The 112,243-nt window shown below is 40.2% G+C and overlaps 4 protein-coding genes across 15 annotated transcripts; 2 read left to right on the forward strand and 2 right to left on the reverse strand.

Moving 5' to 3' along the window:
• The first annotated feature begins 15,717 nt into the window (after positions 1–15,717).
• Positions 15,718–34,385, forward strand: PHYHD1 (phytanoyl-CoA dioxygenase domain containing 1). 2 transcript variants are annotated; one of them, XM_003757330.4, is made up of 11 exons: positions 15,719–16,059; positions 19,144–19,302; positions 30,633–30,708; positions 30,870–30,917; positions 31,481–31,536; positions 32,012–32,074; positions 32,614–32,635; positions 32,943–33,071; positions 33,186–33,302; positions 33,631–33,757; positions 33,917–34,385. In XM_003757330.4, exons 1-11 carry the CDS (start codon positions 16,027–16,029, stop codon positions 33,960–33,962), a joined length of 876 nt encoding a protein of 291 aa, XP_003757378.1. In that variant the 5' UTR covers positions 15,719–16,026; the 3' UTR covers positions 33,963–34,385. The 2 variants fall into 2 exon arrangements, with proteins under 2 accessions (XP_023350056.1, XP_003757378.1); XM_023494288.2 differs by lacking the exon at positions 19,144–19,302 and having other exon boundaries at positions 15,718–16,059.
• A 430-nt stretch (positions 34,386–34,815) lies between these two features.
• DOLK (dolichol kinase) lies at positions 34,816–38,388 on the reverse strand. The gene has a single exon (XM_003757389.4). The coding sequence runs from the start codon at positions 37,934–37,936 to the stop codon at positions 36,350–36,352; it is 1,587 nt and encodes a 528-aa protein (XP_003757437.2). The 5' UTR covers positions 37,937–38,388; the 3' UTR covers positions 34,816–36,349.
• Positions 38,389–38,470: 82 nt separating this feature from the next.
• Positions 38,471–81,322, forward strand: NUP188 (nucleoporin 188). Of its 2 annotated transcripts, none has more exons than XM_031954768.1 (44): positions 38,471–38,551; positions 44,457–44,511; positions 45,516–45,589; positions 47,689–47,773; positions 49,258–49,338; positions 49,889–49,933; positions 50,975–51,067; positions 51,207–51,326; positions 51,970–52,181; positions 56,282–56,396; positions 57,186–57,386; positions 58,383–58,472; positions 58,936–59,001; positions 60,002–60,121; positions 64,602–64,728; positions 65,342–65,494; positions 65,662–65,788; positions 66,120–66,207; positions 66,295–66,371; positions 67,117–67,231; positions 67,707–67,827; positions 68,029–68,095; positions 68,542–68,670; positions 69,530–69,669; positions 70,299–70,405; positions 70,695–70,901; positions 71,024–71,193; positions 72,003–72,072; positions 72,366–72,433; positions 72,866–73,061; positions 73,740–73,817; positions 74,151–74,236; positions 74,796–74,941; positions 75,365–75,546; positions 75,629–75,832; positions 76,167–76,259; positions 77,272–77,430; positions 77,846–77,983; positions 79,371–79,445; positions 79,575–79,790; positions 79,900–80,031; positions 80,125–80,198; positions 80,361–80,490; positions 80,667–81,322. In XM_031954768.1, exons 1-44 carry the CDS (start codon positions 38,520–38,522, stop codon positions 80,841–80,843), a joined length of 5,241 nt encoding a protein of 1,746 aa, XP_031810628.1. In that variant the 5' UTR covers positions 38,471–38,519; the 3' UTR covers positions 80,844–81,322. The 2 variants fall into 2 exon arrangements, with proteins under 2 accessions (XP_031810628.1, XP_023350005.2); XM_023494237.2 differs by having other exon boundaries at positions 75,632–75,832.
• An 810-nt stretch (positions 81,323–82,132) lies between these two features.
• SH3GLB2 (SH3 domain containing GRB2 like, endophilin B2) lies at positions 82,133–107,848 on the reverse strand. Of its 10 annotated transcripts, XM_031954769.1 has the most exons (13): positions 107,538–107,847; positions 94,721–94,862; positions 93,454–93,582; positions 92,383–92,516; positions 91,589–91,681; positions 89,650–89,661; positions 88,503–88,565; positions 86,793–86,816; positions 85,940–86,029; positions 85,115–85,215; positions 84,719–84,733; positions 83,560–83,800; positions 82,133–83,289 (listed from the first exon to the last, which is right to left on the reverse strand). In XM_031954769.1, exons 1-13 carry the CDS (start codon positions 107,598–107,600, stop codon positions 83,182–83,184), a joined length of 1,215 nt encoding a protein of 404 aa, XP_031810629.1. In that variant the 5' UTR covers positions 107,601–107,847; the 3' UTR covers positions 82,133–83,181. The 10 variants fall into 10 exon arrangements, with proteins under 10 accessions (XP_031810629.1, XP_031810637.1, XP_031810634.1 ...); XM_031954777.1 differs by lacking the exon at positions 85,940–86,029 and having other exon boundaries at positions 107,538–107,848; XM_031954774.1 differs by lacking the exon at positions 88,503–88,565.
• Positions 107,849–112,243: the final 4,395 nt, after the last annotated feature.

The raw sequence follows: 112,243 nt of genomic DNA on the forward strand, positions 1-112,243 counted from the left end.
AAAGAAAAACAAAACTGACAGAAATATTTTTTTTATCATGCATATCCTACAGTTTTTTTCAGCCATTCATTAGTCAATGAACAAGCACCCACTTTGTCTTTAACTTTGTAACCAAAAAGAGTGCTACTAAATATTTTATTTTACAGTATGTGAAACTTTTATTTGCTACCAATGTATTTTTTCCTTTATTGTATAATAGCTTATTTTCAAAATACATGCAAAGATAGTTTTCATCATTCACCTTTGCAAAACCTTGTGCTCCAAATTTTTCTCTTTTCCCTTCCCTTTCCCTTTCCCTCCTCCCCTAGACAGCAAGTAATCCAAAAATAGGTTAAACATATGAAGTTCTTCTAAACATATTTTCACATTTATCATGCTACATAAGAAAAATCAGATCAAAAAAGAAAAAAAGTGAGAAAGAAAAAAACAACAAAAAAAGGTGAAAATACTATGTTGTGATCCACATTCAGTCACTACTGTTCCTTCTCTGGATGCAGATGGCTCTCTCCATTTCAAGTCTTTTGGAATTGGGCTGAATCACCTTATTGTTGAAAAAAGCCATGGGCATCACAGTTGATCATCACATAGTGTTATTGCTGTATACAACGTTCTCTTGATTTCTAGTCACTTAGCATCAGTTCATATAAGTCTCTCCAGGTCTCTCTGAAATCATCCTGCTGGTCGTTTCTTATAGAACAATAATATTCCATAACATTCATATACCATAACTTGTTCAGCCAATCTACAACTGATAAGTATCCACTCGGTTTCCAGTTTCTTGCCACTACAAAAAGGGCTGCCACAAACATTTTTGCACATGTGTGTCCCTTTCCCTTTTTTATGATCAATCATTGCTTTTAAATGGAAAGATACTATCCTCTCCACAACTCCCATATACCTTCATTATCAACTTATTATTGTATACTATTGACTTCCTTGGGGTTATGTTCCCTGTCGTGGGATCTCTAGTTCCAATGATATGAATAATATATTGCTTTGGTGGATATTATCTTCTAGAAGAAGTGAATCAATTCATGCCTCCATAAACAGTTTTCCACACCTATTTTTTCTGCCTTTTGTCATTTTTGTCAGTTTGATAGATGTGAGCTGAAACCTCAAAGTTGTTCTAATTTCTATTTCTCTTAAGAGTGATTTCAAGGGTGGTGATCATAAAATCAGACAAAGCAAAAGCATAAATAGACCTATTAAAAGAGATAATCATGGAAATTCTATTTTGCTAAAAGTTACTATAAACAGTAAAGCAATATCAAAAAAATTTTAAAGTGATTTAGAGCATTTTTAATATGGTTATGAATAACTTTCTATTTTTGAAAACTGTTTATATCTTTTAATACCTAATGAGGAATGGCATTTGGTCTTATAAATCTGGGCCAATTCACTACATATTTCGGGTCTCAGACTTTTATAAAAGATATTTGACACCAAATTTAAAAAAAAAAAACAATTTGACAATTACTTTTCTTATCCTAATTACATTGATTTCTTTTTTCATGCAAAAACTTTTATTTTTTTTTATTTATTTTTTTTTAATTTAATAGCCTTTTATTTACAGGATATATACATGGGTAACTTTACAGCATTAACAATTGCCAAACCTCTTGTTCCAATTTTTCACCTCTTACCCCCCCCACCCCCTCCCCCAGATGGATGACCAGATGTTAAATATATTAAAATATAAATTAGATACACAATAAGTATACCTGACCAAAACGTTATTTTGCTGTAGAAAAAGAATCAGACTCTGAAATATTGTACAATTAGCTTGTGAAGGAAATCAAAAATGCAGGTGTGCATAAATATAGGGATTGGGAATTCAATGTAATGGTTTTTAATCATCTCCCAGAGTTCTTTTTCTGGGCATAGCTAGTTCAGTTCATTTACTGCTCCATTAGAAATGATTTGGTTGATCTCGTTGCTGAGGATGGCCTGATCCATCAGAACTGGTCATCATCTAGTATTGTTGTTGAAGTATATAATGATCTCCTGGTCCTGCTCATTTCACTCAGCATCAGTTCGTGTAAGTCTCTCCAGGCCTTTCTGAAATCATCCTGTTGGTCATTTCTTACAGAACAGTAATATTCCATAATTTTCATATACCACAATTTATTCAGCCATTCTCCAACTGATGGACATCCATTCAGTTTCCAGTTTCTAGCCACTACAAAAAGGGCTGCCACAAACATTCGTGCACATACAGGTCCCTTTCCCTTCTTTATAATCTCTTTGGGATATAATCCCAGTAGTAACACTGCTGGATCAAAGGGTATGCACAGTTTGATAACTTTTTGAGCATAGTTCCAAACTACTCTCCAAAATGGTTGGATTCGTTCACAACTCCACCAACAATGCATCAATGTCCCAGTTTTCCCGCATCCCCTCCAACAATCATCATTATTTTTTCCTGTCATCTTAGCCAATCTGACAGGTGTGTAGTGGTATCTTAGAGTTGTCTTAATTTGCATTTCTTTGATTAATAATGACTTGGAGCATCTTTTCATATGACTAGAAATAGTTTCAATTTCTTCATCTGAGAATTGTCTGTTCATATCCTTTGACCATTTTTCAATTGGAGAATGGCTTGAATTTTTATAAATTAGAGTTAATTCTCTATATATTTTGGAAATGAGGCCTTTATCAGAACCTTTGACTGTAAAAATATTTTCCCAGTTTATCATGCAAAAACTTTTAAATTTTATATATCTTTATGGTCTCTTCTATCCCATGCTTGGCAAAGAATTGGCAAAAGTATTGCCATCCATTTGTCTGTGATAGTAATATTTTTATATTGATATATATCATATATAAATATTTTATATATTAGATTAGATATATTCTAGATAGGGATATTATATTAGATTAAATATTCCATATGTAATAAATATGTGTGTATAAATTTTATATTCATATCATGAATCTATTTGAAAGTCATTGTAAGATATGCTATGAGGCCTGCTTAAATTTAATTTCAGCCAAAAGTTTCATCCAGTTTTTCCAGCAGTTCTTGTTGAGTAAAGAAGTTCTTTTCCCTCAGTCACTGGTATTCCTGATATTCTCAAATACCAGGCTCCTTTGTCCAGTTGCATCTGGGTCTTATCTTTTCCAGAGATTTCATTTTCTGTTTGTTTATTTAGCTGATCAATTAATTGTTAAGTGCCTAGTATATGCTAGGCATTTTTCTAGGTACTGGAAGCATACAGACAAAAAAAAATTAAAGTCTCTGCCTTCAAGGAGCTTATTTAGATCTTAAGGGGGAGGAAAACATACAAATACAAACAAGATAATTTTTGGGATGGAAAGGCACATTGTTTAAGGGATTAAGAAAGCTTTTTATATAAGAGGTGATGTTTGAGCTGGTTTTTGAAGGAAATTAAGGATCCTAAGGAAACTAGGGAACAATACATTCTAGGCAAGGGGGCAGCCTGTCCAAAGGCAAGGAGGTCTGCTTTTTTTATCTAATGTTACAGGTGAAGAACAGCCAATCTAGCTGAACTGGAGATTCAGGTAAAGGATTGTTAATGATAATCCTAGAAAGGAGATTAGACGTGAGTTATGAAGGATTTTAGCAAGGATTTGCTATTAGTTATATTTAAATCTCAGAACTAAAAGGAAACCATTGGGACAATTCAAATTAGGGAGTGACATGGTTAGTTGCGTGCTTTAGGAGTACAATGTGGTAGTTGGTTTGGAGAAATTGAAGAGATGAGGCAGGAAGACCAAACAGAAGGCTACTGCACTGATCCTTGCAAAAGATCTTTTATGAAGCTCCAAACTTCAGTAATAGCCATGAGAGAGAAGAGAAAAGGCATGGATGCAAAAAAGTTGAATCAACAAGATTTGATGATTGATTAGATATGTAGCGTAAGAAAGCATGAGAAATCTAAAAGACACTGACACTGAGGCCCTTTGAGAGCTTATCTTAGTTGCATTGATTTTTTTGTTCATGAAAAAGCTTTTTAATTTTACGTCATACTAAACTGTTTAAGCAGAAGTATAATGGCAAACTCAATGGAAATAAAGAAATTAGGAAAGAATTTTGGGTCTGGGGGGGAGAAAGATGAGTTTTGTTTTGGATATGTTGATCTTGAGATTCCCACTAGATACTGCCGAGATAGCTTTTCAGTGTTAAGGATAGAATACTGGTCCTGGAATGAGGAAGATCCAGTTTTATTACAGCCTCAGGCATTTGCTGTATGACTCAGGGCAAGACACTTAACCCTATCTACTCCATTTCTTCATTTGCAAAATGGGAGTCAGAATAGCACCTACCTTACAGGCTTATGATGAGATAATATTTGATATATTGAAAGAGATAATATTTGTTTTTTATAAAGCTTGTTATTTTCAAAAACATGCATAGATACTTTTCAACATTCATCCTTGCAAAATCTTGTGTTCCAAAATTTTCTCCCCACCCTTTCCCCTAGTGAGCAAGTAATCCAATATATGTTAAACATGTGCAATAGAAATAATATTTGTAAAGTGCTTAGTCCACTGTCTGGCATAATTCACTATATAAATTCTTATTCCATTTCCCTTCTCCCCGCCCATTCGGCTAGAAATTTCTCCCAGGCAAAATTGGTGATATGAGATTGGCACTCAGGAGAGTGACTGGACAGCTGGAGATTAAATAGATAGATGGACCGATAGCTAGATACAAGTGATCTGAGTAAGTGTAATCATCGAACCCTACCTGTCATCTAGAGGAGGGGATGAGGGAAGGAGGGGAAAATTTGGAATGTAAGATTTTGCAAGGGTCAATGCTGGAAAATTACCCATGCATATGTTTTGTAAATAAAAAAGTTATAATTTAAAAAAGGACTTATGTGGGAGAATCAAATCCATCAACAAGCAATTGTTAAAGAGCTTGCTGTGTGCTAGTTATTGCATTGATTTAGGGAATACAAAGACAATAAATACATATAACATAAAGGGCACCAGCAGAGGGATGTGAGCTAGGTTTTGAAGGAAGTCAAGGAAGCTAGAAGGCAAGGATGAGGAAAGAAAACATTTCAGGCAGGAGGAAGTCAGTGGAAAGGAAGCAGGAGGTGGGTGTGTTATGGGTAGAGTGGTCAGAAGGCCAGTGTAAGTGTCTCATACATTATGGAAGGGAATGAAGATTGGAATGGTAGAATGGGATCAGTTTGTGAAGGGTTTTAAAGATCAAACAAGGGGGTAACTAGGTGGTGCAGGGGATGGAGCACCAGCCTAAAGTCAGTAGGACCTGAGTTCAAATCTGGCCTTAAACACTTAACACTTTCTAGCCATGTGACCCTGGGCAAGTCACTTAATCCCCCCCCCCCAAAAAAAAAAAAAAAAAGAAAGGTTGAACAAGATTTTATGTTGATTCTGGAGATAATGGGGAGCCATTGGAGTTTGTTGAGTAAGAGAGTAGCAAGATCAAAGTTGCACTTTAGGAAGATCCCTTTGAAGTTACTCAAGTATAGAGTGATGGAAGAGGGAGAGTTCTCAAGTATGGAGACCAATTAGAAAACTCTTGTTAATAGACATCTTCATGAATTAAAATTTGAATTCAGACTAGGGTTGTGAACCTGAGCAAGTTACTTAACTCTGCCTCAGTTTCCCCATCTGTAAAATGAGCGTGGAAGAAAATGACAAACCATTCTAATATCTTTGCTAAGAAAACCCCAAATGGGGTCATGAAGAATTGGACATGACTGAACAACAAACAAGACAGCAATAGTCCAGGCAAGAGGTGATGAGAATCTGTTTAGGATAGTGACTATGTTCGTGAAAAGAAGGGAACACATAATGAGAGAGAGGTTATGGAGGTAAAAATGATAGTATTAAATGAATTGAGGGTTCAAAGATAACATCAAGATTACAAGCCTGTGTGATTGGAAGAATGATGGTGCCTTCAATTGGAAAGGGGAAATTTGGAAAAGAGAAGTGTTTTAGGGGAAAGATACTGAGTTATGTTTTGGACATGTTGAATTTGAGATGTCTCAAAGATAATTGATGTTGCAAATATGGATCTTAAGGGAGAGACTAGAATTATATAAAAGAATATGGGAATTATCTGGAGTAAGGTAATTAATGTAAAGGATAAGAGGACCCAGTTATATAATGTTGGCATATATTCCCAATTGGGAGGCAATATAGAGAGGATCATCCAGCAAAAGAACCCACAGGTCAATCAGGCTGCTTATAGACAGAGTACTAAGAGAGAAAAATAGCCTGAGAATTGAGAGAGGGTGATCAACAGTGTCCAGCATTGAAGAGAGATCCAAAAAGATTCAACAACTGAGAGATTATTTTTAATTTTGGAGATGACACCAGAGTGATAAAGTTAGAAGCCAGATTACAAGAAGCCTCCATCCTTTATGAAAAGAGAAAAAGAGACAATGGATAGTTTCTGGAATTTTTGGCTTTGAAAAGGAGGTATAAAACAGCAAAATCAAGTGAGTTTTTCAAAGATGGGGAGACTTGGTCTTATCTCTAGGCAGTAAGGAATAAGTCAGTATAGACAGGCTGAAGATTCATTTTATTATTATTATTTTTTAGCAAAGGTTTGCTTTGCAAACTTTTTTTTAGCTTCCTTTAAAATTTTTTTTTTAAATTTCAAAACACATGCAGATAGTTCAACATTCACTCTTGCAAAACCTTGTGTTCCAAAATTTTCTTCCTCCTTTCTTCTGACTCCCTTCTCCTAGACAGCAAGTAATCCAATATAGGTTAAATATGTGCCACTTTTCTGAACATATTTCCACAATTATCATGCTGCACAAGAAAAAGTGAGATCAAAAAGGAAAGAAAAAAGAGAAAGAAAAAAATCAAACAACAAAAGTGAAAATACTATGTTGTGATTCACATTCAATCCCCATACTCCTTTCAGGATGTGGATGACTCCATCCCAAGTCTATTGGAATTGGCCTGAATCACCTCATTGTTGAAAAGAGCCAAGTCTATCACAATTGATCATCATGTAGTCTTATTGTTGTATACATTGTTCTCTTGGTTCTACTCATGAAGATTCATTTTAATGATTAATGTTTCATAATATGATTAGGGCAAAGGATAAAAAACTTTCTTAGTGGGATTGAGAGTTGGGATGATCTACAATGCTGGAAGCTTTCTCTGATTCCAATTTATGAGGAAATCTTATCCTGAAACCTTTAAGTCAGAGTCACAACTCAGAAACCATGGGCTCAAAACCTTCTCTCCCATTTTACAGATGAGGAAACCAAGGCTCAGGAAAGTGAAAAAGCTTAGCCAATAAGGGTTTTGAATCCATTATTGTTGACTCCAAAGAGAATGCTTTTCCCAATTTTGGAGACATAGATGTAATCGAGGCTAGTCTCTGGAGTTCATTATACACTAAATGCACCCAATGGCCTTCGTAGTGGCTCTGGGACACTGATGAGATAAGGGTTGGTTTATCTTCCTCCTAGCTAAGATCTGTCATCAGTGTTTACTCTGCAAGAAAAATAGTGTGGGGTTATCATCCTGACTCCATCATTTTCTGTGTCACCTGAGCAAGTAAGTCCCTTATCCTGTCTGGACTATAGTTTCTTGTTCTATAAAACTAAATTGAACTAGGTGTCCCTGAAGGTCCCACTCAGCTCTAACATTCTGATTCTTTGAGTCCCCGGTAGAGCATATATGATGGCCTATTTGGAGGAGCCTTGAAGAAAAGGATGCTTGCTTAGATCAACAGGAAATAGTGGTCTTGAACTGAGTGTTTGTTCTGCCTGAGATCCCAGACTAAGGAAGAGGGGAGGGAGCTCTTTGGATACCTTCTATAGGACAGACTGGAAACTTCTGTTGTTGTTTCCTGCCCCTAAGCTGTGATACTCTGACCCCAGAGAAACTGTTTTCACTTACTCTTTGGGGATGACTAAGCTATCAGAAACCTCCCTTCCCCCTCCTCTCTGATTCTGCTTACTGCTAAGTGGGAGAGTATGCAGTTGACTTCCAGCTATTCTTGGTTTGATGCATTTGGGCAGATCTCAAAGTTCATAGTCCTGCTAAAATCCTGCTGATTGAAATAGCACGCTTCCTCATTTCTACCCCAAACCCTCTTCAGTGAACGGAAGACTCCCATAGACTGTAATGGCTCCCTGGCATTTGGAGCTCCCTCTTACTTCTGCTGACCTGGTCTTTTGTGTTGAAATCAGGACTGAGCTTGGCCTTGTTTGGTTTTTGGAAGCAAAAACAAAATGGAAATGATACACGCCTCTTTCAGTTGCCTGGGAGCTGAATGAGCAATGAGATGAGGGATAAGTGGGAGTCTTTTCAGTGGTCTGTGCAACCTCTTTGCTATGAGGAGCTAAGGCTGTAAGTAGACACTTTTTTCCAATTTAATTTTCTTTTTCAATTAACAAGCATTTATTTCTCTCCTTCTCATTTCCACACGCATAGTCAAGCAAATTTCCTCTTTGACCATATCTAAAAACATCCTGCATCTTTTAAGCCCATCTCTGCGGATTCACTTCTCACCCAAGACCTGTTGTAAAAAAAAAAACACACACACACACACACACACACACACACACACACACACACACACTTTGTAACCATTAAGATGCAGCTTGGTCTAATGGAAAGAGCATGACTGAAATAAGAGGTCCTGAGTCCATATTTCTGACTGCTAGTTATTGGCTATGTATGTCTGTGAAGTCACTTCTAGCTCTTAAACTGTGTCTTCCCAATAGAGGAGAGTTAGATGACCTTGACTTGGACCTAGTGGAGTAGCTTTGCCACTGTATGATCCTAAACAAATCCCTTCACCTCTCTTTCTTTCTTTTTATTTACTTATTTGTGTGTGTGTGAGGCATTGGGGGTTAAGTGACTTGCCTAGGCTCATACAGCTATTATTAAGGGTCTTGATAAAGCTAGATTTGAACTCCAGTTGTCCTGACTTCAGAGCCAGTGCCCCATCTATTGCGCCATCTAGCTGCCTCCCCCCAAAATATCTTTACACGTCTACTTCCCCAACTATAAAATGGAGGAATCAGATTAAACTATCCATACTCAAGGTCTCTTCCACCTCTAGATCTATGATTCTTTATTTTATTTTATTTTTTTAACAATCGAGAAACATTTGTTAAATGCCCATTATTGATCTGGTATGCCCTAGGTTTACAGAAAAAATTAATTAGTTCTTGCCCTGGAGAAACATATTCTAAAAGGGGAAAATAAACATATCAATAGAGACAAAAGAGACATGCAAAGTAAACACAAGATTTTTGGTCTTGATCAGAGATGATGTTGGTACCAATTCCTGAGAAATTGGAAAGGCTTTATTTGGGAAGAGGTACCTGAACTGAGTTTTGCAGGAGACCAGGAATTCTAAAAGGGACATCATTTCTAGGCATGGGGAACAGCAGCCTGTGCAAAGATGAAGAACTAGGAAGTAGAATTTTTAAAATAATATTTCATGGATAGATTTACAATTTAAATCATATGAAGTACTTTCCTCAGATTATCTGATTTGATTGCACACGATAATTCTGTGAAACAGGAGCCATGAGTATCATTATTCTTATTTTATTGATCTGGAAACAAGCTACCAAGATTATGGAATGGTCATGATCCTATAGAAGGGAAGTGCCATAGGAAAGATTCAATCCAGTCCTTTCCCAAGTGCAAGTACAGTGTTCTTCCTACTAGACCACATTGCCTCTCTGAATATTAATCTGGTCAATTAGAGAGCAAAAAAAAAAAAAAAAAAAAAAAAAAAAAAGAAGAACTAAACTTAGTGATATTGATCTTATAATAACTAGCATTTTATAGTGTTTTAAGCTTTGCAAAGCACTTAACAAATATTATTTCTTTTGATTACCCCCACAGCCCTGTAACATAGGGGCTATATTATCATTCCTGTTTTATATATGAGGAAACTGAGGCAGACAGAGGTTGTCTTGCCTACAGTCAGACAGTTGCTAAGTATCTGAGGCAGCAATTGAACATAGGTCTAACTGATATTCCGGTCCAATATCTTATCCATTGCCCCACCTGGCTATCCCACATATGTATATACACATTTATGCTATAAAGGTGTTCCAAAAATCTTAGTGCCACCTATCGGTTGTGAATATTCTGATTTTCAGAGTTATGATTGCTCACAATTTTTTCAGAGTCCATGTAAGTTTGGTTTGTATTATTGTGTGTGTGTGTGTGTGTGTGTGTGTGTGTGTGTGTGTTAACAATTATTCCAGTTATTTTGTAAATATATTACCTTCTATTTTCTAATCTTTAATGTACTGTGATTCTGGGGTCTAAGACCAGGATTTTTCTTAGGGTGAGAAAAGTTCTGAGTTCCTTTCACTACATCTTCTTTAGATGTAGTTCTTAAGCTTGTTCTTAAGATCCAGCCTCAGATGCAAGGGTGTTTACGTCCCCCATTCCCTTCTCCTAGAAACCTCCTTGGACCATAGCAGCAGCCTCAGAGGGCAAGACTTGACTGCTGGCCAGCAATCTCAAGAGTCAGATCTCATCTTAATTCTCACAGCCTGAGACACTTTGTCCTTTCAAGCTTTAGCAAGAACAAAGCTGTCATTTCAGGGAAGGGTTCTGTAGTGCGTTTTAATAAGTTTCAGCTGATTTATTGGCTCTGGCTAGCAGTTGGGAAGCTGTGTCATTAATATGCAAACCAGCCAGTCAAGGATAGGAAACAGCTGGGAACTACTCTAATCTCCATACAAGGTTTTACAAGGCTGTAGTGATAACAAAACTTTACTACTAGGCCTTTGACTGGCTTGAGTTTGGTTTCCTAGAGACTATTCAGGGTGGAAGGGCAGAAACTTCCTAAAATACAGAGATGTTATTTGTCATGGGCCTGGGAAAGGAACAACCAGAAACTGCTGAGGGTATAAGAATTCAATTCAACAACCACTGATTATGTATCCACTACATGCAAGGACTGGGAGGTACAAAGGAAGAGCCTTGACAACTGTTAACCTCAAGAAGCTCACTATCTGTCAGAAGAGATATCAAGAATGGTACCATTTCATTTGGTATATGTTTTAATGATTTCTTCCTTTAGAGTCTGTGTTTTTAAAGCCTTTGAAAGGGGGGAGGAAAGAATAGGACAGAACTCATGTTTGTAAACAACATGCTCCATTCTCCTTCTGTAACTTGCATCCTTTCAGGATAGCAGTCCCTAAGGTGCCCCATTTTGAAAAAGCCTCCCTAACACAAAGAAGGATGAAGAATTCAGCTGTTCTGATACTTAAATTTCCTTTATCTAATTCAATAAAGATTTTCATATAATCTAATAATAAAGAAAAAGATTATGTAACATTGTATATTTATGTAATATAATATGTAAAGTATATTATATATTTATATAATACAATATATCATTTATTACGTATATAATATGATACAATATAATATTTAGTATATCGTATATTTATATAACACAATGTACAGTACATTGCGTATTTATATTATATAATTCAATCTATAATATGACAAGTATTATAGATATGTCATATCTGTTAGAATGTAAGTTTCTTCATGTGATGGAGAGAACCATCTGCATTCAGAAAGAGATTGTGAGGACTGAATGTTGATCACCACATAGTATTTTCACCTTTTTTGTTATTGTTTCCTTGCCCTTTTTTTCCTTTCTCATTTCTTTCCTTTCTCATTTCTTTCCTTTTTTGATCTGATTTTTCTTGTGCAGCATAATAAATGTGGAAATATATTTAGAAGAACTGTACATGTTTAACCCATGTTGAATTATTTGCTTTCTAGGGGAGGGGAGTGGGGAGAAGGGAGGGAGAAAAATGTGAAACGTAAGGTTTTGCAAGGGTGAATGTTGAAAACTATCTTTGCATGTATTTTGAAAATAAAAAGCTATTACTTAAAAAAAATAAAAGAATGTAAGTTCTTTGCACTAGGGATTTTTTCATTCTTTGTACTGTATGCCAATGCCACCTAGTTAGCTGGTGGCCTAGGATAGAGCACTGGGCTTGGAGTCAGGAGGTTATTTATTGTTTGGTTGTTTTCAAATCTTTGTGACCCCATTTGGAGTTTTTTTTAGTAAAGATACTGGAATGGTTTGACATTTCCTTTTCCAGCTCATTTTAAAGATGAGGAAAATGAAGCAAACAAGATTAAGTGACTTGCCCAGGGTCACACAGCTAGCACATATCTGAGGACTAGGCCAGGCAGTGGATTCCAGTGACTGGACTCAAGAAGATCTGAGTTCAAATGTGATCTCAGATCCTTGCTAGCTGTGCCATTTAACCTGTTTGCCTCAGCTTTCTCAAATATAAAATGGGATTAATAATAATACTTTACAGGGTTGTCATGAAGATCAAATAAGAAGTGCTTATAAGTAGGTGCTTTGTAAAAATAAGTAGGTGCTTTGTAAAAACAAAACTAATGCAGACAAAATTAGAATAGAAACAATAAACTGGGAAAACATTTTTATAGTCAAAGGTTCTGATAAAGGCCTCATTTTCAAAATATATAGAGAATTGACTCTAATTTATAAGAAATCAAGCCATTCTCCAATTGATAAATGGTCAAAGGATATGAACCGACAATTCTCAGATGAAGAAACTGAAACTATTTCTAGCTATATGAAAATATGCTCCAAGTCATTATTAATCAGAGAAATGCAAATTAAGACAACTCTGAGATACCACTCCACACCTGCCAGATTGGTCAGAATGACAGGGAAAGATAATGCAGAATGTTGGAGGGGATGTGGGAAAACAGGGACACCGACACATTATTGGTGGAATTGTGAATACATCCAGCCATTCTGGAGAGCAATTTGGAACTATGCTCAAAAAGTTATCAAACTGTGCATACTCTTTGATCCAGCAGTTTTTCTACTGGGCTTATATTCCAAAGAGATACTAAAGAAGGGAAAGGGATCTGTATGTACCAAAATGTTTGTGTCCAGAAACTGGAAACTGAGTGGATGCCCATCAATTGGAGAATGGTTGAGTAAACTGTGGTATATGAAGGTTATGGAATATTAGTGTTTTGTAAGAAATGATGAATACAGAGAGGATTGGCGAGACTTACATGAATTGATGCTAAGTGAAATGAGCAGAACCAGGAGATCATTATATACCTCAACAACGATACTGTATGAGGATGTGTTCTGATGGAAGTGGATTTCTTTGACAAAGAGATCTAACTCAGTTTCAATTGATTAAGGATGGATAGAAGCAGCTACACCCAAAGAAAGAACACTGGGAAATAAATGTAAACTGCTTGCATTTTTGTTTTTCTTCCCAGGTTATTTTTACCTTCTGAATCCAATTCTCCCTGTGCAACAAAAGAACTGTTCGGTTCTGCACACATATATTGTATCTAGGATACACTGTGACATATTTAACTTGTATAGGACTGCTTGCCATCTGGGGGAGGGGGTGAAGGGAGGTAGGGGAAAAGTCCGAACAGAAGTGAGTTCAAGGGATAATGTAAAAAAAAAAATTACCCAGGCATGGGTTCTGTCAATAAAAAGTTATAATAAAAAATAAATTTAAAAAAAAGAATAGTAGGTGCTATATGAATACTTATTCCTTCCCTTCACCCTCAGGACTAGAACATAATAAATGCTTGTTGGTTTATTTTTAAATATCATCTTTGAGGCCTGGAGAGACTTACACGAACTGATGCTGAATGAAACGAGCAGGACCAGGAGATCATTATAAACTTCAACAACAATACTATATGATGACCAGTTCTGATGGATCAGGCCATCCTCAGCAACGAGATCAACCAAATCATTTCTAATGGAGCAGTAATGAACTGAACTAGCTATGCCCAGAAAAATAACTCTGGGAGATGACTAAAAACCATTACATTGAATTCCCAATCCCTATATTTATGCCCACCTGCATTTTTGATTTCCTTCACAAGCTAATTGTACAATAATTCAGAGCCTGATTCTTTTTGTACAGCAAAATAATGTTTTGGTCATGTACTTATTGTGTATCTAAGTTATATTTTAATATATTTAACATCTACTGGTCATCCTGCCATCTGGGGGAGGGGTGGGGGGTAAGAGGTGAAAAATTGGAACAAGAGGTTTGGCAATTGTTAATGCTGTAAAGTTGGAGAGACTTACACGAACTGATGCTGAATGAAACGAGCAGGACCAGGAGATCATTATAAACTTCAACAACAATACTATATGATGACCAGTTCTGATGGACCTGGCCATCCTCAGCAACGAGATCAACCAAATCATTTCTAATGGAGCAGTAATGAACTGAACTAGCTATGCCCAGAAAAATAACTCTGGGAGATGACTAAAAACCATTACATTGAATTCCCAATCCCTATATTTATGCCCACCTGCATTTTTGATTTCCTTCACAAGCTAATTGTACAATAATTCAGAGCCTGATTCTTTTTGTACAGCAAAATAATGTTTTGGTCATGTATACTTATTGTGTATCTAAGTTATATTTTAATATATTTAACATCTACTGGTCATCCTGCCATCTAGGGGAGGGGTGGGGGGGTAAGAGGTGAAAAATTGGAACAAGAGGTTTGGCAATTGTTAATGCTGTAAAGTTACTCATGTATATATCCTGTAAATAAAAGGCTATTAAATAAAAAATAAAAAAAAATGCTGTAAAGTTACCCATACATATAACCTGTAAATAAAAGGCTATTAAATAAAATAAATAAATAAATAAATATCATCTTTGAAAGAATTCAAAGACTTCACCAGACTACCAAAGGTGACCAGACTGTCTATATAATAGTGTGTAAGTTACCTAATGTTTAACCACTAGCTCTCTTAGGGGGAAATGTAGACAAAATACACTTTTAAAGTTTAACCTGCACTGTTCACATTTTTTCCATCACTTTTTTAGGTCTACACAATCAATAAAGCAATAAATCAAACCCTGACTTGTAGTATTTAACAGCACTCAGACTGAAAATTTAACAGTTGTTTCTACTGACCTGATAAGAACTGGTTGCAGCTCAGCCCTGGATCCATGACCTAAAAAAAGATTAAGAAGTTCTTGTATATTCAATCATTTTTAAGAGATAGAACACTAACAATTGGGAGCAGGAGAAAGGATCAAGAAAGGCTTTCCCATGACTTAAGCTCCAGATAGATGACCTCATCTTTAGATAGGGGAAGACAAAGACAGAGGACCTTCTAGTCAAGGAAGACAGCCTGTTTAGAGGAAGAGTCCAGAAATCTAATGCAGAGTTGGGGAAATGCAAATAGGCCCATTTATTAGGGACATAAAAGGCTCGATGGGGAGCCATGTGAAATAGTCCTGGAAAGGTACATTGTACCCTGATTGTGAAAGAATTGACTTGTCAAGTTCAAGAGGTTACATTTGATCTTAGAGAGGCTCTTGAGCAGGAGAGTAACATGATCAGATTCCTGCTTTACAAGTTAAGAACTTCAACCCAAAGCCCCCTTCTTCCTCTCACTTGCTTCCCAGTAGAGTTACATTTTCCGAGATCTGGGACCTGATTTTTATACAGCCTTATCTTGTGCCTCCAGGTTCGCTGTATCTTGGGTGCCTAGTTTGGAGTTAGCTCAAAGCAAGACCTTAGTAAATGTTTTATTTGGACAAATGCGTGAGTACATAGAGCCTTGAGTAGTTTAAAGGGCTGCAGCTAATTCTAGAGCTTTCCCAGGGCCATTCGAATTAGCTGTGTGGGCAAGGACTCTGATTGGTTGACCAGGGGCCACTCCTCTTCTCTCCTCTCCTGAACGCTGCAGATTGAAGTCAGTTTGGGGACAGTGGGGTGGGGTGGGGTGAACCCAAGGGGGAGTCCGGAGTTAAATAGTACAAAAGCCTGAAGCTCCGACAGCTCAGGACAGGACCAGGAGGACTGACTGGCAGGAGAGGTAAAGTAAACCGCTGTCCTGCCCACCTTCTCATCGCCGCTCCTGCTCCATCCCCAACCCCGTCTGGAAGCTACGGCCCAGGAGCCAGGACTCAGCTGCCAGTTCTGTTCCCAGAAAAAATAACGAACAACAACAACAAAAAAAAACAAGGGCAAAAGAAGTCCCACCAGCCAGTCCCTTTGGATCCCATGGCGGGGCTGAGTCCAACGCAGCTACGGAAGGTGGGGGCAACAGTGATCGCTCGATTAAAGGGAGAGGGGGGTAAGAGGAAGTGGTACCCTTGTTTAGCGTAAATTTCCCTAGGGACTTCAGCCTTAGTCCCTAACGTTTTCCTTCCCCACCCTCCCACCGCCAGCGGAACTCGGTTTGCGCCCTAAAATCGCCGCCCCCTATACCTCTCAGAGTTTGGCAGGGACCTTGGACAGGGTTTCCCGAAGATTGGGATAGAGGATGGGGTGCCGAAGAGGGAGAAGACGGGACTGTCGCCCCAGATTCTCCTGTGCTTTGATAGGAAGGGTCAAGAGGGAAAGGGGAAAAAAAAAAGGAAGAAAACAAAACTTGACTTGTGGGGAGCATAAAGTTGTTGCCACCCGGATGTAAGTGGACTTGGAATTCAGGGTCTTAGTATAAGAAGCATTAGTGGAGATGGGGAGAAAGGAAAGAGCCAGGGATGGGACCAGCTGTACCTCGAAGGGGTCCTCTTGTCACAGAATAGGGGGGCAGGACTTTTAAGCTCATATAGACTCTTATTTTTCAGATAATATTATTCAGATAACTTTGAATTTAGTTCCCTTTATTCCAAATTCAGCGTCTTTCCTACATATTAGGATTCTATCCCATTCTCTAGGGGACAGAGTGCAGTGCCTTGAGTCAGAAAGACTCATTTTCCTGACTTCAAATCTGGGTTCCACTCCTTACTAGCTGTGTGACCCTGAGCAAGTCCCTTTAAAAATCCTGTTTGCTTCAGTTCCCTGAAACGAGTACAGAAGGAAATGACCAATCACCTTCACCAACAGGACAAGACAGAATAACGACTCAAAATAGCACCGTGTTCAATAAACATTCATTAAGCAGCCATTATGGAGGCAGAATGGTAGAATATGAAGTCCTGAATTCACATGTTGCTTGAGTTTGTGAGTTGTGTGACCAAAGACAAACTATTTACAACATTTGTCTGTTTCTTCATCTGTAAGTTATAGCCAATAATACTTATTTTACTTCCCTCACAGATCCTCACTTTGAGGATCAGATTAGAGGTTTAGATTTGGGGTACCCAAATGAAATTAGGGTTTCTGGTGGTCAGGGAGTTAAATGAAGTCTAGTGGCAGGTTCAGGGTTCAGGAAGTCAAATGGAGCTCCCCTGCAACCCTTCAGAATTCGGCACAAGGGTAGGGAACTTTGGGGAACTCCTTTTTGGCAGCGCAAGAATCCCCTGTTAAGGAATTTACAGACCTGAAAACCTAGTTTGAGAAAAGAGGTTTATTGTGAGGATTGGAAGTAAGGTTAAAGTCTAGTTAAGGAAATAGATGAGAGTAAAGAGAAGATGGCACTGGAAACAGTATTTCAGTGGGCAGAGACCCTTGGCATGCCAAGCGGAGGGCTGGCATGTTTAGAACCTTTGCAAAGAGAGGATTTTAGTTTGGCTCTTTTTATAATGAGAGATTTAGCTAAAGGAGATCCTGTGGGTGGAGTCCCAAGTTGGTTCAGATCTGGTGGGGACTGAGACAAGCCTGGATCTCCTATTGGAATTCAAAGGGATGCTTTTGATCAGGATTTGTGAATTAAAGGTCCTGGTTTCCTGAATTAATAATGCATCAGCTAGGAGGGGTTGGGAATCAGAAAGGAAACTACAAATGTAGTTTTTTAAAGGGACCACAACTTGCTTCACTTGCATCTTAAAATGCTGTTCCTATGTCTTTTCCAGGGTGCTAGGAATACAAAAATGAAAAATATTAAAAAATATATTTTTTTTTCCCTTAAGGACTCTAAGTCCAGTTAGGGAAGGAGACAAGTGTTCATTAAACACCTACTATATGCCAGATACAGTGCTAAGCACTTTACAAATTTGATCTCATTTGATCTTCACAACTCTGTGAGGTAGGTGCTGTTATTATCTTTTTACAGGTGAGATGTAAGGCAGATAGTGTTTAAATGATTTGCCCAAGGCCACACAACTATTAAAGGTCTTGAGGTCAAATTTGAACTCATCTTCCTGACTCCAGGAGCAGTGCCCCATTCACAGTGCCTCGATATACCAATAGTATATACCATGTAGCACAGGGGAAAGAACACTTGGCACTTGAGCTTAGAGTCAGAAGACTTGAGATCAGCATGTTGGACAATTGGTCATTTACCTCTATGTGCCTCAGTTTCCTTACCAATAAAAGGAGATGAGAATGCTCATAGCTCATAGCTCATTTTTCCACAGAGTTGTCATGAAGAAAGCTGATTTTGTAAATCTTATTGTGATAGAAATGTTAGTTATTGGGCCATTTAATATTATATACATAAATAATATGAATGTAATGAAATTTGATAAATATAAATACAATAATGTAATGAATCTCAGATAGTTTGTCCTAAATACTGAGGCAAAAGACAGACCACTGATGGTTGGGTTGGTGAAGTAAAGCTATTTGAAGGAGGTCAGTTAGAAGGTGAACTGAGATTTGAAGGATAGAAAGGACTTAACTAAAGTAGAGAAAAGAAACAAGAGCATTTCAGCTGCTGGGATTGTGGGGAGAGAAAGGAAAGCATAAATCAAATTAAGGAGAACTGTAAAGAGAGCCATAGAAGAGGGGCTGGGACTGGGACAGAACTAAGACCTATGTTCAAATTCTGTATCTACCACTTATTACCTTTTGATTTTAAGCAAAACACTCTTTAGATGTGTTTCCTCATTTGCAAAATGAAAGAAGGTGACCTCTAAAGTCTTAGATGAAAATTTCTGATTCTATGGATTATATGAGCCTGGGAAGATCAGTTGGGACTACAACATGGAGGAATTTAAAAGCTAGGCTAAGGAATTTGAATTTGTTCTTAAGACAATGGAAATCCATAATCCTTTATTTTATCCCTTCAGGCCAAATTGTCAAACTAATCTAATTAAATTATAACTAATTTAATAAAAATCTAATAAAAATGTTTATGTGAGGAGGGAAGAGGACTGGAGGGCCACGTGCAGAAACATTCTCAGACATTACTTCAGAGGCCTCCCTCTTCTAAACCTTGTTCTTCAAATGTAAGATTTGGGTGAAGGGAGAGATAAAAGCCTTGCTCTGAAAGAGACTCCACTTCTTTCATAGTTTCAGGAGGATGGATTTCTGGTCCTGGAAGGAGTATTTTCCCCAAAAGAGTGTGATATCATGAGGGAGCAAATCCAGAAGATCATAGCAAAAATGGAAGTCCCATCTCACTGTCGCACTGAATTCTCTACTCAAGAAGAGGAACAGCTACGAGTCCAGGTAGTATCCTGGCTTCCTGGCTCTCACCACTATACCACACTGCCCTCTTCTGGTATTAAATATACACAGATCTCAGCTTCTCCCATAGTCAAATGAGAGTTTTTTTTTTTTTTTACCATTAAATTTTTAGATATAGTCATTTAGTTATAGTCTAATATAGTCAATCACTTGGCCTTGGAGCCTCTGACAAATATGTACAGGTATCTTGAGCAAGTGACTTATTAATCTATCTGTACACCTAGCAAGTTCTAAACCTGGAAGTGGCTGAGCAGGAATTGTTCTTCAATAGTGAAGGGAGTTGCCTCACTGAGGACTTCCCTGCAAGAATGAAATCATAGGTCCTGTCCAAAAAAAAATTATCTGTTTGTTTGTGTGTGTGTGTGTGTGTGTAGATTGCCTAAATCCTATCTTATACTTTTCTACAACAGCACTTATCCCACTCAATCAAAAAGCATTTATTAAGTACCTGCTATGTATCAGGCAGTATACTAAGTAAAAATACGAATAAATAGACTGATCTAATCTCTCAAGGATTAATCTCAAGTATAATCACTTAGTCTAATAGGATATACAATATACAACTAACAACTAACAAAGAAGACATATAAACTGTATTAGAAATAACCAATAGAGAAAAGACATTAGCATTAAGGGGGATTTCCTTCAGAAGGTGGAATTTTTTGCTGGCAAAATGGTATAAAGGTAGAGATTGAAGAGAGCCCAGTACAAAGCCTCGAAGGGCACCCATTGTTTAGTGGCCGTGACCTGATTAAGATCCAACAAAGAAAAGTAAGAGGAATTACTCATATAGGTAGGAGGAGAACCAAAAGAGAACTGGGTCATAGAAACCAGGAGAGAAGCCTATTAAGGAGAAAAAAAGTGATTAGCAGGAGACAGGTAAGGGGCGCAGTCCCTTATAGATTAGATAGATAGATCACCAGCCCTGAAATCAGGAGGACCTGAGTTTTAATCTGACCTCAGATACTTAACACTTCCTGGCTGTGTGACCCTGGGCAAGTCACTTAACCCCAATGGCCCCAGCCTCCCCCCCAAAAAAAAAAAATTGGTGATATTGAATGTTAAGGAGAGCTGATAGGGCAGTGATGGTAAACCTCACCAAACATCAATGCACTTTTCTTTTATCTTTTATATTGTGATACGCTTGTATATGTCATATCCTGGACTTTTAGAGGAATGGAAATAATGATTAGGAAAGAACATGGATTATGTTGTGTTTTCTTTCTTCTGTTCCTCCTCTTCCTCCTCCTTCTCCTCCTCCTCCTCCTTTTCCTGAGATAGTTTTGGCTTGGGAAGATGTGATATCATGAAGAGATTGGGAAGATAGGAAGAAAAAAAACATGTTTAGAGAAGATGATAATGATGAATTAATTTCAGCACATATTAAGTTTAAAATGGGCAGGACATATAAATGGAGGTGTTGAGTAACAGTTGGAAATTCCTATCTCCTCTTCCCTCTAATCCCTGAAGTTCAGAGCCCCTCACTTCTATGTTGTTCTGCTCTGGCCTCCCTTTTCACTGTATCCCTTGACAGCCCCTGCTGTTTCCTTCATCTTAGATCACTTCCTATTTTTCCATCTTTTTATACTCAAATAAACCTCCAGAAGACATACTATCCTTAGTGACTGTCTCTAATAGTTTACCTTCTGCTCTGCTTTGCTGTATAAACTAGACCTGAAAGAGGACAAAGTCTGTTCTTCACTCCCTTTGGAAGGAGAAAGAGATGTTGATGATTCAACATTTTCTTTTCTTTTGGCCTTCACTTCATATCACTCTATCCAGATTCTTAGGACAGTCTCTCAACATCCCTCTCATTCACTCTGTATTCTAAAGGAGTTCTGGATCTAGCTCATAGGTTTCTCTTGTCATTTGGAATGAACCAAACTCTAACCTTTGAATAGCTAGAATTGAACAGAGCAGTCAGGATTCAGGACAGTGGGAGTCAAACAGTAATTTCAAAGTGAGGGGAACAGCTTGTGAGTGAGAACTCCCTCCTAAAAAGGCAGAAGTAGGGTTTTTAAGCATGAAAATTACAAATGCCTAGATTCCAACACCAGTATTCTTGAGTCTTCATTAAACAGTCTCCAAGCTGTTAAGGTCATTGAGCTTTGTGGTTGTTCAATGTAGCACAGAACCAAGTTTAAGATGGACAGGGCACCATTTGGTCATTTAGGATTATAATCGTTGTTATTTGGTTCAAGGCAGTTTGTTGGAGCCAGGATCTGGAAAAAGGGGTTGACATTTCCCCCTTTTGGACAAATGGAGGGGGCATAAAAGAATACTTATTCTTCTTGCCAATAAAATAGAGGCAGATATCAGCCAAGATGCCATGTGAAGCCAGTTGGGCTAAGATAAGATGTTAAATTGTATAGGTCTTATCTAGCCATTATTTCCACAACAAAAAAGAATAGAGGGGAAAAGTAAACAATTTTAAAGCATGGTCTTTTTTCATGTATTTGTACAAAAAAAATTTAAAAATTTAATAGCTTTTATTTACAGGTTATAGGATGGGTAATTTACAGCATTAAAATTGCCAAAACCTTTGTTCCAATTTTTTCCTCTTACCCCCCACCTCCCCCAGATGAAGGATGACCAGTGATGTTAAACACATTAAAAATAGAACGAACTGATGTGAGGAAAGGAAGAATCTTAAATTTTTCACAATATAGATGATGACGTTCTGATGGATCAGGCCATCCTCTAAAAGATAACCAAATTATTTTAATGGAGAGAAGAACTGAACTAGCTATAAAGAAAAAAACTCTGAGATGATAAAACCAACATTAATTCTAATCCTATATTTAAACTGATTTTTTGATTTTTCAAAGCTAATTGTTTAAAATAATAGAGTTGATTTTTTACAAAATAATTTTTGGTCATGTATACTTATTGTGTATCTAATTATATTTAATATATTTTTAACATCTACTGGTCATCCTGACATTTAGGGAGGGGGTGGGGGGAAGAGGGAAAATTAACAAGAGGTTTGGCAATTGTTAATGCTGTAAAGTTACCCATGTATATATCCCAAATAAAATAAATAAAAAAAAAACATTAAAATATAAATTAGATACACAAAAGTATAATGACAAAGTTATTTTGTACAAAAAGAATTGACTTGAAAATTGTAAATTAGCTTGTGAAGGAAATCAAAATGGGTAAAAATATGGGATTGGAAATTAATGTTGGTTTTTAAATTCCGTTCTTTTCAGGCAGTGGTCGTTCATTACGCCCATTGGAAATGATTTTTGTTCATTGTTGGGATGGCCAGGTCCATGAACTGGTCATCATATAGATTGTTGTTGAAGTTATAATGATTCCTGGTCCTGCTCATTTACCCAGCATGTTCTGTGGCCCTCCAGGCCTTTCTGAAATCATCCTGTTGGTCATTTCTTTCTTTCTTTTTTTTTTTTTTTTTAATTTAATACCTTTTTTTTTAAAGGATATAGCTAACTTTACAGTTAAAATTCCAAACCTCTTGTTCCAATTTTTACCCTCTTACCCCCAACCCTCCCCAGATGAAGGATACCAGTAGATGTTAAATACATTAAAAAAAATTGAAACAATAAGTATAATGACAAAACGTTATTTTGTGTACAAAAAGAATCAGACTTGAAATATTGACAATTAGCTTGTGAAGGAAATCAAAATGCAGGGGCTAAAAATATGGGGATTGGAAATTAATGTAATGGTTTTTAATCATCTCCCAGAGTTCTTTTCTAGGCGATTTCAGTTCTTATGCCCATTGGAAATGATTTGGTTGATTTCTTGTTGAGGATGCCGGTCCACGAACGGTCATCATATAGTATTGTTGTTGAAGTATAAATGATCTCCTGGTCCTGCTTACACTCAGCATCAGTTCATGCCTCCAGGCCTTTTGAAATCATCCTGTTTCATTTCAAGAACAAAATATTCCATAATATTCATATACCACAATTTATTTAGCCATTCTCCAACTGATGGGCATCCACTCAGTTTCCAGTTTCTAGCCACTACAAAGAGGGTAAAGCATGGTCTTGATGGTTGAGCATATAACAAAGGAGAAGAAAGGAAGAAAACAAAACAAAACAAAACAAAACTAGGACAGTATACTCAGTCCTCATCCAGAATCTTGAAACAGCTAGCTCATCTGGATGTCAATTGCTTCTGGGTCTATACTTAGATGGCTTTGAGGTTTCTGCCATCCCTAAAGAGTTCTGCCATCTACTCAGGGACAGGGGCTTTCTCCAGATGATTCGGGAGTACACACCCACAAGTTTGGCAGCTGTGGTAGTATTCAGAATGGCTTGCTAGGATCCCTTAGAGAAGACTCATTGCATCAATATTTGGATATGAGTTTCTGCTCAGCATAACATAGATCTTTAGTTAAAGGTCTCTAAACAGCACAAAGAGATGGTCCAGTTTTCCAGTTACACAGAGCTGGGTTTAAACAATGCAATAAAGTTTTTCAAAAATTCATAATCATAATTTCAATTAAGTCAGGTTATATTAGTGTAAAGGTCCAGATCAAACTACTTAAAGGGGTCACAATGTACTAGTTTTGAGAAGGGGGATTTACATGTCACAAAGTAACAAAAAAATTAAATATAAACATCTTGAAACAAAAGACCAAAACAATACAATAGTTAAAACTAATATTAACTAGCAGCAAGTCTCCTTGTATCCTAGTAATGTCTTCTCAGTGTCCATTTCACCAGCACATTTTGAATGAATGAATGTTCAGAAGTTTCATGTAGTTATATCTGGTTGTTGGATATCTTTTCTTGGACAATATTCTCAGGACCATTACAAAAAGGGTTCTATTTCTCTGGTTCCAAATCTGGAAATTCCTAGATAATTCTGACTTAATATAATTTAGTATGTCTTAAATTTAATTCTTCAATCTTTTTTAAGGGGAAGGGGTGGTGAGGTAATTGGGATTAAGTGACTTGCCCAAGATCACTCAGCTAGGAAATGTTAAGTGTCTGAGGCTGAACTTGAACTCAGATCCTCCTGACTCCAAGGCCCGTGCTCTATCCACTGTGCCATCTAATTGCCTTCTGGTTTTCCATTCTTGAAACTTCAGAGAATTTCAGTTTATGTACCATTCTAAATCCTGCACCGGAAATAAGAGTCTTTAAAAAAATTTTGAGGGTCCAACTATAAAATCAACTCTTCTGTCCTTTAAAATTATCAGATACTTTAAAAATGGAAATTTATGCATAAAATTCTTAATCCAATTTTGAGAACTTATTACTAATACATACTCAAAGCCTTTATTTCCATGATAGGTAAATGTGGAATCCAATCATGTACATGGATATATAATTCTTTGAGAAAACAGCCTAATCCTGTCACTTCTAAAAATTTGCTATTCCATTTATTTAGAAAACTTTTTATATTACATCTTTTTTTGTCTAATAATTTCTTTTACTAATTTTTTGTCTAATAATTTCCTTCTTAGAAGGATATCATTCCTCTATTGTAATTTGAAAATACAATTTAAAATTGGAAGATGGTCATACTTATAGCCTATTATAGTAACTCAGAGATGTATTAGTATTAATCATTATTAAACAGATTTAGTATTGTACTCATAAAATTTCTGGTTATAGATATTTGTTGTACAAAGAAAAAGAGGGACATGGCCCATATAAGAGGGGAGAAAACTTCCTTACCTCTGTTTGATTCCAGGCATGAATCATATATGACAGGCTACAGTCACAAGGTATCGAAAGCAAGACTCAGGATTAAAGAGGGGAAATTTTCTTTTCAGCAAGGAAATTGAACAATGGGGAAATAGAATCATGAGAATACTACCTTAGGCCATACCAAAGATATCTCCCAAACTAGTCATAGACATCCATTTTTGCCAGTTCCCAGACTGCAAGACATGCCATTTTCTACTGTTGGCTTCATGACAATTCAGACAATTGTCTCTGTAATCAAAATTCAAAACAAAAGTAGTAAATCACAGTTCCAGGAATTTTTACCTTAAAAAGCAAAATTTCACTAACCACAGCTTAGGACTTGAATATCTTTCCTGATGTTTCCCTAACAGTTTACATTTCACTTATCCTTTATTTATAAATTCAAACTACTCATATTCTGGGACTTCAGATATACAGTAAATACCTAGTATTTACTTTAATTAATATGTTGGAACTACATCTTTTAGCCACTCTATATACTTTCATTATAACTAAGAATTTTCAAGTGAAAATTCACTATTATAGGCAATTATAAACATTACTATTATCCAACATTATCTATTATCTGCTTTATAACAAAATATACTTCATTAAATATTTAACAGTTTTCAAATATCTATTTTTATCACATCCTTTTTTTATTTTTTTATTTTTATTTAATAGCCTTTTATTTACAGGATATATGCATGGGTAACTTTACAGCATTAACAATTGCCAAACCTCTTGTTCCAATTTTTCACCTTTTACCCCCCCACCCCTCCCCTAGATGGCAGGATGACCAGTAGATGTTAAATACATTAAAATATAAATTAGATACACAATAAGTATACATGACCAAAACGTTATTTTGCTGTACAAAAAGAATCAGACTCTGAAATATTGTACAATTAGCTTGTGAAGGAAATCAAAAATGCATGTATCACATCCTTTTAAAAGCCTATTTCAGGCATAACGGCATCCAGATTAAAAAAGTTGTTTTGTCTAACAGCATTTCTGTCTCTAAAATTTCACGATATAAGAGAATTTAGAAATACAATGATAACATGAACAATATCGTATATTTTTTTAAAAAAATCTGAAACAAAACCTCAATTTCGTTTCCAAATTATCACATAAAAATAATTGATCTTATTACCTTTGGAATATTAAAACCAGGTTTTCAGGTTATCAGGTATAGAACAATTACATTCAATTAAAGAAATAATAAAAACATAGTGCTTAGCATGTTAGTCACTGTGTTAAACACTTTACAATAATGATATTATTTTGCTCTCACAATAACCTTGGGAAGTGGGTACCATTATTATTTTTTCTTTACAGATCAGAAAACTCGGGCAAACAGAGACAGTATAACTTACTCAAGATTACACAGCTAATAAATTTCTGCAACTGGAACATAATTCGAGTTTCCTTGTATTTTTCCAGTATTTTTTCCCAACACCTTTATTTGGGAATCTAATCTGAGATTAGAGGAGTTTATGGAATAAGAGGGAGAGGTTCTTTGACCTGGGGGTCACAAGCATGCTCAAGGAAAGGTTAACAAGAAGTTGCTATAAAGTGTAAACTGTTTACCTTTTTTTTTCTTTCTTTCTTCATTCTGGTTGTTCAGTAGGGCACAGAACCAGGTTAACATGGCCATAAGCAGCAGCAGAGCACCTGATTTGATTTATTGAGCAATTACAAGTGTGGGAAATTGTTATGTATCTCCTAATACTATTTTGACATTTTCTGAACCCAAACTATCCTCTCAAACACAAAGACTTTAATTTGCATACTGATGTATGTAACTGGTTTCCCAGTTCATCAACTTTCCAAACTCTCATGACACACCTTCACTCACTTCATGCACACAAAAGAATGGCCATATTCTTGATTACTCATTACTCTTTCATCTCTAAGAACTACAAACTATCTCCTCATTCTCCCATCTGGCATATTGTGTTGGTTTAGTTTCCCTGATCAAACTCTCTCTTCTCTAATTCATCTTCTACACAGAGGACAAATTATGTTCCTAAAACATGGGTTTGATCATGTTTGTCTTCTGCTCAGAAATCTTTAGTGTTTTCCTACTGCTCCTAGGATAAAATACAAATTTATTTGTTTGGCATGGAAAGTTAAGGCTTTCATGATCTGGCTCTGGCCTCCCTTTTTAGATTTGTTTTATATCATTCCCTGCCATGCATTCTATATTCCAAACTGGCCTAATTGCAGTTTCCCATACATATCTTATCTCCCACCTCCATGGCTTTACACAAGCTGTACTTCTCATGTAATAACCTTCTTTCCACATCTTCCTCTTGCAATCTCTGACCCTTCAACAAACAACTCTTGTGCAGTCTCCTGCACAAGACCTTTCCTAATTCTCTTTTTTTTTAAATTTTTTATTTTTAATAGCTTTTTATTTACAAATTATATGCATGGGTAATTTTACAGCATTGACAATTGTTAAATATATTAAAGTATAAACTAAATACAAAATAAGTATACATGACCAAACCGTTATTTTGCTGTACAAAAAGAATCAGACTCTGAAATATTGTACAATTAGCCTGTGAAAGAAATAAAAAATGCAGGTGGGCAAAAATATAGGGATTGGGAATTCAATGCAATGGTTCTTAGTCATTTCCCAGAGTTCTTTCGCTGGGTGTAGCTGGTTCAGTTCATTACTGCTCCATTGGAACTGATTTGGTTCATCTCATTGCTGAGGATGGCCACGTCCATCAGAATTGATCATCATATAGTATTGTTATTGAAGTATATAATGATCTCCTGGCCCTGCTCATTTCACTCAGCCCTAATTCTCTTAATTGTTCACAACCCTTTTTATTCCCACTATGGTGATATGAATATTCTGTCTATAATCATTTGTATGCCATTAGGAGAATGTTGTCTCTGTGGCTGCAGAAACTTTCACTTGATTTTCTGTCATATCACAACCTCTTACTTTTTCAAATTTATCTCTGCTTCATGCTTCCTAAACCTATTTTTTATACTCAGGAGGACCTCTATTCCCCCAATCCTTTTGCACTTTCTTTGTACATTTTGCTTTGATCTCACTTTCTTCCCTTCATTACCAGGCTCCTTTAGAGACAGCTAAATGGCAGAATGGATAGAGGGTTGTTGTTTCATCTTTTCAGTTATGTCTAATTTGTCATGATCTTATTTGAGGTTTTCTTCATAAAGATATTGGTGTGATTTGCCATTTCCTTCTTTAGCTCATTTTATAGAGGAGAAAACTGAAGTAAATAGGGTTAAGTGACTTGTCTCAGTCATAAGCTAGTAAGTGTAAGCAGACAGATTTGAACTGAAGTATTTTTGATTTCAGGCTTACTGCTCTTTCTACTATACCACCTGGCTGCCCCTAGGAGTAAGGAAGACCTGAGTTCAAATGCAGCTTTAGACTCTTGTTAGTTTTGTGACTCTGAGCAAGTCACTAACTTTTTTATATCTTAATTCTTTCAGCTATAAAATAGGAGTAAAATTAGTACCTACCCCACAGGATTGTTGTGAAGATTAAAAGAGATAATATATATGAAGTACTTAGTACAGTTCCAGGTACATAATAAGTTAATAAATGTTTGTTCCTTTTCCTTCCTTCCTTTATTTAATCAGTTCAACTGCCTTCCGCTCCAGAACACCTTGCCCTCTGATGCTGTTGCTAGTCATGCCTTGCCATGATAACTGCCTTACTATCTGATTTTTACATTCATTCTAATGTTGTTTATTGCTGGTGGGCCGCATTGACTGGTTTTACCTCAGATTTAATCTTAGCTCCTATCTCCCATACTTGTATTCCAGGGATGGCTCAGATGCTACTTCCTCCATGAAAGCTGTTTTCATCTTTCCAGTTTTAGTGTTCTATCTATCCTCAAATTATATTTGTTACTGAATAATTTATAACTATTTATCATATATATATGTATATATGTATGTATACTTTTAAGGACAGGGACTGTCTTGTTTGTTTTTTGGTCCTATCCCTACTGTCTCACAGAAAATAGGAGTTTAATAAATAATACAAGAACAAACACATAGCTATTTTTTCTATTGAAGTATCTAAGGTTAGCAAAACACTTAAAAATATTATCATATTTGATCTTCATAACAACTCTGGGAGACAGATAATCTCTTACATAGAGATGAGGAAATCTGGACAAAGCTTAATTGACTTGCCCAAAATAGAGAGTATGTGGCAGGGAGGAATAGGAGGAAGGGGAAGGAAAGGACATCACCACCTCCTTAAGTGTCTGAAGCAGGATTTGAACTGACATTTTCCCAACTTTACATCCAATATGCTAGACACTCAGCCACTTATTAGCCTTCTATTTAATTAGGTTGAATGAGAGAGGCAACATTTTGTAGGGAGGAAAGCACAATACCTAGAATTAGTATAGGATCACTAGACTTTAAATTTTGGCTCGCGGTGCAGTGGTTAGAGCACTAGCCCTGAAGTCAGGAGAACCTGAGTTCAAATCTGATCTCAGACACTTAACATTACCTAGCTGTGTGACCCTAGGCAAGTCACTTAACCCCAATTGCCTCAGGGGGGAAAATTCTGGCTCAGTTATTCACTATTTGGATGACCCTAAGCAAGTCTCTTCACTTCTCTGTGTGTAGTATGTAAAAGATAGAGAGGTTCTAGATTAGGATTCTAGAAATTCTAGATTCTTCTTTGTGTCCTGGATCCCATCAGCAATTGGGTGAAACCTATGACCCCCCCCCCTTTCCCAGAATAATCATAAAATAAAATGCATTAGAATTGCAGAGGAAACCAATAATATTGAAATAAAGTTGTAATTTTTTCTCATTCAAATCCACAGATTTCCAGGTTTAAAATGCCTAATCTAGGAGATTAATGATTATACCTTTGACCTTTAAACCCTCTGATAACTGATAATAAATAAATGCTGGTCTAGGAGATACAGATAACAGAATTTTAGTCATGAGCTTGTGAGCATTTTGTGGGCTTAGTTCTTACCCTCATTCCTTCTCTTTCCCTTTCCTGGATGGAGACCAATTAAATTCCTTTTCCCTGGGACAAAGATGATTGAAAATACTTCCAGTTTTAGGGATTAAAAAAATCTTCAAACACTGTTAGAAGATCCTAGTCCCAGAGCTACTCTCTTTCACCCCTCCCAATGCTTTAGCCTGAAGTCACGCAGGGTCTGTTCCTGTTTATTTATTAGAAAGAATAGCAGAAGCTCTCTCTTACTGTCCCTTCTCAAGATTCTGGTTCTCAGAATTCCTGTAAGCTTTGAGTCCTCACTTGGAATCATGATACCTGAGTTTAATCTAATAGTGGAGAAGATACCATATTGAGCCCCTTCCTACTTATAATATAGCCCAGGGAAGCAGTGACTAAAATATATTACCATCTTCTTGAAGAAGCTAGGATAAGGATCTAAACTAGGGCTCAACTGATGCCCTTAGCTAAGTAAGTGTCTCACTCCACGGTATCTGCTTGGAATGAAGGATCAAAGAAGTATCACTGACTTTGGGGCACCTGACTTTTAGCCTTCACAAGTCCTGACCCCACCAGTAGAACTCAAGAACAATCTTGGCTCTGCCAATAATTTGATGTATGTCTGAATAATTTTCCTCACTTCCCCATACCTCTCACAGGGCAATACGGACTATTTTTTGACCAGTGGAGACAAGATTAGGTTCTTCTTTGAAAAAGGAGTGTTTGACAAGGAAGGTAAGAAGTGGACAGGGACAGGGACTGGGTTATGTAAATATTAACTAAGCTTGACAGGCTGAGGGAGTAAGACAATTGAATTTTTTTTTAATCTTTTCTAGCTACAGTAAAATGGACTTCCAATTTTTCCTCTAGTTCTCATCATCTCTTTTATTTCATAGGCAATTTTCTAGTCCCACCAGAGAACTCTATCAATAAGATTGGTCATGGTAAGGATGGTTTTAGATAATCATAGGGGAGGGCAGAATGCCCTGATGGGTCTGTACGTCCTTGTACACATTGTTCTTCCCTGGCCCTTATCATCCCCTTTACACCACGGGAGCGTGGTCTTTCCTGAGAGGTGGGGGGAGGTAAGGGGTGTTCATTTCTCTGCTTCCTCCTTTTAATAGTTTTCTAGTTATTTTTTGAATAGTAGGTATACATAGTAACCGGTGTTCATTTTCATCTACTCCTGTGACAATTCCAACAATGAAGAAACTGCGGCCCTCTCCCCATAGTGCTGGGAGCAAGTGTATTTTGTGGGTTGGGGAAGGCTGGCTGTAGGTTCCTGCTTTCCTTCTTCCATCACAACCCTCTGGGCAGTGAAGGTTTTGTCCTCCCCATCCTATACCTCTGGGACACTGTGGTATTGGCTTCTATACTTTGGCTTGGCTATTTGACTTGGCTGCCTCTAGCTTTCTTTCCTTGGTGGGGAGGGTTAGGCAGCAGTGGATTAGGAGAGCAGCTCAGATTCCATCCAAATGAGTCAGTCTCCCATCTCCTGCTCCTACAGCTCTGCATGCTCATGATCCTGTTTTCAAGAGTGTTACCCACTCACTTCAGGTGCAGGTGAGTGAGAAAAAGTTCTTTTAGAATTCTCCACTGTCTTAGAGCCCTTCCCCAGAAGTCTGACAAAAACCTGGGCTTCAGTTTGTCTTCATGGCCTCTTCACCCCCAACCCAAAGTCAGGTAGCCTGGGGCATATATAGTTGGAACCCTTAACACTACCCCACTCCTTTCACCTCCTAAACCAAAGCTAGCAGAAGAATGGAAAGGATTCCCCATGTCCCAGCATCTTTGTACTTTAAATGGTATTCTGTTATTTCCATGCTAATAAGAAAATAGATGCTCCTCTTCATCTTCCTACTCTTCCCTTTTTTCTCTGCCAAAGGGAGAAGGAGCAGTTTTAAACCCAGGCTAGGAGAGTGGCTAAGCAATGAGGCAGGGATAGGGATAACTCTGAAAATCTCCCATATATGGGATTAGTGATATTTTGTAATAATGGACTCTTGAATCTGAATCAGTGGATTATACTGTTTCTTAGGAGTTGGTCAAGAGTCTGGGGCTTGAAATACCCGTGGTAGTTCAAAGCATGTACATCTTTAAGGTAAGCTTTCTACTTGAGCACAATTCACTTAGGGGCTTTGGGGAAATCTTTCTGGGATCCATTTTGCCCAAGTGAAAATGCAAAAGGTTGTGAAGAACAAAATATAACAGATATTGAAAACTTTTTTTCATAAGGGATTGTAAACAATACCACCACTTGGTCCAATTTAAGAAGATTTTAAAAGGAGGATGGTATTCCCAACTAGTGGGAGAAATTTTCTTCCCTAAGATTTTAAACTGAGAAAATTCTACCAAGAATGAGATGGGGCAGTGAGATGAATGGCATAGTGGATAAAGCACCATCCCTGAAGTCTGAAGGACCTGAGTTCAGATCTAGCCTCAGATATTTAATACTATGTGATTAATAGCTGTGTGATCCTGGGCAAGTCATTTAACTCCAACTGCCTTAGCAAAAAAATAAAATAAACAAGAATGAGATGATCTTGGAAAATTCAAAATTTCCTTATATCTCAATCTCTCTCCCAACTCCACCCTACCCCCTTCGATCTTCTATTTCATCAGTTCTCTTTTCTCTTTCAGCAACCACACTTTGGCGGGGAAGGTGAGCCGTGCATAGATTCCTGTGTTACTTATCATGATGTATACAGTGCATAAATCACATAAACAGTGATAGCATTCTTAGGGATTGGGAAATTAGCTCCCTGGCTCTTTGTGGGTAGGGGGGTATGGAACTAGTTTTGAACCAGTCATAACCATGGAATGAGGAGAAGCTTTAGCCTGGTAAAGAAAAGGGGGAAGGAAATGGATATTAGCTAAATGGAAAGGGAGAATTCAGCTTTGGGATCAAAACTGGGTGAAGGAGGGGGCCAGGGTATAGGTTGCCAAACTATAGGTTGGTGGGCTTATAGTTACCCCGCACCAGGATGCCACCTTTCTCCACACTAAGCCACTGGGCCGAGTGCTGGGTGTTTGGATTGCCCTGGAGGATGCCACCCTGGAGAATGGCTGCCTCTGGTTCATCCCTGGCTCCCACACAGGTAAGCAAAGCGTCTCTGAAACATCTTCCTTCCTCCCTTCTGGGTCTGCCCAGAGGGAAATCCATTTAGAGGCATCTGAGGTTCTTCATCTGGCTGTTCTTGTGAACAATGCAGGTGGCATTTTCCGAAGGATGGTACGGGTGCAGACAGACTCTGTGGGTAGCACCAACTTCATAGGCTCTGAACCAAATTACAAGGATAGCCGTTTCATCCCTACTCCCATTCGGAAAGGTAAAGGGTCTAAAGGTATCACATGCTAGGAAGGAAGTTGGATTTTAGGTGATTATGTTAAGCAATTGGGTCCAACAGCTCCAAGGTTGTATCTTTGGGGTAATTTTGGGGAGACCATGGTTATCTTCTTTGAGAGCAACATTGGCTTTTCCTGCTTAATGGGTATAGTTGCCAGAACAGTCGAGACTTAAGCTGTGCCTGTCATTTGTTATTGCTTTGGGGAGATGCTCAGGTGATAGACTAGGGGTACATCCAGATAGGGAGACGCAAGCACTAGAATGGGACACTATCAGATAAAGAAATATGACCCTTTTATCCCTTCTGCCAGGGGGTCTTATCTTGATACATGGAGAAGTCGTTCATAAGAGTGAGCTGAACCTCTCCACCCATTCTCGCCATGCATACACCTTCCACATCATGGAATCCAAGGATACTCACTGGAGCCAGGATAATTGGTAAGCTGAGGTGCCCCTGGAATGTCAGGCAGCCTGGCTCTTTTCCCAAGAACTATCTACATGCATCTTTTCCTTCTTGTTTTCCCCAAATGTTTCAGAGATCCTTAAAGCTATAAAAAAGCTGAAGATTTTAGCACTTCTCTCTTCCCTTCTATTCAGGCTTCAACCAACACCAGAGCTGCCCTTCCCACTACTGTACACTTAATGCCAATCAGCAAGATGGATTTCCCTCTCCTTCCAGGTGAAGACTTGGGCCTAATGTATGGATACATCAAATCACTCCCTGTTACCCTAGAGGTAGGAGTGAACTGTGTTACACCATCACTTGGATTTTATAACCTAGGCCTGATGCTCCCTCTGCCCACTGGGAAACATGGCCCTTATTTTTGTCCTGGACAACTGAATACCTACCACCTCTGGTTCTCTTCTTGGGATCAACCCCTGAATTACCCTCAGACTCCCCTGGTAAAGAAGAAAATAACCTGGTGTGTGGAGTTGGGGGGGAAACTATAGGGAAGGGGGGAAGGAGCATAGAGGGAAGAGGACATGAATGAAGGTCATCTAAAGTGACAGTCATTGAATAAAAAACTACCAAATGCATAAGATATTTTCTGGTGTACTTTTACCAAATACACAAAACAATTTTGTGTAAAAGAGAGCAAAAATCTATCATACCAGTCCTACCTAGCTTGTGCTAGTGAGTGATTTAAGGGAATTATATCATTAAGAGAACACTAGATTGAGTCCTGTTCAGCCACTAATTCATTGTGCAATGTCAGGAAACCTATCACCCCTTTTCTCTGAGCTTCAATTTTTCCAGATATAAAATTACAAGGGAATATCCACATTTATGATTAGAAATTTATGACTTGGTGTTGAGAAGTTAGATGATTTCTGGTCACATATGGTAAGCTCCTAATCAAAATGACAGTATAGAATTCAACAAGCATTAAGAATTGGATCCTTAGCTCAGCTTAGCTTCCTGGCTACATGTATTTGAAGATCTCTTTCTATCTGATCTAATAGCTACTCCCTTTAGACCAAGCAAAATACAGCCATTTTTCTGACCAGCTGGCAGGAAAAAATCTTTATTCAGACCAAGACTTACAACATAGTCACAATAGAAGATAGATTTCAAGGGCAGGAAAAGATAAGACTTTGAAGTAACAATTCTTAGAGAGTGGGGGTAGGGTGGGGAGAACTTCCAACTATCCCATAATTATTGTCCTAAAAAACTTGGTTCCTACTGTGGTAGTAGGACTCTTCCTATTGTCAAGAATAGGAAGCTGCTTGAGTTAAGATAAAGGCAAAGATGCTGTATCCTGCTGGAGGAAAGCTGGAGGCTTCAAAGTTACCTACTCATATATATGCTCTATTCCCTCCTACTGGTTTCCCTGGTAGTCAGCTATGAAGGGGAGAAGACCTACAAGGGGTAGACAGGTGGTAAGTGAAGAGTAAAAGTCACTTAGGATCCTATATTTAAACAGTATTTATTAACTAATGATTTGTGGCAAATTTTTGGGGTCTGCAAAATGTTCACTATTAAAAGACTTTTTCTTCAATTCTATAATCTTGAAAAAGCTCTCTCTATCTTTTGAGTTGCTAAGAGGTTATAGTGGATTCTGGAGAGATCTTATTTTATTGGTTCACAATTCCCATTTAAGTCAGGATGATGATGCTTACAGGACAGTGGTGTCATGCCCAAACAGTAAGAGACCACTACTGTACACATGGGTTGCATCTTGACTTTAACATCATTTATATAACATTTTATATTTACTTTGTTAAATAGTTTCAAATTACATTTTAATTTGGTTCAGGCTGTCCTTATGAGAACTGTGAGTTGCACACGGCCCTGTGATTAGAAACTCTGCTCTAAAGTATTCCTGAGTTTCTCACATTTTTTAAAAATGACTTTCAATATCTATTCTAGTATCTTCTCCTAGTTCCTCTGCTACCTACTTCCACCCAAGGAGGTGTTCCTACTTTCCAAGTAACCAGCTATGCCAATTCAGTTCTGCACACTATGGCCCAGTTAGGAAAAATAAATGGCATTAACTCAAGTATTTCTTCATTCATTCTTTTGCACTTCTCTGCCCTTTTACCCAGTTAAAATAGTTTCATAAAGGTTATGGAAATCTTCTCCCTCCACTTTTTTCTCCCACAAAAATCAAGTCCAGTAAACAAAATTCAGTTTTTACAATTCCTTCTAAACTATTAGGCATAAATTAAGATGAGAAGCTATTTTTCAAAGATGGAGTTTTGATTTTTTACAAAAATATCATTGTGAAGAATGTGCTTCCATGTAATTGAGAAAAAAATAAAATAAAAATTAAATGTTAAAAATTTTTTTAAAAAGAATGCACTTCCACTGGGAAACTTTATTAATAAGTCCTTCTAATTCCTTCATCTGAAATGTTACTTTATTTTGAAATCAATAGCTAAAATGCAAGAGCAGCTTTGGTTTTAAATCTCAATTCACTGCAAAAGTGAATCAGCTTTTTGCCACCTGATCCATCATACCCAAGTAGCTAATTGCTGACAATGTTTACTTTGAACTCACTTCCTCCCATCATGATCTCGGCATGAAGGCTAAGCCATCAGCAGAATCTGGAGGTAGAGGGGTAAAAGAAGATTATCTATTTGGGTAGTGTAGGCTTCCAGGAGGGAGACTATGCTGATAGACCCCAAAATCCAAGCATAGCTGGCATTCAGGTCCACCCTAGTGTCAAAGATTAAGATTAAAGCCACAGAAATGATTTGAGCAAATATGGAAGTCATTGTCCCCTCAAAAGTCTTTACAGTTCCAGGCCAATGGATCTCTCCCACAGTACTGCCAAAAATGGCAGCAATAGTGTCCCCTACTCCCACAGCCAACACTCCTGCATAAGGGACCAGAGCCCCAACCCCTCCCAGGCTAGCCTTTGAGGCACAAGGTCTTGGGAATAGCCAGACAGGGAGAGACATGCCCAGCAGCAAGTAAATGTGAGTCAGGATGAGAGGGCCACTGTCCCTTTCATCAAGAAAAAGGGAGAGCAAATTCCTCAGGGTTTGGCCCAGTGGCTTAATTCGAAAGAAGCGAATATACTCCAGGAAGATAAAGACAGCCAAGCAGATCACAGCTGCGATATATAATAAGAGTCGGTCAAATATGAGTCCTGGTATATAAGTAGCCACTATGATGAAGTGGAAATACTTTCGGGTAATTGTGGAGGCCTGATGTTTCTTTGACTCAGAAGACAATCTCTTAGCATTTTGGTACATCACAACTAGGCATGCTGAAGCAGCTAGCAGGGACCAGTAGATCAGGAGGTAGATACGAGTTTCTGACTGGAATAGGAATTGGAAAAGCCAGAACAAAGGGTTCTCCCGGATTAGGTGGTACAACCAGGGCATGATGACACCAAGGCCCAATACACCTGTCATTAAATGGAAGAAAAGAGAAGATGTCCAGGTTCCGGAGTCCATGAAGACAAAGAACGTGCTGAAAAAGATACCTATGATAACCATCCCTACTACCACTACCAGGAGAAAGAAGTCTACTGGGTCTCCCCGACCCTGGATAACATTTAAGGATCGCTTTATGAGTTGGTTGAGGACAAAGCTGATGCCCCCTAGGATGAGCAATGCTTCTCCTGGGGTGAAGCACCTGGGTAGCAGGTACAGGAGGATCATGTTGAGGTAGACAAAGATCAGCAGGACCTCCAGCACCTCAATCACCTCTGCCACACTCAATGAATGCTTCATGATGTAGATGATGATACTTCCAGCCAGGCCGGAGATAACACAGGTGTTGGTGGGCACTGGCCTGGTGATGCCCAGTGCCAATACAGATAGGAACAGCGCCAGCGCCATGCCCGTGGCTGCCACCACCACGCCAAACCGCTCAAAGTAGACATTTCCTGCCCCCTCACATCTTGTCTTCATCACCACCCCCAATAGAGGGATGACCATGGAGGCAGGCAGGAGGCCGCTGTTAGCTGTGGTCCTGAACTGGAAGACTGCAGCCCCTTGCTGGAGCAACCTATCCCACTTGTACTGGACATAGAAGGCCTGAACAGCCAGGGCTACGGCGCACCAGGAATAGCGGTCCCATACTGAGCCGTGGATGCTCAGCACCACGATAAACACGATGGCGGCTTCCCCCAGCGTGGCTCTGCTCGTCATGGCTGCAGCCATTCAACTGTCCTCACGTCGGGGCAGCGCTGCTATGTCTCCTTTCCGAAGGGTTAGGGATTTGGATCATGGATGAAAAGGAGAGGGCAGTCCTTTCTCTCCAAACGTGAGGGGGGGGAGGGGGGGAGTTTAGCAAAAGAAAAAAAAAGGCAGCGGGTCGGCAGCTGCTTGCGGAGTACCCGTTGCGTCAAAGGGCCCGGGGACACCGTTAGCCCCGGAACAAGAGACAGGGGTCAGTGATCCCAAAGCCCCGAATGGGCTTGAGTCCACTATCCCCTAACGCTCAGAATGCGGGAAGGGGGTGAGAGAGCCGACACACCTCCCGCTTTCCCACCTCCTTTTCAGCGACCTGGGTCCAGCACTGCCTGTCCCTCAGCCATTTGGTTTTCCGGTCCTCAAACGCAGGTTTGCACTTTTCAGGAAGCCGCCATCTTGGTCCTGGGAGGTCACGTGACACAGCGCGCTAGATGAGGGACAGTGGCAGCAGGTAGTTTATCCGACTCTTTGGTCACGCCCCTACGTTGTCACGTGAGGCGGGTGGCCCAGCGCGCGGGCTGCCGCGCGGTCACGTGGGAGGGACGCGAAGATGGCGGCTGCCGCCGGCGGGCTCTGTGTGAGGTACGGGCCGGGAATTCTTGTTGCTTCCTAGAGGGAGTGGGGAGAAGGAACAGTGGTAAATGAAGGGCAGGAGACGGAGAGAGGCCGAGATACAGAGGGAGTGGAGGGACGGCGCTCGGGGCGGCGGCGGTATGGGGGTGTCGGCGACGAGACGGTTACTTTCAAACCGGCCTCCGTCCCGGGCACGAGGCCCCCGGCGCGCGGCGGGGAATTGGCGGAGCGGAGGATGGAGGAGGCCTAGACGTGAGCGGTCCCTCCTCCCTCTCGTGCGTGACCGCGCTCGCCCGATCCCTCCTTTCTTTCCTTCCCCCCTCCCCAACGCTGGCGCTGCAGTCCCTGAACTCCCGCAGACTGGGGGCTGCCCCTCCCGTCAGGGGGCGTGTACCTCCCCGGGAACCGCCCCCGCCTGCAGCCTCCCACTGCTGGCCGGGCTGGGGCGGGTCTACCACCCGTGAAGGTGCCTGCCGCCTTTTCTGGGTGCTGAGCTCGGGCATCCGGCCATGACGACTTCATTCATTAGTTCAGCAAACTTTTATCAAACGCTTTTTCTGTGCAAGGCGGCGTTGTGTGCAGTGAAAAAGAACAGTAGGTGTTAAGTGCAGAAAGATTTAAACCATCATTTATTATGTTCAGGGTTCCTTGAAAACAGGTGTGTGATAAGTGCAGGCCACTGTTCCAAGCACTAAGGAAGATTTTTTTTTTAAGTTAATTGGAAAAAAAGACATTTATTCAGGTAGTTTGATTAACCTTTGACTTTAGTGTGTAATGCAGAAGACAGCCTTTCCACTGCTCCTCATCCTTAAGTCTGTGCAAGGTACTGGAATGTTTCCTTTTTTTTCTTAAACCTGTAGAATTGAAAGAAGCCATCAAACTGGAAAGGATGTATGTTTTCCTGGCATTGTACAAAGAGCCTCATCTCTGGAATCAGAGGACTCGGGTTCGAGTCTCATAGTGGATACTTACTGTGTAACCTTAAGTCATTTATCTGTCCCGAGATTCAGTTCCCTCCTCTGTAAAATGAGGGGATTTGATTTGATTGTACTTCTGAGATACATTTTAGGGAACTATAACTATAGACTGTGTTAGACAATGACTATGATAAGACTTATCAGGATACCAACTTTGCTAAATATAGAAAGTTTTGGCGACCAGGAAATGAATTTTTTTTGGCTATTATTGAAAAAACCATTATGTCGTGCTGGAAAGAGAGGAGGGGTTTAAGATCATAGCATTGTAGACTTAGATCTTGAAGGTATCTTAGAGCCTATCTAAAGTCCAGTCCTGTCATTTTACAGATTAGGAATCTGAGGCAGAAAGCTGAAATGATCTGCCTGAAATCATACAGCTAGTAAGACTAAGGGAGTTGTGAACTGATCTAACCATGGTAGGGAGCAGTTTGGAACTATGCCTAAAGGGCTATCAAACTGTGCATACCCTTTGATCCAGCAATGTTTCTACTGGGATTATATGCCAAAGAGATCATAAAAGAGGGAAAGGGACCCATATATGTAAAAATGTTGGCAGCCCTTTTTGTAGTAGCTAGAAACTGGAAACTGAATGAATGCCCATCAATTGGAGAAGGGCTGAATAAATTGTGATATATGAATGCTGTGGAATATTATTGTTGTATAAGAAATGATCAGCAGGCTTATTCCAGAAAGGCCTGGAGAAACTTACATGAACTGATGCGAAACAGAAACAGAAGAAAATTGTACACAGCAACAAGAAGATTACACAATGAGCAATTCTGATGGATGTGGCTCTTTTCAACAGTGAGGTGATTCAGGACAATTCCAATGGACTTATGATGGAGAGAGTCATCTGCATATAGAAAGAGGACTATGGGATCTGAATGTGGATCACACATTTTTGTTGTTTGCTTTTTTTTTCCTTTTTGAACTACTTTTTCTTGTGCAGCATGATAAATGTGGAAATAGATGTAGAAGAATTGCACATGTTTAACATAAATTGGATTACTTTCAGTCTAGGGGAGAGAGTAGAAGGAGGGGAGGAAGAAAAATTTGTAACACAAAGTTTTGCAAGGGTGAATGTTGAAAACTATCATTGCATGTATTTTGAAAATAAAAAACTTATTTTTTTTAAAAGAGTCTTAAGGGATTTGAACTCAGGAATTCTTGAATACAGCACCCTACCTAGAGATCTTTGTTGAAGATGGAAATTCTGATGAGATCATGGATCTTTTGGCTATTTCAATGGCATACATGACCTGATTGATATAGCTTTTCCTATATATGACTCTTGATCATGTCCTCTTGTGAGATTCAGTATTTCCTGTGTTCAGAGTGCTGTGCCAGGCTTTAGGATAAAAAAGATGAAAGGCATAGTTCCTGTCTCTAAAAATTTAGTTTAATAGCAGATAATCTGTAGTATATAAACAGTACAAAGCGAAAATTCATATTGAATTCTATGAGAAATCTGAGAGAGGTAAAAAGGGAAGCTTACTTATACTCAGATAACTAACACAAATCAGAATGTGATACGTGCATAATGGAGGTTTAGCTATGAAGCCTTCTCTTGCAGGTTTTCGCAACCTTCTGTGCCAGAATCTGTATCAGAGATTTTGTAGCAATTGTCTTACTCACTAGTTTTTTGGGTGATGCTATAGAAGCCAAGATCAAGACAAATAGAATAAGAGACATGCCTGTCCAGGGTCACACAGCTAGTAAGTATTTGAAGCTGGACTCAGCTCTTCCTGACTTCTGGTCCAGAGCTCTATCTACTATGCCACCTAAGTTGTTCATTGAGCTACCTATCAAATTCATATCAGACCCTAGAAGTGGTATCTCTAACTCAGTATAATATATTTCTAGTCATAGAGTAGTTCATGGTCTGTGTTAGAGTCAGCTGTCCAGTCTTCCCAAGAGAAGCTGCTTTTCAAAAAAAAGACTCAAACTTCTTTTTAAAATGTCTAGGCTCTTTGGTCAAAAGTTAAAAACCTAGTTTTTGACTCATTGACTACTTGGATAAATTATTCTACTGTACTTAGCTTAAACTTTCTCCCAAATATAATAAAAAAGGCAAATAATTCATTATTATACTATGGTATAATAAGGTCTTAGAAGCTAAAAAGAGTTAATGTTAGAATTACTTTGAGTTCCTTGAAAGATGTGTGTATATAAATCAAAGAGATAATTGTTCTTATAAAGTAAGGGAATTGGACCAGATGACCTCTGAGTCCCTTCCTGCTACAAATCTACTGTCCTGTTTAGAAATTTTCTCTTGAAAAAGCAACCCAGAGATTGATTAGAAATCAGGGAAGTGTTAGTGTTTTTCTTATATCCCTTTTGTTTTTCAGCTAATGTATTTCTAGAATACTGTGTGTGTGTGCATGTTAAAAACAAAGCTAAAACTGCTTTTTAAAAGAATTTTGTTGTGAAACTTAAAGAGTTGCCATACTTCCCTCTGTGGACTCATAAGAATCAGTAGGCATCTTTTATTTATTGGCTCTGTGGAATATCTGCTTAATATTTGTCTGTTAAAAAATAAAAAAAATCATATCATCGAAGTTCTATGGCTCTATCCAAGTTTTGAATCTTAGTCTGTAGGACTGAAGAAAACTAGTTTTCAAACAGATTACCCAAAGTATTCAGCCAGATGAATATATCTAGGGAAGATAGCTTTTGTATCCTTTTCCCTCAATTAATCATTACAATACTTAATGTAGCAGGGTATCAGGGAGGCAGTGTGATAGAATGGAAAGAGCAGTAACTTTAGCATCCAAAGCCCTAGGTTTAAATGACTATTTGTAGCTTAAGCAAGTCACTTAATCTTCTTGTCAAATGAGGATATGGACTAGATGGCCTGTTCAGTATATTCCAATTTTGAGTTTGTGCTTTTATGTGTGATAGACCAAATGGAGGGTTGTGTTTTGAGTTTAGAAACCAGAAGATTTGGGGTTTCTTTTGTAAAATACTTATATAAGGTACACTTTTATTTTAATAAAATCCTTATTTATTTATTTTGCTGTGGCAATTGGGGTTAAGTGACCAAGCCAGGGCCACACAGCTAGGAAGTGTTGAGTTTCTAAGGCAGATTTGAACTCAGGTCCTTCCAACTTCAGGGCTGGTACTCTATCACTGCACCAATTAGCTGCCCCCACCTTTATTTTTAATATGATAAATAGTGTGGAGTAGTGGAAAAGATGCTGGACTTGGGGTCAAAAAGACATTGGATTGAATCCTGACTCTGATACTTAATAGTTGTGTGACCATGGATTAAATCATTTGGTCTCTCTAAGCCATAGTTTCTTCATCTCTAAAATGGAGAATAATAATACCCATGATACCTGCTTTACAGAATTCTAAGGTACAAATAATTTAATGTATGTAAAGCATTAAGCATTTTGCAAACCTTAAAGCACTGAATAGATATCATCTATTATTATTCTAATTATCTTTGAGCAATGAATTTGGGGGTCCTTCTAATAATAGGTATGGAATGCTCAATGAGGGGAATTGTTAGTTGTAGCTGATCCTTTTCCCTTCCAAGCAGCAGAACTTAGCAATCAAATACAGACTTTTAAGATATGTTTCACAAGAGGTTTGGCAATTGTTAATGCTGTAAAGTTACCCATGCATATATCCTGTAAATAAAAGGCTATTAAATAAAAAAAAAATAAGATATGTTTCAGATCTCCTTAATTTGAAGATTCTGAAAAGTACCTTTCAAACTAGAAAAATAAATTTCTATTCCTTATATTCTTTTCTTTTTTTTTTTTTAATTTTCTTTTTTTTTTTTTTTTTTTTTAATTGTCTTTTTTTTTTAGGTTTTTTACTTTGGTAATTTTTCAGCATTTACAATTGCCAAACCTCTTGTTCCAATTTTTCGCCTCTTCCCCCCCCCTCCCCCCACCCCCTCCCCTAGATGGCCTTATATTCTTTTTTAGTGACCCATATGGGAACTTCCTTTACCACTATAAATCACAAGCCCTCCACACTTTAGTAGAATTTTTTGAGTTGCTCTTGTCAAAAACTTCATCATTTTGATGATTAGCCACCTGGTGATGATCCTCTTTAAAATTTAGCTAGGATGGTCTTTAGACGACAGCAAGACATATCATCCAACCCATACATACCGTTTGGAAGTTTCTTATAATAGTGAAATCACAGGGTCCAGTCCTTGTCTGTAATTCCAGGGTGTTTCTAAAAAAAAATCATGTTTCCGAAATGACCAAAGGATATAATATTTCAAAGAACTATAGAACCATTAACAGGCAGCATGAAATGTGGATAGAAACCTGATATTAGAATAAGGAACACCTAAGTTCTATAGTTTTTTTTGGCCATATATTCATATATTAATGTGTTAATATGTATTAAGTTCTCAATTGCTAACTTGTCAATTATAAGTTACACACAAGATGCTGAGTTATTTTGGTATAATTTTCTACATCTACAGAATTGAAATCATAGATTCGAAGCAAAAAAAGATAGAACCAACATGATTTCTGTTTTATAATTGGCTCTGAAGTTAAAATGTTTTTAAAAAATTTTTATAATGGGTTTTATAATTTGATTAATATAGCTTTCCAGAAGTGAATGGGACCCTGAACATAACATTGTTTCCTTTTCCAGTCTTATTTTTCATTGATTGTTGAATGTTACCGGAAGGATGCAGATAGAGGTATAAACTGATGAAGCAACTTTCATCAATCTCAATCTGAACAAAAAAGGCATCCATAAAATTAATCTTATTCATTTCATTTTTAGCAAGAGCTGAGTATTTCTCAGAATATCAAAATTTCTATTTTGTTTTATTTGTGCACTGAATATCACAATTAAAAGCTGATTCCAGTACATTTTCAACATTGTGTTCAACTGACCAGCTTTGCCTTCTGTAGTTGAAAATATCGAAAATTACCTATTGATTTTCTCTCTTTATCCAGGAGCAGTAGAGAACTGTGGACCATTCTGCTTGGAAGATCAGCTCTTAGAGAGCTAGTAAGTCATGGTTTTATTAAAGCAGTTTCATTGGCTTCTCCAGGCAACTTGTCATATAAAAGTCTATCTTTGTTATGTAGTAGAAAGATAAGAGTTACTTTCTCTTATGCCTCCTGTTTGTTAATGTATTCACCATAGTCACTCATTCTCTATTTCCTTCTTTCCTATACCCATTAACATTTTGGCTTTTACACTTTGTTAGTTCAAATGATTCTCTTTAGAAGAGGTAAAAGTAGTCTTGAATAAGATATAGAATATGATGAGCTCAGATGAGGTTAAAGCTATGCTTAAGGATAGTTGGAGAATAATAAGTGTGGTTAGGTAGATTTTTTTCGTGTCAAGGGTTCATGGGGCTAGATGGTTTTGGCTAGCAATGATTATTAGTGGAAGAAGTCAGCATGATAGAATTAGTAATGAACCTGATAGAGTCTAGAGACTCCTTTCAAGGACTGGGGTTTACAGGGCAAAGTTGGGGAGTTTGCTTTCTCTATATCCTAAGAAATATCCTTAGGGGAAATCAAATCTTTTTTTTTCTTTTTGCTTTTCTTTTTTCTTTGTACTCCCTACACTCTAGCTCACTGAGTAGCTTCTTTAAATCATAATGGCTGTGGTCTATAAGAAATATCCTTACCCATTGTCAGTTAAAAAGTATTTTCTTCTGATTCTTTGGTGATAGGTGATACGTTAAAAATAAATATTTTGCTGATAGCTCTTCAACATTGTGGTTGCGTTATTATTATTATTATTATTGAATGCAGGAAAGATTTATTTTATTTTCTTGCAAGAATGGATACCTATATTGATAGACACATTTTTGGAACCACAAAGGCGTTTTATTTGATATCCTGAAGAGCAAGTCCTTTCCCCTCTCCCCTCTTTCTTCATTATTTGGGTGTTATGGAAACTACAGAATGTAAATCCTTACCTCTCATTCTGTAGCCAGTTCTTCCCCACAAGGAACTTAATTTTTTTTGTGGTTGCTTTATTGCTTTGCTCTTTTTCAGAATCAGATCGAGTCAGAGTTGAATAAACACTGGCAGCGGCTGCTAGAGGGACTTTCATACTACAAACCTCCCAGGTGTGGTATAGTCTTAAAGCATCTTAATTACAATAATATTTTATGACAGGCAGACAGTCAGCAAACATTCATTCAGTGCTTCCTTTGTGCCCAGCATTGTGCTAAAGTAGTTTAGAATGGTGATGGAGAGTGTCTTTGATATTAGGAATTTGTGATAAATTTGTGATCCTGACATTAGGAAGACCTAGATTCAAACTCTAAATTTGTGATCCTGTTTTTGATACATCCTAGCTTTGTAATTCTTTGTAAATCACTTTACCTCTCAGGCAACTCTTTCATTTGTCTAAGACTTAAGTTGTAAAAATGGTACCCGCCTTCTAGGAGTTCCCTACACCAGTGAAATCATAAGTTCAATTCCTGTGTCAAGACAAAGTATTTCACAATTTCCATGGAGTTTCATATATATTATTTTAAATTTATACCAGTTTTCTGAGGGAACCTGGGATTTTTATTTCCATTTTACAAATGAAGAAACAAGCTCAGAGTAAATAAAAATTATAAATATATTGTAGCAGAACAAGGAGAGCATTGTATACAATAACAACAAGATTGTGTGATGATAACTATGATAGACTTAGCTCTTAGTAATACGATGATTCAAGAATTCCAGTAGACTTGGGATAAAAAATGTCATCCACATCCTGAGAGAGAACTATGGAGACTGAATAAAAATTGGAGCATACTTTTTTCACCTTTTTATGATTTACTTTTTCTTTCTTGTGATTTTTCCCTTTTGTTTTGATTCATTCATATTATGATAAATAGGGAAATATGTGGAAAATGATTGTATGTGTGTAATCTTTATCAGATTGCTTGCTATTTGGGGAAAGGGAGAGGAAAGGAAAAAAACTTAACAAAAATGAATGTTGAAAACTATCTTTACATGTAACTGGAAAAAATAAAATTCTATTACAAGAAAAAACAACCATATTCTAGATATTTTCTCATTTGAGCTTCATATTAGCCCAATAATGCAAATATTATCTCCATTTTGCATATGAGGAAATTGAGGTTCAGAGAGGTTGAGACCCATCATGAGCACTTGACAGAAAGAGCTAGTGGAGTGAAAGAACCTTGGATTTGGATCTGAGTTTGAATCTTGGACTTGGATCTGAGTTTGAATCTTGGATGAGTCATTTAGTTTCTTTGAACTTTATTTTCTTTATATTTCTCTTAAGTTCTATTTCAATGTTCTTGCTAATGTACAATGCTTCTACTTTAATTCAGAAGTTCTTAACTTGGGATCTGTGAACTTCATTTTAATATTTTGGTAACTGTCAATATAATAGATTTCCTTTGTAATTTTACCAATTTTGTTTATATATTTAAAAACATTCTGGGGAGTCCATATCATGAGATTGTCAAAGTGATGCATGATTGGAAAAAGGTTCACACTCCTGTTCTAATTTGACTTTACCAGTGGCTAACTTATTTCATATTTTTCTGGGATTTTCAGGATGCAATGGCTAATTGGCTCACAATTTTTCTTAGCGAATGAGAGGTCTTTTTTAGAAATGACATCATTGTAGAAATCCATTATCACACTGATGTCAAGAGACAGTAATTAGATCAGCATTTCAAACTTTCCATATTGAGAACTTTTTTGTGAAGAGGAGACCATAAACCTTTTTCATCTTATTAGCAGCTTCCATATATGTTGGCTGCCCTCATTAGAATGTCAGTTCCTTGAGAACAGGATTGTCTGTTACTGTTCTGTTTGTAAACCTAACACTTTGCACATAGGAAGCACTTAATATTTTATTCATTTGATAAACAGGATAACTGATTTGGTGATTTTTAAAAATTAAATAGTTTTTCCTTAAAGAAAAATTTAATTATATGAATGAGTTTTGATTTCTCTCAGGTTAGAAAGAAGCACCAGCATTATTTCTGTGGTAGGTATTATGTAGATTGAGTGTGTTTTTGTTTTAGTAGTTTTTCTAGTGTGCTTTTATCTATATATGAGAGATGATGCTAATATAAATATTTATTTCTGTCAATGATAAGTTATGTTTTATATCCAAACAGGTGTTTTTAAAAAATTTTTTTGCCATTCACAGTGATAGAAAATGAGTTACATGTTTTTGTTTTTTTCTTAGTGCAAGTTCAGCAGAAAAAGTGAAAGCTAATAAAGATGTGGCTCCACCACTGAAGGAGCTGGGGTTGAGGATCAGCAAATTTTTGGTGAGAAAAGTTCAACCTTAGCTTCAAATTATTCTTGTAGATTTTATATGAACATCTGTATATTGTGTCTGAAAACAGTCATGTTTCAAGCTTTTAAGCTTAAACTCCCAATTCCAAACTACTACTGTTTATAGTGTTTCAAAAACATTGCCTGAACATATATATAAATCATATGGTCTTTATATTTATGAGCTTATCAAATTAGCATCAATTTTATTTCAATTTCAGAAACTAAGAAAATAATATCTTTTAATGATTGTGACTCTTACTGACTTGCTTGTTACAATTTAAACTTTCTGGGTAGAGGAACAAAATTGTTTCTGACATTTCATATAATGCTACAAAGGGAATATTTTGTTTAAGTTAAGAAGACAAAAAAACAGTGGAACCAATAAAATAGTGGGACCTTGTCTCCTTAAATTGTTGGAAGAAGATAGTATCTGTGTCCCATAACCTTGAGTTGTTAAAAAAAAAAAAAAGTGTCATGAAAGTTTGCTCATTGGCTATTAATAGCTTTTATTCATTCCAAAGAACAAACTGTTGAGATATTTTGTATTCTTTTTGGGAGAAGGTTGGAAGAAAGAAGATTGGGTTTCTCTATCATTCCCATCCTGGAAATACAGTGGCCATTCACAGACCCAATTCCATTATTAATTGGCTTGGAAGCTGGGACCTGTTTCTAAGTTGGGTCCATTTATACCTCTGTAGGCAAACTGGTACCTAGGCCAGTTTGTTCCCAGAAGGGATTTACCATATGAGTCCAGACTTCATGTGGATGTTTTATTGACTTTAACCTACTGCAGTTGAGAAACTCAGAACACAAGTGCTTTATCTGCTTTGGCTTCTTCAGTAGCAGGGATCGTAGGCATGTGCCACTATACCTGGCTTTGCTAGGTAGCATTATGTATACAAGCATTGGATTTGGAATCAGGAAGATCTGAGTTCAAAACCAGTAAAAAACATTTACTAGTTGTGTGACCTTAGAAAGGCACTTACTCTCCATTTATTTCAGTATCCTCATCTATAAAATGAGGATAACAAAAGTACCTGACTCCCAGGGTTACTGTGAAGATAATAACAATAGCTAACATTTATGTAACTCTTACTATGTGTCAGGTACTGTGCTAAGTCCTTTACAATTATTATCTCTTTTGACCCTCATAGCAACTGGGAGGTAGATAACTACTGCTATTTCCATTTTACAGGTGAGGGTCACAGAACTAGAAAATGTATGAGACAGGAATTGAATTCAAATCTTTCTGACTCCAGGTCTAGTATTCTTGCCCATTGTGCTATCCAGCTGCCTGAATTAAATAGATAATAACTGTATATTGTAAAATAATTGTAATAAATTGTAAAAATAATTGTAAAATACCTGGCATAGTAAGTGTGCTATTTAAAGGTTATTGTTGTTATTTTCTTTTGTGGCTTGTTTGGTGAAATAGCTCTTCTCAATATATTGTTATATATTTTCTTTGTTTCAGGGCCTTGATGAAGAGCAGAGTGTGCAGTTACTTCAGTGTTACCTTCAAGAGGACTATAGAGGGACCAGGGACTCACTAAAGGTTTGTAGTTGTGTCCATTTTACCCTTTGATTATCTCTCATTTCTGAAATTCAGTAAACTCACTAAATGAGATTCATTCAGTCTTCATTAAAGTTCTCTAATGTCTTGTCATGGGTAATTAGACTGCATTAGTGGAATATAAGTTGTGACAGGTCCTGCAAAGCTTTTATAGCCCAATGATGGATTCTGTTGTTTAAAGATTAACCTAGCTAAATTCAGAGAGGTTTGTTGCCAGGTTGCCTACAAAGTGATGAATTTTTAGCTGTAGCAATCCTTGAAAACTATCTACTCAGTTATAGAAATATTGCAGTCTACAATCAGGTGTAGTATCCACAACAATGATAGTGGTAACCATAACTACAGGTTTTGGATTTTGATGAGATAAATGAAGTATACCCTTAGATACTTGAGGATAAAAAGATGTTCCCTAGTGCTACTAAGATAATGAGTACAAAAGTTACTTTAAAGAAATAAATTAATTATCCTCAATGTCTGACATTGCTTTTAGTACTATGTGATGGCATTTATTTTATGTTCATTTCTCTTATAGACAGTACTGCAAGATGAGAGACAGAGCCAGGCTCTAATACTAAAGGTCAGTAGTAGCAACTATTTTCATTCTTTTGAATAAAATTGGCTATCAGAGCCTTTAGCTTGATTGCCCTCAACATTTTGGATTCCTGCTATTTGCTGGACCCTAGTTTACCATTAGTGAAGGGATGAGCTCTTTGTGAAGGAGTCTGCTAACACATCTGTGAAATAAGAGAACTTTTAAAAGAGAGTTTTTGGAAGAGGAGTCTTTTCAGTGGAGGTAAGAGCATGCTCATGGATCTGAGGGAGTTGGATTAATTGATCTCTAAAGCCTCTTTCAACCCTAAATTTGTAATCCCTAGTGTTTTTGTTTTTCTCTCTCCAATCCTAAATCCATCAGACTAATTTTTCATTTCTTTATTTTCTCCTTCTCTCTCCCCTTCCTACTTTTCACCCAGCCTTTCAGCAATATCTTTCTCTCAAAAAAAACTTTCTCTTTAAATTTAGAATCTAAACTTGACTATATAGGCTTTGAAGCAGTTTCCTAATAATGAAGTTTATGAGAAAGTTACTAGTTGGATAAGCTATAACTCCATGTTATTCTTGTAATGGCCATCATGGGCTGTGTGGATTTTTTCTTTCTGGTTTGCTTAAATTTGCTGTATTTGAGAGCTGATGCCAAAGAATTTGTTTGGAAACATATTATTAATACATTATTATTAATAATTTTCTCATCTATTGACTCATGAAGGTTTTCTTTTGGATTCAAAACTTTTTTCCCCCATTGGTTCTTGGGTTTCTATACCCTCTTTTGCATAATTACAGTAATTTCTAACTTTGCAACCACAACTGTAATCAGCAATAAACATTTAAAAATATTTTTGAGTTTTGGTTTTATATTTTTTATACTTTAAAGAATATTTCTACTTTCCTCCCTCTCCTATCTCTTATACCATTAAAGAAGGAGAAAGAAAAGAGCAATAACTAACTCACACACTGAAAAAAATCTGACATTGTATGCAGTGAACAACAAATAAGTATTGAGTGCTTACTAAGTTTAGGGCATTATGCTAGATGTTGATATAGATGTTTTTGGTCTTTCCAGATTGCAGATTATTACTATGAAGAGAGGACCTGTATTCTACGTTGCGTTTTACATTTACTCACTTATTTCCAGGATGAGAGGCATCCCTACAGGGTAATTATTTCCTGGTTTCACAATTCTCTATGACATTGTTCAAATTGTTGTCGCTAATGTACTATACATGACCTATGGTCATATACATTTGAATATTTCTTAACAGTAACTACAAGTAGTTGTATTGTAATTTTTTTAGGTTGAGTACTCCGAATGTGTTGATAAATTGGAGAAGGAGCTAGTCACTAAGTACCGGCAACAGTTTGAGGAGCTCTACAAAACAGAAGCGCCAACATGGGAAACACATGGAAATCTCATGGTATGGGTAGTATTATGTCTTTTCTAGTTCTTAATAATTGTGTACTTTTTTGTGTGGGTGTTCCAAATTATTTGTTTAGAAACGTATGTAGCTTCTCTTCTCTAAAAAATTATTGGTGTTAAACAGTTCAAAGGAGACATGAGACATGTTGCTGTCATTAACAAGGAAATGCTTAATTCTGTAAAATAGCCCTTTTACCTAATAATATTCACTGTGATAATTTATTTTCCTTGCCTCCTGAAAAGTGACTAGTGGAAGTGTTCAATTTCTTCATTGTCCTGATTGATGATCTCATTTCTCTGTAAAGTATTTCTTTTCTTACTGCAAGGAGTTTTCAAGAATACATAATATAAAAGAAGTTGTAGCAATGGATTGTAAATATCTTTAAGACAATAACTTGGGTAGTTGCAGTCCTGCAATATAGACTTTAGTTTACAGTTGAATTTATTTACTTGTTTAAATATTGTATCCCCTTAAAAGCAAGCTTCTTAAGAGCAGGCCCCATTTTATTTTTTATTTTATATCCTCAGTGTCTGACACAGAGTATGGAGTTAGTAAATGTTTGAGTTGAATTGAAATTCTGTTTTTTCTCTATTTTCTAAATCTCTCTTTTTGATCTTCCCTTTTTCACTTGGTGATATAGACTGAGCGTCAAGTGTCCCGATGGTTTGTTCAGTGCCTGCGGGAGCAGTCAATGCTGCTGGAAATAATTTTCCTTTATTATGCCTACTTTGAAATGGTTCCTGGTGACCTGCTGCTATTAACTAAGATGTTCAAAGCACAAGGGTTTGGATGTAGGCAGACCAATAGACATTTGGTAGATGAAAGCATGGATCCTTTTGTGGATCGGATTGGGTAAGTGTCTGAATTAGAATGTCATTTATTATTTCAACATATAAGATATTGATTCTTTGTCTACAAATTTAGTGTATTTAACAGACACATTTTATTTACTCTTGTTTCCCTGGGAGAAAATGGACGTACTCCTCATTTGGTTGTTAGGGTAATAGATAAATGAATTCACATATAAGATGATGTAATAAATTGAGAGTGGAATTAGATGTGTGGTCTGCAACTTTGAATAACAATAATAATGTACCATCCTTCATATGAAAAATGGAATTACTCCTTTATTTTACAGGGCATGTATTTTAAGTTTTTAGGAGTAAGGATTGATTTTTTTTTTCTTCCTCTTTCTGTTCTTCCCTTCTTCATCTTACACGTGAGAAAGATGGCAGATTTGGATTAAAGATGCAATTTGGATTTTAGGCATGCTTATGGGTCATTCAGAACTTGAACCTCATGATCAATCTAATGCTCATAGGTTCCACAGGAAATCCATTTCACTGCAGCCCTGTTGCTCAAATGGTGATGCACTCTAGTCACCAGATCTATAGTGTTAAATCTATATTTGATCCTCCCAATAATCCTGGTAGGTAGGTGTTATTATTATTATTCCTACTTTACAGATGAGGAAACTGAGGCTTAGAGAATTTAAATGACCTTTTCAGACTCACAGTTGCTAGTAAGTATCAGAGGCTGTATGTGAATTTAAATATTCCTGACTTCCAGCACTTTATCAGCTATGTCTGGTGATAAGAAGTCTCATCTGGCTTTGTTATTTATGAAATCTCAGGACAGTCAGGACTCGGAGAACTTTTTTAGGATTGTGGTTGTAGAGCTGCAAGGGAATTTATAAGCGGCTATCTAACCATCCTAATTTTGCCTATGAGAAACTAAAGGCAAGAGAGGTTAAATTTATTACTCAAAGTCACACAATAAGTAGTAAAAATGGGATTTAAACCCAGGTCCTTTGACTTGAATCCAATATACTTTTTACTGTATCTTGTTAAACTGATGTCTACTGTATGTAAGAACTTAGAGGTGTTTTTTTTTGGTTTTTTTTGGTTTTTACTTGGACTTCATAAATGCAATATGATGTGATAAGATTGCTGCATGTTCAATAATATTTGAAAGATGGTGGGATAAGAAAGATACAGCAAGTTTAGAGAAGGATAAAGTCCAAGTTTTCAAAGAAGGAAAGAGGATAGAACCAGCAAATTATAGATCAGTGATAATGACTTACATTCCTCAGAAAATTCTGGAAGTCTCATTGAAGAGAATTGAATGGCTTCATCAAGAGTGAATCATGTCAGACTAATTTAGCATTTCCTGTTTTACTAGTTAATGAATTTCCATTCATTATGTATTGATGTATCTATACATAAATGTATAGATAAAGGTTACCACTTTAGAAAGGATTTTGATGGATTAAGTAGCTCATATTCTTCCTATAGAGATAAAGTGAAAGGCCTAGATAATGATAAAATTAGTTGAATCTACAACTGGATGAATAATCTCTTTAGAGATTATTCCTCAGTGGTTCTGTGTCAGGGTGGCAGGTAATCTCCAGACTCTCTTCTTAGTCTTATATTAATTAACAATTTTAACATTATATTGGTTATACTAATTAACAATAGTTAACAAAACAGCAGTTTTGATTCAGAAAAAGTCATAGATTGCATATGAACTCATAAATTAGCAGGTGACATTTAACTGCAAAGAATAATTAACACATTAGATTGATGAATCAAAATCCAAGAAGATTTTTACCAAACTAGCCATTGAACTGAATCTTACATGAAATCCAGTAGGATAATATTTGGGTTTAAAAAAAAAATCAGCTGCATGAGATGGGTGATAATGGTAAGGGATTGCCATTTTTATGTTGTTGTTTTTTTTAATTGTTTCAAGTTTATTCTGTATATCAGTTGAGACAAATGTGGGGTGAGGGACAGGGGTTTACTTTTCTCCAAGAATGTTTTAAAACATTTGTCAGATTTTACCTTGTTTAGTAAAGTAAAAAGAAAAAAGTTTAGTGAACTTCAGGCTCTTTTCTTTCCCCACCTCCCCATTTTGCCTATTTAAGTTGTTGAATATTGCTTATTCCTTATTCTACCAAGCCCATGAACCATTGTCAAAGAAAATGAGTCACTAAGATGATGTGGTAACCAAGAAAGCCAATGTAGTCTTGGATTATATTAACATTGTAATTTTCAGAAATGAGCTGAAAGTTCCTTTATGTTCTCCCCTGGTTAGAATGTATTTGGAGTTCTCTATTCATTTTTGTGCTTCACAGTTTAAGAAAGACATGAGTGGCAAAGGAAGACAACCTTTTTGACATATAAGAGTTGGTGAAAGGCCTTAAATCCATGCCTTAAGATTATTGCCTTATGAAAAAAAACTAGGGATTTTTAGCCTAGAGTAGAAAAGACTTGGAAAAATCTGTTCAAATGGAAGAAAGGCAGGCTAAGAAAAGATTAGGAAGAAGGAGGAAAATTTAGACTTGTTCTCTTTGACTTTAGAAAGCAAGTTGATGAATACAGTCTAGAAGGAATCTAGACTTCCCAGCACTTTCAGTTGTTTGGAGTGCACTAGGTTTCCTCTCTTGGATCTGCTACCTGAGGCTTAATGCCCACATTTTCAATCTGTGCTCCCTTTTGGATGCAACTTAGACTCTATGGCCAGTGAAATTGTTTTCAATTTTCAGGAATTCTGTGCTTCTGGGACCTGGTGGGGATGATTCTTGTCAGGTTGGCAGAGTCTTAGCACAAGTAGCCTTGTGGCAAAGGGTGAATTCTCTAAAGTACCCAAATGCCTTTTTTGGGTGGAAAAGGAGGGAAGCAAGGCAACTGGGGTTAAGCGACATACCCAGAGTCACACAGCTAAGTATTAAGTGTCTGAGGTAAAAGTGAACTCAGGTCCTTCTCATTCCAGGATCAGTGTTTTATATCCACTGTGCCCCCTCCAAATATACATTTAATATATATCTTTAGCTTCTTTTCAAAAAAGTTTTACTGTTACTCCTTATTGTCCACCACCTTATCTTTCCCACCAATTTTGCTTTGTAAAATATTGTTGCTGTTTTTGTAAATAAATAAATAAATAAAAGATTAAAAAATTTTAAAACAATTTTGCTTTATAAAAATAATAGTAATAGCATTTATCTAGAGCTTTGAGATTTATTTTTGATCCTAACAATAATCCTGGTAAGTAGGTGTTATTGTTATTTCTACTTTACAGATGAGGAAACTGAGGGTTAGAGAAATTGACTGACCTTCTCAGGCTCACAGCTGCTAGTAAATATCTGAGGCTGTATATAAATTTAAATATTCCTGACTTCCAGCACTTTATCAGCTAGCTGTTCCACCTCCCTGCCTAGCTAGCTGAATTTTAACACTCAAGTATATCAAAGTTTTAGCTGTTTTTGAAAATTTATGCTTCATTTCATAATTCTAGTTCACCATATCTCTCTTAAGGAGGAAGAAATATGTTTTATTCTTGGTGTTCTTTTAGAACAGCTGTATTCCTCTTAGCTTTGTATTATCCAGAAGATCTTTTCTTTTCTTTTTTTTTTTTTCTTTTTTTAAATTTTATTTAATAGCCTTTTATTTACAGGATATATACATGGGTAACTTTACAGCATTAACAATTGCCAAATCTCTTGTTCCAATTTTTCACCTCTTACTCCCCCCACCCCCTCCCCTAGATGGCAGGATGACCAGTAGATGTTAAATATATTAAAATATAACTTAGATACACAATAAGTATACATGACCAAAACGTTATTTTGCTGTACAAAAAGAATCAGACTCTGAAATATTGTACAATTAGCTTGTGAAGGAAATCAAAAATGCAGGTGTGCATAAATATAGGGATTGGGAATTCAATGTAATGGTTTTTAGTCATCTCCCAGAGTTCTTTTTCTGGGCATAGCTAGTTCAGTTCATTACTGCTCCATTAGAAATGATTTGGTTGAAGATCTTTTATTTTCTTATGCTTTATTTCAACTTTCTTTATGTGAAAATGATAAAATGTTGTGATGTTAATTGCATCCTCTTTTATTCTCTAATCTAAAATCTCACATATGATCCCTTGATATTCTTTCTTTCTAGCTATTTCAGTGCCCTTATCCTGGTGGAGGGAATGGATATTGACTCATTACATAAATGTGCTTTGGATGATAGGACAGAGCTCCATCAGTTTGCCCAGGATGGGCTTGTATGTCAGGTAAACTTGGAAGTTGTATATGAGTGTATTGTTAACACTCTGAATATGACCCTCTTTGACAGGTTAGTTAGTTGATTAAATTAATTCCACTGAATGTGTGCACATTATCATATAGATTAAACAAAACATAATTTATTTCCCAATTTAGGATTTATCCTCAGGATTTCCTACCAATGTAGATCAGCAACTGTTCTGCACCTTGTAGTCTTAGAAAACTGCCTGGGGCACTGAGAAGTTAAATGACTTGCCCAAGGTCATACAACCAATATGTATCAGAAGCTGGACTTGAACCCAGGTATACCTGACTCCAAGACTGGCTCTTTATGTACTATACCACATTACCTCTTTGATCATTCAGTTTCCAAGAAGGATTGATTTTCTTTACCTTTCTTTTCCATCCATATTTTCTCATACAAAGATTGCAAGTTGCAAAATGAAGGTAATCCATATTTTGAAGGATAATTGATCAAATTTTAAGTGCTTTGTTTGTGATCCTTCTTGAAAATGAAAAAAATCTACTGGTGAGGGTAGGATGCCTTTATCTCTTTCCATCTTAATTCTTTTATTAGCACAATTTATGATCTAAATGATCCTCACTAGAACAGTGATGATTACTAAGATACTTTTGTGATGGTAGGAAGCAATATTTAATGGAAATCAACAAATTTCCTTCTTGCCCTGCATTAGGATTCCACTGCTATTTCAAAGCTGTGATTGGTATCAGCAATTACTAAAGTCTTCATCATTACTATTTTGTATGTACTAGCTATTTTTCTTTTCATTTAACAGAATATGGATCACCTGATGTTGACCTTAGGGGACATCCCTCATCATGCCCCTGTGCTTTTGGCTTGGGCTTTACTCCGCCACACCTTAAACCCAGAAGAAACAAGTAGTGTCATCAGGAGGATGGGCAGCACAGCCATCCAGCTCAATGTATTCCAGTACCTGACACGACTGCTTCGATCACTAGCCAGTGGAGGAAATAATGTGAGTCTTTGCTGGCAGAGAACAGAACACTTCCTTAAAGATTAACATGTTCTTTAGTCCTGGTCAGAATAATAGTGAAATATTTTCTACTTGGATTCAATTTCAGATATAATAAGGCTCCATAGAAAGTTTCTTGAAACTTAGTCTGAGATTTGATGTGAATGGCATCATTTATCTATGACCTAGTAAGATAGAAATTTAGTTAAATGTTACATCATGGTGACACCAGTAGTATTAAGTTAATTTCTTGGAAACACTAATAGTTTTTTCCCAAGAATATGTAAGTGAGGCCTAGCTATGCTTTCTGTCAATGAGGTAGTATGGTATGGTAGAAAGAACACTTGACTTGACTGTGCTACAATGGACACATAACTAAACTATCTGAATCTCAAGCAACTCTCTAAGACTTACCTACTAAAAATATCCATAGAATAGAGATCTATAAAAGTCATTGGAGTCCCCACACAAAGACTTGGGACTCAATTGCCAACATTGACTAATTCAATGAAAATAAACAAGTCATTTTATCTTTGTGAAATTCAGTTTTCTTCTCTTAAACATAAGTTTAAGCATTCTATGGCTGTGTGGTAATATGTTTTGCATTTCTTATATGTATAATAGATATCATATTTACTGTTTTCCGGGGGTAGGGGGATCATGGAACAAGGAAGAGAATATGATATTGAAAACAAAAATTAAAAAGAAAAAGACCTGTATTATTTGAGAAAGCAAAATATATGTAGTATGCTTGTAAACATTTTTTAAACATAAGCAACCATTAGCAGCAGTAGTAGTAGCATGTTTTCTTCCTTTTAAGTTTTATTATTTCCCTTGATCTTTCTGATCCTTTTTGTCTTTAGTTAGGGGAGTTAATCAGACCTCAAATTCTTTTCTCCATTAAGTCCCTAAATAAATTGAAGTAAGGTTGTCCTGGATTTGAGAGTGGGGCTGGGTAAGGGCTGGTCTTGTTCCTCATTGATTGCTTTGGTTTTACAGTGTACAACCAGTACTGCTTGCATGTGCGTCTATGGACTGCTTTCTTTTGTTCTCACCTCACTGGAGTTACACACTTTAGGCAATCAGCAAGTAAGTGTTGGGATTTCTTGTATCTTTTGAATGAAAGCTGCTAAAGCTACTTACCAATGAAATAGCCTTTCAAGAATAGTAGTTTGTCTATTTGATATTGGTTCCTCTTAGTATTCTGCTATTTTGGAAGTTACATTTTTTGTCAACCCAGTTTGGAATTCATAAGCCATGAAACCTAGAGTTTTGGTTAGTTGCTTGTATCTTCATGACCTTGTAAAGGGTAGGTATCTGATTTTGAACAAAGTAAAGCATGAACATGAAACAAATGAAAAGCTCTTGAGTTTCCAAAAAAACCCGAGGGAACAGAAATATTTTTGTCTTGCTCGAGATCATAAAGATCATACATAAGATATTCACATGTTTAAATGATAGAAGGTTTGATGTTTCTGGTTCATGAATCAATAAGAAAAGACAGACTGAAACTACCAAGCCAAGTCAGTGTGTTTTTTCTTTTCCTTTAAAGGATGTCATTGATACAGCATGTGAAGTTCTAGCAGACCCTTCTCTTCCAGAACTCTTTTGGGGAACGGTGAGTCTCAGGGTCTCAGGTGATCTTTTCATTTCTGTTACAGAATTCTTTACATGAAAAGGAATTTCTTATATTGAGTCACTAATTCCTTTCCCTATTGTTAGCTTCTCTTGATACAGGCTTTCCTGTATGCCTTTTTTTGAGCCCTAGTGATGGGGTTCAAGAAGACTTCTAATAGTAGTGCATCTGAATTCTTATGAAAGTATTATAGTGTTTGAGGTGTATATTTGACTTCTTAGACAATGGTTACCTAACAATGCTATTCTCAGTATTAATAGAAGCATCTAATCCCAAAGCTATACCTAATGCTAATATACTTTCTTATGTAATATGGTGTAGTTGATCTGCTAAATTTCACTGAGTTCTACATATTTTAGGTTTCCTCTACCACTGGACTGTGCTTTTGCACATAATCAAAATATTTTAGGCAAAACTTGTATTAAGTGATATAATATTTAGGTTGAAACTCTCTGCCTGGTGGAGATTTGCAATTTATTTTTGGTAGATAAGATATAAATATTTTTAATTCATATTTGATAGACAAGGTGTAAATATCAGTGTTTTTATTTTTTAAAAGATTTATGTGTCAAGGATGGTTATTACATCTTGTAATATAATATGATATATATAATATAATATTATGTAATATTACTATATAGAAGGCAGTTATTACCCCTTACATTGTAAATTTATTATGTAATATTACATATAGAAAGCAGTTAAGGGGTAACCCTTACATTATAAATTTAGTCATGTAGTAACTCCTCTTGTGATAATATTTTTCTGTAGTCATTTCAGAAGCTATGTTGTTAGGGAGAAAAAAATGTTTTTCTACTGGGAAAGATTTTATGTCTTGGATGCTGGAGAATCTAGAGAAAATATGTTGTTGCTATAATAACAGTAATTACCTACCCTAATATGTATGTGGGGGGGGGGGGCAGGTTATACTTTTATTTGTTGAGAATGAGAAATTAATTATTTGATTTTCTTCCTCTGTTAGGAACCAACTTCTGGACTAGGGATCATCCTGGACAGTGTGTGTGGAATGTTCCCCCATCTCCTGTCTCCTCTTTTGCAATTGCTCAGAGCTCTTGTGTCAGGGAAATCTACAGCCAAAAAGGTATGTAGTGTAGTCAGGTGCTTATGAAAACTAAGAGTAATTCTTAAGTATTATCTTTCCATTATCCCATTGGGAAAATTAGAGAGGTGATCTTAAGAATTTGTACACCTTTGTTATCTGTCCATTTCAGCAAACATTTGTTGAGTGCTTTCCCAATAGAAAGCATTATGCTAGATGTTGGACATTTAAAAAAAAAATAAGAATAGAACCATCTATTTCCTTAAACCTATTTGGGTTTGAGGATTAGGAGATAGTGTAACATGTGCATAGGTTAATAACAAATTAGGGAATGATGTGTTTGGGGAATTGGTATAATGGAAGATAAGGATTAATGAGAGTAAAGGAGAGAATCAGATAAAGTGCTTTAGAAAAACTTGAGGAGAGAGAAGATGTTTTCATATTCAGCTAGGGGTAGGGATCAGGGAAGCCTGCATGGGGAATGTGGCATCTGAGCTAAATTTTGAAAAAAGGGAAAACTTCTGAAACATGTCAATAAAAATGATGTACTTTTCTGGAATGTGGGACAATCTGTGCCCAGTGCATAGAAATGAGATAGCTTATTATGTTCAAGGAACAGGTAGTAATCCAATTTGGTTGAAACAGAATACAGAAAGGGAATAATCTGGAATAAAGCTGAAAAAAGAGGTTCAAACAGCATGGCAGCATAGAGAGATTTTTTTATCTGAAAGAGAATAGGAAATATGAAGATTTTTTTGAGCAAGAGTAAAATTATTTGCCAGCTTGTATTATGGATATATGGAGGAGGGTAAAGACTAAAGACAAGGAAATAAATTGAAAAGCACTCTGGAGGGAATGATAGCCTGTACATGAATAGTGACAGTATGAATGAATAAAAGGAAATAGATGCAAAAGGTAGGAGACTTGACATGATTTGGCAATTCCTTGAATATGAGGATGTCAGTTAATAACATTTTTTTATCCTTTTAATTTCAGTTATTTATTTGTTTACATGTCTTTATTTTATAAAATTTTGAGTTCCAGTTTCTCTCTCTTTCTTCCATCCCTCACATAGAACACATAGACCCATAGGCAAGCAAGTGATGTGGTATCAGTTATACATGTGAAATCATGCAAAACCTATTTTCCTATTAATCGTTCAACAAACATTTAAGAGCTTGTTGTATTCCAAACAGTAAATGTTAGGGATACAAAAAAAGGCAAAATTCTGGTCCCTTTTTTCGAGGTGTTCATATTTTAATGGGGGAATCAAAATTCAAATAACTATATACATAGATGATAAACATGTCCATAGTAGGGAATCTTAGAGGGAAGCAACTAGGAGCAGAAGGCAGAGTGAGGAAAATTTTCTGTGGGAGAAGGAATTTGACCTGGATCTTGAAGAAAGACGGGAGTAGGTGAGGAGGAAAAGCATTCCAAATGTAGGAAACAATCAGAATAAATGCATGGAGTCAGCTGGTTGGAGTCAAGGATGTAGAGCAGTAAGGCATTGGGTATAGCTGCAGCTTGATGTATATGAGGGGAGGAAAGTTTAAAAACACTGAAAAGGGATGAATGGGACAGGTTGTGACATAGTGAAATGCCACACAGGATTTTAGAGTGTGGGGTTTGTGAATGTGAATGAAGACAAAGACAGATTGGGGGTTTAGGAAGGTCATTTGTCAACTAAGTGTATGAAGGATTAGAATGAGGACAAACATGAAACATGGAGACTACATAGAAGGCCTTTTCAGTAGTCCAGGGTAAAGATGATTGATTTTCTAGTGTCTGTTCTAGGGTGATAGCTGTGTGATTAGAGAAAAAGAGATGTTTACAAGACATGTGAAGGTAAAAATGGCAAGATTTGACAACAGATTATATATGAATGAGAGCTAGTGAGGAATCAAGGTTATAAGATTATGAGTCTAGGTGATTAAGAAAATGATGGTACTCTTAAAAGTAATATGAAAATAAGAAGAGAGGATCTTGAGGGAAAGATCTATTTTGGATATATGGAGTTTGAGATAGCTACAGGACATCCAGTTTAATGTGTACAGAAAGTAGTTGTGCAGATTTGTAACTCAGATTTACTGTATAGATCCTGAAATGATCTGAATAGTGGTGACTGTTGAACCCATAAGAAACTGATGAAATCAAGTGAAATGGCATAGAGAAAAAAGAGAAAAGGGCCAAGTTCAGATCTTTGAGAGATGTTTAAGCTTAGTGAGCACAATGTGGGTAAAGATGTAACAAAGGAGAATATGGAGTAGTCAGATAGGTAGAAGGAGAACTGTGAAAGAGGATTGTCACAAAAATCCAGAGAGAGGAGAATATCCAGGTGAAGAGGGTGATTGTAAGAGTCACAGAGTATAAAAAGGTCAAGAAAGATGAAGAATTGCGATTTAAGAAGGTTTGGGAGAGAGCAGTTTAAGTTGAGTGATGAAGTCAGAAGTCAAATTGCATAGTTTAAATATAATTGATAGAGTAGAAAGTGGAGACTCCTGGTATATCTGACTTAACAATTTTAGTTGAGAAGAAGAGGGATATAGAACAATAGTAGTGGGGATTGTAGGATCAAGTGAGGATTTTTTTAAAGGATGAGGGTCTAATCCTTATGTTCTAATGGGGAAGTAAGTGGAGGAGTCTAATAAATATTTGTTGAATTATAGGAAAATGTTTTACATGACGTCATATGTTTAATTGATATCATACTGCTTGCTTTCTCAATATGTGGGAGAGGGACAAAAGAGGAAGAGAAATTAGAACTGAAAGGTTTGGTTTTTTAAATTTTTTTTTTTTTTTTGATTGTGCATGTATTCTAATTTTTAAAATACGTACATATATATATTTTGCTAAGGCAATTGGGTTTTAAGTGATTTGCCTAGAGTCACACAGCTAGGAAGTGTTACGTGTCTGAAATCAGATTTAACTCAAATCCTTCTGACTTCAGGGCTGGTGCTGTATCCACTGCACCACCTAGCTGCCACTTAAATATGTATTTCTTTATGAATCATGTTGGGAGGGAAAAATCAGAACAAAAGGGGAAAACTGCAAGAGGAAAAGAAGAAAAAGAAAAAAAAATGAACATAGCATGTGTTAAATTTACATTCAATCTCCAGAACTAAGAATTAAAAAAAATAAAGGCATTCTACTTTCTTATGTGTTTGTAGACAACAGGAAAGGAGCCAGTATATATGGGAAGATTGAATATTGGTGAGAGGTGATAGTAGAAGCAAGAGAAAATGGAATATAATGGGATCAGTAGTCCAAGTAGAGGGTTTTACCTAGACAGGAAGAAGGGCCACTTCTTCAGGTAAGACAGAAATGAAGGAGATAATGGGGGAAGATACCTGAATGATGAGATAAGAAAGAGAGAATAGGGAACTCTTGATGAACTGTCTCAGGTTTTTGGTTGAAGTATGAAGTAAGGATTTCAGCTGAGAATGTGGAGGAAAGGAGTGCTGAAGGGGTGTATTAAAAGACTTTTGAAATAGTCAAATGGAGAATGGGCTAACCTCAATTGAGGTTATACAGAATAGACATATGGCAGATGCAGTCAGTGTGGTTCTATGATTTTTCTCTAAATCTTTTCAGCATCTAAATAGGAATTATAAAGATTTATAGTCCTGACTATTCAATGCTGATAGGATAAAATAAGAAATTCAAATTTAAGTGATGGTGTAGAGTTTAACTGAAATACTAAGGAATTGAGATAGGCAGGGGAAGAGAGGATAGCCAGTACAAAAGTGATGACCTGGGAAACGCAGGATGGGTGAAGGAATTGGTGATCACAGTGAGAAAAGAGTTACAAGGTAGCAGGAAGATATTTTTTTAGATAAGGGAATTTTAGAGTTCATAAACAAAGAAGGGGAACGCATGTGAGTTGAATTGAGAAAAAGTCTGTGAGTCAGTCAGTGAGGAAGAATATTGAATTGCTGAGTAGTGGTGGTAAAGGGGAGATTTGTAAGTTGCATTGAGGAGCAAGGAGTATTTCTACTCCTCCATTAGAACTCTTTAGGTCAGTGTCTGAGTGAAAGGGTAGAGGAGAAAGTTAAACTTTTGATTCTGAATTACTGGGAGCATAATCTGCAAGACTAAATACTCTTTTTATTTCCGGCTCTTCCTTTTAGTGCTTCTGATGATCTTCAGTTATCCCAGTGATTTTTTATCTAAGTTCATACTTAATTCATCTTTTATGTCCTTCAGCACATAGCACAAGACTGTGCATGTAGTTTTTGTTCAGTAATCTTTTCTAAATATTGAATACATGTATTACATTTAATACATCTGCTATATCTTGGCACAATAGCAAAATACAAAGAAGTTGAAAACAAATTCTGTTCTCAATAAATTTATCATCTAGTAGCCAAAGTGATACTTATATACATATAAAGGCTATCTAATAACCAAATTAGTGGTCCAAATGCCTAGTCTAATTAGAAGATCAAAAGAATTAGGTTGTCTTCTCTGCTTAGTCCTGAGGTGGTTGCAGATGACCAGAGTTTCTGTTTCTTATCTGCAGGTATATAGTTTCCTGGATAAAATGTCTTTCTACAATGAGCTTTATAAACATAGGCCTCATGATGTGATCTCACATGAAGATGGGACCCTCTGGCGGAGGCAGACACCAAAACTCCTTTACCCTCTCGGTAAGAAAAAAAGCAGAGTTCATTTTTTAAGATATTTAAAGATATTTTTGAATTAATGGAAAGGTTAGTAATTCTTAATTGAATTTTACAGTAACCTCTAAAATAAATATATTCTTTATAAATTATGCTTATTTAATGTAGAATTGCATTTAGAAACTTATATATAAAACCCTAAATTCTTCCCAAGGTTGTTGGGAAATGTAATTCTTCCAGATTAGTAGAGGAATTTTTAGAGAAATAGTGTGGGATGGGGGGAAAGCAATGGACTTGAAGTCATAAGACCTAAGTTCCAGTCCTAGCTTTATGACTAACATCTGGGCAAGTCATTTAATGTTTCAGAACCTGTTTCCTTAGCTGGAAAACGGGATTATATATTTCCATGTAGTTTCCTAATGATGTTCTTGTGAGGAAAGCACTTTGTAATGTATAAACCATTTTACAAATATGATCTTTTATCAATATTAAAAAGTAATGTTAAGAATGCTAAAGAGTAAGGAAAAGTGTAAATGAAATACTGTCATAATTAGAGTAATGGTAATAATAAAGAATTTTCTTGCTTTGAGTGCCCAAGAATTAGCTTGTTTTTTTTCCCCTTCTTTCTTCCTTTTGCTAGGGGGTCAGACTAATCTTCGTATACCTCAGGGCACAGTGGGTCAGGTAATGCTGGATGACCGTGCTTACCTAGTGCGCTGGGAATACTCCTACAGCAGCTGGACTCTGTTCACTTGTGAGATTGAAATGCTACTGCATGTTGTATCAACAGCAGGTAAGAACAACTTGTAAGTCAGTCACAATGGGAAAGGGAAGTGGAGATAACCAGGAAGGTATAACTTGGGACCATCAAGGGATTGTCTTGCTGATTTGCTTTACATAGGCTTGGTCAGTGATCCAAAAGGAGTTAGTTTCAAGTCTACAAACTACCTTTCCCCTCAGATGTAATTCAGCATTGCCAGCGGGTCAAACCTATCATTGACCTGGTTCACAAAGTCATCAGCACTGATTTGTCCATAGCTGATTGTCTTCTGCCAATCACATCACGAATCTACATGTTACTGCAGAGGTAAGTTGCTGATGAGTAGTTCTCCAGTTATATGAAAATACTTGCAGTGGAATTTCCCTCCTCTTAGTAACTATTCTCAGACATGTTAAGAATTTCTAGGAATTAGAACAACATGTCCATTTATCCAAAGCCAGTTTACTCAGTGGGTGGCATTTGTATAGTAACTCTTCTTCCAGTAGAGGACTTTCCTGTTTATCTAGCCTGACTGAGAAGAGAAAGTTGAAAGGAGAGAGTTGAAATAATATTTGTCATGGAATAGATTGTCTTAATCTTTTTATTGAGTGCCATAATTTCAGGAAATATCAAAGCCTGATTGTCTTTCCTCACCTAGGTTAACAACTGTAATCTCTCCTCCTGTGGATGTCATTGCTTCCTGTGTCAATTGCTTAACGGTATTAGCTGCCCGGAATCCAGCTAAAGTAAGATCCCATTTTCCTAGAACCAAAAGAGTATGGAATATGCACAGATGGGACAAAAAATATTTGACTTCTCTTTTCCCTTCATAGGTCTGGACTGATCTTCGCCACACAGGTTTTCTGCCATTTGTAGCCCATCCAGTATCCAATATGAGTCAGATGATTAGGTAAGCCAGTTTTTTCTGGGGAAGAGATGGAATCTGTTAGACATCTGTAACACTAGTTATGGTGTTATAGTTTTAAAAAATAGATAATTCCACTTTACCTACTTGCTTCCTGATTCCACCTAACTGTTTAGCTCCCTTTTTGGAAGTAAGAGGTGACAAGGAAAGAAAGATTTTTAAAGTAGGGGGTAAGATTGGGGAGAGGAAGCTGCTCGATTATATCTTCTCTCCTCTCACTGGAAAGCATTACTGTGGTCATCAGACTCACAGAGAAGGACATGTTTGTCACCTCTCAACACTTATTGTAGGTATGTGGGTGTTTTCTTTCTAGCTTAGAGAAGCCATAGATTCTGGGTCTAGACATTTGACCCACTGTTCTTTCTCAAAATGCAAACTGGCCAAATCATTATTCCTGTTCTTCAGGAATTTCAGTGAACCCAGAAGCCCCCAATTCATGGAACAGTAGGATCTACTCCATCTGATTATTCTTCCTTTAAAAAATAAGCATGTTTTCATGGCATGTTTTTAGGTTTGGAAGAATATATTCTTTGTTGAAAATTCTGTTGGATGAAACATATTTTATATATGTCCACTAAACATAAAATAGGTCTTTTTGAAGGTTTCTCACACAGCTGTCTTAGACTTAGGCTTCCTGAGAGGTGATTGCATTGCTCTGTGAGCTTTTGGCTACGTTGGAAAGGCAAGAATTGTCTTTTGGGTTTCATGTTGGGTCTCTCTCTTTTACCAGTGCTGAGGGGATGAATGCAGGGGGCTATGGAAACCTCTTGATGAATAGTGAGCAGCCACAGGGTGAATATGGAGTTACCATTGCCTTTTTGCGCTTAATCACCACTCTTGTCAAGGTAAGTTTTTTATCAGTTATGATTCTGAAGCATTTATCCTACAATTTGCTGCTGTTATCCTTGGGATTATGTTTGGTAGTGGCAGTAAAAGGAGTTTAAACTACAAGATCTCTCTTGTAAATGTGACTCCCTAAAATATATGTGAGAGAAATCATTTATCCTTAATACTGAAAATAACTACTTTCTTCTCTGATTTGGTGTCTGCTTCCTCCCTGATGCTGTTTTGACAACTCACTGGTTAAGTACTTATGCTTCCTGAATTGTTTCACTAAATTGATAAGGACTTCATGTAAACTGTTCATTTGACTTAAGAGCTCAATGAGTATGATTCCTCTTATCAGTATCCTCTAGCTTCCTACTTCTGTGCCAATGCAAAGGCATTGTCTTGATTCTATTTGGACTTTGATTCTGGCAGTTTATTCTGCAGTAATTGAAAGACTTCATACAGTGGACTTCATGATGTGGTTTCCTATAGGGGCAGCTTGGTAGCACCCAGAGCCAAGGGCTGGCCCCTTGCATCATGTTTGTGTTGAAGGAGATGCTTCCCAGCTATCATAAGTGGCGTTACAATGCCCATGGAGTGAGAGAGCAAATTGGTAAGGACATTCCTAAAAGAGAACATGTGGGGATTGGAGGGCTCAGCATAGATGTGGTTATTATTTCTCTGACAGTTTTCCTTTTCTGGGGTATGTTAAGTCCCACAGCATAAGATTGTATAGTATAGTTCCCTGGAGTATGCTTCCCTGTCATCCTGAAATCAGGAAGACTTAGTTTTTTCCCTTTCTTCCTGAATCCAGGCTGTCTGATCCTTGAGCTGATCCATGCAATTCTGAATCTGTGCCATGAGTCTGACATTCACAACAGGTGAGATGGGGAAGAGCTGATGGGGTTTGAAAGAGTAGATTCTATTCTTTGTGTCAGCAGCTATTCTAGCAAGCCTGGGAAGAAAACTAAAAACCTAATGGACAAGGCCAGCATATCTTCTTTCCTGGAGGAGCAGGAGAATGTGTCTGTTGCACTTGTCATTAGATTGGAGAAGCTTTTGGTGGTAAATTTCCCTGCAAATTTAAGACTAATTTGCTGTGCCTTGTATGTTGACTACATTTGGAGCTAAAAAGACAAAACAGTGAAGACCAGGCCAGATTGAATGTTAAGAGTCTTTGAACCTCTATAAAAGGCCTCATCTCTCTATCTCATCCACCTGTATCTTGAGTCTGGCAAGTTGAATTTTCCTAACCTTGCCCTTACAGTCCAAAGACATACTTACTTGCGTTTTTGGAACTTAAAAGAACTCTTCTTTTGTTTTTTAGCCATTCCCCTAGTTTACAGTCTCTGTGCATCTGCAGCCTGGCCAACACCGAAGCTGGCCAAGCAGTCATTAACATCATGGGCATTGGTGTAGATACCATTGACATGGTGATGGCAGCTCAGCCCAGATGGTAAGTCACATTTCCTACCAGCAGGATAGGAATTTTCAGATCTTTGTCAAATGTAACTTAAACATTAATGGTTTCTCTTGGGGTGACATGGAGATGTTAGTCTCTCTGCAAACAAACCGCATCCCTTTCTCTTTCTTTGCATTTTATACTCACATAGACAGACATACAGCATATGTGTTAACCAAAAGAGAAAAGGTTTTTTCTATGGTTGTATTATCATTACTGATCACAAATCTACTACTCTAGTTTAAGTTAGCCTAGAATATTGTCTACTACAACACTTTTCTTTTTCTTCCTTTCTTTCTTTCATGTCTATTTTTTAAATATTCATTTTGAGTTCCAAATTCTCTCCCTCTCTCCAAACTTTAACCCATCCATTAAGAAGGCAAACAGTATGATACCTTTTAGACTTTTGCAGCTTTCCTCTTCTGCCCTTCTTTTATAAAGCTTCATAGTAGCCTATATTGGGTTTTTATGAACTACAGTGGGATTCTACTTCTAGTCATACTAGATAGTCATACTGTTATTAATCAGAGCAGCTTGTGCATACAGTATAGTCCTCTATGTAGTGTTATTTGCATGTGTGGCAGCATGTGGTATATGGTTTGCATCAAGACTGGCACTTAGCTGATATGTCACATTCATTAAACATATTAAAGTTTGTAAAATACTTTATTACTTGAGGTAAGGGAGTTAACCACTTCATTCTTGAGCTTGGGCTGTGGTGTCTTCCAGAAATTTTAGCAGATTATTGTTAGATTCTTAATTTGAAAAATCATACATGATGAGAATGACCATTGGCTCAATCAACTTTGGTTTCCATCTGGTCATCAACTTTGGTTTCCATCTGGTCTTCCAGTGATGGGGCAGAGGGCCAGGGGCAAGGCCAGCTACTTATCAAGACTGTGAAACTGGCGTTTTCAGTGACCAACAATGTCATTAGGCTGAAACCTCCTTCTAATGTGGTATCTCCCCTGGAACAGGCACTCACTCAACATGGTAAGTATTTCCCTTTTGGTCAGTAACATGCCTCTACATTGTATAGGATTCTGTACAGGGATTAAGAAGCAAATGTTTCCCAGTTCGTTCCATGTTGAAACATCCAGTTCTCTGGCCATCACTTGTGGAAGCAATGTGGTGGTTTGGTTTGGACTGAACTGAGAGATAAGTTCTAATGCAGATCTAGTAACTAACTTTTCTCAACATCTTGGGCAAATCCTGTCTTCATTTTCTTCATTTACACATCAAGGAGACTAAACTAAATAATTTCTTCATCCCTTCTAGCTCTAAAGTCCTTTCTTTCTATGTAAGCCTATCTTCTTTCTGGAGGCATATCATTCTAATCATTTTTTTTTTGAGTCAGGGGAATGCTTTTCTCTGACCCATTAACTGGAAGACATTGCTCAACATTTAGTTCTTTTATGTAATATGGATTATTCAGTATCTTAATCCCATGTCTTCATCCACTTACAATTAATAAAAGATAGGGAAATGTTGCTTTCTTGGCTCATTGTGGCACTTGCACATTTTAAAATAGTCCATAGCCCCTTTTGCTATTTTAGCTGTCTCTCTGTAAGGCTTTGGATCAGGCAACTTTGAAATCTCCCTTTGTCCTTATATTTTTCTAGGTGCCCATGGGAACAACCTTATTGCTGTTTTGGCCAAATACATCTATCACAAACATGACCCTGCTTTGCCACGACTTGCTATCCAGCTACTGAAACGCTTGGCAACGGTATGACCCTTCTTTATAAGTTAGTCTTAGAAACCATGATTTTCCTTCACCTTGGCATCCTTTCAAACTTTACCTGAGGAAAAAGAGCTATTAATGGAGATGGCAAAGTTGTATTGTTGGTAAAATGGGCTTCTCTAAGTACACCTTTCCTTGTACTGTAGGTTTTTTGGTAATTTTCTTGAATGTATTCTTTTTTCCTTTTTGCTTCTTCAGACAAGGTGGCCCACCTTGGGCCTCTTGGGAGAGCACTTGCACATAGGCTGATCAGTAGTCCTTGGTATTCCTGTAGGTTGCCCCGATGTCTGTGTATGCTTGCCTTGGCAGCGATGCAGCTGCTATCCGGGATGCCTTTCTGACCAGGCTGCAAAGCAAAATTGAGGATATGCGTATCAAAGTCATGATCTTAGAGTTTCTTACTGTTGCTGTGGAGACCCAACCTGGCCTCATTGAGCTCTTTCTGAACCTTGAAGTAAAGGATGGGAGTGATGGCTCCAAGGTAAACTCCTCTCCTTGAATGAATCTGTGTTAGCTGCAGAAACAAGAAGGGATTTTCTGTAGAAAACCAGCTTTGCACTCAGTTTTCTAAAGACTGTATGCTGAATTTCCTTTTCTTTCCAGGAATTCAGTCTTGGGGAATGGAGCTGTCTCCAGGTAGTACTTGAGTTAATTGATTCAAAACAGCAAGATAGATATTGGTGTCCACCCCTGCTACACCGTGCTGCGATAGCTTTTCTACATGCTCTGTGGCAGGACCGCCGGGACAGTGCCATGCTGGTTCTCAGGACCAAGTGAGTATTTTCTTCACTGCCTATCAGCAGGGGCCATCTCTGCCCTTAATTCAGTTTGCTTTATCTTCTTGCCTTTGGTTTAATTCCATTGGTATTTATCATACTTGACAAACAACAGGTAGAAGTTTTGAGTTGGTTTTATTCCAAGGGAAATATGTTAAATCCCATAGCAAGGTAAAATGGATTGAAATGGCCCCATTTGCTTGGAGTGCTATAGTACTGACCACCAATTGAGGACCTATGTTAGAAGGTTCTTCCTGTTTCCCAGTTCATTTTCTTCTTTTAGTACTTTTTAAAAACCTTGCAGCTAACTGGCATTGTGCCAAGTCTGAAGTCAGGCTGATTCATTTTCCTGAGTTCAGATGTGGCTTCTGATATTTAATTTTTGTGTGGCCCTGGGCAAGTCACTTAACCCTGTTTGCCTTGGTTTCCTGATCTCTTAAATGAACTAGAGAAGGAGATGGAACACCATTGCTATATTTTTGCCAAGAAAGCCCCCAGAGGGTTATGAAGAGTCAGACGCTTTAGTTTTGATTAAAATGACTAAAAAACAATAAAGTATGAGAGAAAAAGCTTCAATGGTTTGGAGTTTTAGGAGTCCAGCTGTGTAAGGTGTAATGAATGTATCCTTAAGAAATTAACTTTCCTAGACATGAGACCCTTTAAAAGAAACTACTCATTGACATGCGAGTCAAATTTCAAGATTTGAGATAATGGGATAAAGGAAAAGCCATTGAAGACAGTGGATCAGGGTTAGTTAAGGAACTTATGTTGAAAAACCAACACAGTTATTATGTGTCCTTTTTTAGACCAAAGTTTTGGGAGAATTTGACCAGCCCGTTATTTGGGACTCTTTCTCCTCCCTCAGAAACATCCGAGGTAAGTTGGGTGAGATGGTAATAATGAAAGTGACAACAAAAAAATTTTTTTTTTGGGGGGGGGGAAGCTGGGTTTTGAGAGAGTTGAATAGGAAAAGATGTCTTTCCTATTTTCCTCAAAGAGCTTGAGTCAGATTTGTAAAATCCTAGACATCTCTCCTTTTTTAAATAATTTTTACCTTTTTTTTTTTTTAAGCCTTGTCCTGGAAAAAGACTATTGAATTCTTGGATGACTCTATAATGTCAGGTTTCTTTGTGTAATTGGTAAATTTTTTGCTTTTTTTTCCTCCTTAGCCCAGTGTCCTGGAGACCTGTGCCTTAATTATGAAGATCATTTGTTTGGAAATATATTATGTAGTTAAGTGAGTCTTTTTCCCTCTTAAGATTTTACTTAGAGGCTTGGGTGGAAAATTTTGTTTTAATTGTCCTTTCCACAAAGGGGGTGGTTTGGAATTATCAACTATCTAAAGAGATAGTTGTACCCTCAGCATATGTACTTAGACTCTGTCCTGATGCCTTTTATAAATGTAAAGAGCATATATTATAAAGTATGCATCCATGCCTATGGAGGAGTCATTCTAAAATTGGCCCCTTTTGTGGAATCAGGCACTGGATTTAATGAAGGCCTTGGGGAGAAAAATGGTGGCGTGGAATCCCTTTTCTGCAAGGCTTAAATTTTCTACTTTGTGAGGTTGTGGTTTTTTTTTTTTTTTCCTTTATTTTTTGCCCCATAGGGCTCAATGTGCTCACATTCCAGTCTTAAAGCTTTCCCTTTGTTTTCCCCAATTCCTTAGGGGTTCACTGGACCAGTCCCTAAAAGACACACTCAAGAAATTCTCCAGTGAGAAACGTTTTGCCTATTGGTCAGGTTATATCAAATCTTTGGCAGATCACATGGCAGAGACAGAAGGAAGTGGCTGCACCTCTTTGGTGGAGTACCAGATGTTGATCTCTGCCTGGCGGATGCTTCTCATTATTGCCACCAGCCATGTAAGCATATTTTCCTAAGCGGTTTTTTTTCTCATGTCATAGCTATAGTGGATTGAGATTCCTGGATGTCACCTTCCTGCTCTTCCCTTTCCCTCCAGCTTGGACAAGTTTGTGGTTCCCTATTGAGAAACTTAGGTGTGATCACCAGGACTTGTGGTGGTGGAGCCAGTAGCAAGTACTAAAGAAGAGGATGGAACAGCTGCTTAAAACCTCTTTAGATACAGTATTTAGATGTTACTCCTAGCAGGAACAGCACCTCTTTTGTTTCCTTGTGTTGACTTAGTTCTGATTGTCCTCAATTCCCTATAAGGTCCACACCATATGAGTATATATGGTTCCCTTCTATTGTTATAATTCCTGTGTGTCTTCAGCAAATACTTGTTGGCTAGCCAGCTGGATTATAATATGATAAGAGCAATCTTTCAGCACCCTCGAAACTGGACTATATGCCCAGATGGTTGGATTTTTATGAGGAAAATGATGTTCTTGTCTTTTTTTAGAAGGACCCTGAGTGCTTGACAGGTCTCATGGTCATCTTCTTGAATCCCAAAGGAGAGTGGTTGATTTGTCCACATCAATTATTGGCTAAAGTCATTGTCAAGAGTTGAGATTTGGACCTTGACTTTGCATATCGAGTAAATTTTTCCACCTAACGATCTTCTCTCTCTTCTTTTTCAGGCAGATATAATGCATTTGAATGATACTGTTGTTCGACGTCACTTATTTCTTGATGTTCTTGCTGGGACTAAAGCTTTAGTAAGTGTGTTTCAGAGCATCTACATCCATATGTGTGAGATGTTTTGCTGAAGTCACATACAGATCAGAGTTCCCTGGACTGCTAGATACACAAGTATAGAGGAAGGAGAATGACTTGATTTCAGAATTTTCTGTATAGAAATAAATGTCTTTCAAGTCATAGGCCTATAGGATTGCCATTCTTCCCTACTCCTTCATCACTTCAGGACTCTTTCTCAGATAACCCAGCTGAAGAGATTGTCAGAAATAGTTGGGGTATACATATCCTGTGTGTAGAAGTTAGGTTTCCTGATTAGCACAATTCTGGGCTTTAACTTAGCTATTTTTCTTCAGTTGTTGGTCCCAACATCAGTGAACTGCCTGAGGCTGGGATCCATGCTATGTACTCTGCTGCTTATCTTGCTTCGACAGTGGACAAGGTAAGGTCTATGTTGGAAGAATGGTGAAAGCTAGTGGCTCTTAGGTTAGCTTCTTTTGCTCTAAGAAAAGCAATAACTTGTGATTAAAATTAAATTTCCCACATTAGGATTTTTTCCCCCAGCTTTTTATTTTTTAATTAACTTAATTAAAATTTAAATAGAAAAAATAAAAAAAATTACTGCTGTGTGCAAAGCAGAACATGAAAGGATTCAAAATATGAAATGATAAATTTCCATTTCAAGAAAACCTATATAATAAATACTACACATTTTGTTCAGAGCTGTCTTATCTTTTCTTTGCTTTTTTTTGTGGGTTTTCTTTTGTTCTTTGTTATGTACTTTTTGCTTTATTCTATTAAGCATGAATATATTTATACATACATATAAACACATGCATAGATATCTATAATTATACACATATATACACATTAGGTTTTTGTATATTTTTTTCCATTATGACCAATCCAGAAAACTGGATATTAATTAGTAGGCATCTAGATACAAGGCAATTTGCTAATGACATCTGGGGCTTCCCGTTTCTCTCTTGTCTTTTTCCCAGAGATTTGGGTTCTGTGGATGAAATCCTTAGCTCCTTGATGGAGATTCTAGAGGGAATCCTACAGGCAGACCAGCAGCTGATGGAAAAGGCTAAGGCCAAAGTGTTCTCAGCCCTCCTTACTGTCCTCCAGATGAAAGAATTGAAAGGTGAGGTGGGCAAGATAGCAAGGAAAGACACCTCAACCAGAGCAAGATACATCTCTCTTCTTGCTCAGGGATCCGTGTTGGTTTGCACTGGTTTTCTGTGGGACTTCTGAATAGTGGGAGATTTGGGGTTGGGAGGCTGCTGTTTTAGGCTTGGATCTGAGACTTTGAAAGATAGCATTTTCATTACTCCTTCAGAATGATGCCTTTTAGAAATTCACAGTGTTTTCTCAATTTCTCTTTTTTCATCTAGTCCTTTTACCTCTTCTTCATTCTTTACTTGGTTGAAATCGGTCTCCCTTTCTGGATTAAGATGTATCATTTCTAGCCCTTAGCCTAGGAAAGCGGACTGTCCCTCTCCTTCCACTAGCCCAGTAATGGGTGGTATTAAGGGATTTTGAGTGTGTCTTTTTGTCTACTTTGCAGTGAGTGATATCACACAATACTCCCAGTTGGTGCTAAATGTCTGTGAGACCCTTCAGGAAGAAGTGATTGCCCTCTTTGACCAGACCCGTCACAGCCTGGCCTCTGGCAGTGTGTCAGAGGACAAGGACAGCATGGAGACAGATGACTACTCACGGCTTCGGCACAAGGACCAGCGGGATGGGGTATGAGTATCTATTCAGCCCCTTCCCATAGGCAACCTTTGGAGCCCTCTGCCATATCTCCTTACTTTCTTCTCGATTCCAGCAGGTATGTGTTCTGGGCCTACACTTGGCCAAAGAATTATGTGAAGTGGATGAGGATGGAGACTCTTGGCTTCAGGTTACCCGTAGGATCCCTATTCTGCCTACTCTGTTCACCACCCTGGAGGTGAGCCTGAGAATGAAGCAAAACCTGCACTTTACTGAAGCCTCGCTGCACCTTCTGTTTACCTTGGCCCGAACCCAGCAGGTAAGAAGCAGATTAGGAATCTAGCATCCCTGAACTATCAGGCATATGGATCCAGAAAGTTCTGATAATCCTACACCAGCTTTCTTGTCCTTGACAGGGTGGTGGGGCTTGAAAGGTACTGATTATTTCAGAAACCTGAATGCATCTTGGAGTCATTGTTGGCATGTACTTATGCCCTTTCTTTGTTCTCTCCCATAATCCATCATAATCGGGGCAAGAGAGCTATTGATCCATTCCACTATTTTGGGCTTCTAGCCATGGTGGAGGAATAGCATTGTATTGAGTTTGCAATATCTTGAGGGATAATACAGGGCATCTGTCATCTCTGTCCCAGGGTGCAGCAGCTGTGGCTGGAGCTGGCATTACCCAGAGCATCTGCTTGCCCCTTTTAAGTGTGTACCAACTCAGCACCAATGGAACAGTACAGGTGAGTACGTACAGGCTTCCAGTACAGGTACAGGCATGGGTGGATCAGCTTTCAAGTTCAAATTAGTGTTTTATTAATGCTGAACCTGTTTCTTGCTATTGAGATCATTACCCATTCACTTTCCTGTAGCAGTTCTTGGTGCCTTTTGAATCATGATCTGTTTGAGGGAATAGCTAATGTGGGAACTATAATCATGCCTTATATAATTTCTGGTTTTTCAGCAAGAAAACCAAGAGTTGAAAGGCATTATCTTTGTTACACTCATCAACTGTGGAAAATAGGAAAAGCTGCTGAGAATAATTCTTCCCACCTTATAGCTGAAGAAATTGGAAAGGCGAAGGCTTACCATAAGTCATTGACCTTTGCATGCTGACATTGACTTCAGAGCTCTATGTCCACCTCCTTTACTCTGTGAAGTCTAATGCTACACGTATTCCAGGTTCTTTGCAGTGTTGGAAGGGTAGAGGGTATTAGTGAGGATTGGGGAACAATAGGCACACTCCTGGTACGGGAATGAGCTCAAATGCTCATTATGTTATATAGCTAGCTTTGGAGCCCCACTTTGAGATCTAATAAGTACCTTCTGGTCCTTTCCAGTAAATCCTGACTGCAGCCTCCTCCTATTTTCAGTAGAGCAGTAGAATATTGCTTTAGTAGAATATTAAAGCTAAGAGGGAACGTTAGAGCTCATCTATGCTAACCCTCTTCAGTTTGCAGATGAGAAAACTAAATGTTTAAAGGCATACAGCAAGTTAGCAAGAGAATTAAGACTTGAATTCCGATCCTCTGACTTTGTCTAGTAGTCTCTATTATGTTTCCCTTGTGATAGATCTGTGGAGATAATTATGTCGATTCTATGAAGCTTTCTCGTAATTTAAATCAGTCTGTCACAATCACTAAGATACATTAGGATTTCTCTGTTTATCAGCCCAGCTCACTGGACATTCTCTCCTGGTGAGAGAACAGAGCTGCTAGGCCACTTTGACCCATTTATCCTATTTTTACCACCCAGACTTCTGGTGCCTCTCGAAAGTCCCTTGATGCCCCTTCTTGGCCTGGAGTCTACCGCCTGTCCATGTCCTTGATGGAACGTCTGCTGAAAACCCTACGTTATAATTTCCTGACTGAAGCCCTGGACTTTGTGGGTGTTCATCAAGAGCGAATTCTGCAGGTGAAATTTCCATTATTAGAGTTGTGACTCCCAGGGGGGTGACTCCATATATGTGGTCAGATAGAAGAATTGGTTGGGAACTGTAGTCTAATATGATACATGAATTGCTTTGTAGAGAATATACTAAAGTTAGAGACACTGGATAGTTGATCCATGTTCCAGGTATGATTGATAACAAAGATTTGTCCATTGCATGCTTTCAGTGATTGACCCTAATGAAAATAATCACCTGGTTGAAAATGGGGCCATGTTCATCTCCCCAGGAGAGGAATTTACCCCCAGTTAAGCAAACCTTTCTTTGCTGCTGTGTCTTTAGTACAATTAGACTTAATAAGTTGTTACTAACATTCCCCTTCCCCCAGCCCCAGCTTAGTAGTATTGGGAGCTTTCTCATCCCAGCATTTCTCCCCTCTAGTGCCTCAATGCAGTAAGGACAGTGCAGAGTCTGGCCTGTCTCGAGGAAGCTGATCACACTGTAGGCTTTATCCTGCAGCTCTCCAACTTCATGAAGGAGTGGCAGTTTCATCTGCCACAGCTCCTGAGAGACATACAGGTAAGGGACAGTCTGGCTCCTGTCTTGGCTTAGGTTAGTAAGTTGGGTGTGCCTTGAGGCCTGTGTTCCTAAAGAGGCAAAGTCCAGGGCTCTTAAGAGCATGGGGGTGGCTCTTTTTCCTGGCAGCAGGGATCCCAGATCATATGAAGGTGAAGCCCAAAGACCCCAAGGAGCTTCAGAAAGCAGAGGTTTGGGTTTGTGTGTCTTATTTCTTTCTTTCTTTTAATTTATTAAATAACTTTTTATTGACAGAACCCATGCCAGGGTAATTTTTACAACATTATCCCTTGCACTCACTTCTGTTCCGATTTTTCCCCTCCCTCCCTCCCTCCACCCTCTCCCCAAGATGGCAAGCAGTCCTATACATGTTAAATAGATTACGGTAGATCTTGGATACAATATATGTGTGCAGAACCGAATAGTTTTCTTGTTGCTCAGGGAGAATTGGATTTAGAAGGTATAAATAACCCAGGAAGAAGAACAAAAATGCAAGCAGTTTACATTCATTTCCTAGTGTTCTTTCTTTGGGTGTAGCTGCTTCTGTCCATCCTTGATCAATTGAAACTAAGTTAGATCTTGTCTTTGTTGAAGAAATCCACTTCCTTCAGAATATATCCTCATACAGTATCGTTGTTGAGGTATATAATGATTTCCTGGTTCTGTTCATTTCTCTCAGCATCAGTTCATGTAAGTCTCGCCAATCCTCTCTGTATTCGTCCTGCTGGTCATTTCTTACAGAACAATAATATTCCATAACATTCATATACCACAATTTACTCAACCATTCTCCAATTGATGGGCATCCATTCATTTTCTAGCTTCTGGCCACTACAAACAGGGCTGCCACAAACATTTTGGCACATACAGGTCCCTTTCCCTTTTTTAGTATCTCTTTGGGGTATAAGGCCCAGTAGAGACACTGCTGGATCAAAGGGTATGCACAGTTTGATAACTTTTTGGGCATAGTTCCAAATTGCTCTCCAGAATGGCTGGATGTATTCACAATTCCACCAACAATGTATCAGTGTCCCTGTTTTCCCACATCCCCTCCAACATTCTGTGTTATCGTTCCCTATCATTCTAGCCAATCTGACAGGTGTGTAGTGGTATCTCAGAGTTGTCTTAATTTGCATTTCTCTGATCAATAGTGATTTGGAACACTCTTTCATGTGAACAGTAATAGTTTTAATTTCATCATCTGAAAATTGTCTGTTCATATACTTTGTGTGTGTCTTATTTCTTAAGGTAATTTTTGTCTTGTCGAAGGACATTCAGAGAGGGACAACAAGCATGACTGGAATAGAGCTCTTGATTTAAAAAAAAAAATAAAAAGATTCCCATTTCCCTCACTCCCTGTCCTGTTCTCATCTTTTCTGGTGTGTTCTAGGTAAACCTGTGTTACCTATGTCAGGCTTGTACCTCCCTTCTGCACAGCCGCAAGATGCTGCAGCACTATTTACAGGTGAGGCTATTTCCAGAATGGCAATTTGTTACTCCTTGACTCCAACATTGTTACTCTGAATTACTCTCACTCTGGATGAGATGGAGAGTTCCTGGAAGAAATCATCCTGGTACCTTTCCCCCACCATAGAACAAAAATGGAAGCGACGCCATGCCCTCAGCTGTGACTCCTCGAGTCCAACGCCCCTCCCAGCCCGTGTCCTCGAAGCAGCCTAATCCCGATGGTGAGGCTGCTGAACAAAAGGCTCTGCGCATGGTCCAGTATAGCCTCCTGAAGATTCTCAGCAAGACGCTGGCTGCCCTGCGTCACTTCACCCCTGATGTCTGCCAGATCCTTTTGGACCAGGTATTCAGCCCTTGTGTCTCAGCCGAGGACAAAGACTCAGGGTGGGCATGGGAAGCAAAAGGTTAGGGATGGATTGGTAATCTTCTCCTGTATTTCTTCCCCTCCACAGTCCCTAGATCTTGCTGAATACAACATCCTTTTTGCCCTGAGCTTCACAACCCCAACCTTCGACTCTGATGTGGCTCCCTCTTTTGGGACTCTCCTAGCAACAGTGAATGTGGCCCTCAACATGTTGGGAGAGGTAGGTCCAATGTCCAGAGTATCTCCCTTACTAGACTTTTCCTTACCTTCTGCATTTTACTTCTTGGTCTGACATTTCCCCCACTCCCTACAGTTGGACAAGAAAAAGGAACCCCTGTCCCAGGCTGTGGGGCTGAGCACACAGGTGGAGGGGATCAGAACACTGAAGTAAGACTTTTTTCATAGCACCATTTGATCTGTTTCTTTTTTTTTTAATGAGCCCTCTATCCCTTGGTGATGGATGGGAAATTTTCAATAGCTCTTAGTCTTTGGCTCTTCATCTTCTACCCCACCGCTCAGCTTTGCCAACTAGCCTGTTGTCCTTCACAGGTCCCTCCTGATGTTTACGATGGAAAATTGCTTCTACTTGCTCATCTCCCAGGCTGTACGCTACCTGAGGGACCCAGCTGTACACCCCAGGGACAAACAACGAATGAAGCAGGAGCTCAGCTCAGAATTGGTATGGAGGGAGGGCCTTGGGTAGAGTAAAAGGGAAGCAGTCCTTTAGGGATTTTAACACCCTGTCCCTTGTCTGTTTCCATGATATAACTACTATTGTTAAGTCCTTGAATACTTTGGACTCAGGAGACAGTTAAAAATTTAATCTGTCCTTACTCTTTCCCCTTTTTGTTCCAGAGTACATTGCTCTCCAGCCTTTCCCGTTACTTCCGCCGTGGAGCCCCCACTTCCCCAGCTGCTGGAGTCCTTCCTTCACCTCAAGGCAAGCCAGCCTCAACTTCCAAAGCAGGCCCTGAAAGCCAGGAACCTCTGATTCAGCTAGTCCAGGCCTTTGTCCAGCACGTACAGAGATAGGGCAGTTGGCTTTTCCAGAGGCCACTCCTCCTTCCAGCCAGCCTAAGGGCTGTCATCCTAAGAGAACCCCACCCCACTCCAAAAAAGAGCCTCTTACAGGAAACAAATGGTCCAAACAGGTTCTCTAGGGGAACCTATCCTTATTTTTGTATCTCACCAGCCGGTTGGGGGAGGATAGTGGAATCGGAGGATCAGTTTTCTTAAATACTTGTATAAAAAACACCCCACAAAAAACATATTCCTTTCCTGTGAGCATTCCTCGTTGCTGCTCATAGCAGCTGGGCCCATCTTCCCTCAGCACATCCTGTCCTGAGTGAGGCCAGCCCCCACTGCCAGCTGGGTGAGAGGTGTGTGTGCCATGTACAGTTCAGACAAGAGGCCGTATGCACGGGTTTGAAACGTCTCTTTACATGCTGTGTTATTGCATTTTTTGTAACTGCTCTATTTATACAAATATTAAAACATTGTTTATAGACACAGTTGTGGTGTATGTCATTAGAACTTTTGGCATGAACCAGCCTGACATAAGGGGAAAGAGCACTAGAAATCCCACTAATGAACTTTTACTAGCTCTACGACTAGTTTGTTATGTTAAATGGGGATAATATCTATAATGCTCTCATAGGTAGTACTTGTAAGATTAAAGAGGATATACCACTTTTACAAGCCTTAAATCAATACATATATATATAAATGCCACTTTTGGTGATTTGGACCATTCCATTTCCCGGTCTCAAAGACTTGTTCAAAGGGTTACTGTTGGACTTGACCTTTTAAAACCTCTGTACTCCCTACACACATACACTTGCCCTTCCAAGTCTTCTCTGAAGTCTGCTATGCCAAGACCCCAGTGGGGATGTTCTCTGGCAATATGGGTGATAATGACCTATGTCTTAAAAAAAAAATGGGAGAATGTGTTCTTAGAGAGGTGAATTTGTCTAACTTGATAAAGGTGTGCCCATATCCAAGATCAGTCCACCCTTTTAGCCCACTGTAGCATCTTTCCCCTCATTCCCCCCTCATGCTCTTAGGCTCAATGATATTAAGTCCTTTTCACTCCCGTAGTATTACTTAAGCACTGTAGCAGATCAGAACATACAAGTAATCCTCTAAAATGTATATGCTTTAGGTTAGTTTTTTCCCCAGTCATTCTCTGGGGCTGGTAAATGCAGCCTAGCCTAGCTGTGGGCAGAACACTCAGAGAGGCTGTGGCCCGCACCAGGAAAACAGTGGCTCTGGTCCAGTCCAGAGGATGGGGATGGAAAAGGAAGGAGCCTGACGGCAGAAGCTTGTGCACTACAGGTGATTTATTATCATTCACAAGAGGCTGAGCAGCTGGGCATTGACACGGGAGTAAAAAGGCCAGTTAAAAAGTGAGTGTGAAAGAGGGCTAAAGACAGAGCAGAGGGATAGGCCACAACAAGGACCTTGCCTGGCTACCTACCTGAGGGGCAAGTGGAAGGACGCTGCACTTAAGGTGTGTTGACTGAAAAGACAATGGTAAAGGAGACTATGAAGAGGCTTCCATGGTCCCTGTCCCTGGGATCACCCTTGGGGACTGGGACAGGTGTGGGTTAGTTATGGGAATGAGAGGAACTTCATTAGTTTCCTTGCTCCAGAGAAGCTCAGATCACTTTCATTACATGCTCTCCCCTCCTTGGTCCTCCAGGATCGAAGCAGGCAGGACCGAACTGCCCCTTTTTTTCTTTGGCAACTAAGGGATTTAGCCAAAGCCTGGGGCTCTAAAGATGTGGTAATTAAAATATCCAGAGGAGCTTTTGGCCCCACAGCCATAAGCACCATTGAGGACTCCCTGCTCCAAAACAAGTTATCAAGATAGCAGACAGGTTTGCATTCAAGACCTCTTTTTTTCCTGGGGGGCCCGCTCTTCCCCAACCATATGGCTCTTAGCCTTTCTCCAGATTCCCCACATAAGGCCTAGCTTCCCCCCTCAAAGCCTGGCTATCTACTTCCTTCAGTAAGCTTAGAGGCAGGGGAGGGAGGGCTGAGAAAAGCAGTGGAGAGGGAGGCCTCCAGTGTTCTGTCCCTAAGGTAGAATGGGAGAAGCAAGATCAGGGACCAGGAATGCCTCTGAGACCCTTTGCTCCCTAATGCAATGACCATGACGGGGAAGGGAGGATACAGCTTCCACTCTGAGCCAGGATCTCGGCAAGGTAACGAATAAACAAACGGTAGGATGAAGCGAGGGGAGTTAAGGGACAGCACCCTTTTCCTTCCCCTCTACCTTCTCTCTCCCACCTGAGGGTGAAAGTGGGAAGCGATGGGAGAAGGTGTGGGGAGCCGTGGCAGCCCTCAGAAGGTGGGCCCAGGGCCCTGCTTAACTGAGCAGTTCTAAGTAGGTGACTGGTACTTTCCCCTTTCTGTTGCCTCTCTCCCCTATGAGCCAGTCAGGGTCCATTCCAGGGAGGCTGTAGACCGTAATGAGCTGAAGAGAGGGAGAGGGGAGGATTAGAAGCCCGATAACCCTCTACCCAAGAGGGCCTCCCTCCCCCCTCCCCCCGATCCTTCCCTACCCTCGGCCTTGGTCTGGAGTCGGGCACCCACCTGCCAACGAGCCTTGGACCCACAGTGTGGCTGTGGGACAGAGGAAGGAAGCTCTGGCCGCTCACCTTTGTCCAAAGAGCGTGCGTTAGGCCAGTCCCTCCCCACCCAGGATCCCCTCCCTCCACCGAGGGGCTCCTGACTGCAGGCCCACCTCGTCGGCCAGGAGGGCCAGCTCGCTGCTGTCGGCCGCCTCATAGTCGTACAACACCCGCGCCTTTCGGGTCCCGCTGGCAGGCAGGGCCACGTCATCCAAGCTGATGGCAGCTTCTCCTGCGGACGGCATGCCTGCCACGGTGGGCATCACCGGGATGGTGGCAGCAGCTGTTGCCAGGGAGGCGCTGCTCAAAGGCGAGGAGGCGGGTTCGGTGTTGCCCACAAAGGTGCCCGGGAATCTGGAGGGGAAGGAGGGAAAAGGAGAAAAACTCGGGCTTCCGGGGCCTTGCTTCAGAGACCCACAGGGGGAACGCTCCCTCCCTCCTTTTCACAAGAGGATCTTAATATATGACTTTATACTGTCTGTTTAATAAGGGAGGCAGCATTTACACAAGCCAGGCTGGGGCTTCTTGCAGGCAAGAACGGGGATTCCTTGCACAGGGGCTGGCATTTAATCACTGTGTCTTGACTTTATTCATTTTGAAAAATATTTCTTATGTTCGAGTGGCAGAAGGGATAGAGGGCTAGCATCAGAGCCCCAAAGCCCTGACTTCCAGTTCTTTGCTACACATATTGGTCCTGCGAACCTGGATAAGACATCCAACCTTGGCAACTTTCTAAGAGGTAGGGAGGGAATAAGTTACCCTCTAATGGGAGGGGCCTTCCTCATGGGGAAGTTCCCAGTGAAGTCAGAGATCAGTCCCTGTTCCCAGTCCTACCTTGTATAAGATACTGTGCTAAGCCACGCAGGAGACACAAAGATAACTAAATAATCTCTGCCCTCGGATAGTTCACAGCTCAGTAGGAGAGACGAGACAATGCACAGACATACACGCATACATATATGGGACATATGTGTAATACACACACAATATAGTGAAAATTAGAATATGGCAAAAAAATAACAGTACTTTGAGCTCTTCTAAGAGGGAGAAATCTCTTCTTGACAGGGTTGAGCTTGTAAGGCGGTTCATTGCCACCATTCCCCTCCCCTCCCCAGAGCTTAGGGAACCTTCAGTCTGTCACAGATGGGGCAAGCTGCCGTGTTCCACGTTCAATCTGTATGTGCACAGGTTACTGACAATGGGATGGAGGACCGATGTCCCCTGAGCCATTCCTAACCAAACGCAAGGGCAATTCCCACCACCCATACTTACATCACTCCTTGAGTGCTGGCCGCATGAGAAAAAGGCAAGAGAAACACATAAAAACACTGGTGATTTTGCCCCCACCTCCCTTCTACCTTCCCCTCCAAGAACTTTCCAGACCTGACTCCTTGAGGCTCCTGAGTGAGGGGAAGGATGGTTTATATCCTTATGTGGGCGGAGAGCATCAGAGTCCGAGCATTCTAACTCCAAGCTGAGACCACCCCAAAGGTCCAATCTCCCCTACTTTGGGTGGGTCCGAATAAACAATCACTCGGGGTCAAATGGCCCTGGTACTGGGCCAGACTTCTTCCTGGCCCGTGCGTGAATGGGTTAACCTCCCTCTTTCCCTTCCTCCCTTGTCCTTCCCATCCCATTGTAACCCAGCAACCCCTCCCAGCTGCACACCTGCCTAGTTGTTTCTGTAGGTCCAGCATGTGCCGATAGCACTGTGCATAATATGTGGCCTGAGACTCCACAAACTCCTGGAGACAGCGAAGGTGATTCACCTGGTGGGGGGTAAGACCAAAATACCCTCATTTCCCTTTCCCTTCTTCTTCCCCTCCCCTGGCATTTTTCGTTACGCAGAGAGAACTGAAAAAGCCTTTTGAGAAAGGAGGAAATACAATTTAATCAGTATTCCTGCCAGGGAGTTTTTCTAAAGATGATGTTACATTTTAGTTCAGAAATGGAGAACCATTCTGGAGATAGTTTCTCCTGTTTCAGCTCCTTTCCTGAGGCAGCTAAGTAGTTCAAAAGTCAGGAAGATCTGAATTCAAATCCTAATAAACATTTACTGGGTGTGTGAATTTGGGCAAATCATTTAACCTCTGCCTCAGGAGATAAAATGGGATAACAATAGTATCTATTTCACAGGGTTATTGTGATGATTGAATGAGAATATTCAGTAAGGAGCTTGGCTCATAGAAGGCACTTAAATGCTTTTTTCTGGGGATAAGAACACCCTATTATTTGAGCGAGGTTCCCTCTTTAATATTGTCCACAATACTGGTCTTAAACATAACTGGAATTTGAAATAAAGTGCCTTGCCTTTCATTAATATCTGAAAACCAACGATTGAGATTCCTTCATTTGTGTTAGGTAGTGCCCCCTCCTAATGGGCTTTCTCTCCCATGGGTATTTGACATTTTTGTGAGTTTTGGGGACTGGAGGCAGGGGATTGGAAAACAACACAAAGGCACCGGAATCCTAAGGGGAATCTGGGACACTCACATGGGTACTACTAATTCCTTCTAACAGGAGTCGAGTGACCTCTGCCTGGCGGTCGAACTCTGTCTGGGCCACACGAAGCTCCTGCTCTGCCTGAAAGAGATTGGAGTGAGAGCGGGGAGTGAAAAGTGTCGGATAACGTGAGTTCCCCTCTTTTATCCCCTTTCAATCATTCAACAAGCGTATTTATCCAGGATCTGAATAAATGTGCTGGGCACTGGACTAGATGCTGAGGCACCCCCACCTAACGGCCCCTCTCCCGTGGGAACACTGCTGGGGATCTTTCACTTTCTTACTTGCTGGGGATCGAGACATCTCCTCCTCCCAATTCAGCCTTTCTGTCCTGATCTATGCCTCAACCCGAGGACATGAATCTCTTTTTTTAAATCATTCCTTTTAAAAAAACTTTCAAGTTCAAATTCTCTCCTTCCCTTCAGTCCCTCCTCCACCCCAGAAAGTAAGCAGTCTGCTACTCATTATACAAGAATATGAATCTCTAAAGTCAGAAATCAGTCTCAATCTCCTCAGGTTCTGTAACATGCCCCCTCGGTCCCCAGGCCCAAAATTTAATCATGCTTTAGAATCAAGGACAAGACGACGGGACCACAGAATGGCAAAGTTTGGACTATTGAACCTGGAGGGGCCACAGAACATGTCAGAGAGGAAGAAAGATCTCCAGGTCCAATCATTTCAATTCAAAAATTGAAACTGAGGCCCAGATAAATGAAAGTGACTTCCTGCAGATCTAACAGTTAAGTACCAGAGCTAAGACCACAACTCCAGCATATCACTAGGCCTGGTCCCTAAAGGTACAATCCAAATCCCCCACTCCCTCCCACCCCAGGAGAACACTTACCTTGTCTACCTCATCACTCCACAGCTGTAGGGACCACAACAGGAGACATCAATATGGATGAGAGACTGGTCTGTTCCCCAATACCCCCAAAAGGCCCAGTGCTCAACAGCAGCCCCAGCCTTCTGGAAATCCCCCACCCCATCCCTGCATTGTAAGGGCCGCAGCTGGGCGTGAGGGGACAAGTCAGTCCAGCATGCTACATGCATGGCCTTCGGGAAAAGCAAGGAAGAGAGGAATGAGCATGGGAGGAAAAAACTACCAGCCCTCCCTCAGCATTCCCCTGATATTGCCACCCTTTATCACTGGGAAAGTTGTCCCTAACCTAAATCTCTTCTATTGTAAGGAATGTAAGCCTCAAAGGGGCTCGAGTATGGCTGGCCAGCTGGACTCTTGAGGTGACACGCCTTCTCTGCTGGGGGCCCAGACTTTTTCTGTGGTGGGGCAATAAGCATGTGGCAGCCCACAACACCGGGGTTCCAGGCCCGGCTATACCCCCCGACTCGCTATTTGACTCTGAGACAGTCTCATTTCTCTGGGTCTCAGGTTCCCCATCCACAGAAGAGGGATTCATTCCTGGCTCAAATAGGGTAGTAGGGGGAACAAAAAGGAAATTCTTGGCAAGAGACTAGGAGGAGGTGAACAGTGAGGCCCTTTTCCTTCAAGTAGCCCCTTTTTCCCTTCCAAAGATTCTCAGGATCAGGAGGAAGTATAGGGAATCATAGGATCTTATATAGGTGGAAATATAAAAACCCATATATAGAATGTAAGTAGATCCTGAGAGAGGAAAAGAACCTTTTGGCAACAGGGCCTTGAGGGAAAACCTCCCAGGAATCCTCCCATTTGTCCCTCCTCCACACAATGACCATTTTGCCAAGGCCCAGGACTGTGGCCCTTTCTGGCTCTGGCTGGATGCTTAGGGCCCTCACTTCCCCTCCCTGCCCCTCTCCCCTCTGCACACACTCCCACCTTGGAAACACTCGGGAGTTTCCTGCAGGTGGGGCCGTTTAGGTCTGTGTGGTGGGGGACACTTATTTTTTGGGTCAGCTTTGGGGGGCACTATCTGGCCCGAGCACTTGAGGCATCGATCCCTTTGGGCTTCAGATTGGGCAAGAGCTGCTTCTGAGCCAGTCTCAGGATTGACTTGTGGAGAGAGCCGAGACACTTGGCCGCCCCCCCCCCCCCTTCCCGGGCTCTTACAGCAGCTTGCCAAGGGCCGAGCATTCTGCTTTCAGGAAGCTGGCCCTTCTATGGAGCGCTGAGGTCTGTGTCAGCATCTCATCTGAGCTTTATGATAATTCTGAGAGGGGGCCCAACAGGGACTGTCTCCTTTTGACAAACAAGGAAACAGACTCGGGAGGGGTTCAGTGACGGGCCCATGGATGGCAGCTGTGGACATGGGGCGATAGATGAGGCAGGAGGGAGGGGCTGGCCCTTCCACACCCTCCTTGGTCAGAGAGAACTGGAGCTTGAGGGAAGGGAAACCCAGATGTTGGGGGGGGGGGACTCTCAAGTCTTTCTGCCACCCTCTGACACTCCAGGTATGAAGTTCCCTTTCCCCACCCACCCTCTGGGGCCTTGAAAGGGGTGAGGAGAGCTGGGATCAGGGGGAAGAAAGCTGACCACTGGGATCCCCATCTCCTGCTCAGAGGTGGGAGGCAGTACAGTGAAGGAGGGGAAGCCGAGGGAGGGGAAATAGGGCAAGGAGCTTACCGCGGATGCGCTGGCAGAGAGAATGTAATTACGAGGTCTAGTCTCCTGAAAATCAGGCACGGCCTGGGATTGGGGAGGGGAACAGAATTCATGGACGAGTCATGCCAGAGATCTCTGGGGCCAGGAAGCTAGAACCAGACCCTCCGAGGTAACGCCTGTCATATCCAGAGCCCAGAGAAAGGACTGGGGAGTGGGGCGCCACAGAGAAGGACTGTGGTTCCCACCTGAACCCTCCCCCCACTTCAAAACTGCAGCTGACCCCTATCCACCCGCCTGGGGGGGCCCTAGCTCAGCAGCCCCCTGAGGGGCCAAAGGGGATAAAGGGGAACTCCAAAACTTGGTCAGGTGTCTGTGTTGGAAAGACCTTTGGCATCAAATGATCGGTATCTACTATGTATCAGGTAGAAAAGGAGGAAAAGTTGTCCCCCACAGCTGAGTACTGAAGACTTCTGGGTCTGTGATCCAACCCTCCCCCCCAATTTTCAAGAAACAGAGGCCTGGAAGTGGGAGGGAGGGCTTGGACTCTGCCTTCTAGACTTTACCAGCAGACCTGGCCCTTGTACCCTCCATCCCTCCCAGGCCCTCCCAACTCACTTAAGCCACAAGGAGCCATCCCACCAGTGCAGCACCTAATCCCAAAGCCCTGGACTATATGAAACAGACCCCTTCCCCTCCCCCTTCCTTCCATGTGGATGGTTCTGTTCTAATGAGGTTGGGTGAATGGCATATGGACAGGACTGAGGAATGTACCCATGTACCCAGTCAGACCAGAGCATGATAGAGCGACTCTTAAGGACAGCGCCTGCCTCTCCCAGCTTGGGGCCCCAGGCCAAGATGCACCCAGGCACGGTGGCCTGGGGCTTCCAAGAGAAGGAGGACTGGGCCAAGCAGCCAAGACCAATGAGCTCCCGACCATCCAGAAGGCCCCATTTCATCCCAAAAGTCAGGGGCCACATTCTAATGGCCTCTTGGGGACAGGGGCAGAGAGAGCCATTAGCCAGTTCCAATGTGCCCACCTTTGAGTCACCACCCTTCCAGGTAGGTTTGGGCAAGGGGCCCTTAGGGAAAGGTGAAAAGAAGAAACAACAACAACAATAAAAATTAAAATGGCAAAGCAGCACAGCACTTGGGACACAGATATACTCACATCTCCCTCACACTGAGCCCAGTTACCAAAGCAGAACAAAAAAGAACAAAAAAAGTTAGTGAGTCAACAGCGCAGGCAGCTACAGGAAAACGCCCCAGAGAGACATCTCCCCCATTCCCTGTCGAAGAGGACAGGACGGACAGACGCAGACACACTCGTAGAGATGGCACTTTGGAAGAGATCCTGCGTGGGGAGCCTGGGCAGTGGTAGAGGGATACCCGCCAGGGAGGGGCAGAAGGGCAGAGGGCCTTTGGGGATGACCTGTACTTTTATCTGGGCTCCCCAAAGGCTCAAAAGGACTGGGAAGCCCAGCTGACCCAAGGGAGATAGATTGGCCCAATAGGACTGGGAAGCGCAGCCCAGATCAGATGCCTCCCTCTAACTCGGGCCTGATAGTTAGCTCTGGATGATCCCCTGGGAACCTCATAACCTCCGACTTCCCCCTCCCTATGGTGTTTTAACTCTCCTAGGGTATGGGCCGGGAATGAGAAGGGAAGACCGATAGCTTGGTCTCTTCAGGTGTCTCGGATCTGGAGTGTTCCCCAGGGCCATTTGAGGGGAAAGATAGTCTGGGGAAGGAAAGAGCCAAGTACAGGGTAAGCCTTAAAAAGCAGCGGGTTAGTCGTGAGCCAAATTCAGGAAGAAAGGCAGATGGAAAAATACTAAAAGAGAAACGCAGACACAGCTTCTCTTAACACCCAATGTCCCTACCTTTCACTAGAAACAGTCCTGTCTGCCCCTACTCCAGGGACCTTAGGAAAATGGGCCATCTCACCGAGTTTTGCCCAGGATAGGGCCTGGGTAATCTGATCTTTCTAAGGATAGATTAGAAGCTAGACGGCCTCAGCAGCTGACATGCTTTTCTACTACACAGGAAGATACCACTCCCCAAAAGTCCTGTTCCTCATTCTGAGTTTGACATGCTTGGCCCTGAAATAGGAGGTTTAGATCATTCCACTCTCCCTGCTTCCCAACAGATGGGTGAGCCTGGGAACCTTGGGGACCCTGCTATGTAGAGGATCTGCAGTTCTCCTTTCTCCAGTGACAGACCCACAGAGTCCAGTCAAAACAGCTTGAAAAAACCTTCCTGACTTCCCTTCAAAAGGAATGGGAGAAGGGAAGAAGTTCCTCCAGGGAATAGGAATTTTAATGGCGTTGGGAGAGGGAGCCCCAGCCTCCTCCTCGCCCCAATTCCTCAAGTTCAGATAGGAAGAAGACAAAACAGGGCACACTGGGGGCAAGGAGAGGAAAGAGAGAACATGCAAGAGACAGTCCCACCTCAGGCTTGAGAAGGCTCTGATGTGCACTGATCAATTAGCAAACAGGTTTGCTGGCCACAATGGAATAACCCCCCATCACCTAGCAATTATCTTGGCCATGTAAAAGATTCTCATCATCCGATATGGAGGAAAAAGAGACACACCCTATCCTCAAGTTCAAGTCCACAACAGCAGGAAAGGAAAGCCTAGGACCCCTGGGGACCCAAAGCCCAGGGCAGAGATAACCCACCCATCTGGTCCCTTCCCAGAAGTCAAAGGTTAAAGAGCAGGGTCAGTAAGGTTGTAGATCTTACACTCCTGGACATGCTCAGTGGGAACCTAGGATAGGGAAGGGTTAATGAAGTGTCTCCCTGTCCCTCAGAGGAAAGTGGCCACAAAATCAATCAGTCCATCTCAGAGCCCCCCTAGATAGGAGAGGCCATTCCAAGGCTACTCAGGCAAGTTAAGGAGAATTCATGCCAAAAACCAGGCAACCTTTAAGTAGGGTCAGTCAAAGTGGCGACCAATCAGAGGGAAAGGCACTGTGCAGCCCTCCTCCTACCGCCTGCCTCCCAGTTCCCATCACCACCTTACCCTCCTGCCATCTTTTCCCCAACAAGTCTCCAGGAGGGCAGGGCCAGCCCCTGAGCACCATGGGGAGCGATGAGGGGAGAACTTACCGCAGCTTTGGCTTCGGCTGCTTTGGCCTTTTTCAGTCTGGCTTTGCAGGCATCGAGGTCCAGGCGCCGGTTCTGAAGAATCCGTCTCTCCTTCTGTAGGTGGGAGAGAACAGTAAGACACTTAGGCAGACTAGCCTTTGCCTAGGCAGTGGAGGAACCATTCCAGTCTCCCTGGGCTCCGGGGCCCAATGCCGACCGCAGGGGCTGACAAACACATGGCCGGCCGATCCCTGCTGTACTTGTGACAGTGGCCAAGTCACATGAGAACCTCGTATGCTGGGGTGGAAAAGCAAAGCCATACAGCCGCAAAGCTGGACTAGGAGTCAAAAGGCTTAGATTTAAGTCCCACCTCTGGGACTTTTAGGGTGACCGTGGGCAAGTGACCCTTCGGCGTCCAGGGCTCTGCTCGCTTATAGGATAAGGGAGTCGGATTACATGATCTTTGAGGTCCCTTGACTTCCAGCCCAGGGTAAAAGCAGACCCAAGATTATAAGCAATCTGAGGGCAGGAAGGTCAGTGTCACCTTTTAGCTTAGCATCCCCAGGGCCTACCATGGGAAGAACAGAATAAAGGTTACTGAAGTGAATTTCTTGAAAAGATAGCCTCAAATATTCCATTCATTAAATATTCCTTGTTGGAAGAACCACCAAATGGGAGGTGGGTTCCCATGCTCACCAAGTACAACCTGGAAGAAGCAGCTTACCTCCCTGCAAAGGGAAGTGATGAGAGAAAAAGTCCCCCTAGTCATGGAAGGGGGAAGGGCGGTGAGGATGAGGGCCAGTTCTTTTCCTTACCGAAATTGTCCTCCAATCCCCTTCTAAGAAGTTGCGTAGAGGAGTCAGAAAGTTGATGGAAGCAGAGTGGATGAAGTCTCGCTCTGCTGCACCGAGGCGTTTCTCGGTCTCCCCAACCTTGATCAAGGTCTTCCCTGAGGTAGGGGAATCAAAGATCACAGATATTCGATAGGGAAATACAGAGACATAGAAAACTTATATACCCAGGACCAGACGGGGAAGATGGAAGGCAACCTTAAAGAAAGAGGGAAAGTCCCTCCCCATCCTCTGGACACACACACACACACACACACACACACACACACACACCTGAATGCATGCACAGGTGCTGTACTGAGGGTATGGCTCAGACAAAACTCGAAACCCAGCTTTAGCCATCACACAAGGGAAGAACATATGGAAGAACACATACATTTAAGGGTACCCACCCACCCTCTCGGATGTACACAAACTCTAGGAGAAGCCCCCGCACATACTCACGTTAGCCGAAGGCTAACACAGACTTTAAAACATACAAACGATCATACAAACACCAGAAAAGGTACACAGAGACTCAAACACCCAGAAAACCGTACAAATGCAAAGGAGACGTAGAGAGACACCCAGGAAAACAGACCAAGCTGGAGACTTGTCCCTGTGCTTGGGACCTGAGGAGCTGTTCCCTAAGTGTGGGGGACAGGATTAAGCCAGGGCCACCAGTGTGGCACTGGAGTGGTGGAGGCTGGGGAATGTGAGAAGCCGGGCAGATTTCAGGGCACTGGACTCTGCCCTATGGAGAAAGGAGAAGAACTGGCTTCAAATTACTCCCTGCTCCTTAAGAGCTATGAGGCAAGCGCTTCTTGTAGGGCTTGGTTTCTCTTAAATAACAGAGGAGGGGGATGGACTAGAAAGTCTCTAAAGTACTTTTCCAGGTCTCACATGCTCTATTCCGGTGTTGTATAGTCTAAGGCCCTTCCAGCTTTAACATTCTGTGGTTTGGGAGGGCGGGGAAAAGGGACAGAGCTAAAAGAGAGAGGGAGGTGGGAAAGAAGGAAAGAGGGAGAAGTCAGGTTGGGCAGAGGCTCAGCTCACCATAGGGCGTCTCTGGCCCCAGCTCATTGGCAGCCTCTGACATGTACTGGGCCAGCAGCTCCCCATTGGTGACTCGAGAGGGAACCTTCCTGTCCAGCTTCTCATAGAGGAACTCTTCCACCCGAGCACCTGGAACAAGACCCACAAAAACCCCCGCCCGTTAAGGTCCCAACACGTTTAACTCGGGGGTCATCTAAGCCACTCCTCAGCCTCCAAGCCTCTCTTCTCCCCATCCTCACCCCCCACTCCCCAGCAGCCCTCTGCTCACTACTCACTGACTGCCAAGGATATAGACTCCACAAGCTATTATCATAACAGATATTTACATTTCTTACATATTTATAACTTTCCTCCACACCAAACAAAAGATTCTCATTTAACTACAAAGCAATTTAAAAAAATAGGATGAATTCAACTTTTCATTCTCTCCTTAGGTAGGCCTTATACATAGTATTTCGACTTAAGGAAAGAAGTCCATAGTTATCCAACCTTCCCATTTTACGTGTTATAATGAAAACAGGATGCAGTGAAGTCACAGGACCGCAGTTCAAATCCTGATTCTGTTGTTTACTTACTGCCTATGTGGCTTTGAGCACTTAATTTTATTTCTCCAAATTTATGATCTTTTCACCCCTCTTAGTTTTCCTTAGTAAAATGAAGGAGTTTGTCTCTAGGATCGTTTCTGATTCTAACATTCTCTGTTCTAAGGTTGCTTCTAGCTCTGACATCTTGTGATGAGAATTTCTCCCTCTTCCGTCCCACAGGGTATATTCTTGTAGCCTGTTCTTCCATCCCAGTCTTTGTGTCCAAGTCTTTTGTACTCCCTCCTTTGAACAGAGATGGCAAAGCCTTGGGTCCTTCATAGGACTATTTTTCCAGCTTTCTCTTCTTCCTCCTTTCCCTATCCAAACCCTTAATCCAATGAGCAATTGTTATACACCTACTATTTGCAAGGAACTGCCATCTGGGTCCTGAGGATATAAAGACAAAATGAAAAACAGTTCCTGTCCTCAAGAAGCTTACATTTTACTGATTTTTCAGCCACACCAAGGCAATATATCTTCATTTCAAATGTTAAAATGATTTACCTTATGTGATAAAACCCTTGAAGAGTCTGATTCCAGGCGAATATTCTAGCTGTGTGAATCTAGCCCTCCAGAACTCTCCTCTAAATCTGGCTGGATTCCACTTGTCTGTCCTCGAGTGGCCACTTCCAAACCCTTCCCTCCCTCCAAACACAAACACATCCCCATTCTCTGTTGCATACTTGGATTTGGCTGCAGAAGCACCTCTGTCTGGCGAAGAATCTTTTCTGTCCAGTTCTTGGTGCTGTCTGCCCGGGCCAGGAGGTTTTCAAAATGAGCATCTAGTTCTGTCTTCTCTGCCTGTCCAAACTTCTCTTCAGTGAACTGTAGGGGAGCGAGGCAAAAAGAAAAAGAGAATTCAGTTAAATTCATGAACAGCCAACTCCCCAGCCACATCTCAGAAACAGATTAAAATGTAACTCTGAAATTCTGAACAAAATGAATAAGAATGAAGTACAACAGAATGTTAATTTGTGGTTTTCTACAACAAGTTCTATTCAGCTTGACAACATTGTGATCCAAACTAACCATCCCTGGATCCTCTTGCTTCTGGGACAGGCAACTTCAGGGTGTATGTAGGAAAAAGAATGTTATTGGGTAATGGAGATAAGAAACATTTTTTAATCATTTAATCATTAGGATGGGGAAATGGAGCCAAAAATGGGGCCATTCTCTTAAGCCTTTTCTACATTGAAATTATCCTCCAATTTACGGGGTTCAGGAGAACTGGGTAGTTTGGAGATTCAGCACCAATTTGCTATCACAGGAAACTTACTTCCTGCCTTGTCACCTCAGTTAAGACATTAGGAAAAAGAATAGGCTGGACTGCTAGACTGTCAGATTTATAAGAATAGAGGTCGTAGTCTCAATGAAAGAAGCCTCAATGTGCAATCAGACCTAGATTCAATCTCCATCTCTGTCACCTGATCAAAGAACAATCTTTCTGGGTCTCAGTTATGAGATCCAAAGGGTTATCAAACTGTGCATACCCTTTGATCCAGCAGTGTTTCTACTGGGCCTGTATCCCAAAGAGATCTTAAAGGAGAGAAAGGGACCCAACATATACAAAAATGTTTGTGGCAGCCCTTTTTTAGTGTCAAGAAACTGGAAACTGAGTGGATGCCCATCAGCTAGAGAATGGCTGAGTAAATTATAGTATATAAAGGTAATGGAATTTTATTGTTCTATTAGAAATGATGAGCAGTCTGACTTCAGAAAAGCCTGTAAAGATTTACAGGAACTGATGCTGAGTGAAATGAGTGGAACCAAGAGAACATCGTACACAGTAACAACAAAATGATGTGATTAACTCTGATGGACATAGCTCTTCTCAACAATGAGGTTACTCAAGCCAATTCCAATAGACTTGTGATGGAAAAAGCCATTTGCATCTAGAGAGAAAACTATGGAGAATTAATGTACATTGAAGTTTACTATTTTCACCTTTCTGTTGTTTGTTTGTTTGTTTTTTCTTTTGATCTGTGTGTGTGTGTGTGTGTGTGTGCAGCATGGTGAATATGGAAATATATTTAGAAGAACTGTGCATATTTAACCTATATGGGATTGCTTGCTGTCTTGGGGAGAAATGAGGGGAAGAGAGGGAGAAAAATTTGGAACACAAGGTTTTGCAAATGTAGATATTGAAAACTACCTTTGCATGTATTTGGAAAAATAAAATACTATTTAAAAAAAAAAGAAAAGAAAAGAGAGAGTTATACTAAATGATATTTAGGACTTCATGTGTCTATTTACCACAGTCCTCTACACATAACAGGAAACTAAATGTTCTGTAAGTGAAGAAATGAACTCTCTTCTATCTCTGACATGCTAAGATTCAGATTGACTCTTCTAGCTAAACTAGGAAAAATTCTCACTTGGTTTAGGAACGTGGCTGAGATCAAAAACTGAGCTTGAATCTAATTTTCTTTGAGCTCCAATGAACAAAATGCTAATTAAATTCATTCAAATGAATCAGATGGGTCAATCCCCGATTGCTATCATAGGACATCAAAAATCTGACTGTTGAGGTTCCAAAATTCCCTCTCTTACTTTTATGCCCGTTGATAGGACTTCAGACCGTTGCCTCCTTTCTCCCCATGAAGCATGCAACCTTAGGTAGAGATTGTGAGCTGGAAGGGACCACAGAGGCCACATATGCTAACTCCCCTCATTTCACAAATAAGGGCACTGAGACCAAGGGAGATTAATGACTTGTCCAAGTCTCAATTAATTCAGGGTCAGAGGTGGAATTTGAACCCAGGTCCCCAGACTCTAGTGATCTTTCCATCGTACCATGAGAAATGACAGTCTAACAGATGGAGGGTATTTATAAAAACTATAATGTACTGCATGTGCAAAAAGTATATCGAATTCTTGTCTTCTCAATGAAGGGGGAGAGAAGGGAGGAAGGAAGGAAGAGAATTTGGAATTCAAAAATCTTTTTTAAAAAAGAATGTAAAAATTGTTTTCATATATAATTGGCAAAATTTTAAAAATAATGTATATTGTAAATAAGTCACAAGCTAGGGCAGTTACTCTTTGGTAGAGATGAGGGAGAGGAGAGTAGCATAGGATGCATTAGTTCCTTCCCATCTTGTCACAGGGAACTCATGGATATATATGTTCTTGGAGGAATAGGATTAAGGAATCCTACTTGAGAGAATATGGATATATACCAAAAAACATTAAACATATTCTTAAATTACAAATTACCAATTAAAATGGATTACTTCTGCTATTGCTTTCAGCAATGCTGACAGACACCACATTGGTCACCACACTCCCCCAGTATCCCCATGACCCCAAATAATGTCCATTGATAACAAAATTGCAGTTAACCCAACATCAGACTGGGAATCTGATAAACTTAATTCACATCCCAGATCTCAACTTCCTTCACTTAGGTGATCTCAGACCTGTCACTTCACTGAGCCCTGTTTCCTCACCCATGAAATGGGATAGGATTGGATAATGACCTCTAAAGTCTCCTCTAGTTCTAAATCATATGACCTCATAAATCTTAGAATTAGAAATCCTAAGGAGACCTTGGAGGGAGAGCCCAACCCTGTAGATGAGGCAGGAATCCTTTCTGCAACATTCTTGGCAAATGCGGGAAATGCACCCAGACTGGATGTCCCACTGGTACCTAAAACTGAGCTTGGTAGCTCTCTTGCGAAGGTGGACCTGCCTCTGGCAGCAGTACGACCCTTCTCTTGGTCTCACATGTTCAAAACCTCAGGGATATCTGTGACACTTTGCTGACATCTCATCCGATATCTCCATTCGCAATAAGTCCTCTCAATGTGTCCTTTACAACACTTCTTGCATTTGCTGCCTTTTCCCTATTCTTGTCACTCTCACACAAGCCCTCGGTACCAGAGGCTTGAAGTACAGCAATATCCTGGTCATCTCTCTCCCCTCCAATCCATCCTTCATATTGCTACCAGAATAATCAGAGCCTTTTTGCTTTGATTAAAAGTTTTCAGGGACCTAAGTATCCTTTATCCTTTGTACTCCACATAACATTTTGTTTTCTAGTCTCTCCAATGCATGGGATTACTGAATATTATAGATATTAGGATTGGCATTTTTTCTTCCAACTAGGTCATATAAGCTCCATGAGGACAAGAAACAAGAGTTACCTGAACTTTTCTCTTCCTCTACTCCTAGCTCAGTGTTTTGCACACAGTAGGCACTTTAAAAAACTGACATATGCTTGTAATCTAAGTTACTGGGAAAGCCGACTGGTAGATTTCTTGAGCTCGGGAATTCTAAGCTGCAGAGCCCAAACAGATTGAATTCCTCACTAAGTTCGGCATTAATATGATTAGCACTCAGGAGGGGGTTGTTTAACTGGCCCAGTTCAGAAATGGAACAGGTCAAAATAGATCAGGGTGCAGATCAGAGTGGGAGCAAGTCTTCAAGAAGGATGAAATGGGGAAACAGTCCTTAATTAGTATAGCTATATGACTTTCCCTAACAATTATTTTTTTCTAACTTTTTTTACATGTATATTAACTTGTTTAATACACATTTCTTTATAAATCACATTGGGAGAAAAAAAGAGAACAAAAGGGGAAAACCATGAGAGAGACAAAAAAAGAAAAAAGACGTGAACCTAGCATGTATAGAAACAAGATAACTGACAATTTCTGAACATCACTTCTGGGCATGAGGAGCTCACCATCTCACAAGGCAATATAATCATTTTCAGATAGCTTCCATTAGTTGAAAGGATTTCTTATATTGAGTTGAAGTTTGGCTTTTTGTAATTTCCAAAACTAAATCTGTAATTCTCTCCTCTGGAGCCCGACCCAACACGGTTCTGTTTTGCACACTAGATTTTCAAATATCCAGAGCCCCCATTCTCTCTACTTCCCAATCCAAAGCATTCTTTCTGAAGGGTGAAAGTCCTCGGCTCCTTTAACTACTCTTTAACAAAACCTGGCTTCCAGTCTGCTCACCTATCCAATCCCCTTGACTGGATCTCTTCCAGTTTGCCAGTGCCCCTCCAAACGGCCTAGCACGCCACACAATGCTCCAGATTGTGGTCTGCCCCGGGCAGGGACCAGGAGAACCACTGCTTCTCCTCCCCTGGACACTACTTCCAGGCCGTAGCCCACGATCCAATTTGCTTCTTGGCAGCCACATCTATCACAGTGCTGACTCACTGAGTGTGACCTTGGTCTTTTTTCACATGACCTCCCCGTCCTGTGCTTGTGGAGTTGGGATTTTTGAAACTAGGTATAGGACTTTCCGTTCACTTTCAGCCCAGTCTTCCAGCCTGTTGAGATACCTTTAAATCTTGATTCCGTCCCCCACACATTAATTATCCCTTCATCCAAGTCAAAAGCCCTGAAAAGGACAGAAAACTTGAGTTTTCTTCCAGGTTGTCATCGATGAATCTAAAAATCACTCTCTTGGGTCACCATCCCAAGGTGGCAGCTAGGTGGCTCAGGGACAGGGTGGCACTTACAGTCAGGAAGTTCTGAGTCCAAACCCTATTTCCAAAACTCACTATGTGTGGTCCTTGGACAAAGCACCCAAACATGAGACAAGGGTAAAATGGGGGAATGAAATTAGCACCTATCCCCCAGCGGTGTTGCGAGGGCAAAAAGAGCCGCTATTTGTGAAGTACTTTGTAAACCTTACAGTACCAGATGAATGCTGCCTGATGACGATGGTGGTAAACGAGCTCACCTTTCTCCTCTCACCTTTCTCTCTTTGAACCTCTCACCTTTGTCTCAGCCAAGGACCTTGTCACGTGCTTTACTGATCACCCGGAGGCCACGCACTTGAAGCCCACTCTTTTCTCTCTACATCACAAGATCCTCTGCTGTTTCGTTCCCATTTTCTCTTTCTTTACTCTAGTCTCCATTGAAAAGATGGCCTTTCTCCCCACCAAGGCCAACCCTTCAATGGGAACCATCGATTCTAGCCCCTCCTGTCTCCTCTATTACCCCAATTACTTCTCCTTTAATTTTCAGTTTCTGCTTACTGCTTCTATTGGGGATGCCTAGAAACACTTACAAATTTCCTTTACTCTCCTCCTCTTGTACCCCAAATAAAACAAAATTAACTTCATTTAACCCTATCATCCCTAAAGTACCTTCCTATATCTCTCCTTCCTTTTACAAATCCAAGTAATAAAAAAGCTAATTACTCTCTGTTGCTACTCCATTTCCCTTCATTCACTTATCAACCCTTTTTCTGCTTCAGCTGAAACTGCTCTCTCCAATAATCTCTCAATCACCCAAAAAGATGGACTTTTCTCAGTCTTCATCATTTCTGCACTCTCTGCAGCCTTCTTCTGGGTACTCTTTCTTTTCTGGATTTTCCCTCTTGGTTCTCCTCCCTTCTCTCTGATTATTCCTTTTCAGTCTTCTTTGTGGATCTATCATCCATAACATGCTCCCTAAATAAATGTCCCAGGCTACATACTCTATCTCAATGAGCTCATCACTTGGGCCATAAGCATAATTATACATTTTCTTAGTATCTTACGAAATAACTGATTATGTCATACATATTAACTATTGAATTTAGGGACTTGAAACTCATTTAAAGTAGTTAGGCATTTTAAAAAATAATCATTGCTTTTAAGTCCGATTCTTTTTGCACAGCAAAATAACTGTATGGACATGTATACATATATTGTATTTAACTTATAATTTAACATATTTAACATGTAATGATCACCCTGCCATCTAGAGGAGGAGGTGGGGGGGAGGGGAAAAATTGGAACAAAAGGTTTTGCAACTGTCAATGCTGAAAAATTACCCATGCATATATCTTGTAAATAAAAAGCTATAATAAAAAAACTACCAAAAAATAATTGCTTTTTATTTTTCCAAATACATGCAAAGTTTTCAACATTCACTCTTGTAAAATCCTGTATTTCAATTTTTTCTCCCTCTCTTTCCTCCCCACTTTCTCCTAGACAGCAAGTAATCCTATATATCCAAACCATGTACAATTCTTTTAAACATATTTCCACATTTATCATGTTGCACAAGAAAAAGATCAAAAAGGGAAAAAATGAGAAAGAAAAAAACAAGCAAGCAAACAACAATAAGAAAGGTGAAAATACTGTGTTGTGATCCACATTCAGTCCCCACAGCCCTCTCTCTGGATGCAGATGGCTCTCTCCATCTCAAGTCTATTGGAATTGCCCTGAATCATTTCATTGTTGAAAAGTAGCTAGGCATTCTTTTCCAATCTCCTCACCTCCTTTGGGTTTCAATCCCCCCAAACAAATGTTTGTTCCACTGTTTCTAGTGTGAAGACCTACCTCTCTCCCAAAAGTTAGTTCTGTATCACTGTCCCTTACTGAATATCCAGGCGTCTCCAACAAGATATAACCATAACAAAACATTTCCTCCAGAAATCCAGTTCTCCCTCCAATTTCCCTTCTTCTGTTAAGGCATCAAAACAGCCTTCCAGATCCTCAGGTTCACAACCTTGGGATCATCCTGGCTTCTTCCCGCTCCCTCATTCTCCCCCTGTGATATCTTTCACCTATGTCCCATTCTCTCCCTTACTCACTGGCCACCACCCAAGTTCAGACCCTCATTATCTCTTGCCTGGACTATTGTAAAGACTCCTAACAGGATTCTCAGCTTCGTTCCTTTCTCTGTCCATTCTATCTTCACACAAAGCTGCCAAAATTTCCTTCCTAAACCAGATGTGTCCCTGGCTTAAGAAATTTCAGTGGCTCCCTATTGCTGCTAGGATAAATTATAGATTCCTCATCTTGGTACTTAACATTCTTCACAGTTTGGCCCCAGCCTACCTTTCCAAATTTTCCCCTGATAATCAGAATGTGCTCCCTCCTGACTTCTGTATCTTCCTGGAAAGCTCAGCTCAAGCACGAATCACCCCCTATCTGAAGCCTCTCCTGAACCTCTTAGTTAATGATGCTACCTCTCCCTCCTCTTAGGCCTATCATGCCTAAACTTATCTATTGGAGGACTTTACCAGTTGTATTCCCCCAGTGCAAGGTAAGTTTCTTAAAGGCAGGGACTCTTTTTCATTTTATTTTGTGTCCCCAGAGCCTAGCACAGTGCCTCTGCAGCCAAGAGAAAGTCATTCTCAAAGGAGAAGATGGAATTAAATCAGGATCTGAATGCTTGGTTCTCTACCATCTCTCAGCATCCCATCTCTTAGCCCAAGCAATTCACTTAACCGTCACATTTAGAAAATTAATTTTATAGCACTTGGGCCTTTGTCATCCTGATAATTGTTAGAGACCTGAGTCATTTTCCACACATTCTCCTGGGTCAGATGCTGCTTTGGACATCTCTGCTGCATGAATACAGTGCCCTACAGGAAGCTTCTAGGCTCCCTCAGTGGAAGGGGGGAGGAAGAGGAGAAAGTTCTCAGGATTTCCCAAACCCGGTTATTCTGAAATATCTCTGGGGTGGAAGGGCCCCTAGCCTCGGCCAGAATACCCTCTGTGGGATCGCGGCCTCTGCTCAGTATGTCCAGTCATGCAGAAGATGCAGCATGCCCTAGGCAGGCACCTGGAGGACCTCCTGGGGTGGGCTGGGCAATGCTTCCCAGGAGGCCTTTACCTCGGGCTCCCTCCCCCCAGAGCTGGAGCTTCTGAGCCCAGTACCCCGTGTCTGATAAAGGGGGAGGCTTCGCAGCCCAACAAAATCTTTCTTCAGCCCCTGAAGAGGGCCCTGCCCTGGTTTCTCCCAGAGGAATAGTGATAAATTATGGAGGAGGGGCCTCTCTGGCGTGGGGAGCAGGCGGGGAGGAGAAAGCAAGCCCATCAATAATGCACGAGGGCTTGGGTTTCTTCCCAGTGAGTATGTAGCTACTGCTGCCTCCCAGGATCCCAGGCTCCCTCCTGATGATGAGGGGAGGACTAGCATTGGGCTAATGCAGCGTGGGCAAAGATTTGTAGGAATCCCAGCCTGGGGGCTTCCTTTCCTCTGAGCTCAACCTTCTCTCCCTCCAAACCCTCCCCTCAACCACACACTTTTCCTCCTTCTTCATTCCTCCCCTGGACTCCAATAGATGCAATCTATCCTGTGTCCACCTGCCCTGTGATTCACAAATACTCCCAAATTTCTCTCATGCTAAAAAAAAAAAAAAGTCTCTCATTTAAACCTGTCTACTCTGCTTGTCCCCACTCACCTCCAACCTGGAACAACCTCCCTCTTTCTGCGAGAAACCCAGCAATACTAAGATACTGTGCCCCTGTGACACCCCCTCCTCCCATCCAGAGAATATGTATCCAGATATATATGAGATATATATACATATATATATAGATAGATAGATAGATAGATATAGATATAGATATAGATATAGATATACCAGAGATATATGTATCCAGAGGTGGGGAGAACAGGTGTTTCTGAAGGCATCCTTCTCTCCAGTCTCCACAGTGTCCCTTACTCTAATCCACTTCAACTATCCACAGCTGTCTGGGAGTGTCCATGTTTACATCTCTAGCCTTCTCCTACTTTCTGTGCCTTCTGTCTTATATCTTATGCTGCTGCTCTTGCACAGCTTCCCCTCCCCAGAAAGCTCTTCCTCGCCTCAGTCTCTTGGATCTCCAAGCTCTCTTTAAAGCTCAGCTTAAGTGATACCTCCTTCAAATGGCCTGTCCTCTTCCCTAGTTATTAAAGTCCACCCCTAAATTATCACATATCTGTTTTATTTAAGTAGCAGCCTGGGATGGGGTTAACTCCAAGCTGGGGAGACTTCGATTCGAAGTCTGACACCGACTAGGTAGCTGTAGAACCCTGGATACGGTTCCTCTCTTAGTGATCTTAAGACTGAAGACAGAGAAGGTGCCAACTGGCACAGTTAATGGTATTTCGTCAACCAGAACTTTCTATACCAATAAAATCACAGGTGTAGACCTCATCCTTCCCCCACAGGCAGAGGGACTATCTTAGTTTTTGTACTTGCATCCTTAGTTCCTGGATTTGTCCATCTCCAACGAGACCTATGTGTCTCCCAAGGCAAGGCTGTAGTGGAAAACACACTGAATTTGGGTCAGACTTAGACTCTACAATTTACTATCAGTGTGATCTTGGCAAGGTCATTTCCTTTCTTGGGTTTGTAATATGAAAAATGAGATTAGTTTGAGGGAGCCTTTCTAAGCCCATATCCTAAGATCCTATGGATGGCAGCCTAGTATTTCCAGATGCCTGTTGGATGAATTCATGTAAGGATAATGCTGCTTTATCAAGCTCGAATGTCCAAAACCCAACTCACATCTGTGCTCGTTATGTTTCCCACTTCCCCAGTCATTTTTAAAGTTTCCATCACTATGGTAACTAAACCCAGAGAAAATCAGAGAAGCTGAAATAGTTTGTAAGCCCTGGAAATCTCTTGTTCCAGCCTTTTACCCAGGAAGTGAAACCCTATATGAGACAGGGAAGCTCATATAGTCTTTAGATCCATCATCCATCATGGTCCAGAGTCTGGCTGCTTCTCTTACCCTGATATCCTGCTTGCCATTTAGCAATGGCAGAATGAACCCCCCAGGTCTGGAGAAAAAGACTTCCCCAGCTTCCTTTGGATACAAAACAGATACCCTGATTGCCATCCTTAGATCTCTGACCGATTCCATTCCTCCCCTTAAATACCTTGGGATCTTCCAGGAGCCTCAAATGTTTGGTTAGGACTAATCTCTGCCCTATCCCTCTGCAGTGATAAGATTAATGGTTGCAGAGGCTCTGGTCCTCTCACTGGAAAAGACTATGGTCTAGGGATCTGGGACTGAAGCAAAGGAGAGAGAGAGATTATATCTTTCCTTCAGGGAGCTCACCTCTTTGCTCATAGCTTAAGCTGCAGAAATCAAGGACGGTATGATTTAGAACTTAGAATTTAAAGTTGAAAAGGACCTTACAGAGCTCTTCATTCTGTAGGCAAGGAAAAGGATGCCCTCACTTTCAAGGAGGAGTGACTTGTGCTAAAACCCAAGGCTACACAGGTAGAGATTAATCCCATGTCTTCAGACTACAAATCCAGTGCTCTTTATACAGTACAACTTGTAAGTCTAAGGTTTAGAAATCTCCCCATCACCTCTTAGCACATCTGGACCTTCCTCCTTTTTAACTCTTCTGTCTTGTTCTCTCTTTCTACCCCTCATATCTTCTGGCCCTCATCTATTTGAAAGGGAGCCTGACCCAAGGATCCTGGGCACTAGGAGTTCCTCTGGAGCCAGAAGGCAGCAGGGCTTGGTATGCAAAAAAAAAAAAAAAAAAAAAAAAAAAAAAAAGAAAGAAAAAAAGAAAAAAGGGACACTATTTATACATTTCTCTCCCAGATCCCAGCTGCGTGGGACAAGGTCCCTCCTACTCCCCAGAGAAGATTTCATTTGCTGGTAGCTGCTGCCCAAGCTACACATGTGGGGCCTTCTCCTCACACACACAGAGATGAACCTATACTCCAGGAAACCCCCAGCCCCTCCAGAAGGGTAAATTGGGAGTGGGGAGAGGGGTAAATCCCGTTTTCTCCCTAGCATTCAGAGGTAAGCGGAGGTGACAGATGGAGGAGGGTTAGGTGGGGGTGGAAGGGGTGAGAAGGAACCTGCCAATCCAGTCTAGGCTAGATATAAAGGCTGATAGTATGGTTGCCCTGACAACACAATCATTCCCTACTGGGGGAGGGCCCTTAATTTCCCAATCTAGAGCAATAAGCATGAGCAGGGGGATGGGAGGGAGGCGGTGTGGGAAGTCCAGAGGAAAACCAGCCTTCTGTGTTTCTCTGCCCTTCAGAATGGGAGAAAACAGTCTCCTGGAACTCATAGTTGAGCAAGGGACACCTAAGGTCACAGAACTCAATAACTGGGGCCTTAGGTTGGGTAGAGAGACCACCTGCATTCTGAACAGCTTATCCCTGATTATAAACAGGTCCCATCCTCTGTTTGATAGTTCCTTCCTATTTGGAACTTAACTGATCTGGAACATTATCTCGTTTGAAGCTCACAACAATCGTTTGCGTGGTGCGTGCTATTATTCTCTCCGTCTCTCTCTCTCTCTCTCACACACAATTCATATTTGCGAAAACTGAGACTAAAAAAGGGCTAAAGGTCCAGCCCGGGGTCAAACAACAAATACATGAACAAATAAAGGAATGAGTCAGGCTCACATCCTGGGTTCCGGATTTGAACCCAGACCCAGCCTTCTGCCCTTCGGGCTTCGGCACTCCTTCCTCCCCTAGCTGGGCAGCGCAGACAGCGCTCTCTGGCTCGCTAAGTAAGGAGGAGACTTGGAGCTAAATGGCACCAGGTCAGAGCTCGCATCCTGAAAACGAGGACACTGAGGTTCAGGAAGGGAGTCGTGTATCCCTGAGGGTCCGAGAGCAGTGCGTGGCCACGCCAGGCTAGATCCAGCTCTCCTGACTCCGAATCAGCGATTTCTCGCTGCACCCGCAAATTCACCCAGGGATGGAATTTCCAGGCTGGCCACGAAGGGGACACAGAACAACCAGAAGTCCTCGGGGACTCTCCACCCTGCGCGCTCACTTCCTCAGCTGGGCCACGTCTGGGAGAAGAGGGAAGCCAGCAACTCACAATGTTTGTTTCCTCTGGGCCTGCCCACGCAGCCTCCGAACAGGGGGTGTGCCCCGCGGGCCACGTGTCCTGGTCGGGACGGGTCATTATGCCTTCTGCTGCCCCCCCCCCCCCCCGCCCCCGCAAAGAGCCAGGAGAAAAGCTGCCGGGTGCGAACTGCGGAGCTCCGAGGTGGCCCGGCCACCGCCCGCTCCGCCTGCCGCCATCCCTCAGGGGGCGCGGCCCGGCCCGGGTGGAGGCCGCCCTTTCCTCTGCGCCCCGCAAGGACACACGGGGCTGTGCGAAGGCTGTGGCTGGGCAGCCTCAGCCCTCGGCCCGTGCGTAAGCGGGATCGGGCTGAGGGGAGGACGGGGAGGAGGCAGGGGGGGTCCGTCCCAGCCCCCCTCCCCTCCAAGGTGCGGTGGCCACTAGGTGGTCAGTGCCGGAGGAATAAAGAGAATGACATAGAATGGACAGGAGTTCAAGTCTAGCTCACACCCCGCCCCCGCCAAAGTGACGGCCCGCAGACCGAGAGCAGGTCGTTCCCCCTACGGTTCCCCAGAAAGGGCCTTCCCCGCCAGGGCCGGAAGCTTCCCAGGCACTGCCGCCGTCACGGTGCCCGACGCCGAGGATGCGGAGCCCGGGACTAGTTCGCGGCCCCTGGTCCCCGGCTCAGGGCTCCCCCTCTCCCTCCGCTCTTAGCCGCAGGACGCCCTCGGTCGGACCCCACGCACCCAGACCTCCCGCGGAGAGCGTCCCAGGGCGCCCCGGCGGCTCCCGGGCTCGCCCTCCCGCCCCTTTTTGGCGGCTGCCCAGGGTCCCGATGGCGATTTCGCAGGGGAGGCAAGGTCCCGGCGAGCGGGAGACGCGGCGGAGGCGGGGAGCTGGGGACCAGGAGTTACCGCGGGAGCGGGGCCAGGCCTCGGAGCCGCCCCGCCCGCCCAGCCCATCCAAGCGCAGCCCAGCCCGGCTCGGCTTACCTGCACCGCCCTGGTGAAGAAGATGCCCGCGTCCGATGCCAGCTTCTTCATGTTGAAGTCCATGGCGTAGGGTCCCCGCAGGCGGAGCCTTCTCCTCTCCCTCGCTCCCTCCTCCTGCTCCCGCGAGCACGGCCCCGGAGCAGCAGCCCCGCAGCATCGGAGCCGGCGGCGTCCGCCCCGCCACCGCCCCGGCCTCCACTCCGCCCACCTGCTGCCTGTCAGCTCCGGGAGAGGAGGTGCCGCCGCGGCGCACAGAGCCCGCTGCGCCCGGCGTCCGCCGCCGGCCCGGGTGCTCGCTGCTGCCCTCTGGCCCCGGCTGGGCTGCTTCTTAAAGCTCCAGACAAAGCGAGAGCGCCGGCTCCCCCGCTCCCCCCCCCTTCTTCCCGGCCTTTTCCCTGCTCCCGAGACCCTAGGCTCTTCCCCCCCCTCCCATAGCTTCTCTCCCCTCCGCCTCTGTCTCTACCCCCAGATGGCTCGGGTTTGGAGCACGGGGACTGCGGAGCTCTCTCCACTCGCAGTATTTCCTCTGTGCCAGCTGTTTTTCCCGGATTGGAGCCATCCCCCGTGGACGGGGAAAGGGCTTGGGGACTATTCTTCCCGCCCCCTCCCCCACCCCGGCTTATCCCGGGGCCCGAGCTGAGGGAGAAGGGCTTCGAACGGGGTAAGGAGTCGTGATAAATGAGAGTAATACGGCGGGACAAAGAGCTATCTCGTTGCGAGCGTCCCAGACTCAGGAAAGAAGTGCGAGATTCCTGTTCTTTGCCCCATTACCTTGGAGGAGGAGCAAGGACTGTTTGGCTAACTGGAGTAATTGGGGATGGGGCTCTCTAGGAAAGGACGCCATCTCAGTGCATCCTTTAACAAAGCTCAAGGAAAGAAAGATGGAGTGATTGCAGAAATGTCCATTATTGCTATATTACATCTGACTTTTGATTGAATTGTATTTGGATGTTTCCATAAATCCGTGATTTCATTGGTGTGACCCTCTTTCTGCTGGTGCAGATAACTACTAATAAACGATAACTGATATTTATATAGCAGTGTGCCAGTTACAAAGAACATCATAGATAATATTTTTTATTCATTCAGAGAGAAATGTATCCATATCGTCTCTTATTTTAAAAAATTTGTTTTATTTTGTTTTTGTTTTTTTACATCACTTTTCCCAAACATTTCCTTCCTCCATCCCTCCAATCAATAAACTATACCTTGTAGGAAAAAGAAAAAGAAAAATGAGTTCCAACAAAACTAAGCAACAAATCAAGTGAATCAGAAAGCTTAATAAATGTTCCTCACAGTATAATTTAGAAATGTAATAACCTCGGCAAAGAATGAAGTAATTTTTTTTTTTAACTTCAGGACCAAATGTATTTGGATATATTTATATAGTTTCCAATTTAAAATTTATTTTATTCTTTCCATTAATGTTGTAGCTATCTTACAGGCTGTTTTCCTGTTTCTTCTCAGTTCATTCAAATCAGTTCATTTGTCTTCCAATGCTTCTGTTATTTATGGTAATTGTTTGTTTTAGGTTAGTAATATTGTATTATATTCATAGTACCACAATTCCATAAACCACAATTTGGACCCAGTTGATGGGCAAGTACTTTTTTTTCTCAGTTCTTTGCCACTACAAAAAAAAAGCATTGCTACAAATATTTGCTATATTTAAGACCTTTGTATCGTATATCTCCTTGAAATATTAGCATTTTGATCTCTGGGTCAAAGGGTATTGACATTTTAGCAACTTTTTTAAAAAAAATCACTATTCCAAATTTCTTTTCAGAATTTTTGGACCCACTCACAACAACCACTAACAGTATATTTAACCTATGCCATTTTTCTACAAATCCTCTCGATTTGCAAACAGAGGTGAAAACTCAAATTTGTTTAGATTTGATTTTTTGTAATTAGTGATTTGAAGCACTCTTTCATGTTTTTTTTAAAAATGGTTTTCAAATCTTTTTTTTTTTTTTTTTTGAAGCCTGCTTGTCCTCCATGCATTTTCCTTTCTCTTAGTGAATCTCCCAAAGGAACCCTGCAAAGTCCTGGAAGTCTTCTTCAAGTTCCTTTAACATTTTGTAGATGCCAGTACAGCTACTGGGATTCTTTTACCTTTAGCACATAAATAGCCCACCTCTTTTTTCAGTCACATTGGTCCTTGATCATGTCTTTTATGCCAGTCATTGTTAATAACATGTTATAGCTTAGTTACAACTGCCATTTATCTTTCAATTGTCCTTGTTTTTGAAGTTTTGATTCTTTTGAAATTATAATACTCTCACATTTGGATATAAGTAGTATCCTTAATATATATATATATATTTTTTTTTCAGGAAGGCAAAAAAATTATATAAACACACATATAACAATAAGTATAAGGTACACTCTGAATTTATACAAGCCAGATTGGGGAAAAAGTCAGCTAAGTGACACAGTGGAGAAAGCACTGAGCTGGGAATCAGGTAAAGTTATCTTTCTGAGTTTAATCTGTCCTCAGATACTTACCTGCTTGTGACCCTGAGGAAGTCACCCTGTTTGCCTCAGTTCCTTTTCTACAAAATAATCGAAAGAAGGAAATTGCAAACCACACCAGTCTCTTTGCCAAGAAAACTCCAAATGGGGACACGAATCAGACATGATCGAAAAATGGTTAAACAATAACAAAAACACATGTATAATTCTGGTAATGGGTTAAGACCAATATAGATATTTATTTATAGTATTAATCAATGAATGAGTGTTTATTAAATGCCTACTATATTCTAGGCTATGTGATAGGAGCTTAGAATATAAAGACAAAAATTAAATAGTTCCTGCTCTTGAGAAACTGACATTCTGAGGCAGCTAGTGGTACAGTGGATAGAGCACTGGACCTAGAGTCATAAAGACGAGAATTCAAATCTGCCTCAGACACTGGCTGTGTGGTGCTGAGCAAGTCACTTAACCTCTGATCCCTTTGGTTTTCTCATCTGTAAAATGGGGGTGATAATAACACCTACCTTGCAGGATTGTTGTGAGGATCAAATGAAATAATATTTCTAAAAAGTCCAAGGCAAGGCACATGGTAGATGCTAAATAATTAATGAAAAATGTATGTATATGTATATAAACACACACACATACATAGTGAATTCCAAAGTAGATTGAAGGAAGAAATAGTTGGAAGAATCAAGAAAAGTTCTAATGTAGAAACATTTGAGCCAAGCTCTTTTTCTTTTTGCTGAGGGAATTAGGGTTAAGTGACTTTCCCAGGGTCACACAGCTAGGAAGTGTTATATGTCTGAGATCAGATTTGAACTCAAGTCCTCCTGATAAAACACCTGGCGTGTTTTATCCACTGCACAACTAGGATACAAACATAACTTTTAGAAGATGAAATTAAAGCCATTTCTAGTCAGGTGGGAAAATGTTCTAAATCATTATTAATTAGAGAAATGCAAATTAACTTTGAGGTAGCACTTTACACCTCTCAGATTGTTTAAAATGACAGGAAAAGACAGGTAAAAGGTAAATGGTAAAACACTAATGCATTGTTGATGGAGCTATGAATTGATCCAACCATTCTGAAGAGCAATTTGGAACTATGCCCAAAGGCCTATCAAACTAGTATCAAACTTAGTAGAACTAAGAGAGCATTGTACACAGCAACACCAAGATTATGTGATGATCAACTGTGATGAACTTGGCTCTTCTCAATAGTCACGTGACTCAAGGCAATTCCAATAGACTTGTGATGGAAAAAGGCATCTGCATCCAGAGAGCTATAGGGACTAAAAATGGATCAAAGCATAGTGTTTTCACTTTATTTTTTTGTTGTTTGTTTGCTTTGTTCTCATTTTTTTCATTCACTTTTTGATCTGATTTTTCTTGTGCAGGATGACAAACATGGAAATGTTTAGAAGAACTGCACATGTTTAGCCTATATTGGATTGCTTGCTGTCTATGGAAGAGGGTGAGGGGAGGAAGAAAAAGTTGGAACACAAATTTTTGGAAAAGTGAATGTTGAAAACCATCTTTTCATGTATTTGGTAAAATAAAAAGCTTTAAGAAAGTTAAGATCCTAAGAGGTGGCACTTAGGAGGAGAGCATATAAGAGAATATATGCATCTATTTAATATGCGTATAAAAGAATCTATGCAAAGGTACCAACCTGGAAGAAGGAATGTTATGTGAAATAGCAAGAATTCTGGTTTTCAGTTTGGCTGGAATAGAGAGTTTGCCAACGGTAGTGATAAATAATAAGCCCAGGGATGTAGGTTTTGAAGGACATTAAGCTTTTATGAAGGCTTCTTCACAGAAGATTTGTTCTTAATCTTAGAGTTAATAGAGAGCTACTAAAGTTTATTGAGCATCAGTAGTATCAGAACTTGTATTACTTACCTCTCAGACGTGATAAGGAAATTCACTCCTAAAATTCAATGTGATATATAAGTGCAAGTTTTTTATTATCATATATTCATTACAGCTATCTACATCAAAGCTTCTTAAATTGTGGGTCATGACTCCACATGGAGTCACATAACTGAATGTGGGTATCACAAAAAAATTGGTAATAGTATAAAGTCTCTGAATGCAGTGACCAAAAATTAATTCAAAATCAAAAGTGAATTCAAGGTGTTTCTGGCAATACATGCCTGTGTTGCATTACCCAACTTCACTGCAGCCTTAGTTCTGAACAATGTATGCATTTTGCATTGTGTATG

The sequence above is a fragment of the Sarcophilus harrisii genome, chromosome 2 (genome assembly GCF_902635505.1).
Source record: "Sarcophilus harrisii chromosome 2, mSarHar1.11, whole genome shotgun sequence".
Classification (NCBI taxonomy): Eukaryota; Metazoa; Chordata; class Mammalia; order Dasyuromorphia; family Dasyuridae; genus Sarcophilus; species Sarcophilus harrisii.

Bases quoted from the DNA above. Each gene is read 5' to 3' on its own strand.
- PHYHD1 (XM_003757330.4), top strand. From the start codon at position 16,027: ATGGCGGGGCTGAGTCCAACGCAGCTACGGAAG. The intron at 30,918-31,480 runs GTAAGGATGGTT...CTGCTCCTACAG, and splicing joins TATCAATAAGATTGGTCATG to CTCTGCATGCTCATGATCCT. The intron at 33,072-33,185 runs GTAAGCAAAGCG...TGAACAATGCAG, and splicing joins CATCCCTGGCTCCCACACAG to GTGGCATTTTCCGAAGGATG.
- DOLK (XM_003757389.4), bottom strand. From the start codon at position 37,936: ATGGCTGCAGCCATGACGAGCAGAGCCACGCTGGGGGAAGCCGCCATC.
- NUP188 (XM_031954768.1), top strand. From the start codon at position 38,520: ATGGCGGCTGCCGCCGGCGGGCTCTGTGTGAG. The intron at 70,406-70,694 runs GTATGACCCTTC...GTATTCCTGTAG, and splicing joins TACTGAAACGCTTGGCAACG to GTTGCCCCGATGTCTGTGTA. The intron at 76,260-77,271 runs GTGAGTACGTAC...TTTACCACCCAG, and splicing joins GCACCAATGGAACAGTACAG to ACTTCTGGTGCCTCTCGAAA.
- SH3GLB2 (XM_031954769.1), bottom strand. From the start codon at position 107,600: ATGGACTTCAACATGAAGAAGCTGGCATCGGACGCGGGCATCTTCTTC. The intron at 93,583-94,720 runs GTATGCAACAGA...GTCTTGTTCCAG, and splicing joins GCTTCTGCAGCCAAATCCAA to GTGCTCGGGTGGAAGAGTTC. The intron at 86,030-86,792 runs GTAAGTGTTCTC...AATCTCTTTCAG, and splicing joins GGAGTGATGAGGTAGACAAG to GCAGAGCAGGAGCTTCGTGT.